The sequence below is a fragment of the Coregonus lavaretus genome (assembly GCF_964263955.1).
Source record: "Coregonus lavaretus genome assembly, contig: HAP1_SCAFFOLD_645, whole genome shotgun sequence".
Classification (NCBI taxonomy): Eukaryota; Metazoa; Chordata; class Actinopteri; order Salmoniformes; family Salmonidae; genus Coregonus; species Coregonus lavaretus.
The window spans coordinates 146,519-290,697 of NW_028157676.1; the positions used below are offsets into that span (position 1 = coordinate 146,519).

At 44.5% G+C, this 144,179-nt stretch overlaps 3 protein-coding genes across 4 annotated transcripts; 2 read left to right on the forward strand and 1 right to left on the reverse strand.

The window, feature by feature from the left end:
• Window positions 1-21,844: 21,844 nt before the first annotated feature.
• LOC311125093 (uncharacterized protein) lies at window positions 21,845-22,439 on the forward strand (the record flags this gene model as incomplete). The annotated part of the gene is made up of 3 exons (XM_084199168.1): window positions 21,845-22,142; window positions 22,246-22,334; window positions 22,428-22,439. Exons 1-3 carry the CDS (start codon window positions 21,860-21,862, stop codon window positions 22,437-22,439), a joined length of 384 nt encoding a protein of 127 aa, XP_084055294.1. The 5' UTR covers window positions 21,845-21,859.
• A 5,426-nt stretch (window positions 22,440-27,865) lies between these two features.
• LOC311125092 (cysteine-rich protein 1-like) lies at window positions 27,866-121,140 on the reverse strand. 2 transcript variants are annotated; one of them, XM_084199167.1, is made up of 4 exons: window positions 120,934-121,140; window positions 119,331-119,425; window positions 28,867-28,921; window positions 27,866-28,412 (listed from the first exon to the last, which is right to left on the reverse strand). In XM_084199167.1, the coding sequence occupies exons 1-4, from the start codon at window positions 120,974-120,976 to the stop codon at window positions 28,351-28,353; spliced, it is 255 nt and encodes an 84-aa protein (XP_084055293.1). In that variant the 5' UTR covers window positions 120,977-121,140; the 3' UTR covers window positions 27,866-28,350. The 2 variants fall into 2 exon arrangements, with proteins under 2 accessions (XP_084055293.1, XP_084055292.1); XM_084199166.1 differs by having other exon boundaries at window positions 27,866-28,415; window positions 120,934-121,130.
• Window positions 110,726-111,339, forward strand: LOC311125091 (uncharacterized protein; the record flags this gene model as incomplete). The annotated part of the gene is made up of 3 exons (XM_084199165.1): window positions 110,726-111,041; window positions 111,145-111,233; window positions 111,328-111,339. The coding sequence occupies exons 1-3, from the start codon at window positions 110,759-110,761 to the stop codon at window positions 111,337-111,339; spliced, it is 384 nt and encodes a 127-aa protein (XP_084055291.1). The 5' UTR covers window positions 110,726-110,758.
• Window positions 121,141-144,179: the final 23,039 nt, after the last annotated feature.

Consider the following 144,179-nt stretch of genomic DNA (forward strand, 5'->3'; position numbering starts at 1 on the left):
AGCGAGATGGCCACAGTTAGAGGACAAACTCGAACAGTGGGTTGTTGAACAGAGAGCAGCAAGTAGAAGCGTCTCTACAGTCACTATTCGAATGAAGGCAACAGCGCTAGCACGGGACATGACAATCGATGAATTTCGAGGCGGTCCTTCTTGGTGCTTTCGTTTTATGAAAAGACGTAATCTCTCCATCCGCACACGAACTACCGTCTCGCAGCAACTGCCAAAAGATTACCAAGAAAAGCTGGTCACTTTCCGCGCATACTGCAAAAATAAGATCACTGAAAAGAAGATCCGGCCAGAGCACATCACCAACATGGACGAGGTTCCACTCACCTTTGATATTCCCGTGAACCGCACTGTGGAGAAAACGGGGACCAGTACGGTGTCTGTACGTACCACAGGGAATGAGAAGTCATCCTTCACTGTAGTTCTCGCCTGCCAGGCTAATGGCCAGAAACTTCCACCCATGATTATTTTCAAGAGGAAGACCTTGCCAAAAGAGAACTTTCCAGCCGGCGTCGTCATCAAAGCTAGCCCGAAGGGATGGATGGATGAGGAAAAGATGAGTGAGTGGCTGAGAGAAATTTACGTCAAGAGACCGGGTGGCTTTTTCCACACAGCTCCGTCCCTATTGATCTACGACTCAATGCGCGCCCATATCACCGATGCTGTCAAAAAAAAAGTGAAGCAAACTAATTCGGAGCTTGCCGTCATTCCGGGTGGATTAACTAAAGAACTCCAGCCGCTAGATATTGGTGTCAACAGGGCGTTCAAAGCTAGACTGCGAGCTGCGTGGGAGCAGTGGATGACAGAAGGCGAACACACGTTCACCAAGACGGGGAGACAGCGCCGGGCGACTTACGCCACTATCTGCCAATGGATCGTGGATGCCTGGGCTGATATATCGGTCTCAACTGTGGTCAAAGCTTTCACGAAGGCAGGAATAATATCTGAACTGCCAGGCAACAGCAGCGACACTGACTCGGATAATGACGAGAGGGAGCCGGGCAGGTTGGATGCCGTAGTCGCCCAACTGTTCAATTCGGACACTGAAGAAGAAGAATTCGAGGGGTTCGTGGATGGGGAATGAACTGAAAAAGTGAGCTTTACGTGTTATATGTAACTGAACAATGTTGAGTTATGCACTAACGTTTGATTTAGTGGTATCAGACTGTTTCTTTTACTACGTGTTTACTGAATCAGGGAAAGGTTCCCCTCCACGTTTGGGAGAAGAGTGAGCAAGGCTGGGAGATATTGTTAATATGCACATTAACGTTTGAACAACATTACCATGGGAGTGAACGGAGTTGTCAGAACGCTTAATAAAGTTTGACTTTATCTGACTGTTTTGTTGACATTCCTTTTAGCACAGCTCCATCTAGTGGATGCATAACGCAACCCCAGTCAATTCGTTTGACTACAGTATCTTCTATTCTATGCGCCTTATAATCCGGTGCGCCCTATATATGAAAACAGTTCTAAAATAGGCCATTCATTGAAGGTGCGCCTTATAATCCGGTGCGCCTTATAGTGCGGAAAATACGGTACATTAGTTTTTAAGAAGGGGCTTTTGAGAAGGGGCCAAGCCACGTAGCCAATAGAATGATAGAATGAGAGGCTGCATATGGAAAAAGGCATTCATGACATTTTGGAGTGGATAATGTGTAACAGCTGGACGTTGAAAAAAGAGGGGTGGTGCAGAGTGCAGAACTAAAAAAAATGGGACTGTATGCATGGTTTTTTCCATATTTGTCTATATAAGAGACATCTTAGCCAGAGGGAGTCAGTCTTTGTCTCTTTGGAAAAAGGCTCGGCTTTGTTTTTAAATAAAGTCTAAATTCTTAAATTCACAGGCTCTGATGTCTTGAGAGATATTTTTGAGTTGATTATCTAGTAAAATGTTTCTACAACATAATATAACTTACTTTCAAATTACTTTTGTATGAATGTGACATTTTAAGTAGAACTAACATGACTAGTGAAACTGTTGAAGAGAGATAGTTTGATTGAGTCCTCTTTTTGTGAGAAAATGCTTCATCCTGACACCTGAGATGTCATGTTACAATTGTAGTGAGCCAGCCTAATGGCTAATGCATTCTATTGATGACAGAAAAAAATAACCTATCTGTGTTAATCACCAACATATGTTGTAATCAATTATCTCAATAAATATGTACCAAAAGAGTAGGTTGTGTAAAAAAACAAGTATGCCTACCTAATTTGTAGCTGATTCATTTCTAATAAGAATAATATGTTCTTAATTGAATGGACATCCATTTCAAATGGTTGAATTGATAGACCTCTTTAAATTGAGGTGCACTCAGGGGCACTCAAAGAGAAGACTGGCGTTTTTACCTCCTTGGTTTTTAAAATAGATGAAACTCTACAAGTTAGGTCCTGCATGGATATAGAGTCATTTTCTATCCAAAACACAGTGTTTTCAATGATATGATGGAAGTGATTAGTGTGGTTTGTGAGAACCAGGCCCAATATGGAGTAGAGCTACATGAGGGGTTGAATAAGGCTCAATAGTAAGGTACAGAAAGAGCCTGAAGTTTGCTTTTTAAAGTCTGTGTTGTGCTTTTTCTTCTCCAATGGCAACGCCTTGCATCACAATGATGATGCCATAAAGGATATTGTTCACGAAATGATAAGAACAGCCAAAATCGATTCATTTGAACTTGGTCGCTTTTCCAGTAGCCAACTTTTTACTTGTAATTCAGATAGGCCTATTGCGTAAACATATCTGGATCAGGATTCTCACTTGCTTAATTGTAAGTAGCTGGGAAGAAAACGTGTGCACATTGTAAAGAGATGCATTATTATTTGGTTAGCAACACCCACTTACTACAACGTTATGTATTTTCCAGAGTTATTGTTAGCTAAGAGGAAGACATGGAGGGTTCAACGCTGACACAGAGGAAGGGTGAGTGTCGGTTGGAGGAAAGGGCGATCCAGACAGACTACGTGATGGAGCTGGGTGCCAGGTTGGCTCTGGTTTTGCAGATCCAGAAGGATCAGGAGAAGAAGATGAAGAGAATTTGGTTCAAGACGAGGAAAATGCCAAGACTGATTGAGGAGGTAACAAGACCAACTTTGACAAAGTCGACTAGAGTTCTATTTAACAATATTAATTAAAGCAAATATAAGTTATTGTAAGGGCAAAATGTTCCATATGCCATGGAATGTAAGCTAACAATGTTTTGTCCTTATTTCTTTTTGTATTAGGCTACACCATGGCAATGCTTATAACTGTTCTTGTCTAAATGTGTTGTATCATGTCTGTCTGTTTCAGTGTATTTATGTCCTCAGTTCTTATTGTTGTCTTGTCATAAAAAATAAACAACCGTTCTATCATAGACGCTCATATCAGGATTATGTGGTTGTCTCACTAGCTACCTTAAGTTGAATGCACTAACTAACTATAAGTCGTTCTGGATAAAAGCGTCTGATAAATGGCTAAAATGTCAAATGTTATGCTGGCTGTGGGGCATGTATTTTTACACTTAGCTGGCCCATTGGCTAGGGGACCCAGGGTTGGGACAGACTGGTGCAGAGCATCTGAGAGGACACTAGATATATATACAGTGGGGGGAAAAAGTATTTAGTCAGCCACCAATTGTGCAAGTTCTCCCACTTAAAAAGATGAGAGAGGCTCTATTCTGGAATATTAACTGGCGTTTGTCGCCCCCTTGTGGAAAGGACCTCTTATTGATCTCCCTCTCTCTCTATATATATATAGATCTGTGCAGTTTGTACCTTGCAGCACACTGTACCAATATTCAAGCGTAAACGCCTACATTACCGTTCTCCTAGCAGCAGGATAATATGCTGGCAGCACCAGAGCAGATTATTTTCTTCTAAATAAGAGTCCCCATGCAAAGACAAGCTCAACTTTAAGAATATCTATTATTTTAGCACTGTAGTGCAGTACAACTGTTTTTTTCACAGCATTGCAACCACTTTGGAAAAAATTAATTGATAATTTGATGTATTTTAATATTGTATTATTTATAAGAGCATTTATTTTGAACGTTTACAAACTAAATACTGGTATGTTGAAAGCTATTGTGTAGGCAGGGATGTAGCTCAGTTGATAGAGCATGGCGTTTGCAACGCCAGGGTTGTGGGTTCGATTCCCACAGGGCGTATGAAAAAAATAATTTAAGTCGCTCTGGATAAGAGCGTCTGCTAAATGACGTAAATGTAAATGTAAAATGTAGGCCAGTGGTGTGGCGGTGCATGGAGAAGAGGGTATACTCTAATTTAGCAAAACATTTTCCAGGGATGTAGTGTGAAAATTTCTATATGAAACAGTGATATCCACTCTGAATGACATAAAGTGATACATCCTATATTGGTGTTTCACAGTCAGGCCAACCCAAGCTGTTCAGTAGGATAATAGTAGTCTCAGTATTCACAGGAAATTAACAAGTTTCAGATTTTCACCAAAGTCACACTTTTTCAAACAGAAAAACAACACAATTGTATGTTCTACGTCCATAAAAATGATTAACCCATATCAGGAGACCACTTTTGAGGTCTGGGGAAAATCTAAGAAATGTTTATTTCTGAGAGTAGTTACCGTTTAATTCAAGTGTGCAGGCAGCTAGCACTATTGTTTGATTAGCAGTGTTTCTGTAGCACATGAGATGGAGTTTGCAAAAGATATGGCCACTGGTTTGAAGCAAATAATCATGATATCATTCCGACAGGTAGGCATAGGCTACTTTGTAGCTAGTTAACATTAAATAAGAGAAGGTTTTGGGGAAAGCCTTTCCATCTACCAGAAGACGGTTAGAACTATCATTAGCATATTTTCCCTGTTCCTTAATTGTTTGAAACCTGGACGTTTTATTTCATACTGGATTATGAGGCATGTCTTACCTTGCTTCAAAGTAGCCTATTGCCAAAATCCCACCATTTGAAACGTAGAGGTAATTATTTTTATAAAGACTTCCTCATTATGCGTTCTCCTGTTCTATTGGTTTTTCTTCAAACGTTCTTTCATTGTCTATCAGCCAAAGGCATTATCCTAAATAATCATATTAGTAATACAGGATAGTCGTTGCATCTTTAAATCCATCCTCTTTCTAACTGATATTTCCATCTCTGTCCATGAAACCGCTTGCATGTGCCGTGCCCAGTTTAGAAAGGGGTTTTCCCGCAAATTGCATTTTGGAACATTCACGAGTAGGCCTACTGCCACGTGTACATCGCTTCGCCTAAAATGTGAACAAATAATAGTTGATCAACATTTTAAGCTAAACATTCTGATTTGTTCCATCAGTCTATTAATTGATATGGCGTATACCTCCCCAACACTACTTTGATATGTATCAGTGGCGATTAAGAAGTGAATATACGCAATGCCCACTGAAAAACAAGTGGGTATCTGGCGTACACCTGAGTATACCTTCCACCACACCACCGGTGTAGGCTACTTTCAAAGAAATATACTTTTAATAAAATACAAATATATGTTATTGGAATTACTCAATAGTCTGCTAAATGTAAATGGGTATCTTGTGCTGGGCAACAGGTTTAATAAAGAGTACTTGTGATTCCTTACTCCATCCACTCCATTCACTGCAATGCAATACACAGTGGTATATGGCATACTTTATGGCATGTAGATGAACTGACTGGAGGAAACAGCACCTACAGGTAGCAGAGGAACAGTGTTAGGATGAACTGACTGGAGGAAACAGCACCTACAGGTAGCAGAGGAACAGTGTTAGGATGAACTGACTGGAGGAAACAGCATCTACAGGAAGCAGAGGAACAGTATTAGGATGAACTGACTGGAGGAAACAGCACCTACAGGTAGCAGAGGAACAGTGTTAGGATGAACTGACTGGAGGAAACAGCACCTACAGGTAGCAGAGGAACAATGTTAGGATGAACTGACTGGAGGAAACAGCACCTACAGGTAGCAGAGGAAGGAACAGTGTTAGGATGAACTGACTGGAGGAAACAACACCTACAGGTAGCAGAGGAACAGTGTTAGGATGAACTGACAGGAGGAAACAGCACCTACAGGTAGCAGAGGAACAGTGTTAGGATGAACCGACTGGAGGAAACAGCACCTACAGGTAGCAGAGGAACAGTGTTAGAATGAACTGACTGGAGGAAACAGCACCTACAGGTAGCAGAGGAACAGTGTTAAGATGTACTGACTGGAGGAAACAGCACCTACAGGTAGCAGAGGAACAGTGTTAGGATGAACTGACTGGAGGAAACAGCACCTACAGGTAGCAGAGGAACAGTGTTAGGATGAACTGACTGGAGGAAACAGCATCTACAGGTAACAGAGGAACAGTGTTAGGATGAACTGACTGGAGGAAACAGCACCTACAGGTAGCAGAGGAACAGTGTTAGGATGAACTGACTGGAGGAAACAGCACCTACAGGTAGCAGAGGAACAGTGTTAGGATGAACTGACTGGAGGAAACAGCACCTACAGGTAGCAGAGGAACAGTGTTAGGATGAACTGACTGGAGGAAACAGCACCTACAGGTAGCAGAGGAACAGTGTTAGGATGAACTGACTGGAGGAAACAGCACCTACAGGAAGCAGAGGAACAGTGTTAGGATGAACTGACTGGAGGAAACAGCACCTACAGGTAGCAGAGGAACAGTGTTAGGATGAACTGACTGGAGGAAACAGCACCTACAGGTAGCAGAGGAACAGTGTTAGGATGAACTGACTGGAGGAAACAGCACCTACAGGTAGCAGAGTAACAGTGTTAGAAAGAACCAGAATCTTGTTTGGATATTATTAACTTTCTACAGTCTCATATTGTGGGTACCCTCTCAACAAGACCACATGAAACCTACGTGGACAACATCTGCCGAGACACTGGTCTCAGAACAGAGCGCTATGGCAACAACACAGAGCTATGGCAACAACACAGAGCTATGGCAACAACAGAGAGCTATGGCAACAACACAGAGCTATGGCAACAACACAAAGCTATGGCAACAACACAGAGCTATGGCAACAACACAGAGCTTTGGCAACAACAGAGAGCTATGGCAACAACACAGAGCTATGGCAACAACAGAGTGCTATGGCAACAACACAGAGCTATGGCAACAACAGAGAGCTATGGCAACAACACAGAGCTATGGCAACAACACAGAGCTATGGCAACAACAGAGAGCTATGGCAACAACACAGAGCTATGGCAACAACATAGTGCTATGGCAACAACACAGAGCTATGGCAACAACATAGAGCTATGGCAACAACACAGAGCTATGGCATCAACACAGAGCTATGGCAACAACAGAGAGCTATGGCAACAACACAGAGCTATGGAAACAACAGAGAGCTATGGCAACAACACAGAGCTATGGCAACAACACAGAGCTATGGCAACAACATAGAGCTATGGCAACAACACAGAGCTATGGCAACAACAGAGCGCTATGGCAACAACACAGAGCTATGGCAACAACACAGAGCTATGGCATCAAAACAGAGCTATGGCAACAACATGGAGCTATGGCAACAACACATAGCTATGGCAACAACAGAGAGCTATGGCAACAACAGAGAGCTATGGCAACAACACAGAGCTATGGCAACAACAGAGCACTATGGCAACAACACAGAACTATGGCAACAACACAGAGCTATGGCAACAACAGAGAGCTATGGCAACAACACAGAGCTATGTCAACAACACAGAGCTATGGCAACATCACAGAGCTATGGCAACAACACAGAGCTATGGCAACAACAGAGCGCTATGGGAACAACACAGAGCTATGGCAACAACAGAGAGCTATGGCAACAACACAGAGCTATGGTAACAACACAGAGCTATGGCAAAAACACAGAGCTATGGCAACAACACAGAGCTATGGTAACAACACAGAGCTATGGCAACAACACAGAGCTATGGCAACAACACAGAGCTATGGCAACAACACAGAGCTATGGCAACAACACAGAGCTATGGCATCAACACAGAGCTATGGCAACAACAGAGAGCTATGACAACAACATAGAGCTATGGCAACAACACAGAGCTATGGCAACAACAGAGAGCTATGACATGCCATTCTCCTTCATAGGCAAAGATAGCATGCAAAGAAACAGCACGTACACACTACACTCTTAGTAAAAAAGGTGCTATCTAGAACCTCAAATGGTTCTTCGGCTGTAGGAGAACCCTTCGAATAACCCTTTTTGGTTCCAAGTAGAACCCTTTTGGGTTCAAGATTGAACCGTTTCCACAGAGGGTTCTAATTGGAACCCAAAAGGGTTCTAACTGGAACCAAAAAGGGTTCTCGTTTGGGGACAGCCGAAGAACCCATTTGGAACCCTTTTTTCTAAGAGTGTAGGTTACTAAATGTAGACAACTATAAAACCACATCAATCGATGAGCTATCATGCAGCTATGAGGCCCAGTAAAACAAATATGCAGGCTACTTACATAAGAGTGTGGTGAGAGCAACACACAGCCTGTCCATTTTTTAAACATTTAAGTCATTTAGCAGACGCTCTTATCCAGAGCGACTTACAGTTATTGAGTGCATACATTATTTTTTTTATTTTTTTCATACTGGCCCCCTGTGGGAATCGAACCCACCACCCTGGCTCTCCCGAGTGGCGCAGTGGTCTAAGGCACTGTATTGCAGTGCTAGCTGTGCCTCTAGAGATCCTGGTTTGAATCCAGGCTCTGTTGTAGCCGGCCGCAACCGGGAGACCCTTGGGGCGGCGCACAATTGGCCCAGCATCGTCCGGGGTAGGGGAGTGAATGGCTGGCAGGGATGTAGCTCAGTTGGTAGAGCATGGTGTTTGCAACGCCAGGGTCGTGGGTTCGATTCCCATGGGGGGGCAGTATGAAAAATACAAAATAATGTATGCACTCACTAACAGTAAGTTGCTCTGGATAAGAGCGTCTGCTAAACGACGTAAATGTTGCAAATGAGCTACATCCCTGCCAGCCATTCCCTCCCCTACCCTGGACGAATTGGGCGCCACCCCGTGGGTCTCCCGGTCGTGGCTGGCTACGACAGAGCCTGGTTTCGAACCAGGATCTCTAGTGGCACAGCTAACACTGCGATTCAGAGCCTTAGACCACTGCGCCTCTCGGGAGGACCCCATCTTGTGGTCTGATGTTGACCGTCAGAGAGTTGCTGGATCTTTGAGTAACATGGTCTTTGCTGCGTATTTCCGTGTTCATGACTAGATGTACTTTACCATGAAAGGACATACGAGCAGCGATTGGTTCAATCTAGTGGAAAGTTTTCAGCTTGTGGTCCTTTTCTCAGAAACCCATGTTGTGACATGAAGAGGAGGGTCTAGCATCGAGGTAAACAGGTTTCATACCAACTTGACGTCACTGGAAAATATTCAGCTTCTTTGAGGTGGTCAATGTAAATAGCAACACCTGGTCAAGTCAACCTGTTGCAACATCATTAAACACAACATGAAGAACCAAACACTCATTCTGGTGTCACTTTTGACCCTTTAAGGAAAATACTCTTGAGACAGAGGCCTATCTTGAGACAGAGGCCTATCCTGAGACAGAGACCTAAGGTAGGCCTCTATAACTGTAGCCTGCCAGTATTAATGTTTGATTTATCAAATGAAGAACATACAGTAATCATAACGATCTGTATGAACTATTTCAAGCATCCCAAAATGTAGTATTTATCCACCAAACATCTCGCAGTTCACTTTGTCAAGTTGGTGACCATCGTTGGTCACCACCTTTCAAAGTGTGTTGCATTTTGGTTATAAAAATTGTCCGACTTGCGACTACCCGCCGACTGTGTGAACTTGACAAAAACCATGCGATCAAAGGTCGTGCAGTTTTTGATGAAGTCGCCTTCAAGTCGCTGCAGGTGCTTCTCACCAGCTGTACCATGCAACCATCACCTGCATTGTGGGAGGCACTTTTTGTCAACCAATCATTGGGTTGTTTTTGTTTGACCTACTCGAACGTGGTGAAAAACGTGACGGAAACAGGAACCACCTTGCCATGATTCTAAAGCTACAGGGGATGCAAATGAAAGTGATATTTGAGACCTCTCTCTAACCAATTAATATTACTAACGTTATGTTTTCAGTTTGTGAGTGTGTGATATGGGGGTATAGTCAAGTTCATTTCGACATTTATTCAGAACAACTTGTGTAAACAATAGCAGCTCTGTTGACACTGTCATGTTGATCTGACTGAGTCTTGCTGTTGGAAAACCACTACAGAGTCCAACTTTCGACTGTGGCAGATGCACCTCCTTCGACTTCACGCACCCACTTTCATCTACAGTTGGAAGCCAGACTTGAAGACAGCCAGAAACTACAACCAGAAACTACAATAACCATAATGCTCTTTAGAGGATGTGATGGTACATCCAAGCCAATTGTAGTTAAACAGACGAACCATTTGTAGTTCTTTATCTTGGTGGATGGGAAAACAAATAGGCCATAGACAGAGATATGATGCACTCAGTGAGGACATGTGTGAGCTCATCATCAGGAGAATAGCAGCACCATGGCAACAGCAAAAGAAAGTCAGTGTGGGTTTCCTGTGTACTTAGTGTGTATTCTCAGTATGTGTGGCTATGTGAGTGTGTGTGCATATGATTGCATATGAATGCCTAGTCCTTTTTGTGTGTTAAGCGGGCCTGAGGTCTGATGGGTTAATGGGGCCTATGCTTCAGGTCTGAGGGGAGGTCTGATGGGTTAATGGGGCCTATGCTTCAGGTCTGAGGGGAGGTCTGATGGGTTAATGGGGCCTATGCTTCAGGTCTGAGGGGTAGTTTTCAGGTCTGTAGAAACCATAATGTTTCCATCTACTTGACACGTGAAGTGTCAACTACTTCGCCAGCCACTGTGGCCTTGCACGTGTGTGTGTCTGTCTGTCTGTGTGTGTGTGTGTGTGTGTGTATGTATGAGCATGCGTGCCAGCCACTGTGGCCCTGCACATATGTGAGTGTGTGTGTGCAAAATACTATGTGACTCTATTATTATCTAATAATATGTAATATTTCTCCAGGTATGCATGGTATCAAGTGTAGTATTAAGAGGCTGTATGAGGGACCAGATACCAGATAGATACTTTATGATGTTACTTTGACTGAAACAACAAAGTCATTCAGCTGTATCAACACCTCTAAGACTCAAGTCATGAGGTGTGACTTCCTCATGTGGTGTGGGTCCATCTCAGTCTGGCTGTGTTCTATATCTGGAGTCTAACATTACCCATCAGACCTTGAGATGGACTAGTTCAAGTCAAGAGGTGTGAACTGTTAACATGAGAGTGCAGGGCAGTAGTTGTGCTTGTATCCTTTATGGTTGTGTGTACCTGTCATACTAACTGATATCTGCATCAGAGACCCAGCTACTCTGACCCTGTTACTGACAGACCCAGCTACTCTGACCCTGTTACTGACAGACCCAGCTACTCTGACCCTGTTACTGAAAGACCCAGCTACTCTGACCCTGTTACTGACAGACCCAGCTACTCTGACCCTGTTACTGACAGACCCAGCTACTCTGACCCTGTTACTGAAAGACCCAGCTACTCTGACCCTGTTACTGAAAGACCCAGCTACTCTGACCCTGTTACTGATAGACCCAGCTACTCTGACCGTGTTACTGACAGACCCAGCAACTCTGACCCTGTTACTGAAAGACCCAGGTACTCTGACCCTGTTACTGACAGACCCAGCTACTCTGACCCTGTTACTGACAGACCCAGCTACTCTGACCCTGTTACTGACAAACCCAGCTACTCTGACCCTGTTACTGAAAGACCCAGCTACTCTGACCCTGTTACTGACAGACCCAGCTACTCTGACCCTGTTACTGACAGACCCAGCTACTCTGACCGTGTTACTGACAGACCCAGCTACTCTGACCCTGTTACTGAAAGACCCAGGTACTCTGACCCTGTTACTGACAGACCCAGCTACTCTGACCCTGTTACTGACAGACCCAGCTACTCTGACCCTGTTACTGAAAGACCCAGCTACTCTGACCCTGTTACTGACAGACCCAGCTACTCTGACCCTGTTACTGAAAGACCCAGCTACTCTGACCCTGTTACTGAAAGACCCAGCTACTCTGACCCTGATACTGACAGACCCAGCTACTCTGACCCTGTTACTGTCAGACCCAGCTACTCTGACCGTGTTACTAACAGACCCAGCTACTCTGACCCTGTTACTGAAAGACCCAGGTACTCTGACCCTGTTACTGACAGACCCAGCTACTCTGACCCTGTTACTGACAGACCCAGCTACTCTGACCCTGTTACTGAAAGACCCAGCTACTCTGACCCTGTTACTGACAGACCCAGCTACTCTGACCCTGTTACTGAAAGACCCAGCTACTCTGACCCTGTTACTGAAAGACCCAGCTACTCTGACCCTGTTACTGACAGACCCAGCTACTCTGACCCTGTTACTGAAAGACCCAGCTACTCTGACCCTGTTACTGAAAGACCCAGCTACTCTGACCCTGTTACTGACAGACCCAGCTACTCTGACCCTGTTACTGAAAGACCCAGCTACTCTGACCCTGTTACTGAAAGACCCAGCTACTCTGACCCTGTTACTGAAAGACCCAGCTACTCTGACCCTGTTACTGAAAGACCCAGCTACTCTGACCCTGTTACTGAAAGACCCAGGTACTCTGACCCTGTTACTGACAGACCCAGCTACTCTGACCCTGTTACTGTCAGACCCAGCTACTCTGACCGTGTTACTAACAGACCCAGCTACTCTGACCCTGTTACTGAAAGACCCAGCTACTCTGACCCTGTTACTGACAGACCCAGCTACTCTGACCCTGTTACTGAAAGACCCAGCTACTCTGACCCTGTTACTGACAGACCCAGCTACTCCGACCCTGTTACTGACAGACCCAGCTACTCTGACCCTGTTACTGACAGACCCAGCTACTCTGACCGTGTTACTAACAGACCCAGCTACTCTGACCCTGTTACTGAAAGACCCAGCTACTCTGACCCTGTTACTGACAGACCCAGCTACTCTGACCCTGTTACTGACAGACCCAGCTACTCTGACCCTGTTACTGAAAGACCCAGCTACTCTGACCCTGTTACTGACAGACCCAGCTACTCTGACCCTGTTACTGACAGACCCAGCTACTCTGACCCTGTTACTGACAGACCCAGCTACTCTGACCCTGTTACTGAAAGACCCAGCTACTCTGACCCTGTTACTGAAAGACCCAGCTACTCTGACCCTGTTACTGAAAGACCCAGGTACTCTGACCCTGTTACTGAAAGACCCAGGTACTCTGACCCTGTTACTGACAGACCCAGCTACTCTGACCCTGTTACTGACAGACCCAGCTACTCTGACCCTGTTACTGACAGACCCAGCTACTCTGACCCTGTTACTGAAAGACCCAGCTACTCTGACCCTGTTACTGAAAGACCCAGCTACTCTGACCCTGTTACTGACAGACCCAGCTACTCTGACCCTGTTACTGAAAGACCCAGCTACTCTGACCCTGTTACTGAAAGATCCAGCTACTCTGACCCTGTTACTGAAAGTCCCAGCTACTCTGACGCTGTTACTGAAAGACCCAGCTACTCTGACCCTGTTACTGAAAGACCCAGCTACTCTGACCCTGTTACTGAAAGACCCAGCTACTCTGACCCTGTTACTGAAAGACCCAGCTACTCTGACTCTGTTACTGACAGACCCAGCTACTCTGACCCTGTTACTGAAAGACCCAGCAACCACACACATAGAACTATACAGGATATACAATCATATGGACACACTCCCATATACCCACACACATATATATATATATACATATATATATATATACATTGTAGTTTCTTACTGAAGTTCCTGGCTGCCTTCAAGTCATGGTTTTGGTGAGGCCTAGATGTTTGGTGGATAAATAATAGTTTTGGGATGCCTCAATTATCTCATACAGATCATGGTGAGGATTTAAATGTTATGATTACTGGATGTTTATCATTTGATAAGTCAAACATTAATACTGGCAGGTTGCAGTTATAGAGGCCAACCTTAGGTCTCTGTCTCAAGATAGGTCTCTGTCTCAAGAATGGTCTCTGTCTCAAGATAGGTCTCTGTCTCAAGATATGTCCCTGTCTCAAGATAGGTCTCTGTCTCAAGATAGGTCCCTGTCTCAAGATAGGTCTCTGTCTCAAGATAGGCCTCTGTCTCAAGATAGGCCTCTGTCTCAAGATAGGCCTCTGTCTCAAGATAGGTCTCTGTCTCAGGATAGGTCTCTGTCTCAGGATAGGTCTCTGTCTCAAGATAGGTCCCTGTCTCAAGATAGGCCCCTGTCTCAAGATAGGTCCCTGTCTCAAGATAGGTCCCTGTCTCAAGATAGGTCTCTGTCTCAAGATAGGCCTCTGTCTCAGGATAGGCCTCTGTCTCAAGATAGGTCTCTGTCTCAAGATAGGTCTCTGTCTCAAGATAGGTCTCCGTCTCAAGATAGGTCTCTGTCTCAAGATAGGCCTCTGTCTCAAGATAGGCCTCTGTCTCAGGATAGGTCTCTGTCTCAGGATAGGTCTCTGTCTAAAGATAGGTCTCTGTCTCAACAGTCTTTTCTTAGGGGGTCAAAATAGACACCAGAATGTTGGTGTGAAACCTGTTTGTACTAGTGCTGCTAGTTTGGTGTTGCTGTCTACAGTGACCAACTTAAAGCTGAATATTTTCCAGTGACGTCACGTTGGTGTGAAACCTGTTTACCTCGATGCTAGACCCTCCTCTTCATGTCACAACATGGGTTTCAGAGAAAAGGACCACAAGCTGAAAACCTTCCACTTGATCGAACCAATCGCTGCTCGTATGTCCTTTCATGGTAAAGTATGTCAAGTCATGAACACGGAAATACTCAGCAAAGACCTTGTTACTCAAAGACCCAGCTACTCTCTGACAGTCACCATCAGACCATCAGACCACCAGATGGACAGGCTGTGTGTTGCTCTGATTGCATTCTTATGTGAGTAACTTGTTTTACTGGGCCTTATATTTGGATGATAGCTGATTTCTTATGTGGTTTTATGGTAGACTAGATCTGTTATCTTATTATGTTATCTTATTATTGAGATATTGTGATGTTTGCTATATTTTTACATGCAGAGAACTTGATGATGAACCAAATGACAATGTGTAGTTCTTCCTAACACTGTTCCTCTGCTACCTGTAGGTGCTGTTTCCTCCAGTCAGTTCATCCTAACACTGTTCCTCTGCTACCTGTAGGTGCTGTTTCCTCCAGTCAGTTCATCCTAACACTGTTCCTCTGCTACCTGTAGGTGCTGTTTCCTCCAGTCAGTTCATCCTAACACTGTTCCTCTGCTACCTGTAGGTGCTGTTTCCTCCAGTCAGTTCATCCTAACACTGTTCCTCTGCTACCTGTAGGTGCTGTTTCCTCCAGTCAGTTCATCCTAACACTGTTCCTCTGCTACCTGTAGGTGCTGTTTCCTCCAGTCAGTTCATCCTAACACTGTTCCTCTGCTACCTGTAGGTGCTGTTTCCGCAAGTCAGTTCATCCTAACACTGTTCCTTCCTCAGCTACCTGTAGGTGCTGTTTCCTCCACTCAGTTCATCCTAACACTGTTCCTCTGCCTGCAAACATGTTAGTGGTGTTACAATGTTGCACAGCAGCAGCAGATCATTCGTTTGAGTGTCATTGTATCATTACACAGTGTCACTGTCAGTTATACTGTATTTCTACATGTGGTATTCAAATACGTTAGAAGACGGCAGCATTGAAACAATGTCCAATGCATAGTCAACTATCAACCTACCCAGCCTACTGTGTTTCAGTGCTAACTGTTTAAATATCCCACTTATTAGTTTCTGCTGTTAGAGGCCATCAGTGGAGACAGTGGGGAAAATAGTATTTGTAGCCAGCTTTTTCTGTCAAACCATGTGTGTGTGTATATAGGTAGGTACATATACAATTAGGATTTTACTTTAAGGTGGAATGTACTGTAACTGCCCATCTTTTTGTGAAGTTCATCTAAATATGTTGTTAATTGATCTCCTCCCCCTCTCCATTCTAGTACCATACGTTCTGTTGTTTATTGATCTGAGATTGATCTGAGAAAAAAACATCCAGTTGGGATCATTATGAAAAAGTTAATGTCACCACCATGGACTTTTAAGTTATGTAGCCGACCAATTGCTCATTTCTAGCCTACTGTGATACTTGTGAGTGTATCTGATGTCATTGACGATTTCTAACAGATACACCTTGATGTTGTTTTGTCCTGTTCTTACTTTACTTGAATAAACTCAAGTCTTGAATGTAGTTTGAAGTAATTTACTTCCATATAGGGTCGTCATTTACAGACACAGCTGTAAGCTGAACTGACCCCAACCCTGACCCCAACCCTGACCCCAACCCTGACCCCTACCTGACCCCTACCTGACCCCAACCCTGACTCCAACCCTGACCCAACCCTGACCCCAACCCTGACCCCTACCGAACTCCAACCCGGACTCCAACCCTGACCCTAACCCTGACCCCTGTCTAATTTGTAATTTTCCATCACACCTGTTGAGTTGTCTTGGGTAACAGACCTCTAGCTTCTACACCACATCCCCCCTTCTCCTGCTCTAACATGAGACCTCATCAGTACTCATTTTGGGTGCTGGTACTGTTTATATTTAGGTGCTGGAACATTAACCAATATTCTATAAGAGGTGAACTCAAGCAGTAGAAAGTTAGAGGTGATATTATAGGACACACTATGTGAAACATTGCTGCAAGACAGATCAGTTTGCTGTGTTTAGCTGGGCTCAACCACTGATCCAAGATAAGTTGCTAAGAAGTTTATCTCACATCAAAGACCTAATGAACTAATGACATAGAAGTCATATAGCCTAGCAGTATTTTCCACTCTTCAGTCCACTCTTCATGACAGCAGACTTGTATAGCTCAGTGGAGCCCCAGTTAGAGACAGATATAATACCTGCAGTGATATTGATGATCCTGTTGTGGAGCACAGGTAGGATGCTGTTATACTGATATACACTTGTGACAGTTACTGAGATATGATTTGATATTGTAAGATATATGATCATTTACAGGGCTAGTAAAAGAACATACAACTGGAAGCAGACAGTGAAAATATGTCTCAAAGCAGAACAATGATGTAATCACCTGTAAATGTACTTTACTGTAGCATAACTGTCCATCTGGGGACAGGCACTAATGTCAGTTAAGTTGTGATGCTGCCATGCATCTGACTGTTGTATATTCAGTGTGTCAACAATTGATTATATCTGTCTCTGTGTAAGAGGGGGTGGGGAGGGCAGAGGAGAGAGTGGTGGAGAGAGGATGGAGGGGGCAGAGGAGGGGAGGGAGATAGAGAGGGAGAGAGAAGGGAGAGGAGAGAGAGGGAGATTTCAAAAGAGATAGGGCTGACATATCTTTTCATCACTGAATTCTCGCCAGTGATGTCATCATAACCAGTAACCTTTTCTACTCTTCCACTCAGCTTGACCCTGACCTCTGAAACAACAGACAAAAAAATGTAATAAATTAGATATAAACTCATCTGGAAAGAGTGTTACACATTACCATCTATAGTGTATGTACACATGGGTGTTGTTGCATCATACCAACAATTAGCCTATCTTCCCCAGCACATCATGAAAGGTCATGTTGATGTTCATTTAACCTCTGCCTCTTTCTCTATCTCTCTCTCTCTCTCTCTCTCTCTCATCCTCTGACTCCTCTCTTTCTCCTTTGTTTCTCTCTCTCTCTCTCTCTCTCTCTCTCTCTCTCTCTCTCTCTAGATCTCCAGGCTCTAAGCATCAGTCCACCAGGTAGGTAGAGTATAAATATACAATGATTATAGCAGTTCAATATTAGTCAACTTTATTATCCCACATGGAGAAATTCATGTGTCCATACACACCATTCTAAAACCCAATAACAAGTTCTGTTTTATGGAACTGCTAATACTTGTCAACCACAAAGCATTACTGCTGTTAGAATAACAGAAGCCCTGTCATAATCTGTCCTCACCACTGTGTTTTCCTCTCTGCTGTTTACAGCTGAACAATCAGTCAGACTGGTGAATGGAACCAGTTCCTGTTCTGGGAATGTGGAAATCTTTTATGAAGGAGAGTGGTCAGGTCTAAGTCCTTGGTTTGGGAGTATGAAAGAGCCTAAGGTTGTGTGTAGAGAGCTGGGCTGTGGGAATGCTGTAGCTGAATCTAGAGGACCTCTGGTTGAAGATGGAAGAATTCAAATCCAACTATGCGAAGATGAGTCTACTATTAGAGAGTGTGGAGGACCTGATGTCTCTTATGGTGGATATTATCATCATGTGATCTGTTCAGGTAAGAGACTGGTAATATTGAGAGATTTGATTTGTACATTATACAAGATTTACATGTTTCATGTTTTATGTGTTTTTCATTTCATTTAAAGAGAGGGAGAGATGTTAGATATATTTAAACATTATATTTGTGTTTGTCATATTCATTTATGGGAGATGTGCATGGGCAGATCATTGTAGTTCAGATGTTACTGAAGTGAAGCTGCCTGATGGATGTCCAGCTGTTTATTTTCTATAAAGTGAAGTGAACTTATTCCTGTCTCCTGCCTGCATTATTCCCAACCCTGTCCTGAGTGACTAAGAACCAATTTCTACCTCTTACATTATCAAACGTAGCAACCTACAATCTTTTATCCAACATATTTGTGTTTAGTCCTTTGACAGTGTCTTCAACAAAACTGATTGAATGTTCAACCAACTGTTTTTCTCCAGAGTCTGTGCAGCTTGTGGATGGAGCTGGTCTCTGCTCTGGGAGACTGGAGGTGAAGTCCAGTCAGTCCTGGGCCTCAGTGTGTGAAGCTGACTTTGACCAGCAGGATGCAGAGGTAGTCTGTGGGGAGCTTGGCCGTGGGGCTCCTGCAGCTCTACAGGGGGGGCTCTATGGAGAAGGTGAGGGTCAGACCTGGGATAAAGAGTTCCAGTGTAAAGGCAATGAGTCCCTTCTCCTGGACTGTGACACCTCAGACAGAAAAAACAACACCTGCCTACCTGGTAATGCTGTTGGACTCACCTGCTCAGGTAAGAAACAGTTTGTCACTCAATCACCATTGTTTCTCACCTGGAGTGAAGAATATGAGAGGCAATATATAGTGGGCTCCAAAATTACTGGCACCCCTGTCTGGCAATGCACAAACAATACTTACAGAAATATAAACACTAGAATTATAGAGAGAAACTGAAAATACCAACATGTGAGAAATACTGTACTATATTAATGTTCCAATGGAACCCACCAAAATCATTTATTGATTAAATAAAAAATCAATGTCCTCCAAATCAAGGTTTCACAATTAATTGCACCCTTAAAGATTATTGTAAATAACATCTACCAAAATTAAACCAGTGTTAAGTGAATATTTTAATTTCAATGGTTGAACTCAACTATTTCAGTGTCTCTGTGCGTCTCCCAAAAGGTTGTAATGCTTTTGGATCAAGAAACGGACAGAGTCCCGGTCTGCATCGTCAGGCCTTTATTCATTGAGAATTCTGTTCATCACAATTTCAGAGTCCATCTTTTATACTCACACGTCATACAAAAATCCCACCCCTTTTAGGCAGGCTGTTTTCCTCTGCTCTCCTAACCATCAGGTCACACACACATGTTCTTATCATAGGCTGCATTCCTTAGTTATCGCCGTCCTCATACTCCTTAAAAAGCCTAACCGTTTCTCTCCTCCCTTAATTGGGAGGCCTCTTTATCTTGGTTTCCCAGTTGTCTGTAGCCAGTTCTCCTTGTCCTTTGTTGTCTGGTCTAACTCTTAATCACATTGCTAAATAGTAGCTCAATGTCATAGTCTTTACTGGTCCTACACTCACACATTCTAACACATTTCACACAGTTTCAGGGTGTAATAATTAGTCATTAATAATTATTCTATCAACCAGGAATTAAATTCCACTTATTTAAGTGTATCTAAGTCTTAAGGAACTATATTGAGCCATTACATCACTTCCTGTTTCACTAGGGTATAAAAATGAGGTAACACGCATACAATATCCCTTTGTCATCCAACACCATGAAGAAAACAAAATAACTGGCAGTTCAAAAGAGACAGATGGTCGTAGACCTTCATAAATCTGGTAATGGCTACAAGAAGATCCACAAACGATTGAATATACCACTGAGCACTGTCAGGGCAATTATTAAAAATAAAAAAAGATATGGAACAGTTGAAAACCTCACGGGTAGAAGACACAAATGCATTTTGCCCCCCAGGATAGGGAGGAGGATGGTGAGAGAAGCAACAAAATCCCCAAGAATCACTGTGAAAGAATTGAAAGTTTTGGTCAGATACAGCAGCGACATGTTTGGCGTCGAAACAGAGATGCATACAAGGAGAGGCACCTCATACCCACTGTGAAATATGGTGGTGGGTCAGTGATGATTTGGGGCTGTTTTAATTCCAGAGGTCCAGGGGCACTGGATGGCATAATGAATTCCACCAAGTATCAGGCAATTTCGGCTGACAAAGAAGGCTGGGATTTGGCCGTAGGTGGACATTCCAACAAGACAATGACCCAAAACATACCTCAAGATCCACACAGAAATGGTTCTGTGACAACAAAATCAATGTTCTGCCATGGCGATCTCAGTCCTCAATCCAATCCAATCAAAAATCTGTGGGTTGAGTTGAAGAGGGCAGTTGATAAGCGCAAACCCAAGAATGTGAAGGATCTTGATAGGATCTGCATAGAGGAATGGTCCAAAATCCCTCCAAATGTGTTCCTTAACCTTGTCAAAGATTACAGGAAAAGACCCCATGCTGTTATCCTTGCCAGAGGTGGTTGCACTAAGTACTAAATGAGGAGTGCCAATAATTATGAAACCTTGATTTTGGTGACATTTATTTTGTATTAAATAATTGTATGAGTTTGGTTGGTTCCATTGAAACATGAATAAAGTACAGTATTGTTTATATTTTTTAAAGTATTGTTTCTGCAGTCAGGGGTGCCAGTAATTTTGGAGCCCACTGTAGATGTGTTTTAGTGAGAAAATAGTAAGATTACTGTCTCTCTCTCTTCTTTTCTCAGAGCCTGATGATGTGAGGCTGGTGGGAGGAGGCAGTCGCTGTGCTGGTGGAGTGGAGCGGTACGACCAGGGAGAGTGGAGGACTGTGGGAGCTGATGACAGGAACAAGGAGGCTGTAGCTGCAGTAGTGTGTAGACAGCTGGGTTGTGGCTCCACTGTTTCAGTACTACCTGGAAACACCACTAGAGTGTTTGGAGTTTACTGTTCTGGGTCTGAGCTTTCACTGAGGGAGTGTTGGAGAGCAATTGATCTCTTTCCTGTAGTCACAGTGATCTGCTCAGGTAATATCAAGATATTATAATTATATTCAACTGATTTCCTTCATTCATACAACTTCCTCTGCACCTCTCACAATGACTGTTTAGCTTGTAAATCTGCTTTGCAAAACAAATCAATCAGTCAAGTAGGAATCAAATACAACTTCAATATCCCAGAATGCTTTTGTATTTGAACGTTATCTCACTGAACGTCTCTACTCACTACCACTGTCACATGTCATGTTATTGTCATATCTAAATGAGGAAAGTAGTTGAGGAGCTACGTTTTCTTTTTCTCTCCTCTTGTTCCAGATGTCCTGCTTCAGCCTGATATCAACATATGTTGTCTCAGTGACTGTAGGCCCACTACTCATATTGCCCTGTGAGGGAGGGTGGCTAGCACTGTTACATGCTGATGTTATTGTCATATCTATAGGAAACTAGTTGAAGAGGTTTTTCTTGTTCTCTTTTATTGTTACAGATCTCCTGGTCCAGCCTGATATCTTCCTGACTGACTCAATGGGAGGGGTCTCCAGGGGCCATGAGGGGCCAGAGGTGTTCAGGGGCTACAACTTCACCATCTCCTGCTCCACTCAGCCACAGTACCCAGGAGGCTCCTTCCTCCTCACGTTCACCGGCTCCAACAGAACCCAGACCCAGCCAGCTGTCAATCACTCTGCTGCCTTCCTCTTCCCTGCTGCAGATGACTCCCACCAAGGGAACTACAGCTGTGTTTATGACAATTATGTTTTCTCTCATAACTTCTCCTCTGAAAGTGAGCTCCTCAACCTCACCGTCACAGGTAACTGAACATGAACCAGACTTCTAACTTTGTCATTGACAGATTTCCCACAGATCTATATGAAGATGACCAGTCCCCTCATCAAAGGTGTTTCTGTTTTCAGCCTCTCCTCTGCCAGCCTTCATCATCAGACACGTTGTAGTGCTGCTGATCCTACTGACAGCCATCACCACCTTCTACCTGTACTACAAGGTAAAGACATTTACTCAGACGTTACAAGTCATTTAAATGTTTGTGTCTATGAGCAGGGTTCAGATTCTACATTGGTCTATATCTGTGTTTAAGGTGTGTGATTAACCAGATGTGTATCTTTGACTTGTGTTGCACTATCTTGGGTTTGTTCTTCAGTACTGTACTGATTATGAGAGAACGAGAACGAGAGAACGAGAGGGGGAGAGAATGAGAGGGGGAGAGAACGAGAGGGGGAGAGAACGAGAGGGGGAGAGAACGAGAGGGGGAGAGACACGGACAGAGAGGGAGAGAGAGAGACAGAGAGAGAGACAGAGAGAGAGAGATACCAGTGGCAAGGTGACTGTGAACATGGATGTGTATCAAACAGGCACAACGACAGTACAGGGACAAAGTATGAGCAATTCAACGGCTCATACACGAGACGTATGTGGCAGGGACTCCAGACAATCCCAGATTATAAAGGGAAAGCTAGCCACGTATGGGACACCGACGCCTCGCTCCCGGACAAGATAAAAACCTTCTTCTCCCGCATTGAGGAAAACACAGTGCCACCGACGCGTGTGGTGAAGGTAGGCAGCAACACCTCTGCCACCCTGATCCTCACGCAACAGCACCTCTTCAACCTCAGGAGGCTGAAGAAATTCGGTTTGGCCCCTAAGATCCTCATGAACTTCTACAGATGCACCACTGAGAGCATCTTGTCGAGCTGTATCACCGCCTGGTATGCAACTGCACAGAATGCATCCTCAGGGCTCTCCAGAGGGTGGCGCGATCAGCCCAACACATCACCAGGGGCACACTGCCTGCCCTCCAGCACATCCACAGCACCCGGTGTCACAGGAAAGCCAGGAAGATCATCAAGGACCTCAGCCACCCGAGCCACGGCCTGTTCACCCCATTACCATCTAGAAGGAGGAGACAGTACAGGTGCATTAAAACTGGGACAGAGAGACTGCGACAGCTTCTATCTCCAGGCCATCAGACTCTTAAACAGTCACCACTAGCCGGCCTCCGCCCAGTACCCTGCCCTGAACTTTAGTGACTGTTACTAGCTGGCTACCACCCGGTACTCAACCCTGCACCTTAGAGACTGCTTCCCTATGTACATAGTCATGGAACACTGGTCCCTTTAATAATGTTTACATCCTGTTTTACCCACTTTATATGTACAGTGCAGTCAGGAAGTATTCAGAGCCCTTGAATGTTGTACACATTTTGTCACGTTACAGCCTTATTCTAAAATTGATTAAACCTATTTTTTTCCTCATCAATCTACACACAATACCCCATAATGACAGTGAAAACAGGTTTTTAGAAATGTTTGCAAATGTATTGAAAAGAAAAAAAAGAAAAACCTTATTTACATAAGTATTCAGACCCTTTGCTATGAGACTCGAAATCTATATAAGGTCCCAAAGTTGACAGTGAATGTCAGCGCAACAACCAAGCCATGAGGTCGAAGGAATTGTCGTAGAGCTCCGAGACAGGATTGTGTTGAGGCAAGAGGCACAGATCTGGGGAAGGGTACCAAAACATTTCTGCAGCATTGAAGGTCCCCAAGAACACAGTGGCCTCCATCATTCTTAAATGCAAGAAGTTTGGAACCACCAAGACTCTTCCTAGAGCTGGTCACCTGGCCAAACTGAGCAATCGGGGGAGAAGGGCCTTGGTCAGGGAGGTGACTAAGAACCCGATGGTCACGCTGACAGAGCTCCAGAGTTCCTCTGTGGAGATGGGAGAATCTTCCAGAAGGACAACCAACTCTGCAGCACTCCACCAATCAGGCCTTTATGGTAGAGTGGCCAGACGGAAGCCACTCCTCAGTAAAAGGCACATGACAGCCCGTTTGGAGTTTGCCAAAAGACACCTAAAGACCTCAGACCATGAGAAACAAGATTCTCTGGTCTGATGAAACCAAGATTGAACTCTTTGGCCTGAATGCCAAGCGTCACGTCTGGAGGAAACCTGGCACCATCCCTACAGTGAAGCATGGTGGTGGCAGCATCATGCTGTGGGGATGTTTTTCAGTGGCAGGGACTGGGAGACTAGTCAGGATCGAGGGAAAGATGAACAGAGCAAAGTACAGAGAGATCCTTCATGAAAGTCTCTGAATGTCCTTGAGTGGCCCAGCCAGAGCCCGGACTTAAACCGGATCGAACATCTCTGGAGAGACCTGAAAATAGCTGTGCAGTGACGCTCCCCATCTAACCTGACAGAGCTTGAGAGGATCTGCAGAGATGAATGGGAGAAACTCCTCAAATACAGGTGTACCAAGCTTGTAGTGTCAGACTCAAGGCTGTAATCGCTGCCAAAGGTGCTTCAACAAAGTACTGAGTAAAGGGTCTAAATACTTATGTAAATGTGATATTTCCGTTTCTTATTTTAATACATTTGCTAAATGTCTAAAAATCAGTTTTTGCTTTGTTATTATGGGGTATTGTGTGTAGATTGATGAGGAAAAAAAGTAATTTAATCCATTTTAGAATAAGGCTGTAACGTAACAAGATGTGGAACAAGTCAAGGGGTCTTAGTACTTTCCGAAAGCGCTGTATATCCTGTATTCTAGTCATGGCTCATCCTATATAACTACTGCTGTACACACTTTTTCTATCCACATACTGGCTATACTGTCTTTACACACCATTATACGTATATATACACTGAGTATACCAAACATTAGGAACACATATTTACAGTATATATATTTATATTCCAGACTCTGACACTGATTTCTTTATTTATTGTGTATTTTTCTGGATTATGTGATTATTTATTTTGTTGCTAGGTATTACTGCACTGATGGAGCTAGAAATACAAGCATTTCGCTGCACCTGCGATAACACCTGCAAATCTGGGACAAATACATTTGATTTGATTTGAAATGTCTGACTCTTGGTGCTGTGTCTCCCTAGACCACCAGGAGGCAGAAGAGAGTGAACAGGGTGAGCAGCATGGATCTTTATGTTGATGCCAATGCCATGGAGATGGTCTCTCTGAGCTCCAGAGCTGAAGCTGGACCGGGAGAGGAGAGAGCAGCCCAGGGGACTGAGTAGGAGTAGAATGACGCTGACCCTAAATGTTGATCTTAGGTTAGTTTTGTGTTTTGAACTCGATTGTCACCAGTGGACTGGTGTTGAAAATGTGGTGACAAACCTTAAGTGGTTCTAATTTTAATAACACAAGTTAAGAATTAGTTTCTTTTTATAACCTTGGAAGAAATCTAAAAGGAGTGATTGTAATCACCATTATTAATTTTTGTTTGTTTTGTACCACCATGGTACCATGGGGTTTTGGTAACATGGGGTTTTGGGTAACATGGGGTTTTGGGTAACATGGGGTTTTGGGTAACATGGGGTTTTGGTAACATGGGGTTTTGGGTAACATGGAGATTTGGTAACATGTGGTTTGGGTAACATGGGGTTTTGGTAACATGGTGTTTTGGTAACATGGGGTTTTGGGTAACATGGGGTTTTGGTAACATGGGGTTTTGGGTAACATGGGGTTTTGGTAACATGGGGTTTTGGGTAACATGGGGTTTTGGTAACATGGGGTTTTGGGTAACATGGGGTTTTGGGTAACATGGGGTTTTGGTAACATGGGGTTTTGGGTAACATGGGGTTTTGGGTAACATGGGGTTTTGGTAACATGGGGTTTTGGTAACATGGGGGTTTTGGTAACATGGGGTTTTGGTAACATGGGGTTTTGGTAACATGGGGTTTTGGGTAACATGGGGTTTTGATTATTTTTAGAGAGTAGCTCAATTAGGTTTGTTTTGTGTTCCAGAATGTATTGCTGCTTTTAGCTTTTGTCTTTATGTCTTTATCTTATTTAGTGTTTCTCTTAGATTCTTTATCTTGAAGGGTTTCCATTATTAGTCCATGTATTATTATAATCATCTGTTCATTCTTTGTATTTTGAAACATCTGAATAAAGGGGTCATTTTAGTTTGTTGGGGATTGTTTTGTTGCTGTTGTTTACCTCTCATGATGTTATTGATTATAAATGTTATGATATTGACTGATGTAGATTATTGTTATGTTGTTAGTAGTATAGAGATAATGATGTTATTCATTATAAATATTATGGTATTGATTATTATGTAGATTATTGTTATGATGTTGTTAGTAGTATATAGAGATAATAATGTTATTCTCTCATGATCTGTGGGTTACAGAGAAAGTATAGTACCTAGTTCAGGTCTGATATACATTAAATTGTGAATATGCTGTGTGCAAATCAATCAATTAATCAAATTAAAGTAAATAAATATGGTAATATATATCAATGATCTCAAAGGTATTGTTGAGAAGTGTTTATTTCATATTTGTGATGTGAGTGCAGATTATGTTGATGTTATGTTATTTACCCTTTACAGATAAAGACCTGTTGCTCTCTAAACTGTCATGTAATCACTGAATGCTTTTAATAAACTCACAGGCTGTCAGTCTTGTGTGATTTCTCTCTTGGACAGACTACAACATACAGTATGAATTAACTGAGATCAGTCTTGTGTGATTTCTCTCTTGGAAAGACTACAACATACAGTATGAATTAACTGAGATCAGTCTTGTGTGATTTCTCTCTTGGACAGACTACAACATACAGTATGAATTAACTGAGATCAGTCTTGTGTGATTTCTCTCTTAGACAGACTACAACATACAGTATGAATTAACTGAGATCAGTCTTGTGTGATTTCTCTCTTGGAAAGACTACAACATACAGTATGAATTAACTGAGATCAGTCTTGTGTGATTTCTCTCTTGGAAAGACTACAACATACAGTATGAATTAACTGAGATTAGTCTTGTGTGATTTCCAACCAAGTTTTTCACACATATGATAATGATAGTAGATAGCTGGATGGAAGCAGTGTAGAAAAAGTAACCAACTGTCATACTTGAGTAAAAGAATAGATACCTTAATAGAAAATGACTCAAGTAAAAGTGAAAGTCCCCCAGTCACTCTCTACTCCTCTCTCTCTCTCTCTCTCTCTCTCTCTCTAATTTCAATTTCAATTTAAGGGCTTTATTGGCATGGGAAACGTATGTTAACATTGCCAAAGCAAGTGAAGTAGATAGTAAACAAAAGTGAAATAAACAATAAATATTAACAGTAAACATTACACTCAGAAGTTCCAAAAGAATAAAGGCATTTCAAATGTAATATTATGTCTATATACAGTGTTGTAACAATGTGCAAATAGTTAAAGTACAAATGGGAAAATAAATAAACATAATATGGGTTGTATTTACAATGGTGTTTGTTCTTCACTGGTTGCCCTTTTCTTGTGTCAACAGGTCACAAATCTTGCAGCTGTGATGGCACACTGTGGTTTTTCACTCTCTCTCTCTCTCTCTCTCGCTCTCTCTCTCTCTCACACACACAGACACACACACACACACACACACACACATACACATACACATAAACACACTCCTTCTCTGGCTTTGGTTGATGACAGAGAAAGGGAGAGGTGCATAGTTACACTCCAATTCTGTAAGTTTGGGTGTGTGTGTGTTCAGAACTCTGGTGGTATTCTAGACATGATCTTGCTAGGGAGTGTCCACTCCAGTACATGTGTAGTATAAGGATGTGTTGAGGCCTAAAGGGACCCTGTGTTTAACTCACACACTGCAACAAGACGGCTGTAGTAGCTTTTGTTTTATTGAAGAACAACCGTTGTCTCCATTGAGCACAAAGTTGTGGTCCAAGTAGTTGTTTTATGATTGACTGAAAGAGGGGGACTTTCAGAGTGAGACTGATGTCTGTTGATTGGATAGTAGTTAATTAAATGTCAGGTTGGTTGGATAGTAGTTAATTAAATGTCAGGTTGGTTGTCTATTGGTTATTTCTTGGTTGGTCGAACATTGGTTGGTTGGTTGAATGTTGGGCCTAGTTGTTTAGTCATTGGCTTGTTGGCTGAATGTCAGGTTGGTTGAACATAGATCCTTGTTGATAGGTTGTTAGTTTTCATTAGGTTGTATTTTGGTTGTTTTTTTGGTTAGACTGGTTCCTAGGAGGAGGAAGAGGAAGAGGAGGCTGAGCTGTGACAGTATGACATCATTCTCCCCTTACCTGCTGAGAGAGAGAGAGAGAGAGAGAGAGAGAGAGAGAGAGAGAGACCTGTTGCCACAAGAAAAGGGCAACCAGTGAAGAACAAACACCATTGTAAATACAACCCATATTTATGTTTATTTATTTTCCCATTTGTACTTTAACTATTTGCACATTGTTACAACACTGTATATATACATAATATGACATTTGAAATGTCTTTATTCTTTTGAAACTTCTAAGTGTAATGTTTACATTTATTGTTTATTTCACTTTTGTTTACTATCTACTTCACTTGCTTTGGCAATGTTAACGCACGTTTCCCATGCCAATAAAGCCCTTAAATTGAATTGAGAGAGAGAGAGAGAGAGAGAGAGAGAGAGAGAGAGAGAGAGACATGAGAGACTTACTGTATACACCATATTTATGGGAATAGGCTGCCATTTGGTACAGTACATCACCAGGGAGTAGCTACCTCTGGGACCGAACGTCTTCATGTAACAGTTAGTGCAGTAGGGCTTCTCATCATGCTGAAACACAATGCACAGAAAACATCTTAGTTCATGAGATAGATAGATACATTTACATTTTAGTCATTTAGCAGATGCTCTTATCCAGAGCGACTTACAGTTAGTGATTGCATACATTATTTTATTTTTCATACTGGCCACCCGTGGAAATCGAACCCACAACCCTGGCGTTGCAAATGCCATGCTCTACCAACTGAGCTACATCCCTGCCGGCCATTCCCTCCCCTACCCTGGACGACGCTGGGCCAATTGTGCGCCACCCTATGGGTCTCCCGGTCGCGGCCGGCTATGACAGAGCCTGGATTCGAACCAGAATCTCTAGTGGCACAGCTAGCACTGTGATGCAGTGCCTTAGACCACTGCGCCACTCGGGAGGCCGCTGTCAAACATTCAGCCCACTAACACTCTCCAACTAACCAGTGTTTGGAAACGTTCTAGTATTAGGTTCTCTCAGTGTGTGTGGTGCAGTTCTAGTATTAACTGAGGGTGTCCTCTACTCAACATCAAGATATAGGCCTAGTGATGTGATTTAGCTGGTTCTAATTGTGTGGTTAGGTGTTCATGGAATGCATGTACCAGGCCTGTGTAATGGAACAACAGTGGCTCCTCTATGTCTCACAGTGTGTGTGTGTGTGGCTGTGCATGTGTGTATTTAAAGGCCAAAGGAAATTAAACAAGGTAGAATCAAATTCTTCTGATCAAGTCTTTAGAAGATGAAGTCCTTTACGATCCCAGAAAGGGCTAGTTAAGTCTTAAACGCCGGTAGAGCTACTCTTTAAACCGTTTCATTGGAGGCAACAAGACGGTAGTAATTTCTAGAGGATAGGCTACCGTAAGCACTGCTTAGCGGGTGGTCACCATAACACATAATTACACAGCAGGCTAGCTACATCAGAGGCTAGTGAACATGATTACTGTTTTAAGAGAGGGTGATCTAATGTAGTCACTGCTGGACCAAACAGAAGGGGGAGGGAGAGGGTGTAAATGAGTGCCAGCTTTAGGGAGAAGGGAGATTATCAAAATTGGCCTATTGGCCGTGTGTGTCTATTTATGCCGGTGTTTTGTGGTTTGATTGGTCCATAAACTGAGGGTGTTAGTAAAACTGATATCATTTTCTATATTGTACTGTCGTATATCCAGGTGTTGAATTCTAGAGAATTTACACAGTACAATCACATATTAATGCTGATCTTTCCAGATTCCTGACAGTTATATTGGTGATACAAAGAGCCACGGTAACAGTCTGCTCGGCACATGATCGTCACACCGCATGTCTCCCTCTCCTTCTCTCACATTGCATCTCTTACTGTTAGATCTTTAAAGTGATAGGCTAACACTCACCAAAAAAGCACACCTACAGTGCCTTCAGAAAGTATTCATACCCCTTGACTTATTCCACCTTTTGTTGTGTTACAGCCTGAATTCAAAATTGATTCAAATAGATTTTTTTCACAATACTGCATATTGACAAAGTGAAAACATGTTTTTTGAAATTTTCGCAAATGTATTGAAAATGAAATACAGAAATACATAATTTATATACATATTCACACCCCTGAGGGTCAACACTTTGTAGAAGCACCGTTGTTGGTAATTACAGATTTGAGTCGTCTTGGGTATGTTTGAATTAGTTTTGCACATCTGGATTTGTTTTTTTTTCAATGGGATTCAAGTCTGGGCTTCGGCTTGGCAACTCAGACTTTCACATTCTTGTTTTGAAGCCATTCCAGCGTTGCTTTGGCTGTATGATTGGGGTCATTGTCCTGTTGGAACGTACATCTAAGGTTGTTTGCACTCTGAAGCATGATTTGCCTGTATTTGGCTCCATTCATTGTTCCCTCTACCCTTACCAGTCTCCCAGTCCCTGCCTCTGAAAAGTATCCCCATACCATGACGCCATGCTTCATGGTAGGGATGGTGTTAGACAGGTGATGAGCTGTGCCTGGTTTTCTCCAGACATAGCACTTTGCATTCAGGACAAAGAGTTCAATGTTTGTCTCATCAGACCACAGAATATTTTGCCTTATGTTCTCAGTCTTTCACATGCCTTTTTGCAAACTCCAGGTGTGCCATCACGTGCCTTTTTCTCAGGAGTGGCTTCCGTCTGGCCACACTCCCATTAAGCCCAGATTGGAACCGACAACAACGGAGAGGTTGTGTTTTCTCTAGCAGGAGGTAAGCTTGAGGTAAGCTTGGCTTCTTATATGGTGTTGAGTAAAGCTTAAACCATGCATTTGATCGTAGGTAGGTAGTTGTAGTTATGTATTGTAGGTAGTTTATTTAGGTAGTTATTGTAGGTTTCCGTAGGTAATTATTGTAGGTAAGTATTGTTTACGGCGGAGCCCGGAGAAAGCACGAGGCTAGCTAGCTAGCGGGTAGCTACCGGTAACGTTTAACAACGGTGGAGAGTTGTTTCCAATGTTAGTGTGCTAGCTAGCCAACGTTTAATTTTTGCTGCGTTATGAAAGGAACTAGACACGGACACGAATGATCTGTTTAGTGTGTTAACACACTATTGGTAGTTTGTTGTAACCAAGTATTGGTGCTAAACTGGGTGTTATTGGATGCTAGCATGCTAGTTAGCTATGGCGTCATAGTTAGGCATCGTGGGCTGTTGTGGGTAGTTACTGTAGGTTAGCATTGTCTTCGGTGTAGCACGAAGCTAGCTAGCTAGCCGTTCTTCAAACAAAGTCAACACAGTGGCCATTGCTAGCTAGCCAACATGACCAGCTAACTGTACTGTAGTAGCTAAATACAATATACTTATGCTAGCTAGCCAACGTTTAATTATTGCTGCGTTATGAAAGGAACTAGACACGGACACGAATGATCTGTTTAGTGTGTTAACACACTATTGGTAGTCTGTTGTAACCAAGTATTGGTGCTAAACTGTGTGTTATTGGATGCTAGCATGCTAGTTAGCTATGGTGTCATAGTTAGGCATCGTGGGCTGTTGTGGGTAGTTACTGTAGGTTAGCATTGTCTTCGGTGTAGCACGAAGCTAGCTAGCTAGCCGTTTTTCGAACAGAGTCAACACAGTAGCCATTGTGTGCTGTACTGTGGCAGCTAAATACAATATATTTGTGCTAAGCTAGCCAACGTTTAATTATTGCTGCGTTATGAAAGGAACTAGACACGGACACGAATTATCTGCTTAGTGTGTTAACACACTATTGGTGGTTTGTTGTGACCAAGTGTTGGTGCTAAACTGTGTGTTATTGGATGCTAGCATGCTAGTTAGCTATGGTGTCATAGTTAGCTAGCTGAATAAAGTGGGTTGAGTCTACTCCTTTAAACATTGAACCGCTGTGGTTCACAACAATTCTGATTTCTAAAGGTGGAAGTTGGGAGAGTTTTTTAATCGGGTGGTTCAGTGAAACAATTATAGTTTCTGAGGTGGAAGTTTTGGTGAGGGAGGCCCTGCTCTCTCCTCTTCCAGATGTTTAGTTCATTTCATTCCGATCTCCTCTGCATTATTGTAGCCATTTGCTACAGCCTGTCAACTATGCCTCTGCCTATCCCTGTTCTCTCCTCTCTGCACAGGCTACACAAACGCCTCACACCGCGTGGCTGCTGCCTCTCTAACCTGGTGGTCCCTGCACGCACCCCACAACTGGAGTTCCAGGTCTCAGGCAGCCTCTGGAACTGCCGTTCTGCTGCCAACAAAGCTGACTTCATCCCAGCCTATGCTAACCTCCAGTCCCTCGACTTCCTGGCGCTGACGGAAACATGGTTTACCACTGAAAACACTGCTACTCCTACTGCTCTCTCCTCGTCTGACCATGTGTTCTCGCATACCCCGAGAGCATCTGGTCAGAGGGGTGGTGGCACAGGAATCCTCATCTCTCCCAAGTGGTCATTCTCAATTTTTCCCCTAACCCATCTGTCTATCTCATCATTTGAATTCCACGCTGTCACAGTCACTAGCCCATTTAAGCTTAATATCCTTGTCATCTATCGCCCTCCAGGTTCCCTTGGAGAGTTCATCAATGAGCTTGACGCCTTGATAAGTTCCTTTCCTGAGGATGGCTCACCCTTCACAGTCTTGGGGGATTTCAACCTCCCCACGTCTACATTTGACTCATTTCTCTCTGCCTCCTTCTTTCCACTCCTCTCCTCTTTTGACCTCACCCTCTCACCACCCCCCCCCCCCCCCCCCCACTCACAAGGCAGGCAATACGCTTGACTTCATCTTTACTAGATGTTGCTCTTCTACTAATCTCACTGCAACTCCCCTCCATGTCTCCGACCACTACTTTGTATGCTTTTCTCTCTCGCTCCCCTCCAACACTACTCACTCTGCCCCTACACAGATGGTAACGCGCCGCCGCAACCTTCGCTCTCTCTCTCCCACTACTCTCTCCTCTTCCATCCTATCATCTCTTCCCTCTGCTCAATCCTTCTCCCTCCAATCTCCTGATTCTGCCTCCTCAACCCTCCTCTCCTCCCTTTCTGCATCCTTTGACTCCTTGTGTCCCCTATCCTCCCGGCCGGCTCGGTCCTCCCCTCCAGCTCTGTGGCTTGATGACTCATTGCGAGCTCACAGAACAGAGCTCCGGGCAGCTGAGCGGAAATGGAAGAAAACTAAACTCCCTGCCGACCTGGCATCTTTTCACTCCCTCCTCTCTACATTTTCTTCATCTGTTTCTGCTGCTAAGGCCACTTTCTACCACTCTAAATTCCAAGCATCTGCCTCTAACCCTAGGAAGCTCTTTGCCACATTCTCCTCACTGCTGAATCCCCCCCCCCCCCCCCCCCCCCTCCCTCTCTGTGGATGACTTTGTCAACCACTTTGAAAAGAAGGTTGACGACATCCGATCCTCGTTTGTTAAGTCTAATGACACTGCTGGTCCTGCTCACACTGCCCTACCCTATGCTTTGACTTCTTTCTCCCCTCTCTCTCCAGATAAAATCTTGCGACTAGTGACTGCAGGCCGCCCAACAACCTGCCCGCTTGACCCCATCCCCTCCTCTCTTCTCCAGACCATCTCCGGTGACCTTCTCCCCTACCTCACCTCGCTGATCAACTCATCCTTGACCGCTGGCCATGTCCCTTCCGTCTTCAAGAGAGCGAGAGTTGCACCCCTTCTCAAAAAACCAACACTCGATCCCACTGATGTCAACAACTACAGACCAGTATCCCTTCGTTCTTTTCTTTCCAAAACTATTGAGCGTGCCGTCTTTAGCCAACTCTCTTGCTATCTCTCTCAGAATGACCTTCTTGATCCAAACCAGTCAGGTTTCAGGACTGGTCATTCAACTGAGACTGCTCTTCTCTGTGTCACGGAGGCTCTCCGCACTGCTAAAGCTAACTCTCTCTCCTCTGCTCTTGTCCTTCTAGACCTGTCTGCTGCCTTTGATATAGTGAACCATCAGATCCTCCTCTCCACCCTCTCCGAGCTGGGCATCTCTGGCGCGGCTCACTCCTGGATTGCGTCCTACCTGACCGGTCGCTCCTACCAAGTGGCGTGGCGAGAAGCTGTCTCCGCACCACGTGCTCTCACCACTGGTGTCCCCCAGGGCTCAGTTCTAGGCCCTCTCCTTTTCTCCCTATACACCAAGTCACTTGGCTCTGTCATATCCTCACATGGCCTCTCCTATCATTGCTACGCTGACGATACACAACTAATCTTCTCCTTTCCCCCTTCTGATAACCAGGTGGCGAATCGCATCTCTGCATGTCTGGCCGACATATCAGTATGGATGACGGATCACCACCTCAAGCTGAACCCTGGCAAGACGGAGCTGCTCTTCCTCCCGGGGAAGGACTGCCCGTTCCATGATCTAGCCATCACGGTTGACAACTCCGTTGTGTCCTCCTCCCAGAGTGCGAAGAGCCTTGGCGTGACCCTGGACAACACCCTGTCGTTCTCCGCCAACATCAAGGCGGTGACCCGATCCTACAGGTTCATGCTCTACAACATTCGGAGAGTACGACCCTGCCTTACACAGGAAGCGGCACAGGTCCTAATCCAGGCACTTGTCATCTCCCGTCTGGATTACTGCAACTCGCTGTTGGCTGGGCTCCCTGCCTGTGCCATTAAACCCCTACAACTCATCCAGAATGCCGCAGCCCGTCTGGTGTTCAACCTTCCTAAGTTCTCTCACGTCACCCCCCTCCTCCGCACACTCCACTGGCTTCCAGTTGAAGCTCGCATCCGTTACAAGACCATGGTGATTGCCTATGGAGCAGTGAGGGGAACGGCACCTCCGTACCTTCAGGCTCTGATCAGTCCCTACACCCAGGCGAGGGCATTGCGTTCATCCACCTCTGGCCTGCTGGCTCCCCTTCCTCTGCGGAAGCATAGTTCCCGCTCAGCCCAGTCAAAGCTGTTCGCTGCTCTGGCACCCCAATGGTGGAACAAGCTCCCTCACGACGCCAGGACAGCGGAGTCACTCACCACCTTCCGGAGACATTTGAAACCCCACCTCTTTAAGGAACACCTGGGATAGGATAAAGTAATCCTTCTACCCCCCCCCCCCCCCCCAAAAAAAAAAAAAGTATAATTGTAAAGTGGTTATCCCACTGGCTATAGGGTGAATGCACCAATTTGTAGTCGCTCTGGATAAGAGCGTCTACTAAATGACGTAAATGTGCCCTTGAGCAAGGCACTTAACCCTAATTGCTCCTGTAAGTCGCTCTGGAAAAGAGCGTCTGCTAAATGACTAAAATGTAAATGTAAATGTAAATAGTCTGGGTGGCCATTTGATTAATTGTTCAGCAGTCTTATGGCTTGGGGGTAGAAGCTGTTAAGGAGCCTTTTGGACCTAGACTTGGCACTCTGGTACCGCTTGCTGTGCGGTAGCAGAGAGAACAGTCTATGACTTGGGTGACTGGAGTCTTTGACAATTTTTTGAGCCTCCCTTCTGACACCGCCTAGTATATAGGTCCTGGATGGCAGGAAGCTTGGCCCCAGTGATGTACTGGGCCGTACGCACTACCCTCTGTAGCGCCTTACGGTCGGATGCCGAGCAGTTGCCATACCAGGCGGTGATGCAACCGGTCAGGATGCTCTCGATGGTGCAGCTGTATAACTTTTTGAGGATCTTGGGACCAATGTCAAGTCTTTTCAGTCTCCTGAGGTGGAAAAGGCGTTGTCGTGCCCTCTTCACGACTGTCTTGGTGTGTTTGGACCATAATAGTTTGTTGGTGATGTGGACACCAAGGAACTTGAAACTCTCGACCCGCTCCACTACAGCCCCGTCGATGTGAATGGGGCATGTTCCCAGTCCCTGTCCCTGAAAATCCTCCCCACATTATGATGCTGCCACCACCATGCTTCACCGTAGGGATGGTGCCAGGTTTCCTCCAAACGTAATCAAATCCCAGGTAAGAGGGGGAGTGGCAGCAGCAGCATGTTCTCCCCATGTGAGCTGAGTCCAGTGGACCAGTCCTGTATCCCCCCTCCCAGACAGCGACAGTGGTCTGAACCATGGCTAGCTATCCACAATATGGCTTGACTAAACAAGGTCTACCAAGAGGGAAGGAGGAAGAGGAAGGTAGGGGAAGAGAAAGAGGGAGGAGAGGAAGGAGGAAAGGGAGAAAAGGGTTCTCTCCATCACTTCTGTAAGAAGGAAAGGAGGGAGAAGGCCGAGCAAGAGGAAGAGGAAGAGGTGGAAGATGACAAGGAGAGTTTATCTGTCCATCACTACCATAAGGAGATCTCTTCTGGGGGCTCTTGTTCTCTCCTCTTTCCCACAGAGGAGCACCTTTCGCAGGCAGCCCAGAGCAGACTCTCCCCTGAGAGAAGGCTAGCCCCTGGAGGTTTCACCTTGGATTTATACAGAGAACCCCCAAGTACTCAAACTGCTTTACATTGTAGAGGGGGATCTAATCTCATTGGAGGCGACCCAATGACCCAGAAATGCTCAGTGGACAGACTTCCTCCCTGCTCCCCGTCTCGCTGGCAGGGGGTTCGTAGGAACACCCTCCCCTCCTTGACTCCAGCTCCACCCCTTCTTCACCTGCCCCCCTTATCATGTTATGAGTCTCACCTACAGGTCTCGCCCCCTGGCCTACCTGTTGCAGGTGTAAGGATGGTGTGTCAGACACAGCTGCCCTCCCCCTCCTCCCCCTCCTCCCCTCTTTCTCCCACTCCCCCCATCTCTCGCGCTCTCTCCTCCTCCCCCTCTCTTCCCTTTAAAGCAATACTTAGACCAGGATTTCCGCCTCCTCTACCCCTCTCCACCTCCTCTTCCATTCCTACTCTCTTTCTCTCCACCTCCTCCTCATCCTCTTTGTTCCCCCTCTCCCGCCCTCCAGTGAGAGAGGCAGGAGGTCACCTCGCCGTCACTCTATCCAGCTGGAGCCGCTGAGAGGGCGAGGAGGAGAGGAGGAGGAATAGAGGAAGAACAGAGGAGACAAGAGGGAGAGGTGGAGAGGAGGAGAGGGAGTGAGACACTATGTTAGCTGTTGTGGTTTGATATGTGTAGTTACTTGTAATAACCACTAGAGCATGCTGGACACTTATTTTGTGCTTGCTGACCTCAATGTGTGCATCAACAGTCTAAAGCAGTCATCTCCAATCCAAAGAATTAGTTGGAATAATTTGTTTATTAGACATTTCCTATTTATACTGTATGGATAAAAAAAAAAATCCTTTATTCACTTGTGTTTTAGCTTTTTCCCTACACCCACACTGAAAGTTTTCACTGACACTGAACTTTAGTCTGTCTTGCTTTATGATAGTCACATGCCTCTACCTTTACAAGAAGTCTGTCAGTATTCTTCATGAGGGCTTTAAAGCTAATGTTAATTTGACTGCGTACTTCAAGAACATACATGTATTTTCCAAGACAGACCTGTTACTGGCTGTGTCTAAATATCCATTATAGCGTAATACATACTTAAACTGCATAATAATTTCGCCTTTGATCTAGTATAATTCACTCTTATTTTCTGACTCACTTGTTTGGCAACAGCTGATAGTCAGATAAATTGACGCGCTTTACCGAAATGAACGAATGATGGGAGTCAATGCAATCGCGCATTGGATGACGAATTCTGAGTACTATTGCCGCGTTCACATGCTAGTCGGAACTTGGAAACCCGGAAATGTCAGACATGCTTACTGGTTGTAGTTATACACGTGCCGCATTCAACGAACAGCAAGTCAGACATTTCAGAGTTTCCTAGGTCCGACTAGCATGTGAACGCGGCATAGTTTCTAAATTTCACATAATACAAAACTAAATGTTTTTACATACTATTTATTACTCTAATATGGGAATTTGGACACTGCCTCTTTGTCTCTCACACACTGAGCACGAGCACAGTCATTATGGCCACAGCTTCCTCTGACCTGGCAGACCACCTGTGCTGTTCCATCTGCACAGACATCTACACTGAGCCTGTGTCTCTAAGCTATCAGCACACCTTCTGCAAGAGATGCCTCCAAGACAGCCTGAATGCTGGACACCAACTCTGTCAAGTGGGCAGGGCTCTGGTCAGAGACAGAATCTTCCAGATCAACAGACTGATCAGGAACGTGGCCTACCAGCTGAAACTGGAGGAAGATGCTAAAAGACAGAGAGCTACAACCGAGAGAGTTAACAGTAGAGAGATGAATGTCGTGAACATGGAGAGGCTCTGAAGCTTTTCTGTGAGACGGACAGTAAGCTGATCTCTATGATCTGCAGAGATGGGTGAGACAACAGAGGACACACATTCAAACCTATAAGAGAAGCACATGAGGATCTGAAAAAAGAGGTAACCTCAGATTTATGCTACTTCAAGAAGGACATTAGTGTGCTGGAATACTCAAGAGATGAGCAGCAAAGAGAAATGTCTCAAGCAAAAGAGACGTCAGATCATCTCAAAGTCCAGATCAGGTTGCTTGGTTGACAAGGAGATAGTACTTGCCAGGCTGGAGGAACAGCTAAAGGAGAAGAGAGTTAAAACGGTCTCTCTTCAGTCTGAGCTGGACCTCACTGAGCCCAGAGACTTCCTGCTCTAGTGGATGGAGAGGGGCTGCACTGAGATGAGGGAGAGGAGGAAGGAGGAGGAGTGGGTGGAGAGGAATATGATAGAGAGGAATATGATAGAGGGATTGGGATAGAGGGGAATATGATAGAGGGAATATATTAAGAGGAACGTGACAGAGAGGATTTGTTTCATTAGATCACTTTAAGATTTAAAACCTCTTAGTCTGACAGTCCCCGATATTGGGCGCTAGAATTTCTGTAAAAAATATGTAAATGTTTACATGACTTATTTGATTGATTCCCACCGTTTTATATTTCAGAAGACATCCATCCAGACCTTCCTAGAACCACGTAAACGTCCTCTGTCGAATAAACTTCTAATTGCCTCCCTCTGTTGGTCGGCTGCATCATTACATCCATTTATATCACTTCACTGCAACGCTACATCAAAGGGGCATCCCAGGAAAAACATTTATCCAGCTTGACTGCTTCACGGCACAGACATGGCAAAGCAATCACTGAATTTGTCTCGAGCAGGCAGAGCTAAATACATAACTTTCATAGCTCTACGATAAAGAATGCGACCTACACACTTCCTTAAACCTAAAATAAGTCAAGAAGTAATTTTGTGTGGAAGTCAAACATTTGTTCAGAACGGCAAAATCGAGACCTTTACATAGCCCTTCTCCCCTTGTCTATAGGAGAGATGCCCACTGGTTAAATGGCCCAAATGTTAATTTAGACATTCACACATTTTACAGATTTTGACTATCACTAATGTCATGATATGTTTGGCAAAGTAGTAAAGAAGGTTGTACTATACTTTTCTTGTGTACTAGATCAAATGGTTTGAAAAGTGTTTTTTTTCTCAGACACAAATGAACAATTCCAGATTAAAGCTAAAGGTCATAGCTTCCTGGGGGGAGGGACACCACTACATTAATAAAATATTGCCCTCTTGCTAGATTGATGACTAAAGCCCTAGTGAAACAGTGCAAAATGGTTGTCAGCTCAACTGGTTAAATACAAGACCTGTTCATTGTGAAATATATGTGTTCAAGTCTAATAATTTGCTCTATATATTTTCTGCGCTGTATGTAATTTTATCTATTTAAGCTGTTTGGATTGTTCATTGATAAAACACTGGGCACCATTGAAAAAGAGACACTGGTCTCAATTGGGATTGATAGAGGGAATATGATAGAGGAATATGATGGAGGGGAATATTATAGAGAATGAATGGAGAAATGTGTTACGCTCTTGAGCAACAAAGGTTGTCTGTTTGGTTATATCAACTGGAAAGACATGGATAAGAAAATGTTCAAACATATTTTTAAACAATGGGCGCTGTTTGCAGGTCTACAAATACTGTTCTATAGTCAGCTGATATTGATTTCCTTATTTAATAATTTATTAAACTAAAATGCTAAACATCAATGACACCTACTCTTCAATTACATTTTTTGGGCCTATATAATTACACATCCAGCTAATTTTATCCCTCTATGAGCATGCGTACCGTAAAGATACCGTAAGGATCACTCGACTGCAACAGCTCTGGTTGATTTAATCGATCAATGGCTCAGGTCACTTGACCAAGATACACTTGTGGATGTGCTGCTTCTTGATTTTAGTGCTGCATTTGACCTTGTTGATCATATGGCTAATAGCTGAGGCCATTGAAGAGAGATGTTTTTTTGAACCCTCATTTCTTTTTTGGAACTTAGTTACTGAGGTGACATAGACTATGGAAGACTTGTTTTACTGTAGTAAGGTAGCCCATGTATTTTATTGATGATGATGCTGATGAAAAATATTGACATTAGTGGTAGGCTGAGATCGAACAAACAACCTAAGTAAGCCTGGCTGCTAGTTATGATATCTAAAACATATTGACTTTTAATTAGGCAAAACACATGTCGTTTGAATGGTCAACCATTTTACATGAGTTACAGCATTTTATTTTAATAAAAAATTATTTTATATGGATTCATTGTATATATTAGGTATGACTGTGCTGCAAAGGTACAAAAAAAATAAAAAATAAATAAACTAAATTCTGCCAGCATTTGATTACACATGAAAACTGCTGTGGGTAACCATGGCAATGGGGACTCCATTGTGACATCACAAGATTCCGATTCTGGAAGGTTACCTGTTGCACAGACAAACTGAACAGTGCAAAGAGACTGATTCAACTAACCACTGACAGATTATTAATGTCCTATTTCATTAGTGAGAGAACACACTGCTTACTTCAGAGGTAGGTTGTAATATAACTTATTGTGAATGTGTTTCAGTAGTATAACTTATTTTCTAATTACTTGTGTATGAATGTGACATTTTAAGTAGACCTAACATGACTAGTGAAACTGTTGAAGAGAGATAGTTTGCTTGAGTCCTCTTTTTGTGAGAAAATGCTTCATCCTGACACCTGAGATGTCATGTTACAATTGTAGTGAGCCAGCCTAATGGCTAATGCATTCTATTGATGACAGAAAAAAATAAAACCTCTCTCTGTGTTAATCACCAACATATGTTGTAATCAATTATCTCAATAAATATGTACCAAAAGAGTAGGTTGTGTAAAAAAAAAACAGTACGCCTACCTAATTTGTAGCTGATTCATTTCTAATAAGAATAATATGTTCTTAATTGAATGGACATCCATTTCAAATGGTTGAATTGATAGACCTCTTTAAATTGAGGTGCACTCAGGGGCACTCAAAGAGAAGACTGGCGTTTTTACCTCCTTGGTTTTTAAAATAGATGAAACTGTACAAGTTAGGTCCTGCATGGATATAGAGTCATTTTCTACCCAAAACACAGTGTTTTCTGTCACGATCGTCTTGACGAGAAGGAGTAGACCAAGGCGCAGCGTGTGAAACGAACATGACTTTAATTAGTAAAGCACAAGTACAAAACAAAACACGATCGTGAAGTCCACAGTAACACTGACTGAACACGGAACAAAAACCCACAAACACAAAGTGAAACACCGACAGTTAAATATGGCTCCCAATCAGAGACAACCAGCCGACAGCTGACACTCGTTGTCTCTGAATGGGAGTCACACAGGCAAACATAGAAACAGACAACCTAGAACACCCAACAACGAAACAGAACACATAGAATGAACACACCCTGGCTCAACATAATGAGTCCCAGAGCCAGGGTGTGACAGTTTTCAATGATATGACGGAAGTGATTAGTGTGGTTTGTGAGAACCAGGCCCAATATGGAGTAGAGCTACATGAGGGGTTGAATAAGGCTCAATAGTAAGGTACAGAAAGAGCCTGAAGTTTGCTTTTTAAAGACTGTGTTGTGCTTTTTCATCTGCCATGGCAACGCCTTACATCACAATGATGATGTCATGAAGGATATTGTTCACGAAATGATAAGAACAGCCAAAATCGATTCATTTGAACTTGGTCGCTTTTCCAGTAGCCATCTTTTTACTAGTAATTCAGATAGGCCTATTGCGTAAACATATCTGGATCAGGATTCTCACTTGCTTAATTGTAAGTAGCTGGGAAGAAAACGTGTGCACATTGTAAAGAGATGCATTATTATTTGGTTAGCAACACCCACTTACTACAACGTTATGTATTTTCCAGAGTTATTGTTAGCTAAGAGGAAGACATTGAAGGTTCAACGCTGACACAGAGGAGGGGTGAGTGTCGGTTGGAGGAAAGGGCGATCCAGACAGACTACGTGATGGAGCTGGGAGCCAGGTTGGCTCTGGTTTTGCAGATCCAGAAGGATCAGGAGAAGAAGATGAAGAGGATTTGGTTAAAGACGAGGAAAATGCCAAGACTGATTGAGGAGGTAACAAGACCAACTTTGACAACGTCGACTAGAGTTCTATTGAACAATACTAATTAAAGCATATATAAGTTATTGTAAGGGCAAAATGTTCCATATGCCATGGAATGTAAGCTAACAATGTTTTGTCCTTATTTATTTTTGTATTAGGCTACACCATGGCAATGCCTATAACTGTTCTTGTCTAAATGTGTTGTATCGTGTCTGTCTGTTTCAGTGTATTTATGTCCTCAGTTCTTATGGTTGTCTTGTCATAAAAAATAAACAACCGTTCTATCATAGACGTTCATATCAGGATTATGTGGTTGTCTCACCTAGCTACCTTAAGTTGAATGCACTAACTAATTATAAGTCGTTCTGGATAAAAGCGTCTGATAAATGGCTAAAATGTCAAATGTTATGCTGGGTGTGGGGCATGTATTTTTACACTTAGCTGGCCCATTGGCTAGGGGACCCAGGGTTGGGACAGACTGGTGCAGAGCATCTGAGAGGACACTAGATATATATACAGTGGGGAAAAAAAGTATTTAGTCAGTCACCAATTGTGCAAGTTTTCCCACTTAAAAAGATGAGAGAGGCCTGTAATTTTCATCATAGGTACACGTCAACTATGACAGACAAAACGAGAGAGAAAAAATCCAGACAATCACATTGTAGGATTTTTAATGAATTTATTTGCAAATTATGGTGTAAAATAAGTATTTGGTCAATAAGAAAAGTTTCTCAATACTTTGTTATATACCCTTTGTTGGCAATGACACAGGTCAAACGTTTTCTGTAAGTCTTCACAAGGTTTTCACACACTGTTGCTGTTATTTTGGCCCATTCCTCCATGCAGATCTCCTCTAGAGCAGTGATGTTTTGGGCCTTTCAACTCCCTCCAAAGATTTTCTATGGGGTTTAGATCTGGAGACTGGCTAGGCCACTCCAGGACCTTGAAATGCTTCTTACGAAGCCACTCCTTCGTTGCCCGGGCGGTGTGTTTGGGATCATTGTCATGCTGAAAGACCCAGCCAAGTTTCATCTTCAATGCACTTGCTGATGGAAGGAGGTTTTCACTAAAAATCTCACGATACATGGCCCCATTCATTCTTTCCTTTACACGGATCAGTCGTCCTGGTCCCTTTGCTTAAAAACAGCCCCAAAGCATGATGTTTCCACCCCCATGCTTCACAGTAGGTATGGTGTTCTTTGGATGCAACTCAGCATTATTTGTCCTCCAAACACGAAGAGTTGAGTTTTTACCAAAAAGTTATATTTTGGTTTCATCTGACCATATGACATTCTCCCAATCCTCTTCTGGATCATCCAAATGCACTCTAGCAAACTTCAGAATGGCCTGGACATGTACTGGCTTAAGCAGGGGGACACGTCTGGCACTGCATGATTTGAGTCCCTGGCGGCGTAGTGTGTTACTGATGGTAGGCTTTGTTACTTTGGTCCCAGCTCTCTGCAGGTCATTCACTAGGTCCCCCCGTGTGGTTCTGGGATTTTTGCTCACCGTTCTTGTGATCTTTTTGACCCCACGGGGTGAGATCTTGCGTGGAGCCCCAGATATAGGGAGATTATCAGTGGTCTTGTATGTCTTCCATTTCCTAATAATTGCTCCCACAGTTGATTTCTTCAAACCAAGCTGCTTACCTATTGCAGATTCAGTCTTCCCAGCCTGGTGCAGGTCTACAATTTTGTTTCTGGTGTCCTTTGACAGCTCTTTGGTCTTGGCCATAGTGGAGTTTGGAGTATGACTATTTGAGGTTGTGGACAGGTGTCTTTTATACTGATAACAAGTTCAAACAGGTGCCATTAATACAGGTAACGAGTGGAGGACAGAGGAGCCTCTTAAATAATAAGTTACAGGTCTGTGAGAGCCAGAAATCTTGCTTGTTTGTAGGTGACCAAATAGTTATTTTTCACCATAATTTGCAAATAAATTCATTAAAAATCCTACAATGTGATTTTCTGGATATTTTTTTCTCAATTTGTCTGTCATAGTTGGCGTGTACCTATGATGAAAATTACAGGCCTCGCTCATCTTTTTAAGTGGGAGAACATGCACAATTGGTGGCTGACTAAATACTTTTTTTCCCCCACTGTATATGTGATGTATAAGAAAATAGTGCTGACTCATACAGTATGTATGTATGTAATGAATGTGATCAATTTCATCATGTCTGTTTCTTTTCTCACGCAGAATGTGAGAGATGTGAGCAACTGTCCTCTCACTGAGTTTATGGCTCCCTGTATTGACTCCCTCCCACCACTGGCTTTCACCAATCAGAGGCATATACCAACCATGTTGCATCCCCCCTCTCCATTGGCCATACGCGCTCAGGATGCACAGCGGTTCATTGTATTTTCAGACTTTGTCCCTGAAACCTGCCAGTCTGCTGAATGCCCAGTTGCCACAGAGGCCACTGCAGATGTATCTACAGGTAAACGAGAGGACCTATGGACAGATACAAATATTTCCTCAATGCTGCATCGATACCTGCCACACTTCTTTGACGAAGATTCTATTCAGCCACATCATGCAGTAGAGGGCACCACTGAGGTCTCAGTTGCTCCAGTGGCAATATCTAATGTCGAGGAAGAGGACAGATTCCATCCTTACTCCCTCCCACCACTGGCTCAGCGGTTCATTGGCAATTCATTCAATTTCCTCGAAACCTCCCAGCCTGCTGTTTCAGCCACAGAGTGCCCAGTTGCCACAGAGGCCACTGCTACCACAGCCACTGTCAAGGGAGAGAATCGATGGGCAGCTAGAAGTCTTCCTTCAGTGCTGCCTCCAAGTCTGCCACTTATCTTTAACATTGACTACAAACTGCCAGGGGAGGCAGTAGAGGGCACCACCAAGTGTCCAGTTTCCAGTGAAACAAACAATGATGTGTCAACTCACCTCAAAGAGGACATGGCAGCTGATCAAAGCCCTCCTGACCCTGCAGCACTGCCTCCAAGCTCGCCATGTATCCGAGACTCTGACCACAAACTGACCAAGGAGACAAAAGAGGATGCCACAGTGTCCTCCGTTGCCACAGCAATCACTGCAGGCACATCCATTGTCCAGGGAGAGGACATGTTGGCTGATAAAAGCCCGGCTCCAATGCTGCCTTCAAAGTTGCCACACATTCTAGACAATGACCACAAGCAGCAAGAGGAGGCAGTAGAGAGCACCACCAAGACTCAAGTGTCCAGGGAAGCGGCCGTTTCCGTGTCCACTGTCCACAATCTGCCAGGGGAGGCAGTAGAGGACACCAACAAGTGTCCAGTTGCTAAAAGTCCTCCTGCACCTGCAACACTGCCTCTAATCCTGACCTGCACCCACAACAATGACCACAAACAGCTATGGAAGACAGTTGAGTGCACTACAAAGTGCTCAGTCGACACAGAGGCAACTGTTGCCATTTACACTTGGGATGATAAAAGTCCTCCAGGTCTGCAATGCATTCACAACAACAATGACCACAAGCAGCCAGAGGAGACAGTTGAGGACACCACAGAGTGCTCAGTTAACACAGAGGCAAGTGCAGTTGCATCCACTGTCAAGAGAGAGGAACTGATGAGTGATAAAAGCCCTGTCCTAGCACTTCCTCCAAGCCTGGCATGCATCCATGACAAGGACCACAAGCAGCCAGAGCAGAAAGGGAAGGGCACTAGTGAAGAGGTGGATCTCTGCCCTCATGCTCACCAGCTGGTCCCAGATGCTAACTTAACTCTGGCAACCTGCAATGATGAGCCGCCAACCCCTCTGCTCTGCATGGCCACTAAGACGCCTGTTAGAGTGAGAGCCTCCATATTTAGGTCAGAGGATGAGGAACCCAGGCCCTGGACCCTGGAAGAGGCAAAGGTAGGTGTCCTATTTTACACTACTACTCTACAGGGTTGGGGGTCTGTTCCATTTCAATTAAAAGCATTGAAGAGAATTTGAATTTTAAAGTACTTCCTGAATTGACTGGAATTGAAATGGAATTGACCCCAACCCTGCTACTCTATGCTCATAGTATAAAACATCACCCCTTACTAGGCTTTTAGTGTGATCCCAGGAAGAACATCTATGGCTATTATAAAATCGGTTTGGGATACAAATAAACAAGTTACCTCAATTACTGTCCTCCAAATTGTGTGCCCCATGAGGCCATCAATGTATGTTGATCACTCAAATGTGTATTGAATGTGCCACATTGGAACAATATTACATCTAGAGTCAATGTCTTCCTGTTAGGATTATTGGACAGGCATTGACATTGAGAGTGAAGAGAGGAGCGTCAAGGAGGAGGTGAGCCCGAGGGAGGGTTTGAAGCGTGAGGCGGACCGTGCCCATTCCAAGAGCTCCAATGGGACGGTTTCATCAGAGAGAGCAGAGACCATCCTGGGAAGAGTGGGCTTTCTGGCCATGAACCTCAAGCAGAAAGTCACGTTTTTAAAGACAGAGGAAAAAGAGAAAAATAATAAACTGAATAAGAAGTTGAAAGATGACGAGAAAGAGAGAAAGGAGATGAAGGCGAGAGAGAAAGATCAAAAGAAAGCCATGAAGGCTGAGAAAAAGAGGGACAAGTTAGAACAGAAAAAGAGAGAGAAGGAAAGAAAAGAGAAGGAAAATTCAGAGAAAAAGAGGTTAGAGGGGCTGATTAAGATACACAATGCCATGATGAAAGACAGGATTAAGAAAGAGAAGAAGTGGTCTGAGGAGCTGAAAAAGAGAGAGAAAGCTCAAGCTGAGCTCCTGGAGATGGAGCGAAAGATTCACAAAAAGAGGAGAAGAAGAGAGAAAAGAGGAGGAAAGAGGAGAGGAAGAGACTGGAGAAGAGGAAAAAGAGGGAGCCAGCTGGAGGTGGAACTGAGAGGGTGATAGAAGAGCAGGGAAGGGATGAAAGCTTGAAGATGGATGAGTAGACTGGGTAAGAAAGAGTGAGAAGGGAGATACTGTATTTTTGCATGCAATGAAAAACAAAGAATAAAAAAATTAATGTTTACTCTGTTTGTTTTTTGTCAAGGCATACCCTACAAAACATTATAAACACAAAATGTTTACTTTTCGCAAATTTGGGGAGTGTTGCACAGTTTAAATGTTGAATCCTAAATCGACACTAAGCACTCCTACATGTTGAAAGGATTGGATAGGTGTACATATACATTAGGTGTAATATGGCAAACAAAGCCTATCAGAGGGAAAGGTAGAGCCATTACCAGTGTTTATACCTATGGGATAGGTAGAGAAAATTCTAAAACAAATCTCACAAGCTCTCATCCATAGTCAAATGAACTACTGTTGTCTGGAGTAATGCAGGTGTTGGTGACCTAAAGAGACTGCAAATAGCACAAAATAAGGCAGCAAGAAAGGTTCTGCAATGTGGTTATGAGATGTTCTCCATAGAATTACATAATGCACTCGAATGGCCGACTGTCAAGGAAATGATAAAAAAAAACACACAAAAAAACATTTTTCATAAAATGTACTGAAAGACCAACCGCTATATGTGATTAACTGGATATGGTCAAAGACGACTCGTAAAGGCAATAGGAATCTGGATCTGTTTCTGTGTCCTTTTCTTTTTACCTTGCTTTTGTTATTTTGTAATTTTTTTAATGTTTTGTTTTTACATTTCGTAAAATGTAATAATTACAAAAACATTTCATTTAAATTTCAATTTAGTAACATATTGTATCATTCAAATAAATATTATTATTTGTCTAATCATATTTTTTGCCTTTGAAGCTTAATATTTTGTAATATAATGTATGACTGACATGAGGGTAATCAAAGGGAGAGAGATAAGGGTAACAATGAAGACTTCTTCCATCACAGTTTCTAAGTGATGAGTGAAAGTGTACAGTGTCCTCCTGAATTATTGGCACCAGAAGGAAATGTGAACAAAAAAGGTTGTGAAAACATGTCATTGTAATCTATCAGCTTGATCTTACACTCAAAATATCATATTTATTTATTTTATTTAACCTTTATTTAACCAGGTAAGCCAGTTGAGAACAAGTTCTCATTTACAACTGCGACCTGGCCAAGATAAAGCAAAGTAGTGCGATAAAAACAACAACACAGAGTTACTTATGGGGTAAAAAAAAAACATTGTCAAAAAAAATACAACAGAAAATATAAATACAGTGTGTGCAAATGTAGCAAGTTATGGAGGTAAGGCAATAAATGGGCTATAGTGCAAAAATAATTACAATTAGTATTAACACTGGAATGCTAGATGTTCAAGAGATGATGTGCAAATAGAGATACTGGGGTGCAAAAGAGCAAAAATAAATAACAATATAGGGATGAGGTAGTTGGGTAGGCTAATTTTAGATGGGCTGTGTACAGGTGCAGTGATCGGTAAGGTGCTCTGACAACTGATGCTTAAAGTTAGTGAGGGAGATAAGAGTCTCCAGCTTCAGAGATTTTTGCAATTCGTTCCAGTCATTGGCAGCAGAGAACTGGAAGGAATGGCGGCCAAAGGAGGTGTTGGCTTTGGGGATGACCAGTGAGATATACCTGATGGAGCGCAGACTACGGGTGGGTGCTGCTATGGTGACCAATGAGCTAAGATAAGGCGGGAATTTGCCTAGCAGTGATTTATAGATGGCCTGGAGCCAGTGGGTTTGACGACGAACATGTAGTGAGGACCAGCCAACAATAGCGTACAGGTCACAGTGGTGGGTAGTGTATGGGGCTTTGGAGACAAAACCGATGGCACTGTGATAGACTACATCCAATTTGCTGAGTAGAGTGTTTGAGGCTATTTTGTAAATGACATCGCCGAAGTCAAGGATCGGTAGGATAGTCAGTTTTACGAGGGCATGTTTGGCAGCATGAGTGAAGGAGGCTTTGTTGCGGAATAGGAAGCCGATTCTAGATTTAACTTTGGATTGGAGATTCTTAATGTGAGTCTGGAAGGAGAGTTTACAGTCTAACCAGACACCTAGGTATTTGTAGTTGTCCACATACTCTAGGTCAGACCCGTCGAGAGTAGTGATTCTAGTCGGGTGGGCGGGTGCCAGCAGCGTTCGATTGAAGAGCATGCATTTAGTTTTACTAGTGTTTAAGAGCAGTTGGAGGCTACTGAAGGAGTGTTGTATGGCATTGAAGCTCGTTTGGAGGTTTGTTAACACAGTGTCCAATGAAGGGCCAGATGTATACAAAATGGTGTCATCTGCGTAGAGGTGGATCTGAGAGTCACCAGCAGCAAGAGCGACATCATTGATATACACGGAGAAAAGAGTCGGCCCAAGAATTGAACCCTGTGGCACCCCCATAGAGACTGCCATAGGTCCAGACAACAGGCCCTCCGATTTGAAACATTGAACTCTATCTGAGAAGTAGTTGGTGAACCAGGCGAGGCAGTCATTTGAGAAACCAAGGCTATTTAGTCTGCCAATAAGAATGCGGTGGTTGACAGAGTCGAAAGCCTTGGCCAGGTCGATGAAGACGGCTGCACAGTACTGTCTATTATCAATCGCGGTTATAATATCGTTTAGGACCTTGAGCGTGGCTGAAGTGCACCCATGACCAGCTCGGAAACCAGATTGCATAGCGGAGAAGGTACGGAGGGATTCGAAATGGTCGGTGATCTGTTTGTTAACTTGGCTTTCAAATACTTTCGAAAGGCAGGGCAGGATGGATATAGGTCTGTAACAGTTTGGATCTAGAGTGTCACCCCCTTTGAAGAGGGGGATGACCGCGGCAGCTTTCCAATCTCTGGGGATCTCAGACGTTATGAAAGAGAGGTTGAACAGGCTAGTAATAGGGGTTGCGAAAATTTCGGCGGCTAGTTTTAGAAAGAAAGGGTCCAGATTGTCTAGCCCAGCTGATTTGTAGGGGTCCAGATTTTGCAGCTCTTTCAGAACATCAGCTGTCTGAATTTGTGTGAAGGAGAAGTGGGGGGGGGGGGGCATGGGCAAGTTGCAGCGGAGGGTGCAGAGTTGGTGGCCGGGGTAGTGGTAGCCAGGTGGAAAGCATGGCCAGCCGTAGCAAAATGCTTGTTGAAATTCTCGATTATTGTAGATTTATCGGTGGTGATAGTGTTTCCTAGCCTCAGTGCAGTTGGCAGCTGGGAGGAAGTGCTCTTATTCTCCATGGACTTTACAGTGTCCCAAAACTTTTTGGAGTTAGTGCTACAGGATGCAAATTTCTGTTTGAAAAAGTTAGCCTTTGCTTTCCTGACTGCTTGTGTATATTGGTTCCTAACTTCCCTGAAAAGTTGCATATCGCGGGGGCTATTTGATGCTAATGCAGTTCGCCACAGGTTGTTTTTATGCTGGTCAAGGGCAGTCAAGTCTGAGGAGAACCAGGGGCTATATCTGTTCTTAGTTCTGTATTTTTTGAATGGGGCATGTGTATTTAGGATTGAGAGGACATTACTTTTAAAGAACAACCAGGCATCCTTTACTGACGGAATGAGATCTATATCCATCCAGGATACCTGGGCCAGGTCAATTAGGAAGGCCTGCTCGCTAAAGTGTTTTAGGGAGCGTTTGACAGTGATGAGGGGTGGTCGTTTGACCGCGGACCCGTTACGGACGCAGGCTATAAGGCAGTGATCGCTGAGATCCTGGTTGAAGACAGCGGAGTTGTATTTAGAGGGTAAGTTAGTCAGGATGATATCTATGAGGGTACCCATGTTTACGAATTTAGGGTTGTACCTGGTAGGTTCATTGATAATTTGTGTGAGATTGAGGGCATCTAGTTTGGATTGTAGGATGGCCGGGGTGTTAAGCATATCCCAATGTAGGTCACCAAGCAGTACGGACTCTGAGGATAAATGGGGGGCAATCAATTCACATATGGTGTCCAGGGCACAGCTGGGGGCTGAGGGGGGTCTGTAGCAAGCGGCAACAGTGAGAGACTTATTTCTGGAAAGGTGGATTTTTTGAAGTAGAAGCTCAAACTGTTTGGGCACAGACCTGGATAGTATGATAGAGATCTGCAGGTTATCTCTACAGTAGATTGTAACTCCACCCCCTTTGGCAGTTCTATCTAGATGGAAAATTTTATAGTTGGGGATGGAAATTTCAGAATTTTTGGTGGCCTTCCTAAGCCAGGATTCAGACACTGCTAGAACATCAGGGTTGGCGGAGTGTGCTAACGCAGTGAATAACTCAAACTTAGGAAGGAGGCTTCGGATATTAACGTGCAAGAATCCAAGGCTTTTACGATTACAGAAGTCAACAAATGATAACGCCTGGGGAGTAGGAGTGATACTGAGGGCTGCAGGGCCTGGGTTAGCCTCTACATCACCAGAGGAACAGAGGAGGACTAGAATAAGGATACGGCTAAAGGCTTTAAGAACTGGTCTTCTATTGCGTTGGGTACATAGAATAAAGGGGGCAGATTTCCAGGCGTTGTAGAAAAGATTCAGGGCATTATGTACAGACAAGGATATGGAAGGATATGAGTAAAGTGGAGGTAAACCTAAGCGTTGGGTAACAATGAAAGAGATAGCATCACTGGAGGCACCAATTGAGTCGGTCTCCGCGTGTATGGGGGGTGGGACAAAGGAGCTATATAAGGCAGGTTTAGCTGGCTGGGGGATCTACAGTGAAATAGTACAATTAGAAATAACCGAAACAACAATAAGCTAACCATATTGACAAGGGAGAGAGGCGTAAAGCAATCACAGGTGTAATTTGAGAGAGCTAAGACAACAGCTGGTAATGACGACACAGTTTGGGCTGAGGCTAAACATAAACAGGATGTGGTACCGTAAAAAGGAACAGTCCAGCAGGCATCAGCTGTATAGCTGAGTTATCATAAGGGCGCAAGAGGCCATCGCTAGCGTGTTGGGGCTAGCAGATGGAATCTTCGTGGTCGACGTCGTAACGGGAATCCTGTTGTAACCACATCAGACGATTTCGTCAGCAGACCAGTCGTGTAGGATCGGCGGGGCTCCGTGTCAACACTAGGTGGTCCCGTCCGGTTGACAGAGAGGTAGATAACCGGGAGATGGGCCTAGCTCAGGATGATTAGCCAAACCACAACGTCCATTTTGTTGCAACTAGGTGGTAGTGATGAATCCAGAGTTAAAGGTCCAGTGATTCTGGCAGAAAAACTGATATGTTCTGGGTCGATAACGCGCTGTGCAGACAGTGCAGACTGGCCGAATAATAGTCCAGGCTAGAGCTGGCTGGTAGGGGGTGCAGGCCACGGACAATGGTGAAAAACCGATAACGGTAGCTGATAGCAAGTAGTTAGTTAGCTGGCTACTTCCTTCCAGTAGACCGAGAGGTAGATAGCCGGGATATGGGCCTGGCTCTAGGCTGGCTCGAGGCTAATTGGTGCTTGCATCGGGGGCAGTGGTGATTAGCCAAACAGCAACATCCATTCGGTTGCGGCTAGCTAGTTGCGATCCGGTGATTAATGTCCAGTGATTAAATTATTCCGGCAGAAAAATCCAATGTTCTGGTTGAAATACCGCTAACTGTGGCTAATAGCAAGTAGCTAGTTAGCTGGCTATCTAGTTTCAACTGGAGATTCTAGATAAAGTAAGGTAAGTCAATAATAGAATCCGTTCCACATTGAGTGAGGCGGGTTGCAGGAAAGTATATTTAGTAGAAGGATGAAAAGTCTGATAGGGAAATATGTACGAAAAATACAAAAAAAATATAACAGGGTATTTTCAGGCTATTTACAGACACACAACAAAAACAGGACTGCACTAATACGCCATCTTGGATTCCCTTTAATTGAGTAAAAATTGTTCAAATAGAAAAATAATCGTCATCAAGAAATCATTATGTTATTCAAAAACATGCGTCCACACTTTGTCTTATTCTAAAATTGATTAAATTGTTTTTTTTCTTCATCAATCTACACACAATACCCCATAATGACAAAGTGAGAACAGGTTTTTAGACTTTTTTATAAATGTATTAAAAATAACAAATGGAAATATTACATTTACATAAGTATTCAGACCCTTTACTTAGTACTTTGTTGAAGCACCTTTGGCAGCGATTACAGCCTCGAGTCTTCTTGGGTATGACGCTACAAGCTTGGCACACCTGTATTTGAGGAGTTTCTCCCATTCTTCTCTGCAGATCCTCTCAAGCTCTGTCAGGTTGGATAGTGCATGTCGCTGCATAGCTATTTTCAGGTCTCTCCAGAGATGTTAGATCGGGTTCAAGTCCGGTTTCTGGCTGGGCCACTCAAGGACATTCAGAGACTTGTCCCGAAGCCACTCCTGCGTTGTCTTGGCTGTGTGCTTAGGGTCGTTGTCCTGTTGGAAGGTGAACCTTAGCCCCAGTCTGAGGTCCTGAACGCTCTGGAGCAGGTTTTCATCAATGATTTCTCTGTAAATTGCTCTGTTCATCTTTCCATTGATCCTGACTAGTCTCCAAATCAAATCAAATCAAATTGTATTTGTCATGTGCCGAATACAACAGGTGTAGGCCTTACCGTGAAATGCTTACTTACAAGCCCTTAACCAACAATGCAGTTCAAGAAATAGAGTTAAGAAAATATTTACTAAATACACTAAAGTAAAAAAAAAAAAAAAAAGTAACACAATAAAAAAATAACGAGGCTATATACAAGGGGTACCGGTACCGAGTCAATGTGTGGGGGTACAGGTTAGTTGAGGTAATTTGTACATTTAGGTAGGGGTAAAGTAACTATGCATAGATAATAAACAGCGAGTAGCAGCAGTGTAAAAACAAAGGGGGGAGGTGTCAATGTAAATAGTCTGACACCGCCTAGTATATAGGTCCTGGATGGCAGGAAGCTTGGCCCCAGTGATGTACTGGGCTGTACGCACTACCCTCTGTAGCGCCTTACGGTCGGATGCCGAGCAGTTGCCATACCAGGCGGTGATGCAACCGGTCAGGATGCTCTCGATGGTGCAGCTGTAGAACTGGGACCAATGTCAAATCCTTTCAGTCTCCTGAGGTGGAAAGGGCGTTGTCGTGCCCTCTTCACGACTCTCTTGGTGTGTTTGGACCATGATAGTTTGTTGGTGATGTGGACAACAAGGAACTTGAAACTCTCGACCCGCTCCACTACAGCCCCGTCGATGTGAATGGGGTGTGTTCCCAGTCCCTGTCCCTGAAAATCCTCCCCACAGCATGATGCTGCCACCACCATGCTTCACCGTAGGGATGGTGCCAGGTTTCCTCCAAACGTGATCTCATCCCAGGTAAGAGGGGGAGTGGCAGCAGCAGCAGGTTCTCCCCATGTGAGCTGAGTCCAGTGGACCAGTCCTGTATCCCCCCTCAAAGACAGCGACAGTGGTCTGAACCATGGCTAGCTATCCACAATCTGGCTTGACTAAACAAGGTCTACCAAGAGGGAAGGAGGGAGAGGAAGGTAGAGGAAGAGAAAGAGGGAGGAGAGGAAGGAGAAAAGGGTTCTCTCCATCACGACTGTAAGAAGGAAAGGAGGGAGATGGCCGAGCAAGAGGAAGAGGAAGAGGTGGAAGATGACAAGGAGAGTTGATCTGTCCATCACTACCATAAGGAGATCTCTTCTGGGGGCTCTTGTTCTCTCCTCTTTCCCACAGAGGAGCACCTTTCGCAGGCAGCCCAGGGCAGACTCTCCCCTGAGAGAAGGCTAGCCCATGGAGGTTTCACCTTGGATTTATACAGAGAACCCCCCAGTACTCAAACTGCTTTACATTGTAGAGGGGGATCTAATCTCATTGGAGGCGACCCAATGACCCAGAAATGCTGTGTGGACAGACTTCCTCCCTGCTCCCCGTCTCGCTGGCAGGTGGCTCGTAGGAACACCCTCCCCTCCTTGACTCCAGCTCCACCCCTTCTTCACCTGCCCCCCTTATCATGTTATGAGTCTCACCTACAGGTCCCGCCCCCTGGCCTACCTGTTGCAGGTGTAAGGATGGTGTGTCGGACACAGCTGCCCTCCCCCTCCTCCCCCACCTCCCCTCTTTCTCCCACTCCCCCCATCTCTCGCGCTCTCTCCTCCTCCCCCTCTCTTCCCTTTAAAGCAATACTTAGACCAGGCTTTCTGCCTCCTCTACCCCTCTCCACCTCCTCTTCCATTCCTACTCTCTTTCTCTCCACCTCCTCCTCATCCTCTTTGTTCCCCCTCTCCTGCCCTCCAGTGAGAGAGGCAGGAGGTCACCTCGCCGTCACTCTATCCAGCTGGAGCCGCTGAGAGGGCGAGGAGGAGAGGAGGAGGAATAGAGGAAGAACAGAGGAGTCAAGAGGGAGAGGAGGAGAGGAGGAGAGGGAGTGAGACACTATGTTAGCTGTTATGGTGTGATATGTGTAGTTACTTGTAATAACCACTAGAGCATGCTGGACACTTATTTGGTGCTTGCTGACCTCAATGTGTGCATCAACAGTCTAAAGCAGTCATCTCCAATCCAAATAATTAGTTGGAATCATTTGTTTATTAGACATTTCCTATTTATACTGTATGGATAATAAAACCCATCCTATATTCACTTGTGTTTTAGCTTTTTCCCCACACCCACACTGAAAGTTGTTACTGTTACTTTAGTCTGTCTTGCTTTATGATAGTCACATGCCTCTACCTTTACAAGAAGTCTGTCAGTATTCTTCATGAGGGCTTTTAAGCTAATGTTAATTTGACTGTGTACTTCAAGAACATACATGTATTTTCCAAGACAGACCTGTTACTGGCTGTGTCTAAATATCCATTCTAGCCTAATACATACTTAAACTGCATACTAATTTCGCCTTTGATCTAGTAGAATTCACTCTTCTTTTCCGACTCACTTGCTAGTCGGAACTTGGAAACCCGGAAATGTCAGGCTTGCTTACTGGTTGTAGTTATACACGTGCCGCATTCAACGAACAGCAAGTCGGACATTTCAGAGTTTCCTAGGTCCGACTAGCATGTGAACGCGGCATAGTTTCTAAATTTCACATACTATAAAACTAAATGTTTTTACATACTATTTATTACTCTAATATGGGTATTTGGACACTGCTTTTTTGTCTCTCACACACTGAGCACGAGCACAGTCATTATGGCCACAGCTTCCTCTGACCTGTCAGACCACCTGTGCTGTTCCATCTGCACACACATCTACACTGAGCCTGTGTCTCTAAGCTATCCGCACACCTTCTGCAAGAGATGCCTCCAAGACAGCCTGAATGCTGGACACCAACTCTGTCAAGAGGGCAGGGCTCTGGTCAGAGACAGAATCTTCCAGATCAACAGAATGATCAGGAACGTGGCCTACCAGCTGAAACTGGAGGAAGATGCTAAAAGACAGAGAGCTACAGCCGAGAGAGGAAACAGTAGAGAGATGAATATCGTGAACATGGAGAGGCTCTGAAGCTGTTCTGTGAGACGGACAGTAATCTGATCTCTGTGATCTGCAGAGATGGGTGAGACGACAGAGGACACACATTCAAACCTATAAGAGAAGCACATGAGGATCTGAAAAAAGAGGTAGCCTCAGATTTATGCTACTTCAAGAAGGACATTAGTGTGCTGGAATACTCAAGAGATGAGCAGCAAAGAGAAATGTCTCAAGCAAAAGAGACGTCAGATCATCTCAAAGTCCAGATCAGGTTGCTTGGTTGACAAGGAGATAGTACTTGCCAGGCTGGAGGAACAGCTAAAGGTGAAGAGAGTTAAAACGGCCTCTCTTCAGTTTGAGCTGGACCTCACTGAGCCCAGAGACTTCCTGCTCTAGTGGATGGAGAGGGGCTGCACTGAGATGAGGGAGAGGAGGAAGGAGGAGGAGTGGGTGGAGAGGAATATGATAGAGGGATTAGGATAGAGGGGAATATGATAGAGGGAATATATTGAAAGGAATGTGACAGAGAGGATTTGTTTCATTAGATCTCTTTAAGACTTAAAACCTCTTAGGCTGACAGTCCCCGAAATCGGGCACTAGAATTTCTTTAAAAAAACATGTAAATGTTTACATTACTTATTTGATTGATTTCCCACCGTTTTATATTTCAGAAGACATCCATCCAGACCTTCCTAGAACCACGTAAACGTCCTCTGTCGAATAAACTTGTATTTGCCTCCCTCTGGTGGTCGGCTGCATCAGTACATTCATTTATATCACTTAACTGCAACGTTAAGTCAAAGGGGCGTTCCAGGAAAAACATTTATCCAGCTTGACTGTTTCACGGCACAGACATGGCAAAGCAATCACTGAATTTGTCTCAAGCAGGCAGAGCTAAATACATAATTTTCATAGATCTACTATAAAGAATGCGACCTACACACTTCCTTTAACAGTGGTCCTCTGTAGCTCAGCTGTTAGAGCACGGCGCTTGTAACGCTAAGGTAGTGGGTTCGATCCCCGGGACCACCCATACACAAAAAATGTATGCACGCATGACTGTAAATCGCTTTGGATAAAAGCGTCTGCTAAATGGCATATTATTATTATTATTATTAAACCTAAAATAAGTCAAGAAGTAATTTTGTGTGGAAGTCAAACATTTGTTCAGAACGACAAAATCGAGACCTTTACATAGCCCTTCTCCCATTGTCTATAGGAGGGATGCACACTGGTTAAATGCGGCAAATGTTAATTTAGACATTCACACATTTTACAGATTTTGACTACCACTAATGTCATGAAATGTTTGGCAAAGTAGTAAAGAAGGTTGTATTATACTTTTCTTGTGTACTAGATCATATGGTTTGAAAAGTGTTTTTTTTCTCAGACATAAATGAACACTTCCAGGTGAAAGCTAAAGTTCATAGCTTCCTGGGGGGAGGGACACCACTACATTAATAAAATATTGCCCTCTTGCTAGATTGATGACTAAAGCCCTAGTGAAACAGTGCAAAATGGTTGTCAGCTCAACTGGTTAAATACAAGACCTGTTCATTGTGAAATGTATGTGTTCAAGTCTAATAATTTTGCTCTACATATTTTCTGCTCTGTATGTAATTTTATCTGTTTAAGCTGTTTGGATTGTTAATTGATATAACACAGGGCACCATTGAAAAAGAGACACTGGTCTCAATTGGGATTCCCTGTATAAATAAAGAGGAATATGATAGAGGGAATATGATAGCGAGTATTATGATGGAGTGGAATATGATGGAGAGGAATATGATAGAGGGAATATGATAGAGGGAATATGATAGAGGGAATATGATGGAGGGAATATGATAGAGGAATATAATGGAGGGGAGTATGATAGAGAATGAATGGAGGAATGTGTGACGCTCTTGAGCAACAAAGGTTGTCTGTTTGGTTACATCAACTGGAAAGACATGGATAAGAAAATGTTCAAACATAATTTTAAACAATACTGTTCTATAGTCAGCTGATATTGATTTCCTTATTTAATAATTTATTAAACTGAAATGCTAAACATCAATGACACCTACTCTTCAATTACCTTTTTTTGGTCCTTTATAATTACACATCTAGCTAATTGTATCCCTCTATGAGCATGCGTACCGTAAAGATACGGTAAGGATCATTCGACTGCAACAGCTCTGGTTGATTTAATCGATCAATGGCTCAGGTCACTTGACCAAGATAAACTTGTGGATGAGCTGCTTCTTGATTTTAGTGCTGCATTTGACCTTGTTGATCATATGGCTAATAGCTGAGGACATTGAAGAGAGATGTTTTCTTGAACCCTCATTTCTTTTTTGGAACTTTGTTACTGAGGTGACCTAGACTATGGAAGACTTGTTTTACTGTAGTAAGGTAGCCTATGTATTTCATTGATGATGATGATGATGATGATGATGATGATGATGATGATGATGATGATGATGATGATGAAAAATATTGACATTAGTGGTAGGCTGAGATCGAACAAACAACCTAAGTAAGCCTGGCTGCTAGTTATGATATCTAAAACATATACTTTTAATTAGGCAAAACACATGTCGTTTGAATGGTCAACCATTTTATATGAGTTACAGGATTTTATTTTAATAAAAAATTAGGAAATATGGATTCATTGTATATATTAGGTATGACTGTGCTGCATAGATACAAAAAATCTAAAATAAATAAACGAAATTGTGCCAGCATTTGATTACACATGAAAGCTGCTGTGGGTAACCATGACAATGGGGACTCCATTGTGACATCACAAGATTCCGATTCTGGAAGGTTACCTGTTGCACAGACAAACTGAACAGTGCAAAGAGACTGATTCAACTAACCACTGACAGATTATTAATGTCCTATTTCATTAGTGAGAGAACACACTGCTTACTTCAGAGGTAGGTTGTAATATAACTTATTGTGAATGTGTTTCAGTAGTATAACTTATTTTCAAATTACTTGTGTATGAATGTGACATTTTTAGTAGACCTAACATGACTAGTGAAACTGTTGATGAGAGATAGTTTGCTTGAGTCCTCTTTTTGTGAGAAAATGCTTCATCCTGACACCTGAGATGTCATGTTACAATTGTAGTGAGCCAGCCTAATGGCTAATGCATTCTATTGATGACAGAAAAAAAAACCTCTCTCTGTGTTAATCACCAACATATGTTGTAATCAATTATCTCAATAAATATGTACCAAAAGAGTAGGTTGTGTAAAAAAACAAGTACGCCTACCTAATTTGTAGCTGATTCATTTCTAATAAGAATAATATGTTCTTAATTGAATGGACATCCATTTCAAATGGTTGAATTGATAGACCTCTTTAAATTGAGGTGCACTCAGGGGCACTCAAAGAGAAGACTGGCGTTTTTACCTCCTTGGTTTTTAAAATAGATGAAACTGTACAAGTTAGGTCCTGCATGGATATAGAGTCATTTTCTACCCAAAACACAGTGTTTTCAAAGATATGATGGAAGTGATTAGTGTGGTTTGTGAGAACTAGGCCTAATATAGAGTAGAGTTACATGAGGGGTTGATTTAGGCTCAATAGTAAGGTACAGAAAGAGCCTGAAGTTTGCTTTTTAAAGTCTGTGTTGTGCTTTTTCATCTCCAATGGCAACGCCTTGCATCACAATGATGATGTCATAAAGGATATGGTTCACGTAATGATAAGAACAGCCAAAATCGATTCATTTGAACTTGGTCGTTTTTCCAGTAGCCAACTTTTTACTAGTAATTCAGATAGGCCTATTGCGTAAACATATCTGGATCAGGATTCTCACTTGCTTAATTGTAAGTAGCTGTGAAGAAAACGTGTGCACATTGTAAAGAGATGCATTATTATTTGGTTAGCAACACCCACTTACTACAACGTTATGTATTTTCCAGAGTTATTGTTAGCTAAGAGGAAGACATGGAGGGTTCAACGCTGACACAGAGGAGGGGTGGAGCAGGGATGGAGCTGGGAGCCAGGTTGGCTCTGGTTTTGCGGATCCGGAAGGATCAGGAGAAGAAGATGAAGAGGATTTGGTTCAAGACGAGGAAAATGCCAAGACTGATTGAGGAGGTAACAAGACCAACTTTGACAAAGTCTACTAGAGTTCTATTGAACAATATTAATTAAAGCATATACAAGTTATTGTAAGGGCAAAATGTTCCATATCACATGGAATGTAAGCTAACAATGTTTTGTCCTTATTTCTTTTTGTATTAGGCTACACCATGGCAATGCTTATAACTGTTCTTGTCTAAATGTGTTGTATCATGTCTGTCTGTTTCAGTGTATTTATGTCCTCAGTTCTTCTGGTTGTCTTGTCATAAAAAATAAACAACCGTTCTATCATAGAAGTTCATATAAGGATTATGTGGTTGTCTCACCGAGCTACCTTAAGTTGAATGCACTAACTAACTATAAGTCGTTCTGGATAAAAGCGTTTGATAAATGGCTAAAATGTCAAATCTTATGCTGGGAGTGGGGCATGTATTTTTACACTTAGCTGGCCCATTGGCTAGGGGACCCAGGGTTGGGACAGACTGGTGCAGAGTATCTGAGAGGACACTAGATATATATATATATATATATATATATATATATATATATATATATATATATATATATATATATATATATATATATATATATATATGTGATGTATAAGTAAATAATGCTGACTCATACAGTATGTATGTATGTACTGAATGTGATCACTTTCATCATGTCTGTTTCTTTTCTCACGCAGAATGTGAGAGATGTGAGCAACTGTCCTCTCACTGAGTTTATGGCTCCCTGTATTGACTCCCTCCCACCACTGGCTTTCACCAATCAGAGGCCTATACCATTTAAATTTTACATTTACGTCATTTAGCAGACGCTCTTATCCAGTGCGACTTACAAATAGGTGTATTCACCTTATAGCCAGTGGGTTAACCACTTTACCATTGTTTTTTATTTTTTATTTTATTTTTTATTTTTGGGGGGGGGGGTTGGAGTAAAGGGGGGGAGGTAGAAGGATTACTTTATCCTATCCCAGGTATTCCTTAAAGAGGTGGGGTTTCAAATGTCTCCGGAAGGTGGTGAGTGACTCCGCTGTCCTGGCGTCGTGAGGGAGCTTGTTCCACCATTGGGGTGCCAGAGCAGCGAACAGTTTTGACTGGGCTGAGCGGGAACTATGCTTCCGCAGAGGAAGGGGAGCCAGCAGGCCAGAGGTGGATGAACGCAATGCCCTCGTTTGGGTGTAGGGACTGATCAGAGTTTGAAGGTACGGAGGTGCCGTTCCCCTCACAGCTCCATAGGCAAGCACCATGGTCTTGTAACAGATGCAAGCTTCAACTGGAAGCCAGTGGAGTGTGCGGAGGAACGGGGTGACGTGAGAGAACTTGGGAAGGTTGAACACCAGACGGGCTGCGGCATTCTGGATGAGTTGTAGGGGTTTAATGGCACAGGCAGGGAGCCCAGCCAACAGCGAGTTGCAGTAATCCAGACGGGAGATGACAAGTGCCTGGATTAGGACCTGTGCCGCTTCCTGTGTAAGGCAGGGTCGTACTCTCCGAATGTTGTAGAGCATGAACCTGCAGGATCGGGTCACCGCCTTGATGTTAGCGGAGAACGACAGGGTATTGTCCAGGGTCACGCCAAGGCTCTTCACACTCTGGGAGGAGGACACAACGGAGTTGTCAACCGTGATGGCGATATCATGGAACGGGCAGTCCTTCCCCGGGAGGAAGAGCAGCTCCGTCTTGCCAAGGTTCAGCTTGAGGTGGTGATCCGTCATCCATACTGATATGTCTGCCAGACATGCAAAGATGCGATTCGCCTCCTGGTTATCAGAAGGGGGAAAGGAGAAGATTAGTTGTGTGTCGTCAGCGTAGCAATGATAGGAGAGGCCATGTGAGGATATGACAGAGCCAAGTGACTTGGTGTATAGCGAGAATAGGAGAGGGCCTAGAACTGAGCCCTGGGGGACACCAGTGGTGAGAGCACGTGGTGCGGAGACAGCTTCTCGCCACGCCACTTGGTAGTAGCGACCGGTCAGGTAGGACACAATCCAAGAGTGAGCCGCGCCGGAGATGCCCAGCTCGGAGAGGGTGGAGAGGAGGATCTGATGGTTCACAGTATCAAAGGCAGCAGACAGGTCTAGAAGGACAAGAGCAGAGGAGAGAGAGTTAGCTTTAGCAGTGCGGAGAGCCTCTGTGACACAGAGAAGAGCAGTCTCAGTTGAATGACCAGTCTTGAAACCTGACTGGTTTGGATCAAGAAGGTCATTCTGAGAGAGATAGCAAGAGAGTTGGCTAAAGACGGCACGCTCAATAGTTTTGGAAAAGAAAGAAGGGATACTGGTCTGTAGTTGTTGACATTGGAGGGATCGAGTGTTGGTTTTTTGAGAAGGGGTGCAACTCTCGCTCTCTTGAAGACGGAAGGGACATAGCCAGCGGTCAAGGATGAGTTGATCAGCGAGGTGAGGTAAGGGAGAAGGTCACCGGAGATGGTCTGGAGAAGAGAGGAGGGGATAGGGTCAAGCGGGCAGGTAGTTGGGCGGCCTGCCGTCACAAGTCGCAAGATTTTATCTGGAGAGAGAGGGGAGAAAGAAGTCAAAGCATAGGGTAGGGCAGTGTGAGCAGGACCAGCAGTGTCATTTGACTTAACAAACGAGGATCGGATGTCGTCAACCTTCTTTTCAAAATGGTTGACGCAGTCATCCACAGAGAGGGAGGAGGGGGGGGGGGATTCAGCAGGGAGGAGAATGTGGCAAAGAGCTTCCTAGGGTTAGAGGCGGATGCTTGGAATTTAGAGTGGTAGAAAGTGGCCTTAGCAGCAGAAACAGATGAAGAAAATGTAGAGAGGAGGGAGTGAAAAGATGCCAGGTCTGCAGGGAGTCTAGTTTTTTTCAATTTCCGCTCAGCTGCCCGGAGCTCTGTTCTGTGAGCTCGCAATGAGTCATCAAGCCACGGAGCTGGAGGGGAGGACCGAGCCGGCCAGGAGGATAGGGGACATAGAGAGTCAAAGGATGCAGAAAGGGAGGAGAGGATGGTTGAGGAGGCAGAATCAGGAGATTGGAGGGAGAAGGTTTGAGCAGAGGGAAGAGATGATAGGATGGAAGAGGAGAGAGTAGCGGGAGAGAGAGAGCGAAGGTTGCGACGGCGAATTACCATCTGTGTAGGGGCAGAGTGAGTAGTGTTGGAGGAGAGGGAGAGAGAAAAGGATACAAAGTAGTGGTCGGAGACTTGGAGGGGAGTTGCAGTGAGATTAGTAGAAGAACAGCATCTAGTAAAGATGAGGTCAAGCGTATTGCCTGCCTTGTGAGTAGGGGGGGACGGTGAGAGGGTGAGGTCAAAAGAGGAGAGGAGTGGAAAGAAGGAGGCAGAGAGAAATTAGTCAAATGTAGACGTAGGGAGGTTGAAATCCCCCAGAACTGTGAGGGGTAAGCCATCCTCAGGAAAGGAACTTATCAAGGTGTCAAGCTCATTGATGAACTCTCCAAGGGAACCTGGAGGGCGATAGATGACAAGGATATTAAGCTTAAATGGGCTAGTGACTGTGACAGCATGGAATTCAAATGAGGAGATAGACAGATGGGTCTGGGGAAAAATTGAGAATGTCCACTTAGGAGAGATGAGGATTCCTGTGCCACCACACCGCTGACCAGATGCTCTCGGGGTATGCGAGAACACATGGTCAGACGAGGAGAGAGCAGCAGGAGTAGCAGTGTTTTCAGTGGTAATCCATGTTTCCGTCAGCGCCAAGAAGTCGAGGGACTGGAGGGTAGCATAGGCTGGGATGAAGTCTGCCTTGTTGGCAGCAGAACGGCAGTTCCAGAGGCTGCCTGAGACCTGGAACTCCACGTGGGTCGTGCGTGCAGGGACCACCAGGTTAGAGAGGCAGCAGCCACGCGGTGTGAGGCATTTGTGTAGCCTGTGCGGAGAGGATCCAACCATGGATCCAACCATGTTACATCCCCCCTCTCCATTGGCCATACGCACTCAGGATGCGCAGCGGTTAATTGTATTTTCATACTTTGTCCCTGAAACCTGCCAGTCTGATGAATGCCCAGTTGCCACAGAGGCCACTGCAGATGTATCTACAGGTAAACGAGAGGACCTATGGACAGATACACATCTTTCCTCAATGCTGCATCGATACCTGCCACACTTCTTTGATGAAGACTCCATGCAGCCACATCAGACAGTAGAGGGCACCACTGAGGTCTCAGTTGCTCCAGTGGCAATATCTAATTTCGAGGATGAGGACAGATTCTATCCTTACTCCCTCCCACCCCTGGCTCAGCGGTTCATTGGCAATTCATTCAATTTCCTTGAAACCTCCCAGCCTGCTGTTTCAGCCACAGAGTGCCCAGTTGCCACAGAGGCCACTGCTACCACAGCCACTGTCAAGGGAGAGAATCGATGGGCGGCTAGAAGTCTTCTTTCAGTGCTGCCTCCATGCCTGCCAACAGTCTTTGACAATGACTTCCTGCCACCAGAGCAGACAGTAGAGGATACCTATGAGGTCTCAGTTGCTACAGAGACCCCTGCAGGCACAGTTACTGTTGATTTTCGAGTGTACAGATCAGCAGCTAAATGCCATGTCCCAATGCTGCCTCCAAGTCTGCCACTTGTCTTTGACATTGACTACAAACTGCCAGGGGAGGCAGTAGAGGGAACCACCAAGTGTCCAGTTACCAGTGAAACAAACAATGATGTGTCCACTCACCTCAAAGAGGACATGGCAGCTGATCAAAGCCCTCCTGACCCTGCAGCACTGCCTCCAAGCTCGCCATGTATCCGAGACTCTGACCACAAACTGACCAAGGAGACGAAAGAGGATGCCACCGAGTCCTCCGTTGCCACAGCGATCACTGCAGGCACATCCATTGTCCAGGGAGAGGACCTGTTGGGTGATAAAAGCCCGGCTCCAATGCTGCCTTCAAAGTTGCCACACATTCTAGACAATGACCACAAGCAGCCAGAGGAGACAGTTGAGGACACCACAGTGTGCTCAGTTAACACAGAGGCAAGTGCAGTTGCATCCACTGTCAAGAGAGAGGAACTGATGAGTGATAAAAGCCCTGTCCTAGCACTTCCTCCAAGCCTGGCATGCATCCATGACAAGGACCAAAAGCAGCCAGAGCAGAAAGGGAAGGGCACTAGTGAAGAGGTGGATCGCTGCCCTCATGCTCACCAGCTGGTCCCAGATGATAACTTAACTCTGGCAACCTGCAATGATGAGCCGCCAACCCCTCTGCTCTGCATGGCCACTAAGACGCCTGTTAGAGTGAGAGCATCCATATGCAGGTCAGAGGATGAGGAACCCAGGCCCTGGACCCTGGAAGAGGCAAAGGTAGGTGTCCTATTTTACACTACTACTCTACAGGGTTGGGGGTCTTTTCCATTTCAATTCAAAGCATTGAAGAGAATTTGAATTTTTAAAGTACTTCCTGAATTGACTGGAATTTAAATGGAATTGACCCCAACCCTGCTACTATATGCTCATAGTATAAAACATCACCCCTTTCTAGGGTTAACATTTGTATTACGTTTGGTGTGGACCCAGGAAGAACATCTATGGCTATTATAAAATTGATTTGGGATACAAATAAACAAGTTACCTCAATTACGGTCCTCCAAATTGTGTGCTCCATGAGGCCATCAATGTATGTTGATCCCTCATATGTGTATTGAATGTTCCACATTGGAACAATATCACATCTAGAGTCAATGTCTTCCTGTTAGGATTATTGGACAGGCATTGACATTGAGAGTGAAGAGATGAGCGTCAAGGAGGAGGTGAGCCCGAGGGAGGGTTTGAAGCGTGAGGCGGACCGTGCCCATTCCAAGAGCTCCAATGGGACGGTTTCATCAGAGAGAGCAGCAGGGACGGCTTGTTCAATAGGGCGATATGGGCGACGCACTGCCAAACGGGAAAAGGAAGGGATTTTTTTTCTAATCAATTATATCACGGCAACAGCAGTTATCAGTGTTCACGTCTGATCTGCCAGCCACTAAATGTCAAATCAGGCTAAAGTCGTGCTTCAAATGGCCCCGCCCGTTTTTTGGGCGATTTCAGTCAGGTTGAAAATCGCCCAGAAGTCTCTCATAGCCTGTCATGTAAAATCTATTTTTTTCACATTTCAAAGCTTTCAATACATTCTCTATGGGTGTCTGTGGGCTTGCACTTACGCGCTTTCGTCATACGTGACGTAACGTTGAACGTAACTAAGACAATGGCGGCTAGCAGCGTCTCTATTGCGACCTGCAGTGTGGCGTTATTTTATGTTTTTAATTTGTAGACTTAGTTTACAAACATTCTGCAAACATTCTGCTTTGGACTGATCTTCGGTTTTGGACTGATCTTGTTGATCGTGTACATACCCGCTACGAACGGACTAAATAATGAAAACGCTGCTGGCAGCTGAATCCCAATACAGCTGGGAGACTTGGCTGGATGACAGAGTCCCGGACAGAGAAGTGGAGCCGGCCACCTTCACCCTGGTCAGAGCGGACCGCGATCCTGGTAAGAGAGCGACTCTGTACCCCGACATTGAACTGCTTTCTGTGTCATTGAACCTTACTATTGTTGATAAAACACGTTTACTGGAGAATGGAGACCAAGTAGAGACTTTTGGACAAGGTGGATAATTGTATAATATAAGGCAGTTTATTCAGAGGTAAAGATATCTGGAATCGCGTGCACGGACCCGTTCGTCAAACTCGTAGGGAGTTTATCAGAAGAGCCCCTAAACATTGTGTGCTGACATTTTATACAATAAAATGAAGTAGGTTGAATCTAGTAGTTCTGATCTTCTGATTGGTCCTGATGAGTTGGGCGAGGTCACCTCCAGGCTAGTGTCACTGTTGCATTGGCTCTGAGTCGGGTTCTCTGTCTTCAGATGTTCAGCCTAAGAGAAGAGGATTTGTGTGTGTGTGTGTGTGTTTGTTATCAGTGTGTGTGTGTGTGTGTGTGTGTGTGTGTGTGTGTGTGTGTGTGTGTGTGTTTGTTATCAATCAATCAATCAATCAATTTTATTTTATATAGCCCTTCTTACATCAGCTAATATCTCGAAGTGCTGTACAGAAACCCAGCCTAAAACCCCAAACAGCTAGTAATGCAGGTGTAGAAGCACGGTGGCTAGGAAAAACTCCCTAGAAAGGCAAAACCTAGGAAGAAACCTAGAGAGGAACCAGGCTATGAGGGGTGGCCAGTCCTCTTCTGGCTGTGCCGGGTGGAGATTATAACAGAACCATGCCAAGATGTTCAAAAATGTTCATAAGTGACAAGCATGGTCAAATAATAATCAGGAATAAATCTCAGTTGGCTTTTCATAGCCGATCATTAGAGTTTAAAACAGCAGGTCTGGGACAGGTAGGGGTTCCATAACCGCAGGCAGAACAGTTTAAACTGGAATAGCAGCAAGGCCAGGCGGACTGGGGATAGCAAGGAGTCACCACGGCCGGTAGTCCCGACGTATGGTCCTAGGGCTCAGGTCTCTCAGTTGGCTTTTCATAGCCGATCATTTAGAGTTGAAAACAGCAGGTCTGGGACAGGTAGGGGTTTCGTAGCCGCAGGCAGAACAGTTGAAACTGGAATAGCAGCAAGGCCAGGCGGACTGGGGGCAGCAGGGTGTCATCATGCCCGGTAGTCCTGACGTATGGTCCTAGGGCTCAGGTTCTCAGAGAGAAAGAGAGAACGAGAGAATTAGAGAGAGCATACTTAAATTCACACAGGACACTGGATAAGACAGGAGAAGTACTCCAGGTATAACCAACTAACCCCAGCCCCCCGACACATAAACTACTGCAGCATAAATACTGGAGGCTGAGACAGGAGCGGTCCGGAGACACTGTGGCCCCATCCGAAGAAACCCCCGGACAGGGCCAAACAGGAAGGATATAACCCCACCCACTCCGCCAAAGCACAGCCCCCGCACCACTAGAGGGATATCCCCAACCACCAACTTACAATCCTGAGACAAGGCCGAGTATAGCCCACAGAGGTCTCCACCACAGCACAAACCAAGGGGGGGGGGGGTCGCCAACCCAGACAGGAAGATCACGTCAGTAACTCAACCCACTCAATTGACGTACCCCTCCCAGGGACGGCATGAAAGAGCACCAGCAGGCCAGTGACTCAGCCCCTGCAACAGGGTTAGAGGCAGAGAACCCCAGTGGAGAGGGGAACCGGCCTGGCAGAGACAGCAAGGGCTGTTCGTTGCTCCAGCCTTTCCGTTCACCTTATCAGTGATGATGTGTGTGTGTGTGTGTGTGTGTTTATCAGTGATGATGTGTGTGTGTGTGTGTGTGTGTGTGTGTGGGTGTGTGTGTGTGTGTCCTCAGGGCAAGAACTCGTGAGTTGGAAGAACTGAGAGACCTATGGCGTGGGTGTTATCCTTAGCCACCTGCTGACAAGGCTGACAAGATAGGACTCTTGTTCATTGTATTGAATACAAAGGCCCAACACAAAATGGGTCATGCACAAGATTTTAGTCAGACCAAGCTATAACATTATATATTTACTACGACAGTACATTCAACCAAAAGCTAATATAACAAAGGCATCAGAGATTACTTATAATCTGTCACAGAAACTGGAATCCATCTCCCCAGATCAGTCAATAAATGCTTCTGGTATTGACTTATATGCTGCCCCTGTCTTCATGTTGTTGCTGGACATATCTTTTTTAAAATGTGTGTAGGTCACCTAAATCATCAGAAAAATTGCCCCTCCTGAGAATTTTTTCAGGAGCCGCCACTGGAGAGCAGAGACCATCCTGGGAAGAGTGGGCTTTCTGGCCATGAACCTCAAGCAGAAAGTCACGTTTTTAAAGACAGAGGAAAAAGAGAAAAATAATAAACTGAATAAGAAGTTGAAAGATGACAAGAAAGAGAGAAAGGAGATGAAGGCGAGAGAGAAAGAGCAAAAGAAAGCCATGAAGGCTGAGAAAAAGACGGACAAGTTAGAACAGAAAAAGAGAGAGAAGGAAAGAAAAGAGAAGGAAAAGGCAGAGAAAAAGAGGTTAGAGGGGCTGATTAAGATACACAATGCCATGATGAAAGACAGGATTAAGAAAGAGAAGAAGTGGTCTGAGGAGCTGAAAAAGAGAGAGAAAGCTCAAGCTGAGCTCCTGGAGATGGAGCGAAAGATTCAAAAAAAAGGAGGAGAAGAAGAGAGAAAAGAGGAGGAAAGAAGAGAGGAAGAGACTGGAGAAGAGGAAAAAGAGGGAGCCAGCTGGAGGTGGAACTGAGAGGGTGATAGAAGAGCAGGGAAGGGATGAAAGCTTGAAGATGGATGAGTAGACTGGGTAAGAGAGAGAGAGAAAAGAGAGATACTGTATTTTTGCATGCAATGAAAAACAAAGAATAAAAAAATACATGTTTACTCTGTTTGTTTTTTGTCAAGGCATACCGTACAAAACATTATAAACACAAAATGTTTACTTTTCGCAAATTTGGGGAGTGTTGCACAGTTTAAATGTTGAATCCTATATCGACACTAAGCACTCCTACATGTTGAAAGGATTGAATAGGTATACATATAAATTAGGTGTAATATGGCAAACAAAGCCTATCAGAGGGAAAGGTAGAGCCATTACCAGTGTTTATACCTATGGGATAGGTAGAGAAAATTCTAAAACAAATCTCACAAGCAATCATCCATAGTCAAATGAACTACTGTTGTCTGGAGTAATGCAGGTGTTGGTGACCTAAAGAGACTGCAAATAGCACAAAATAAGGCAGCAATAAAGGTTCTGCAATATAGTTATGAGATGTTCTCCATAGAATTACATAATGCACTCGAATGGCCGACTGTCAAGGAAATGATAAAAAAAACACACAAAAAAACATTTTTCATAAAATGTACTGAAAGACCAACCGCCAAATGTGATTAACTGGATATGATCAAAGACGACTCGTAAAGGTAATAGGAATCTGGATCTGTGTCCTTTTCTTTTTACCTTGCTTTTGTTATTATTGTTATTATTATTATTATTTATTTTTTTTCATTTCGTAAAATGTAATAATTACAAAAACATTTCATTTTAATTTCAATTTAGTAACATACTGTATCATTCAAATAAATATTATTATTTGTCTAATCATATTTTTTGCTTTTGAAGCTTAATATTTTGTAATATAATGTATGACTGACATGAGGGTAATCAAAGGGAGAGAGATAAGGGTAACAATGAAGACTTCTTCCATTACAGATTCTAAGTTATGAGTGGAAGTGTACAGTGCCTTCCTGAATTATTGGCACCAGAAGGAAATATGAACAAAAAAGGCTTTGAAAGCATGTCATTGTGGTCTATCAGCTTGATCTTACACTCAAAAGATCATATGAATTTACCCTTTAATTGAGTAAAAATTGTTCAAATAGAAAAATTATCGTCATCAAGAAATCATTGTCTTATTCAAAAAAATGCGTGTCACAATTATTGGCTGCCCTATAAACTATTTTGAACAAAATCTAATTGAGTGCATTTGCAAAGTATTCAGACCCCTTGACTTTTTCCACACTTTGTCTTATTCTTAAATTGATTAAATTGTTTTTTTCCTCATCAATCTACACACAATACCCCATAATGACAAAGTGAGAACAGGTTTTTAGACTTTTTTATAAATGTATTAAAAATAACAAATGGAAATATCACATTTACATAAGTATTCAGACCCTTTACTCAGTACTTTGTTGAAGCACCTTTGGTTGCGATTACAGCCTCGAGTCTTCTTGGGTATGACGCTACAAGCTTGGCACACCTGTAATTGAGGAGTTTCTCCCATTCTTCTCTGCAGATCCTCTCAAGCTCTGTCAGGTTGGATAGGGCGTGTCGCTGCACAGCTATTTTCAGGTCTCTCCAGAGATGTTAGATCGGGTTCAAGTCCGGTTTCTGGCTGGGCCACTCAAGGACATTCAGAGACTTGTCCCGAAGCCACTCCTGCGTTGTCTTGGCTGTGTGTTTAGGGTCGTTGTCCTGTTGGAAGGTGAACCTTAGCCCCAGTCTGAGGTCCTGAGCGCTCTGGAGCAGGTTTTCATCAAGGATTTCTCTGTACATTGCTCTGTTCATCTTTCCCTTGATCCTGACTAGTCTCCAAATCAAATCAAATCAAATTGTATTTGTTATGTGCCGAATACAACAGGTGTAGACCTTACCGTGAAATGCTTACTTACAAGCCCTTAACCAACAATGCAGTTCAAGAAATAGAGTTAAGAAAATATTTACTAAATACACTAAAGTAAAAAATAAAATAAAAAGTAACACAATAAAATAATAACGAGGCTATATACAAGGGGTACCGGGACCGAGTCAATGTGTGGGGGTACAGGTTAGTTGAGGTAATTTGTACATGTAGGTAGGGGTAAAGTAACTATGCATAGATAATACACAGCGAGTAGCAGCAGTGTAAAAACAAAGGGGGGAGGTGTCAATGTAAATAGTCCGGGTGGCCATTTGATTAATTGTTCAGCAATCGTATGGCTTGGGGATAGAAGCTGTTAAGGAGCCTTTTGGACCTAGACTTGGCACTCTGGTACCGCTTGCTGTGCGGTAACAGAGAGAACAGTCTATGACTAAGGTGACTGGAGTCTTTGACAATTTTTTGGGCCTCCCTCTGACACCGCCTAGTATATAGGTCCTGGATGGCAGGAAGCTTGGCTCAAGTGATGCACTGGGCCGTACGCACTATCCTCTGTAGCGCCTTACGGTCGGATGCCTAGCAGTTGCCATACCAGGCGGTGATGCAACTGGTCAGGATGCTCTCGATGGTGCAGCTGTAGAACTTTTTGAGGATCTTGGGACCAATGCCAAATCTTTTCAGTCTCCTGAGGTGGAAAAGGCGTTGTCGTGCCCTCTTCACAACTGTCTTGGTGTGTTTGGACCATGATAGTTTGTTGGTGATGTGGACACCAAGGAACTTGAAACTCTCGACCTGCTCCACTACAGCCCCGTCGATGTGAATGGGGCGTGTTCCCAGTCCCTGTCCTTGAAAATCCTCCCCACAGCATGATGCTGCCACCACCATGCTTCACCGTCGGGATGGTGCCAGGTTTCCTCCAAACGTGATCTCATCCCAGGTAAGAGGGGGAGTGGCAGCAGCAGCAGGTTCTCCCCATGTGAGCTGAGTCCAGTGGACCAGTCCTGTATCCCCCCTCCCAGACAGCGACAGTGGTCTGAACCATGGCTAGCTATCCACAATCTGGCTCGACTAAACAAGGTTTACCAAGAGGGAAGGAGGGAGAGGAAGGTAGAGGAAGAGAAAGAGGGAGGAGAGGAAGGAGGAAAGGGAGAAAAGGGTTCTCTCCATCACGACTGTAAGAAGGAAAGGAGGGAGAAGGCCGAGCAAGAGGAAGAGGAAGAGGTGGAAGATGACAAGGAGAGTTGATCTATCCATCACTACCATAAGGAGATCTCTTCTGGGGGCTCTTGTTCTCTCCTCTTTCCCACAGAGGAGCACCTTTCGCAGGCAGCCCAGAGCAGACTCTCCCCTGAGAGAAGGCTAGCCCCTGGAGGTTTCACCTCGGATTTATACAGAGAACCCCCCAGTACTCAAACTGCTTTACATTGTAGAGGGGGATGTAATCTCATTGGAGGCGACCCAATGACCCAGAAATGCTCCGTGGACAGACTTCCTCCCTGCTCCCTGTCTCGCTGGCAGGGGGCTCGTAGGAACACCCTCCCCTCCTTGACTCCAGCTCCACCCCTTCTTCACCTGCCCCACTTATCATGTTATGAGTCTCACCTACAGGTCCCGCCCCCTGGCCTACCTGTTGCAGGTGTATTTATGGTGTGTCGGACACAGCTGCCCTCCCCCTTCTCCCCCTCTTCCCCCTCCTCCCCCTCCTCCCCCTCCTTCCCTCTTTCTCCCACTCCCCCCATATCTCACGCTCTCTCCTCCTCCCCCTCTCTTCCCTTTAAAGCAATACTTAGACCAGGCTTTCTGCCTCCTCTACCCCTCTCCACATCCTCTTCCATTCTTACTCTCTTTCTCTCCACCTCCTCCTCATCCTCCTTTGTTCCCCCTCTCCCGCCCTCCAGTGAGAGAGGCAGGAGGTCACCTCGCCGTCACTCTATCCAGCTGGAGCCGCTGAGAGGGCGAGGAGGAGAGGAGAGGTATAGAGGAAGACCAGAGGAGACAAGAGGGAGAGGAGGAGAGGAGGAGAGGGAGTGAGACACTATGTTAGCTGTTGTGGTGTGATATGTGTAGATACTTGTAATAACCACTAGAGCAAGCTGGACACTTATTTGGTGCTTGCTGACCTCAATGTGTGCATCAACAGTCTAAAGCAGTCATCTCCAATCCAAAGAATTAGTTGGAATCATTTGTTTATTAGACATTTCCTATTTATACTGTATGGATAATAAAACCCATCCTTTATTCACTTGTGTTTTAGCTTTTTTTCCCCACACCCACACTGAAAGTTGTTACTGTTACTTTAGTCTGTCTTGCTTTATGATAGTCACATGCCTCTACCTTTACAAGAAGTCTTTCAGTATTCTTCATGAGGGCTTTAAAGCTAATGTTAATTTGACTGTGTACTTCAAGAACATACATGTATTTTCCAAGACAGACCTGTTACGGGCTGTGTCTAAATATCCATTCTAGCGTAATACATACTTAAACTGCATACAAATTTCGCCTTTGATCTAGTAGAATTCACTCTTCTTTTCTGACTCACTTGTTTGGCAACAGCTGATAGTCAGATAAATTGACGCGCTGTACCGAAATGAACGAATGACGGGAGTCAATGCAATCGCGCATTAGATGACGCATTCTTAGTACTATTGCAGCGTTCACGTGCTAGTCGGAACTTGGAAACCCGGACATTTCAGACTTGCTTACTGGTTGTAGTTATACACGTGCCGCATTCAACGAATCAACAAGTCGGACATTTCAGAGTTTCCTAGTTCCGACAAGCATGTGAACGCGGCATAATTTCTAAATTTCACATACTAAAAATACTAAATGTTTTTATATACTATTTAGTACTCTAATATGGGTATTCGGACACTGCCTCTTTGTCTCTCACACACTGAGCACGAGCACAGTCATTATGGCCACAGTTTCCTCTGACCTGGCAGACCACCTGTGCTGTTCCATCTGCACAGACATCTACACTGAGCCTGTGTCTCTAAGCTATCAGCACACCTTCTGCAAGAGATGCCTCCAAGACAGCCTGAATGCTGGACACCAACTCTGTGTAGTGGGCAGGGCTCTGGTCAGAGACAGAAACTTCCTGATCAACAGACTGATCAGGAACGTGGCCTACCAGCTGAAACTGGAGGAAGATGCTAAAAGACAGAGAGCTACAGCCGAGAGAGGAAACAGTAGAGAGATGAATGTCGTGAACATGGAGAGGCTCTGAAGCTGTTCTGTGAGATGGACAGTAAGCTGATCTCTGTGATCTGCAGAGATGGGTGAGACGACAGAGGACACACATTCAAACCTATAAGAGAAGCACATGAGGATCTGAAAAAAGAGGTAGCCTCAGATTTATGCTACTTCAAGAAGGACATTAGTGTGCTGGAATACTCAAGAGATGAGCAGCAAAGAGAAATGTCTCAAGCAAAAGAGACGTCAGATCATCTCAAAGTCCAGATCAGGTTGCTTGGTTGACAAGGAGATAGTACTTGCCATGCTGGAGGAACAGCTAAAGGAGAAGAGAGTTAAAACGGCCTCTCTTCAGTCTTAGCTGGACCTCACTGAGCCCAGAGACTTCCTGCTCTAGTGGATGGAGAGGGGCTGCACTGAGATGAGGGAGAGGAGGAAGGAGGAGGAGTGGGTGGAGAGGAATATGATAGAGAGGAATATGATAGAGGGATTAGGATAGAGGGGAATATGATAGAGGGAATATATTGAGAGGAATGTGACAGAGAGGATTTGTTTCATTAGATCACTTTAAGACTTAAAACCTCTTAGTCTGACAGTCCCCGAAATCGGGCGCTAGAATTTCTTTAAAAAATATGTAAATGTTTACATCACTTATTTGATTGATTTCCCACCGTTTTATATTTCAGAAGATATCCATCCAGACCTTCCTAGAACCACGCAAAGGTCCTCTGTCGAATTAACTTGTATTTGCCTCCCTCTGGTGGTCGGCTGCATCATTACATCCAATTATATAACTTAACTGCAACGTTAAGTCAAAGGGGCGTTCCAGGAAAAACATTTATCCAGCTTGACTGCTTCACGGCACAGACATGGCAAAGCAATCACTGAATTTGTCTTGAGCAGGCAGAGCTAAATACATTACTTTCATAGCTCTACGATAAAGAATGCGACCTACACACTTCCTTAAACCTAAATTAAGTCAAGAAGTAATTTTGTGTGGAAGTCAAACATTTGTTCAGAACGACAAAATCGAGACCTTTACATAGCCCTTCTCCCATTGTCTATAGGAGGGATGCACACTGGTTAAATGGCCCAAATGTTAATTTAGACATTCACAAATTTTACAGATTTTGACTATCACTAATGTCATGAAATGTTTGGCAAAGTAGTAAAGAAGGTTGTATTATATTTTTCTTCTCTACTAGATCATATGCTTTGAAAAGTGTTTTTTTTTCTCAGACATAAATGAACAATTCCAGGTGAAAGCTAAAGGTCATATCTTCCTTGGGGGAGGGACACCACTACATTAATAAAATATTGCCCTCTTGCTAGATTGATGACTAAAGCCCTAGTGAAACAGTGCAAAATGGTTGTCAGCTCAACTGGTTAAATACAAAACCTGTTCATTGTCAAATGTATGTGTTCAAGTCTAATAATTTTGCTCTATATATTTTCTGCTCTGTATGTAATTTTATCTATTTAAGCTGTTTGGATTGTTCATTGATATAACACAGGGCACCATTGAAAAAGAGACACTGGTCTCAATTGGGATTCCCTGTATAAATAAAGAGGAATATGAAAGAGGGAATATGATAGCGAGTATTATGATGGAGTGGAATATGATGGAGAGGAATATAATAGAGGGAATATAGTAGAGGGAATATGATAGAGGGAACATGATAGAGGAATATGATGGAGGGGAATATTATAGAGAATGAATGGTGGATTGTGTGACGCTCTTGAGCAACAAAGGTTGTCTGTTTGGTTATATCAACTGGAAAGACATGGATAAGAAAATGTTCAAACATATTTTTAAACAATGGGCGCTGTTGGCAGGTGTACAAATACTGTTCTATAGTCAGCTGATATTGATTTCCTTATTTAATAATTTATTAAACTAAAATGCTAAACATCAATGACACCTACTCTTCAATTACATTTTTTGGGCCTATATAATTACACATCCAGCTAATTTTATCCCTCTATGAGCATGCATACCGTAAAGATACCGTAAGGATCACTCGACTGCAACATCTCTGGTTGATTTAATCGATCAATGGCTCAGGTCACTTGACCAAGATAAACTTGTGGATGTGCTGCTTCTTGATTTTAGTGCTGCATTTTACCTTGTTGATCATATGGCTAATAGCTGAGGCCATTGAAGAGAGATGTTTTCTTGAACCCTCATTTCTTTTTTGGAACTTTGTTACTGAGGTGACATAGACTATGGAAGACTTGTTTTACTGTAGTAAGGTAGCCTATGTATTTTATTGATGATGATGATGATGATGATGATGATGATGATGATGATGATGATGATGATGATGATGATGATGATGAATAATATTGACATTAGTGGTAGGCTGAGATCGAACAAACAACCTAAGTAAGCCTGGCTGCTAGTTATGATACCTAAAACATATTGACTTTTAATTAGGCAAAACACATGTCGTTTGAATGGTCAACCATTTGATATGAGTTACAGCATTTTATTTTAATAAAAAATTAGGTTATATGGATTAATTGTATATATTAGGTATGACTGTGCTGCATAGGTACAAAAAATCTAAAATAAATAAACTAAATTTTGCCAGCATTTGATTACACATGAAAGCTGCGGTGGGTAACCATGGCAATGGGGACTCCATTGTGACATCACAAGATTCCGATTCTGGAAGGTTACCTGTTGAACAGACAAACTGAACAGTGCAAAGAGACTGATTCAACTAACCACTGACAGATTATTAATGTCCTATTTCATTAGTGAGAGAACACACTGCTTACATCAGAGGTAGGTTGTAATATAACTTATTGTGAATGTGTTTCAGTAGTATAACTTATTTTCAAATTACTTTTGTATGAATGTGACATTTTAAGTAGACCTAACATGACTAGTGAAACTGTTGAAGAGAGATAGTTTGCTTGAGTCCTCTTTTTGTGAGAAAATGCTTCATCCTGACACCTGAGATGTCATGTTACAATTGTAGTGAGCCAGCCTAATGGCTAATGCATTCTATTGATGACAGAAAAAAAACCTCTCTGTGTTAATCACCAACATATGTTGTAATCAATTATCTCAATAAATATGTACCAAAAGAGTAGGTTGTGTAAAAAAACAAGTACGCCTACCTAATGTGTAGCTGATTCATTTCTAATAAGAATAATATGTTCTTAATTGAATGGACATCCATTTCAAATGGTTGAATTGATAGACCTCTTTAAATTGAGGTGCACTCAGGGGCACTCAAAGAGAAGACTGGCGTTTTTACATCCTTGGTTTTTAAAATAGATGAAACTGTACAAGTTAGGTACTGCATGGATATAGAGTCATTTTCTACCCAAAACAACACAGTGTTTTCAATGATATGACGGAAGTGATTAGTGTGGTTTGTGAGAACCAGGCCCAATATGGAGTAGAGCTACATGAGGGGTTGAATAAGGCTCAATAGTAAGGTACAGAAAGAGCCTGAAGTTTGCTTTTTAAAGTCTGTGTTGTGCTTTTTCATCTGCCATGGCAACGCCTTGCATCACAATGATGATGTCATAAAGGATATTGTTCACGAAATGATAAGAACAGCCAAAATCGATTCATTTGAACTTGGTCGCTTTTCCAGTAGCCAAATTTTACTAGTAATTCAGATAGGCCTATTGCGTAAACATATCTGGAGCAGGATTCTCACTTGCTTAATTGTAAGTAGCTGGGAAGAAAACGTGTGCACATTGTAAAGAGATGCATTATTATTTGGTTAGCAACACCCATTTACCACAACGTTATGTATTTTCCAGAGTTATTGTTAGCTAAGAGGAAGACATGGAGGGTTCAACGCTGACACAGAGGAGGGGTGAGTGTCGGTTGGAGGAAAGGGCGATCCAGACAGACTACGTGATGGAGCTGGGAGCCAGGTTGGCTCTGGTTTTCCAGATCCAGAAGGATCAGGAGAAGAAGATGAAGAGGATTTGTTTCAAGACGAGGAAAATGCCAAGACTGATTGAGGAGGTAACAAGACCAACTTTGACAAAGTGGACTAGAGTTCTATTTAACAATATTAATTAAAGCAAATATAAGTTATTGTAAGGGCAAAATGTTCCATATGCCATGGAATGTAAGCTAACAATGTTTTGTCCTTATTTCTTTTTGTATTAGGCTACACCATGGCAATGCTTATAACTCTTCTTGTCTAAATGTGCTGTATCATGTCTGTCTGTTTCAGTGTATTTATGTCCTCAGTTCTTATGGTTGTCTTGTCATAAAAAATAAACAACCGTTCTATCATAGACGCTCATATCAGGATTATGTGGTTGTCTCACCTAGCTACCTTAAGTTGAATGCACTAACTAACTATAAGTCGTTCTGGATAAAAGCGTCTGATAAATGGCTAAAATGTCAAATGTTATGCTGGGTGTGGGGCATGTATTTTTACACTTAGCTGGCCCATTGGCTAGGGGACCCAGGGTTGGGACAGACTGGTGCAGAGCATCTGAGAGGACACTAGATATATATACAGTGGGGGAAAAAAGTATTTAGTCAGCCACCAATTGTGCAAGTTCTCCCACTTAAAAAGATGAGGGAGGCTCTATTCTGGAATATCAACTGGCGTTTGTCGCCCCCTTGTGGAAAGGACCTCTTATTGATCTCCCTCTCTCTATATATAGATCTGTGCAGTTTGTACCTTGCAGCACACTGTACCAATATTCAAGCATAAACGCCTACATTACCGTTCTCCTAGCAGCAGGATAATATGCTGGCAGCACCAGAGCAGATTATTGTCTTCTAAATAAGAGTCCCCATGCAAAGACAAGCTCAACTTTAAGAATATCTATTATTTTAGCACTGTAGTGCAGTACAACTGTTTTTTTCACAGCATTGCAACCACTTTGGAAAAAATTAATTGATAATTTGATGTATTTTAATATTGTATTATTTATAACAGCATTTATTTTGAACGTTTACAAACTAAATACTGGTATGTTGAAAGCTATTGTGTAGGCCAGTGGTGTGGCGGTGCATGGAGAAGAGGGTATACTCTAATTTAGCAAAACATTTTCCAGATGTCCCGCCCAGCGAAGGAAAGGCACCCTGTGTGAAAAATTATATATGAAACAGTGATATCCACTCTGAATGACCTAAAGTGATACATCCTATATTGATGTTTCACAGTCAGGCCAACCCAAGCTGTTCAGTAGGATAATAGTAGTCTTAGTATTCACAGGAAATTAACAGGTTTCAGATTTTCACCAAAGTCACACTTTTTCAAACAGAAAAACAACACAATTGTATGTTCTACGTCCATAAAAAATGATTAACCCATATCAGGAGACCACTTTTGAGGTCTGGGGAAAATCTAAGAAATGTTTATCTCTGAGAGTAGTTACCGTTTAATTCAAGTGTGCAGGCAGCTAGCACTATTGTTTGATTAGCAGTGTTTCTGTAGCACATGAGATGGAGTTTGCAAAATAAATGGCCACTGGTTTGAGGCAAATAATCATGATATCATTCCGACAGGTAGGCATGGGCTACTTTGTAGCTAGTTAACATTAAATAAGAGAAGGTTTTTGGGAAAGCCTTTCCATCTACCAGAAGACGGTTAGAACTATCATTAGCATATTTTCCATGTTCCTTAATTGTTTGAAACCTGGACGTTTTATTTCATACTGGATTATGAGGCATGTCTTACCTTGCTTCAAAGTAGCCTATTGCCAAAATCCCACCATTTGAAACGTAGAGGTAATTATTTTTATAAAGACTTCCTCATTATGCGTTCTCCTGTTCTATTGGTTTTTCTTCAAACGTTCTTTCATTGTCTATCAGCCAAAGGCATTATCCTAAATAATCCTATTAGTAATACAGGATAGTCGTTGCATCTTTAAATCCATCCTCTTTCTAACTGATATTTCCATCTCTGTCCATGAAACCGCTTGCATGTGCCGTGCCCAGTTTAGAAAGGTGTTTTCCCGCAAATTGCATTTTGGAACATTCACGAGTAGGCCTACTGCCACGTGTACATGGCTTCGCCTAAAATGTGAACAAATAATAGCTGATCAACATTTTAAGCTAAACATTCTGATTTGTTCCATCAGTCTATTAATTGATATGGCGATTATCTCCCCAACACTACTTTGATATGTATCAGTGGCGATTAAGTAGTGAGGATACGCAATGCCCACTGAAAAACAAGTGGGTATCTGGCGTACACCTGAGTATACCTTCCACCACACCACCGGTTTAGGCTACTTTTAAAGAAATATACTTTTAATAAAATACAAATATATGTTATTGGAATTACTCAATAGTCTGCAAAATGTAAATGGGTATCTTATGCTGGGCAACAGGTTTAATAAAGAGTACTGGTGACTCCTTATTCCATCCACTCCATTCACTGCAATGCAATACACAGCGGTATATGGCATACTTTATGGCATGTAGATGAACTGACTGGAGGAAACAGCACCTACAGGTAGCAGAGGAACAGTGTTAGGATGAACTGACTGGAGGAAACAGCACCTACAGGTAGCAGAGAAACAGTGTTAGGATGAACTGACTGGAGGAAACAGCACCTACAGGTAGCAGAGGAACAGTGTTAGGATGAACTGACTGGAGGAAACAGCACCTACAGGTAGCAGAGGAACAGTGTTAGGATGAACTGACTGGAGGAAACAGCACCTACAGGTAGCAGAGGAACAGTGTTAGGATGAACTGACTGGAGGAAACAGCACCTACAGGTAGCAGAGGAACAGTGTTAGGATGAACTGACTGGAGGAAACAGCACCTACAGGTAGCAGAGGAACAGTGTTAGGATGAACTGACTGGAGGAAACAGCACCTACAGGTTGCAGAGGAACAGTGTTAGAAAGAACCAGAATCTTGTTTGGATATTATTAACTTTCTACAGTCTCATATTGTGGGTACCCTCTCAGGAAGACCACATGAAACCTACGTGGACAACATCTGCCAAGACACTGGTCTCAGAACAGAGCGCTATGGCAACAACACAGAGCTATGGCAACAACACAGAGCTATGGCAACAACACAGAGCTATGGCAACAACAGAGCGCTATGGCAACAACAGAGAGCTATGGCAACAACACAGAGCTATGGCAACAACACAGAGCTATGGCAACAACAGAGAGCTATGGCAACAACAGAGTGATATGGCAACAACAAAGAACTATGGCAACAACACAGAGCTATGGCAACAACACAGAGCTATGGCAACAACACAGAGCTATGGCAACAACACAGAGCTATGGCAACAACACAGAGCTATGGCATCAACACAGAGCTATGGCAACAACACAGAGCTATGGCAACAACAGAGCGCTATGGCAACAACAGAGAGCTATGACATGCCATTCTCCTTCATAGGCAAAGATAGCATGCAAAGAAACAGCACGTACACACTACACTCTTAGTAAAAAAGGTGCTATCTAGAACCTCAAAGTGTTCTTCGGCTGTAGGAGAACCTTTTGAATAACCCTTTTTGGTTCCAAGTAGAACCCTTTTGGATTCAAGATTGAACTGTTTCCACAGAGGGTTCTAATTGGAACCCAAAAGGGTTCTAACTGGAACCAAAAAGGGTTCTCGTTTGGGGACAGCCGAAGAACCCTTTTGGAACCCTTTTTTCTAAGAGTGTAGGTTAATAAATGTAGACAACTATAAAACCACATCAAACGATGAGCTATCATGCAGCTATGAGGCCCAGTAAAACAAATGTGCAGGCTACTTACATAAGAGTGTGGTGAGAGCAACACACAGCCTGTCAATTTTTTCAACATTTAAGTCATTTAGCAGATGCTCTTATCCAGAGCGACTTACAGTCATTGAGTGCATACATTTTTATTTTTATTTTTTTCATACTGGCCCCCTGTGGGAATCGAACCCACCACCCTGGCTCTCCCGAGTGGCACAGTGGTCTAAGGCACTGTATTGCAGTGCTAGCTGTGCCACTAGAGATCCTGGTTTGAATCCAGGCTCTGTTGTAGCCGGCCACAACCGGGAGACCCTTGGGGCGGCGCACAATTGGCCCAGCATCGTCCGGGGTAGGGGAGTGAATGGCTGGCAGGGATATAGCTCAGTTGGTAGAGCATGGTGTTTGCAACGCCAGGGTCGTGGGTTCGACTCCCATGGGGGGCCAGTATGAAAAATACAAAATAATGTATGCACTCACTAACTGTAAGTTGCTCTGGATAAGAGCGTCTGCTAAACGACGTAAATGTGCTACATCCCTGCCAGCCATTCCCTCCCCTACCCTGGGCCAATTGGGCGCCACCCCGTGGGTCTCCCGGTCGTGTCCGGCTACGACAGAGCCTGGATTCGAACCAGGATCTCTAGTGGCACAGCTAGCACTGCGATGCAGAGCCTTACACCACTGCGCCTCTCGGGAGGACCCCATCTTGTGGTCTGATGTTGACCGTCAGAGAGTTGCTGGGTCTTTGAGTAACATGTTCTTTGCTGTGTATTTCCGTGTTCATGACTAGATGTACTTTACCATGAAAGGACATACGTGCAGCGATTGGTTCGATAGAGTGGAAAGTTTTCAGCTTGTGGTCCTTTTCTCAGAAACCCATGTTGTGACATGAAGAGGAGGGTCTAGCATCGAGGTAATTAGGTTTCACACCAACATGACGTCACTGGAAAATATTCAGCTTCTTTGAGGTGGTCAATGTAAATAGCAACACCTGGTCAAGTCAACCTGTTGCAACATCATTAAACACAACATGAAGAACCAAACACTCATTCTGGTGTCACTTTTGACCCTTTAAGGAAAATACTCTTGAGACAGAGGCCTATCTTGAGACAGAGACCTATATTGAGACAGATACCTAAGGTAGGCCTCTCATGCTAGTTAGCTATGGTGTCATAGTTAGGCATCGTGGGCTGTTGTGGGTAGTTACTGTAGGTTGGCATTGTCTTCGGTGTAGCACGAAGCTAGCTATCTAGCCGTTTTTCGAACAGAGTCAACACAGTAGCCATTGTGTGCTGTACTGTGGCAGCTAAATACAATATATTTGTGCTAAGCTAGCCAACGTTTAATTATTGCTGCGTTATGAAAGGAACTAGACACGGACACGAATTATCTGCTTAGTGTGTTAACACACTATTGGTGGTTTGTTGTGACCAAGTGTTGGTGCTAAACTGTGTGTTATTGGATGCTAGCATGCTAGTTAGCTATGGTGTCATAGTTAGCTAGCTGAATAAAGTGGGTTGAGTCTACTCCTTTAAACATTGAACTGCTGTGGTTCACAACAATTCTGATTTCTAAAGGTGGAAGTTGGGAGAGTTTTTGTTCGGGTGGTTCAGTGAAACAATTATAGTTTCTGAGGTGGAAGTTTTGGTGAGGGAGGCCCTGCTCTCTCCAATTCCAGATGTTTAGTTCATTTCATTCCGATCTCCTCTGCATTATTGTAGCCATTTGCTACAGCCTGTCAACTATGCCTCTGCCTATCCCTGTTCTCTCCTCTCTGCACAGGCTACACAAACGCCTCACACCGCGTGGCTGCTGCCTCTCTAACCTGGTGGTCCCTGCACGCACCCCACACCTGGAGTTCCAGGTCTCAGGCAGCCTCTGGAACTGCCGTTCTGCTGCCAACAAAGCTGACTTCATCCCAGCCTATGCTAACCTCCAGTCCCTCGACTTCCTGGCGCTGACGGAAACATGGATTACCACTGAAAACACTGCTACTCCTACTGCTCTCTCCTCGTCTGACCATGTGTTCTCGCATACCCCGAGAGCATCTGGTCAGAGGGGTGGTGGCACAGGAATCCTCATCTCTCCCAAGTGGACATTCTCAATTTTTCCCCTAACCCACCTGTCTATCTCCTCATTTGAATTCCATGCTGTCACAGTCACTAGCCCATTTAAGCTTAATATCCTTGTCATCTATCGCCCTCCAGGTTCCCTTGGAGAGTTCATCAATGAGCTTGACGCCTTGATAAGTTCCTTTCCTGAGGATGGCTCACCCCTCACAGTTTTGGGGGCTTTCAACCTACATTTGACTCATTTCTCCACATTTGACTCATTTCTCTCTGCCTCCTTCTTTCCACTCCTCTCCTCTTTTGACCTCACCCTCTCACCGTCCCCCCTACTCACAAGGCAGGCAATACGCTTGACCTCATCTTTACTAGATGCTGCTCTTCTACTAATCTCACTGCAACTCCCCTCCATGTCTCCGACCACTACTTTGTTTCCTTTTCTCTCTCGCTCTCCTCCAACACTACTCACTCTGCCCCTACACAGATAGTAATGCGCCGCCGCAACCTTCGCTCTCTCTCTCCCACTACTCTCTCCTCTTCCATCCTATCATCTCTTCCCTCTGCTCAATCCTTCTCCCTCCAATCTCCTGATTCTGCCTCCTCAACCCTCCTCTCCTCCCTTTCTGCATCCTTTGACTCTCTGTGTCCCCTATCCTCCCGGCCGGCTCGGTCCTCCCCTCCAGCTCCGTGGCTTGATGACTCATTGCGAGCTCACAGAACAGAGCTCCGGGCAGCGGAGCGGAGCGGAAATGGAAGAAAACTAAACTCCCTGCCGACCTGGCATCTTTTCACTCCCTCCTCTCTACATTTTCTTCATCTGTTTCTGCTGCTAAGGCCACTTTCTACCACTCTAAATTCCAAGCATCTGCCTCTAACCCTAGGAAGCTCTTTGCCACATTTTTGCCACTTTGCCACCCCCCCCCTCCTCTCTCTCTGTGGATGACTTCGTCAACCACTTTGAAAAGAAGGTTGACGACATCCGATCCTCGTTTGTTACGTCTAATGACACTGCTGGTCCTACTCACACTGCCCTACCCTATGCTTTGACTTCTTTCTCCCCTCTCTCTCCAGATAAAATCCTGCGACTTGTGACTGCAGGCCGCCCAACAACCTGCCCGCTTGACCCCATCCCCTCCTCTCTTCTCCAGACCATCTCCGGTGACCTTCTCCCCTACCTCACCTCGCTGATCAACTCATCCTTGACCGCTGGCCATGTCCCTTCCGTCTTCAAGAGAGCGAGAGTTGCTCCCCTTCTCAAAAAACCAACACTCGATCCCACTGATGTCAACAACTACAGACCAGTATCCCTTCTTTCTTTTCTTTCCAAAACTATTGAGCGTGCCGTCTTTAGCCAACTCTCTTGCTATCTCTCTCAGAATGACCTTCTTGATCCAAACCAGTCAGGTTTCAGGACTGGTCATTCAACTGAGACTGCTCTTCTCTGTGTCACGGAGGCTCTCCGCACTGCTAAAGCTAACTCTCTCTCCTCTGCTCTTGTCCTTCTAGACCTGTCTGCTGCCTTTGATACTGTGAACCATTAGATCCTCCTCTCCATTCTCTCCGAGCTGGGCATCTCCGGCGCGGCTCACTCCTGGATTGCGTCCTACCTGACCGGTCGCTCCTACCAAGTGGCGTGGCGAGAAGCTGTCTCCGCACCACGTGCTCTCACCACTGGTGTCCCCCAGGGCTCAGTTCTAGGCCCTCTCCTTTTCTCCCTATACACCAAGTCACTTGGCTCTGTCATATCCTCACATGGCCTCTCCTATCATTGCTACGCTGACGATACACAACTAATCTTCTCCTTTCCCCCTTCTGATAACCAGGTGGCGAATCGCATCTCTGCATGTCTGGCAGACATATCAGTATGGATGACGGATCACCACCTCAAGCTGAACCCTGGCAAGACGGAGCTGCTCTTCCTCCCGGGGAAGGACTGTCCGTTCCATGATCTCGCCATCACGGTTGACAACTCCGTTGTGTCCTCCTCCCAGAGTGCGAAGAGCCTTGGCGTGACCCTGGACAACACCCTGTCGTTCTCCGCTAACATCAAGGCGGTGACCCGCTCCTGCAGGTTCATGCTCTACAACATTCGGAGAGTACGACCCTGCCTTACACAGGAAGCGGCACAGGTCCTAATCCAGGCACTTGTCATCTCCCGTCTGGATTACTGCAACTCGCTGTTGGCTGGCCTCCCTGCCTGTGCCATTAAACCCCTACAACTCATCCAGAACGCCGCAGCCCGTCTGGTGTTCAACCTTCCCAAGTTCTCTCACGTCACCCCCCTCCTCCGCACACTCCACTGGCTTCCAGTTGAAGCTCGCATCCGTTACAAGACCATGGTGCTTGCCTATGGAGCAGTGAGGGGAACGGCACCTCTGTACCTTCGGGCTCTGATCAGTCCCTACACCCAAACGAGGGCATTGCGTTCATCCACCTCTCGCCTGCTGGCTCACCTTCCTCTGCGGAAGCATAGTTCCCGCTCAGCCCAGTCAAAACTGTTCGCTGCTCTGGCACCCCAATGGTGGAACAAGCTCCCTCACGACGCCAGGACAGCGGAGTCACTCACCACCTTCCGGAGACATTTGAAACCCCACCTCTTTAAGGAATACCTGGGATAGGATAAAGTAATCCTTATACCCCCCTCTCTTTAGAGGATGTGATGGTACATCCAAGCCAATTGTAGTTAAACAGACGAACCATTTGTAGTTCTTTATCTTGGTGGATGGGAAAACAAATAGGCCATAGACAGAGATATGATGCACTCAGTGAGAACATGTGTGAGCTCATCATCAGGAGAATAGCAGCACCATGGCAACAGCAAAATAAAGTCAGTGTGGGTTTCCTGTGTACTGAGTGTGTATTCTCAGTATGTGTGGCTATGTGAGTGTGTGTGCATATGATTGCATATGAATGCCTAGTCCTTTTTGTGTGTTAAGCGGGCCTGAGGTCTGATGGGTTAATGGGGCCTATGCTTCAGGTCTGAGGGGAGGTCTGATGGGTTAATGGGGCCTATGCTTCAGGTCTGAGGGGAGGTCTGATGGGTTAATGGGGCCTATGCTTCAGGTCTGAGGGGAGGTCTGATGGGTTAAGGGGGCCTATGCTTCAGGTCTGAGGGGTAGTTTTCAGGTCTGTAGAAACCATAATGTTTCCATCTACTTGACACGTGAAGTGTCAACTACTTCGCCAGCCACTGTGGCCTTGCACGTGTGTGTGTCTGTGTGTGTGTGTGTGTGTGTGTGTGTCTGTGTGTGTGTGTATGAGCATGCGTGCCAGCCACTGTGGCCCTGCACATATGTGAGTGTGTGTGTGCAAAATACTATGTGACTCTATTATTATCTAATAATATGTAATATTTCTCCAGGTATGCATGGTATCAAGTGTAGTATTAAGAGGCTGTATGAGGGACCAGATACCAGATATATACTTTATGATGTTACTTTGACTGAAACAACAAAGTCATTCAGCTGTATCAACACCTCTAAGACTCAAGTCATGAGGTGTGACTTCCTCGTGTGGTGTGGGTCCATCTCAGTCTGGCTGTGTTCTATATCTGCAGTCTAATATTACCCATCAGACCTTGAGATGGACTAGTTCAAGTCAAGACGTGTGAACTGTTAACTTGAGAGTGCAGGGCAGTAGTTGTGCTTGTATCCTTTATGGTTGTGTGTACCTGTCATACTAACTGATATCTGCATCAGAGACCCAGCTACTCTGACCCTGTTACTGAAAGACCCAGCTACTCTGACCCTGTTACTGACAGACCCAGCTACTCTGACCCTGTTACTGAAAGACCCAGCTACTCTGACCCTGTTACTGACAGACCCAGCTACTCTGACCCTGTTACTGAAAGACCCAGCTACTCTGACCCTGTTACTGAAAGAACCAGCTACTCTGACCCTGTTACTGAAAGACCCAGCTACTCTGACCCTGTTACTGAAAGACCCAGCTACTCTGACCCTGTTACTGAAAGACCCAGCTACTCTGACCCTGTTACTGACAGACCCAGCTACTCTGACCCTGTTACTGAAAGACCCAGCTACTCTGACCCTGTTACTGACAGACCCAGCTACTCTGACCCTGTTACTGACAGACCCAGCTACTCTGACCCTGTTACTGAAAGACCCAGCTACTCTGACCCTGTTACTGAAATACCCAGCTACTCTGACCCTGTTACTGAAAGACCCAGTTACTCTGACCCTGTTACTGAAAGACCCAGCTACTCTGACCCTGTTACTGACAGACCCAGCTACTCTGACCCTGTTACTGAAAGACCCAGCTACTCTGACCCTGTTACTGACAGACCCAGCTACTCTGACCCTGTTACTGACAGACCCAGCTACTCTGACCCTGTTACTGAAAGACCCAGCTACTCTGACCCTGTTACTGAAAGACCCAGCTACTCTGACCCTGTTACTGAAAGACCCAGTTACTCTGACCCTGTTACTGAAAGACCCAGCTACTCTGACCCTGTTACTGACAGACCCAGCTACTCTGACCCTGTTACTGAAAGACCCCGCTACTCTGACGCTGTTACTGAAAGACCCAGCTACTCTGACCCTGTTACTGAAAGACCCAGTTACTCTGACCCTGTTACTGAAAGACCCAGCTATTCTGACCCTGTTACTGAAAGACCCAGCTACTCTGACCCTGTTACTGAAAGACCCAGCTACTCTGACCCTGTTACTGAAAGACCCAGCACCCACACACATAGAGCTATACAGGATATATAATCATATGGACACACTCCCATATACCCACACACACATATATATATATATATGCACAAATGTAAACTAATGTAAACATATACATACATTGACCACTACTAATGTTGATAAGTCTGATATTATGATGTTGGCATTACAGTACTCATATAAGAGCTAGTCACTGATTAGCTGAAAATACACACTCAGTACACAGGAAACTCACACTGACTTCCTGTTGCTGTTGCCATGGTGCTGCTATTCTCCTGATGATGAGCTCACATGTTTCACACTGAGTGCATCATATCTCTGTCTATGTCCTATTTGTTTTTCCCACTAATCCTGAATAAAAAGAGATTGGTAGATACAGAAATACACCCACAAAGATAAAGAACTACAATTGGTTTAGCTCTTTAACTACAATTGGCTTGGACATACCATGACAGTCTCTAGAGCATCATGGTTATTGTAGTTTCTTACTGAAGTTCCTGGCTGCCTTCAAGTCATGGTGTTGGTGAGGCCTAGATGTTTGGTGGATAAATAATACTTTTGGGATGTCTCAATCAGCTCATACAGGTTATGGTGAGGATTTAAATGTTATGATTACTGGATGTTCATCATTTGATAAATCAAACATTAATACTGGCAGGTTGCAGTTATATAGGCCAACCTTAGGTCTCTGTCTCAAGAATCTTCTCTTTCAAGGGTCAAAAGTGACATCGAAATTAGTGTTTGGTTCTTCATGTTGTATTTGATGTTGCAGCAGGTTGACTTGACCAGGTGCTGCTAGTTAGGTGTTGCTATCTACATTACAGTGACAACCTCAAAGCTGAATATTTTCCAGTGACGTCACGTTGGTGTGAAACATGTTTACCTCGATGCTAGACAATCCCCTTCATGTCACACAACATGGGTTTCAGAGAAAAGGAACGCAAGCTGAAAACTTTCCACTCGATCGAACCAATCGCTGCTCCTATGTCCTTACATGGTAAAGTACATCTAGTCATAAACACGGAAATACGCAGCAAAGACCTTGTTACTCAAAGACCCAGCTACTCTCTGACAGTCACCATCAGACCATCAGACCACCAGATGGACAGGCTGTGTGTTGCTCTAATTGCATTCTTATGTGAGTAACTTGTTTTACTGGGCCTTATAACTGGATGATAGCTGATTTCTTGATGTGGTTTTATGGTAGACTAGATCTGCTATCTTATTATCTTATCTTATTATTGAGATATTGTGATGTTTGCTATATTTGTACATGCAGAGAACTTTACGATGAACCAAATGACAATGTGTAGTTCATCCTAACACTGTTCCTCTGCTACCTGTAGGTGCTGTTTCCTCCAGTCAGTTCATCCTAACACTGTTCCTCTGCTACCTGTAGGTGCTGTTTCCTCCAGTCAGTTCATCCTAACACTGTTCCTCTGCTACTTGTAGGTGCTGTTTCCTCCAGTCAGTTCATCCTAACACTGTTCCTCTGCCTGCAAACATGTTAGTGGTGTTACAATGTTGCACAGCAGCAGCAGATCATTCGTTTGAGTGTCATTGTATCATTACACAGTGTCACTGTCAGTTATACTGTGTTTCTACATGTGGTATTCAAATACGTTAGAAGACGGCAGCATTGAAACAATGTCCAATGCATAGTCAACTATCAACCTACCCAGCCTACTATGTTTCAGTGCTAACTGTTTAAATATCCCACTTATTAGTTTCTGCTGTTAGAGGCCATCAGTGGAGACAGTGGGGAAAATAGTATTTGTAGCCAGCTTTTTCTGTCAAACCATGGGAAGTGTGTGTGTATATACAGTGGGGGAAAAAAGTATTTAGTCAGCCACCAATTGTGCAAGTTCTCCCACTTAAAAATATGAGAGAGGCCTGTAATTTTCATCATAGGTACACGTCAAATATGACAGACAAAATGAGAAAAAAAATTCCTGAAAATCACATTGTAGGATTTTTCATGAATTTATTTGCAAATTATGGTGGAAAATAAGTATTTGGTCAATAACAAAAGTTTCTCAATACTTTGTTATATACCCTTTGTTGGCAATGACACAGGTCAAACGTTTTCTGTAAGTCTTCACAAGGTTTTCACACACTGTTGCTGGTATTTTGGCCCATTCCTCCATGCAGATCTCCTCTAGATTAGTGATGTTTTGGGGCTGTCGCTGGGCAACACAGACTTTCAACTCCCTCCAAAGATTTTCTATGGGGTTGAGATCTGGAGACTGGCTAGGCCACTCCAGGACCTTGAAATGCTTCTTACGAAGCTACTCCTTCGTTGCCCGGGCGGTGTGTTTGGGATCATTGTCATGCTGAAAGACCCAGCCACGTTTCATCTTCAATGCCCTTGCTGAGTGGCGCAGTGGTCTAAGGCACTGCATCGCAGTGCTAACTGTGCCACTAGAGATCCTGGTTCGAATCCAGGCTCTGTCGCAGCCGGCCGCGACCGGGAGACCCATGGGCGGCGCACAATTGGCCCAGCGTCGTCCAGGGTAGGGGAGGGAATGGCCGGCAGGGATGTAGCTCAGTTGATAGAGCATGGCGTTTGCAATGCCAGGGATGTGGGTTTGATTCCCACGGGGGGCAAGTATAAAAAAAAAAAATATTCACTAACTGTAAGTCGCTCTGGATAAGAGCGTCTGCTAAATGACTAAAATGTAAATGTAAAATGTCTGATGGAAGGAGGTTTTCACTCAAAATCTCACGATACATGGCCCCATTCATTCTTTCCTTTACACGGATCAGTCGTCCTGGTCCCTTTGCAGAAAAACAGCCCCAAAGCATGATGTTTCCACCCCCATGCTTCACAGTAGGTATGGTGTTCTTTGGATGCAACTCAGCATTCTTTGTCCTCCAAACACGACGAGTTGAGTTTTTACCAAAAAGTTCTATTTTGGTTTCATCTGACCATATGACAATCTCCCAATCCTCTTCTGGATCATCCAAATGCACTCTAGCAAACTTCAGACGGGCCTGGACATGTACTGGCTTAAGCAGGGGGACACGTCTTGCACTGCAGGATTTGAGTCCCTGGCGGCGTAGTGTGTTACTGATGGTAGGCTTTGTTACTTTGGTCCCAGCTCTCTGCAGGTAATTCACTAGGTCCCCCCGTGTGGTTCTAGGATATTTGCTCACCGTTCTTGTGATCATTTTGACCCCACGGGGTGAGATCTTGCGTGGAGCCCCAGATCGAGGGAGAATATCAGTGGTCTTGTATGTCTTCCATTTCCTAATAATTGCTCCCACCGTTGATTTCTTCAAACCAAGCTGCTTACCTATTGCAGATTCAGTCTTCCCAGCCTGGTGCAGGTCTACAATTTTGTTTCTGGTGTCCTTTGACAGCTCTTTGGTCTTGGCCATAGAGGAGTTTGGAGTGTGACTGTTTGAGGTTGTGTACAGGTGTCTTTTATACTGATAACAAGTTCAAACAGGTGCCATTAATACAGGTAACGAGTGGAGGACAGAGGAGCCTCTTAAAGAAGAAGTTACAGGTCTGTGAGAGCCAGAAATCTTGCTTGTTTGTAGGTGACCAAATACTTATTTTCCACCATAATTTGCAAATAAATTCATTACAAATCCTACAATGTGATTTTCTGGATTTTTTTCCCTCATTTTTACTGTCATAGTTGACGTGTACCTATGATGAAAATTACAGGCCTCTCTCATCTTTTTAAGTGGGAGAACTTGCACAATTGGTGGCTGACTAAATACTTTTTTTCCCCACTGTAGGTAGGTACATATACAATTAGGATTTTACTTTAAGGTGGAATGTACTGTAACTGCCCATCTTGTTGTGAAGTGCATCTAAATATGTTGTTAATTGATCTCCTCCCCCTCTCCATTCTAGCACCATACGTTCTGTTGTTTATTGATCTCCTCCCCTCTCCATTCTAGTACCATACGTTCTGTTGTTTATTGATCTGAGATTAATCTGAGATATAAACATCCAGTTGGGATCATTATGAAAAAGTTAATGTCACCACCATGGACTTTTAAGTTATGTAGCCGACCAATTGCTCATTTCTAGCCTACTGTGATACTTGTGAGTTTATCTGATGTCATTGACGATTTTTAACAGATACACCTTGATGTTGTTTTGTCCTGTTCTTGCTTTACTTGAATAAACTCAAGTCTTGAATGTAGTTTGAAGTAATTTACTTCCATATAGGGTCGTCGTTTACAGACACAGCTGTAAGCTGAACTGACTCCAACCCTGACCCCAACCCTGACCCCAACCCTGACCTCTACCTGACCCCTACCGAACTCCAACCCTGACTCCAACCCTGACCCCAACCCTGACCCCTGTCTAATTTGAAATTTTCCATCACACCTGTTGAGTTGACTTGGGTAACAGACCTCTAGCTTCTACACCACATCCCCCCTTCTCCTGCTCTAACATGAGACCTCATCAGTACTCATTTTGGGTGCTGGTACTGTTTATATTTAGGTGCTGGAACATTAACCAATATTCTATAAGAGATGAACTCAAGCAGTAGAAGGTTAGAGGTGATATTATAGGACACAATATGTGAAACATTGCTGCTCTGTCAGCAGTTTGCTGTGGGTTTTTCTAATGGCAGTGTTTCCTGTATGTGGGTTTAACCACTGATCTATTTAAAAGTTTGTCACATCAGACAAGTAAGGAAGTAATGAGATAGAAGTCATATAGCCTAGCAGTATTGTCCACTCTTCAGTCCACTCTTTATGACAGTAGACTTGTATAGCTCAGTGGATCCCCAGTTAGAGACATATATGATACCTGCAGTGATATTGATGATCCTGTTCTGGAGCACAGGTAGGATGCTGTTATACTGATATACACTTGTGACAGTTACTGAGATATGTTTTGATATTGTAAGATATGTGATCATTTGCAGGGCTAGTAAAATAACATACAACTGGAAGCAGACAATAAAAATCTGTCTTAAAGCAGGACAATGATGTGATCACTTGTAAATGTATTTTACTGTAGCATAAATGTCCATCTGGGGACAGGCACTAATGTAAATGAAGATGTGATGGTCAACGTTCCCTCTAAACTGTGCTCGCAGCCCGAGACTGCCGTACAGACATATCAGTCCACAGAGAGAAGCATGATATTGAACTTCACTCAATTGTCTAGAGCAGTTTTCACCAACCGGTTGATCGCAATCCACTGGTCCATCTCCATGACATTCCTAGTGGATCGGCAAACATTTCTGTAAAAACCCACAATAAAGCCTTGTGGTCCTATTTTTTTTTATTTGTCTCGGGTTGTTGGCGGTCGGTACACCTGATTCAGCTGCCCTGCGCGCCGGGTAGGTTGCCATTTTGAACTATTTAATGAGTCTGAATGTACAAACTGCCTCCCTGGCAGAGTTAATCAACTCTCCCAGTGTCTACCAGTGTCTGTTGGATAGCAGACTAAACCAGGTTTTCCTCTAGGATTTTGCCTGTTCTCTATTCCATTTATTTTTATTAAAAAAACTCCCTAGGCTGATGACAAGCATACCCATAACATGATGCATCTACCAACCTTAAACAAATGGCAAAAAAAATTATTTTGGCAGAAAATATACATGCATATGTGTGTGTGTGTGTGTGTGGTTTGTGTGTGTGTTGTATGGTGTGTGTGTGTGGTTTGTGTGTGTGTGTGTGTGTGTGGTGTATGGTGTGTGTGATGTGTGATGTGTATGGTGTGTGTGTGTTGTGTATGGTGTGTGGTGTGTGGTGTGTGGTGTGTGTTGTGTGTGATGTGTGTGTGTATGGTGTGTGTGTGGTGTATGGTGTGTGTGGTTTATGTGTGTGTGTGTGTGTGTGTGTGATGTGTGATGTGTGTGTGTGTGTGGTTTGTGTGTGTGTGTGTGGTGTATTGTGTGTGTGTGGTGTATGGTGTGTGTGTGTGTGTGTGTGTGTGTGTGTGTGTGTGTGTGTGTGTGTGTGTGTGTGTGTGTGTGTGTGTGTGTGTGTGTGTGTGTGTGTGTGTGTGTGTGTGTGTGTGTGTGTCATTCGTCAGCTCCTATGTTGTGGAACAATGAATCCTCCGTACAGCTTCAGACAGGATCAGAGAAACATCAACTGTCTTTATCTTCCAGTCATAGACATGCTGAACAACATTGCCTTCTACTGCCCTGTACATCTCATTATCAGTCCTGTTTCTGCAGGGTCTCTTACCATAATCAGTTTTTAATATTTTATATTTAACCTTTATTTAACAAGGCAAGTCAGTTAATTAAGAACAAATTCTTATTTTACAATCGGATGGCTCAGATTACCGTGTTTGTAACAGGCTTAAAAGAAACATAGAGCAAAATTGATAGTTTGAGATTTCAAAACGTTTAAAACCATGACTAGAGAGACTGTCAATGAATACAGCAAAGAGCTGCTGTAATTATGACTGAGGTCATGTTTAGGTTCTTACTCAGCACTGTCAACTATTTGTATTCAACACTTTTATAACCATAAAATGCACATTCTACCTATTTCCAGTCAGCGCTACAACAAGCACTGCAGCTGTAATGAATGAGTAGGAAAGTGTATCTATATTTTTCTGTAGGGAAGATATTGATCCATCATATATGTCATTCCTGGGAGTGTGCAAACGTAATTGTTTTATTACCATAGCATTTTTGTATGTTCTATATAGTTATGTACTTGAAAACCAATTTGGCACATTTGGGAAAACTCCTGGCAGACTTGATGGAGGACCCCATCTTGTGGTCTGATGTTGACCTTCAGAGAGTTGCTGGGTCTTTGAATAACAAGGTCTTTGCTGCGTATATCCGTGTTCATGACTAGATGTACTTTACCATGAAAGGACATACGTGCAGCGATTGGTTCGATAGAGTGGAAAGTTTTCAGCTTGTGGTCCTTTTCTCGGAAACCCATGTTGTGTGACATGAAGAGGAGGGTCTAGCATCGAGGTAAACAGGTTTCACACCAACATGACGTCACTGGAAAATATTCAGCTTCTTTGAGGTGGTCAATGTAAATAGCAACACCTGGTCAAGTCAACCTGTTACAACATCATTAAACACAACATGAAGAACCAAACACTCATTCTGGTGTCACTTTTGACCCTTTAAGGAAAATACTCTTGAGACAGAGGCCTATCTTGAGACAGAGGCCTATCCTGAGACAGAGACCTAAGGTTGGCCTCTATAACTGTAGCCTGCCAGTATTAATGTTTGATTTATCAAATGATGAACATACAGTAATCATGACGATCTGTATGAACTATTTCAAGCATCCCAAAATGTAGTATTTATCCACCAAACATCTCGCAGTTCACTTTGTCAAGTTGGTGACCATCGTTGGTCACCACCTTTCAAAGTGTGTTGCATTTTGGTTATAAAAATTGTCCGACTTGCGACTACCCGCCGACTGTGTGAACTTGACAAAAACCATGCGATCAAAGGTCATGCAGTTTTTGATGAAGTCGCCTTCAAGTCGCTGCAGTTGCTTCTCACCAGCTGTACCATGCAACCATCACCTGCATTGTGGGAGGCACTTTTTGTCAACCAATCATTGGGGTGTTTTTGTTTGACCTACTCGAACGTGGTGAAAAACGTGACGGAAACAGGACCACCTTGCCATGATTCTAAAGCTACAGGGGATGCAAATGAAAGTGATATTTGAGACCTCTCTCTAACCAATTAATATTACTAACGATATGTTTTCAGTTTGTGAGTGTGTGATATGGGGGTATAGTCAAGTTCATTTCGACATTTATACAGAACAACTTGTGTAAACAATACCAGCTCTGTTGACACTGTCATGTTGATCTGACTGAGTCTTGCTGTTGGAAAACCACTACAGAGTCCAACTTTCGACTGTGGCAGATGCACCTCCTTCGACTTCACGCACCCACTTTCATCTACAGTTGGAAGCCAGACTTGAAGACAGCCAGAAACTACAACCAGAAACTACAATAACCATAATGCTCTTTAGAGGATGTGATGGTACATCCAAGCCAATTGTAGTTAAACAGACGAACCATTTGTAGTTCTTTATCTTGGTGGATGGGAAAACAAATAGGCCATAGACAGAGATATGATGCACTCAGTGAGGACATGTGTGAGCTCATCATCAGGAGAATAGCAGCACCATGGCAACAGCAAAAGAAAGTCAGTGTGGGTTTCCTGTGTACTGAGTGTGTATTCTCAGTATGTGTGGCTATGTGAGTGTGTGTGCATATGATTGCATATGAATGCCTAGTCCTTTTTGTGTGTTAAGCGGGCCTGAGGTCTGATGGGTTAATGGGGCCTATGCTTCAGGTCTGTGGGGAGGTCTGATGGGTTAATGGGGCCTATGCTTCAGGTCTGAGGGGAGGTCTGATGGGTTAATGGGGCCTATGCTTCAGGTCTGAGGGGAGGTCTGATGGGTTAAGGGGGCCTATGCTTCAGGTCTAAGGGGAGGTCTGATGGGTTAATGGGGCCTATGCTTCAGGTCTGAGGGGAGGTCTGATGGGTTAATGGGGCCTATGCTTCAGGTCTGAGGGGAGGTCTGAAGGGTTAATGGGGCCTATGCTTCAGGTCTGAGGGGAGGTCTGATGGGTTAATGGGGCCTATGCTTCAGGTCTGAGGGGTAGTTTTCAGGTCTGTAGAAACCATAATGTTTCCATCTACTTGACACGTGAAGTGTCAACTACTTCGCCAGCCACTGTGGCCTTGCACGTGTGTGTGTCTGTCTGTCTGTGTGTGTGTGTGTGTGTGTGTATGTATGAGCATGCGTGCCAGCCACTGTGGCCCTGCACATATGTGAGTGTGTGTGTGCAAAATACTATGTGACTCTATTATTATCTAATAATATGTAATATTTCTCCAGGTATGCATGGTATCAAGTGTAGTATTAAGAGGCTGTATGAGGGACCAGATACCAGATAGATACTTTATGATGTTACTTTGACTGAAACAACAAAGTCATTCAGCTGTATCAACACCTCTAAGACTCAAGTCATGAGGTGTGACTTCCTCATGTGGTGTGGGTCCATCTCAGTCTGGATGTGTTCCACATCTGGAGTCTAACATTACCCATCAGACCTTGAGATGGACTAGTTCAAGTCAAGAGGTGTGAACTGTTAACATGAGAGTGCAGGGCAGTAGTTGTGCTTGTATCCTTTATGGTTGTGTGTACCTGTCATACTAACTGATATCTGCATCAGAGACCCAGCTACTCTGACCCTGTTACTGAAAGACCCAGCTACTCTGACCCTGTTACTGACAGACCCAGCTACTCTGACCCTGTTACTGAAAGACCCAGCTACTCTGACCCTGTTACTGAAAGACCCAGCTACTCTGACCCTGTTACTGAAAGACCCAGCTACTCTGACCCTGTTACTGAAAGACCCAGCTACTCTGACCCTGTTACTGAAAGACCCAGCTACTCTGACCCTGTTACTGAAAGACCCAGCAACCACACACATAGAACTATACAGGATATACAATCATATGGACACACTCCCATATACCCACACACATATATATATATATATATATATATATATATATATATATATATATATATATATATATATATATATATATATATATATATATATATATACATAATGTAAACTAATGTAAACATATATATATATATATACATACATTGTAATTTCTTACTGAAGTTCCTGGCTGCCTTCAAGTCATGGTGTTGGAGAAGTGTCATTGTGGTGAAGACACACTCAGTACACAGGAAACCCACACTGACATCCTGTTGCAGTTGCCATGGTGATGTCTGTCTCTGTTTGTCTGTTTGTCTGTCTACCAATTGGCCTGAGGAAGAGAGTACATCCAAGTTATAAGTAGTTGTTCACCCATGGTGCTGCTATTCTCCTGATGATGTCACACATGTTCTCACTGAGTGCATCATATCTCTGTCTATGTCCTATTTGTTTTCCCACTAATCCTGAATAAAAAGAGATCGTTAGATACAGAACTACATCCACAAAGATAAAGAACTACAAATGGCATAGCTCTTAAACTATAATTGACTTGAATGTACCATCACATCCTCTCCAGAGCATCATGGTTATTGTAGTTTCTGATTGTAATTTCTTGCTGCATTCAATTCAGGGTGTCCAACATTGGTGAGGCCTAGATGTTTGGTGGATAAATAATAGTTTTGGGATGCCTCAATTAGCTCATACAGATCATGGTGAGGATTTAAATGTTTTGATTACTGGATGTTCATCATTTGATAAATCAAACATTAATACTGGCAGGTTGCAGTTATAGAGGCCAACCTTAGGTCTCTGTCTCAAGATAGGTCTCTGTCTCAATATAGGTCTGTCTCAGGATAGGTCTCTGTCTCAAGATAGGTCTCTGTCTCAAGATAGGCCTCTGTCTCAGGATAGGTCTCTGTCTCAAGATAGGTCTCTGTCTCAAGATAGGTCTCTGTCTCAATATAGGTCTCTGTCTCAGGATAGGTCTCTGTCTCAAGATAGGCCTCTGTCTCAAGATAGGTCTCTGTCTCAAGATAGGTCTCTGTCTCAGGATAGGTCTCTGTCTCAACAGTCTTTTCTTAGGGGGTCAAAATAGACACCAGAGTGTTGGTGTGAAACCTGTTTGTACTAGTGCTGCTAGTTTGGTGTTGCTGTCTACAGTGACCAACTTAAAGCTGAATATTTTCCAGTGACGTCACGTTGGTGTGAAACCTGTTTACCTCGATGCTAGACCCTCCTCTTCATGTCACAACATGGGTTTCAGAGAAAAGGACCACAAGCTGAAAACTTTCCACTCGATCGAACCAATCGCTGCTCGTATGCCCTTTCATGGTAAAGTACATCTAGTCATGAACACGGAAATATGCAGCAATACGTTACTCAATGATCCAGCTACTCTCTGACAGTCACCATCAGACCATCAGACCACGAGATGGACAGGCTGGGTGTTGCTCTGATTGCATTCTTATGTGAGTAACTTGTTTTACTGGGCCTTATAGCTGGATGATAGCTGATTTCTTATGTGGTTTTATAGTTGACTAGATCTGTTATCTTATTATGTTATCTTATTATTGAGATATTGTGATGTTTGCTATATTTTTACATGCAGAGAACTTGATGATGAACCAAATGGCAATGTGCAGTTCTTCCTAACACTGTTCCTCTGCTACCTGTAGGTGCTGTTTCCTCCAGTCAGTTCATCCTAACACTGTTCCTTCCTCTTCTACCTGTAGGTGCTGTTTCCTCCAGTCAGTTCATCCTAACACTGTTCCTCTGCTACCTGTAGGTGCTGTTTCCTCCAGTCAGTTCATCCTAACACTGTTCCTCTGCTACCTGTAGGTGCTGTTTCCTCCAGTCAGTTCATCCTAACACTGTTCCTCTGCTACCTGTAGGTGCTGTTTCCTCCAGTCAGTTCACCCTAACACTGTTCCTCTGCTACCTGTAGGTGCTGTTTCCTCCAGTCAGTTCATCCTAACACTGTTCCTCTGCTACCTGTAGGTGCTGTTTCCTCCAGTCAGTTCATCCTAACACTGTTCCTCTTCTACCTGTAGGTGCTGTTTCCTCCAGTCAGTTCATCCTAACACTGTTCCTCTGCTACTTGTAGGTGCTGTTTCCTCCAGTCAGTTCATCTTAACACTGTTCCTCTGCCTGCAAACATGTTAGTGGTGTTACAATGTTGCACAGCAGCAGCAGATCATTCGTTTGAGTGTCATTGTATCATTACACAGTGTCACTGTCAGTTATACTGTATTTCTACATGTGGTATTCAAATACGTTAGAAGACGGCAGCATTGAAACAATGTCCAATGCATAGTCAACTAGCAACCTACCCAGCCTACTGTGTTTCAGTGCTAACTGTTTAAATATCCCACTTATTAGTTTCTGCTGTTAGAGGCCATCAGTGGAGAGAGTGGGGAAAATAGTATTTGTATCCAGCTTTTTCTGTCAAACCATGTGTGTGTGTCTATAGGTAGGTACATATACAATTAGGATTTTACTTTAAGGTGGAGTGTACAGTAACTGCCCATCTTGTTGTGAAGTGCATCTAAATATGTTGTTAATTGATCTCCTCCCCCTCTCCATTTTAGCACCATGCGTTCTGTTGTTAATTGATCTGAGATTGATCTGAGAAAAAAACATCCAGTTGGGATCATTATGAAAAAGTTAATGTCACCACCATGGACTTTTAAGTTATGTAGCCGACCAATTGCTCATTTCTAGCCTACTGTGATACTTGTGAGTTTATCTGATGTCATTGACGATTTCTAACAGATACACCTTGATGTTGTTTTGTCCTGTTCTTACTTTACTTGAATAAACTCAAGTCTTGAATGTAGTTTGAAGTAATTTACTTCCATATAGGGTCGTCGTTTACAGACACAGCTGTAAGCTGAACTGACTCCAACCCTGACCCCTACCTGACCCCTACCTGACCCCTACCGAACTACAACCCTGACTCCAACCCTGACCACAACCCTGACCCCTGTCTAATTTGTAATTTTCCATCACACCTGTTGAGTTGACTTGGGTAACAGACCTCTAGCTTCTACACCACATCCCCCCTTCTCCTGCTCTAACATGAGACCTCATCAGTACTCATTTTGGGTGCTGGTACTGTTTATATTTAGGTGCTGGAACATTAACCAATATTCTATAAGAGGTGAACTCAAGCAGTAGAAAGTTAGAGGTGATATTATAGGACACACTATGTGAAACATTGCTGCTCTGTCAGCAGTGTCCTGTAGGGTTTTTCTAATGGCAGTGTTTCCTGTATGTGGGTTTAACCACTGATCTATTTAAAAGTTTGTCACATCAGACAAGTAAGGAACTAATGAGATAGAAGTCATATAGCCTAGCAGTATTTTCCACTATTCAGTCCACTCTTCATGACAGTAGACTTGTATAGCTCAGTGGAGCCCCAGTTAGAGACAGATATGATACCTGCAGTGATTGATGATCCTGTTCTGGAGCACAGGTAGGATGCTGTTATACTGATATACACTTGTGACAGTTACTGAGATATGATTTGATATTGTAAGATATATAATCATTTGCAGGGCTAGTAAAAGAACATACAACTGGAAGCAGACAGTAAAAATCTGTCTTAAAGCAGGACAATGATGTGATCACTTGTAAATGTATTTTACTGTAGCATAAATGTCCATCTGGGGACAGGCACTAATGTAAATGAAGATGTGATGGTCAACGTTCCCTCTAAACTGTGCGCGCAGCCCGAGACTGCCGTACAGACATATCAGCCCACAGAGAGAAGCATGATATTGAACTTCACTCAATTGTCTAGAGCAGTTTTCACCAACCGGTTGATCGCGATGCACTGGTCCATCTCCATGACATTCCTAGTGGATCGGCAAACATTTCTGTAAAAACCCACAATAAAGCCTTGTGGTCCTATTTTTTTTTATTTGTCTCGGGCTGTTGGCGGTCGGTGCACCTGATTCAGCTGCCCTGCGTGCCGGGTAGGTTGCCATTTTTAACTATTTAATGTGTCTGAATGTACAAACTGCCTCCCTGGCAGAGTTAATCAACTCTCCCAGTGTCTACCAGTGTCTGTTGGATAGCAGACTAAACCAGGTTTTCCTCTAGGATTTTGCCTGTTCTCTATTCCATTTATTTTTATCAAAAAAACTCCCTAGGCTGATGACAAGCATACCCATAACATGATGCATCTACCAACCTTAAACAAATGGCAAAAAAAAAATATTTTGGCAGAAAATATACATGCATATGTGTGTGTGTGTGTGTGTGTGTGGTTTGTGTGTGTGTTGTATTGTGTGTGGTGTATGGTGTGTGTGATGTGTGATGTGTATGGTGTGGTGTATGGTGTGTGTGTGTTGTGTATGGTGTGTGGTGTGTGATGTGTGTGTATGGTGTGTGTATGGTGTATGTGTGGTTTGTGTGTGTGTGTGGTGTATGGTGTGTGTGGTTTATGTGTGTGTGTGTGTGTGTGTGTATGGTTTGTGTGTGTGTGTGTGTGTGGTGTATGGTGTGTGTGGTGTATGGTGTGTGTGTGTGTGTGTGTGTGTGTGTGTGTGTGTGTGTGTGTGTGTGTGTGTGTGTCATTCGTCAGCTCCTATGTTGTGGAACAGTGAATCCTCCGTATAGCTTCAGACAGGATCAGAGAAACAGCGGACTGCTCTGGCTCCGGAGTGGAGCCGCTGACCGGATCTGGACTGGACCCCGGTGGAGCGGACTGCTCTGGCTCCGGAGTGGAGCAGCTGACCGGTGCCGGACCAGGCACCGGTGGAACAGGCACGGGCCGTGCCGGACTGGACACACGCACCACTGGCTTGGTGCGGGGAGCAGGAACGGACCGGACCGGGCTGGCGACGCGCACCACTGACTTGGTGCGGGGAGTAGGAACTGGCCGTACCGGACTGACGACGCGCACCACTGGTCTGGTGCGGGGAGAAGGAACAGGCCGGGCCGGGCTGGCGACGTGCACCACTGACTTGGTGCTAGGGGCAGGAACGGGCCGGGCTGGCGACGCGCACCACTGGCTTGGTGCGAGGGGCAGGAACAGGCCGGGCCGGGCTGGCGACGCGCACCACTGGCTTGGTGCGAGGGGCAGGAACAGGCCGGGCCGGGCTGGCGACGCGCACCACTGGCTTGGTGCGAGGGGCAGGAACAGGCCGGGCCGGGCTGGGAACACGCACCACTGGCTTAGTGCGGGGAGCAGGTACAGGCCGGGCCGGGCTGGCGACGCGCACCACTGCCTTGGTGCGAGGGGCAGGAACAGGCCGGGCCGGGCTGGCGACGCGCACCACTGGCTTGGTGCGAGGGGCAGGAAAGGGCCAGGCCGTACTGGGAACACGCACCACTGGCTTAGTGCGGGGAGCAGGAACGGACCGGACTGGCGACACGCACCACTTGATTGGTGCGAGGAGCGGGACTGGGTTCCTTCATTAACCCCCGCTCCTTCTGCTGCCTAACCAGCTCCTCTCGCCGTGCCTCTACACTTTCCTTCTGCTCCCTCTGAACCAATGGCCCCCCTAATCTGGTGGCCTCCTCTACTAACCAGCGGATCCGCCCTGTCGCGGCCTCATGCTGCCTCGTCGTCCACACCGTGTGCTCCCCCCCAAAAAAAATGTTGGGGATTGCCTCTCCACCCTGATCAGGGTATTGGAAATGGTCTTACTGTGGTCTAAGCCCCAAGGTGAAGTTTCCACTAGGTCCAGATCAGGATCTGCTTCCCCTCCCCCAATCCTAACATCAACCATTAGTGGGGAAAATCCCAAACGGACCCAAGATCAGTGTCTAGGTGCAACGTCCCCCTACTCCATCACACCCCTCTTGTTGGTGGAGAGAAAATGGTGCAGTTTTAAAGCTAATTTTCTTGGCATTTCTATACATTTTGCCATGTCTAACGTGTATTCATGACCCCCCCCACACCCTGCCGACCCCAGTTTGGGAACCACTAGCCTATAAAGCAGCTTTGTCCCAATTATCTCTCTTTTCTCCTAAAGTGTGCACTTGTTCACTTCCCTTCACTGAAATGTAGATGCTAGAGGTCTGTGACCTGAGTCAAGCTCAACAGGCCTGATGCTATATGTCAGGAAGAGAGAGGGAGGACAGAGAGGAGGGGGTGGGGAGGGCAGAGGAGGGCAGAGGAGAGAGTGGTGGAGAGAGGATGGAGGGGGCAGAGGAGGGGAGGGAGAGAGAGGGAGAGAGAAGGGAGAGGAGAGAGAGGGAGATGTCAAAAGAGATAGGGATGACAGACAAACATGCGGTCAACTGAATATCTTTTCATATGTCATCATAACCAGTAACCTTTTCCACTCTTCCACTCAGCTTGTCCCTGACCTCTGAAAAAACAAACAAAAGCAAATGTAAATTATATATAAACTCATCTGCAAAGAGAGGTTCACCTTTCCAAGGAAGGGGAATGTGTGTACACGTTGGTGTTGTTGCACCATACCAATGATAATCCTATCTTCCCCATCACATCATGAAATGTCATGTTGATTTTCATTTAACATCTCTCTCTTCCTCTGTCTCTCTGTTTCTCCTCAGATATCCAGGCTCAAAGCATCAGTCCACCAGGTAGGTAGAGTATAAATCTACAGTTATTATAGCGGTTCAATATCAGTCAACTTTATTATCCCACATGGAGAAATTCATGTGTCCATACACACCATTCTAAAACCCAATAACAAGTACTGTTTTATGGAACTGCTAATACTTGTCAACCACAAAGCATTACTGCTGTTAGAATAACAGAAGCCCTGTCATAATCTGTCCTCACCACTGTGTTTTCCTCTCTGCTGTTTACAGCTGAATACTCAGTCAGACTGGTGAATGGGACCACTTCCTGCTCTGGGACACTGGAAGTCTTCTCCAGAGGAGAGTGGTCAGTTCTATGTCCTATGTGGTGGAGTATGAGAGAGACTAAGGTTGTGTGTAGAGAGCTGGGCTGTGGGAATGCTGTAGCTGAATCTAGAGGACCTCTGGTTGAAGATGGAAGAGGAGGAGCCACACTATTGAGTACATGCAGTGGAGATGAGTCTACTATTAGAGAGTGTATCATCCATGGAGGAGGACCTGGTTTCTGTTATGGTAGATATTATCATCATGTGATCTGTTCAGGTAAGACACTGGTAATATTGAGAGATTTGATTTGTACATTATACAAGATTAGCATATATCATGTTTTATGTGTTTTTCATTTCATTTATAGAGAGTGAGAGATGTTAGATGTATTTAAACATTATATTTGTGTTTGTCATATTGGTTTATGGGAGATGTGCATGGGCAGATCATTGTAGTTCAGATGTTACTGAAGTGAAGCTGCCTGATGGATGTCCAGCTGTTTATTTTCTATAAAGTGAAGTGAACTTATTCCTGTCTCCTGCCTGCATTATTCCCAACCCTGTCCTGAGTGACTAAGAACCCATTTCTACCTCTTACAGTATCAAACATAGCAACCTACAATCTTTTATCCAACATATTTGTGTTTAGTCCTTGACAGTGTCATCAACAAAACTGATTGAATGTTCAACCAACTCTTTTTCTCCAGAGTCTGTGCAGCTTGTGGATGGAGATGGTCTCTGCTCTGGGAGACTGGAGGTGAAGTCCAATCAGTCCTGGGCCTCAGTGTGTGAAGCTGACTTTGACCAGCAGGATGCAGAGGTAGTCTGTGGGGAGCTTGGCTGTGGGGCTCCTGCAGCTCTACAGGGGGGGCTCTATGGAGAAGGTGAGGGTCAGACCTGGGATAAAGAGTTCCAGTGTAAAGGCAATGAGTCCCTTCTCCTGGACTGTGACACCTCAGACAGAAAAAACAACACCTGCCTACCTGGTAATGCTGTTGGACTCACCTGCTCAGGTAAGAAACAGTTTGTCACTCAATCAACATTGTTTCTCACCTGGAGTGAAGAATATGAGAGGCAATATATTGTGGGCTCCAAAATTACTGGCACCCCTGTCTGGCAATGCACAAACAATACTTACAAAAATATAAACAATATAATTAGAGAGAAACTGAAAATACCAACATGTGAGAAATACTGTACTATATTAATGTTCCAATGGAACCCACCAAAATAATTTATTGATTAAATTAAAAATCAATGTCCTCCAAATCAAGGTTTCACAATTAATTGCACCCTTAAAGATTATTGTAAATAACATCTACCAAAATTAAACCAGTGTTAAGTGAATATTTTAATCTCAATGGTTGAACTCAACTATTTCAGTGTCTCTGTGCGTCTCCCAAAAGGTTGTAATGCTTTTGGATCAATAAACAGACAGAGTCCCGGTCTGCATAGTCAGGCCTTTATTCATTGAGAATTCTGTTCATCACAATTTCAGAGTCCATCTTTTATACTCACACGTCATACAAAAACCCCACCCCTTTTAGGCGGGCTGTTTTCCTCTGCTCTCCTAACCATCAGGTCACACACACATGTTCTTATCATAGGCTGCATTCCTTAGTTATCGCCGTCCTCATACTCCTTAAAAAGCCTAACCGTTTCTCTCCTCCCTTAATTGGGAGGCCTCTTTATCTTGGTTTCCCAGTTGTCTGTAGCCAGTTCTCCTTGTCCTTTGTTATCTTGGTTTCCCAGTTGTCTGTAGCCAGTTCTCCTTGTCCTTTGTTATCTTGGTTTCCCAGTTGTCTGTAGCCAGTTCTCCTTGTCCTTTGTTATCTTGGTTTCCCAGTTGTCTGTAGCCAGTTCTCCTTGTCCTTTGTTATCTTGGTTTCCCAGTTGTCTGTAGCCAGTTCTCCTTGTCCTTTGTTGTCTGGCCTAACTCTTAATCACATTGCTAAATAGTAGCTCAATGTCATAGTCTTTACTGGTCCTACACTCACACATTCTAACACATTTCACACAGTTTCAGGGTGTAATAATTAGTCATTAATAATTATTCTATCAACCAGGAATTAAATTCCACTTATTTAAGTGTATCTAAGTCTTAAGGAACTATATTGAGCCATTACATCACTTCCTGTTTCACTAGGATATAAAAATGAGGTAACAGAAATACAATATCCCTTTGTCATCCAACACCATGAAGAAAACAAAATAACTGGCAGTTCAAAAGAGACAGATGGTCGTAGACCTTCATAAATCTGGTAATGGCTACAAGAAGATCCACAAACGATTGAATATACCACTGAGCACTGTCAGGGCAATTATTAAAAAATAAAAAAGATATGGAACAGTTGAAAACCTCACGGTAGAGGACGCAAATGCATTTTGCCCCCCAGGATAGGGAGGAGGATGGTGAGAGAAGCAACAAAATCCTCAAGAATAACTGTGAACGAATTGCAGGCCTTGGTGGCGTCTTGGGGTCACCAGGTTTCAAAAAGCACCATCAGACGCCACCTCCACAACCACAGGCTCTTTGGAAGGTTTGCCAGAAGAAAGCCCTTTCTGACCCCAAGACACAGACGCAAGCGCTTGGAGTTTGCCAAACGTCATTTACATTATGACTGGAAGAAGGTGCTCTGGTCAGATGAGACCAAAATTGAACGTTTTGGTCAGATACAGCATCGACATGTTTGACGTCGAAACAGAGAGATACAAGGAGAGGCACCTCATACCCACTGTGAAATATGGTGGTGGGTCAGTGATGTTTTGGGGCTGTTTTAATTCCAGAGGTCCAGGGGCACTGGATGGCATAATGAATTCCACCAAGTATCAGGCAATTTCGGCTGACAAAGAAGGCTGGGATTTGGCCGTAGGTGGAGTTTCCAACAAGACAATGACCCAAAACATACCTCAAGATCCACACAGAAATGGTTCTGTGACAAAAAATATATATCTTCTGCCATGGCCATCTCAGTCAGACCTCAATCCAATCGAAAATCTGTGGGCTGATTTGAAGATGGCAGTTGATAAGCGCAAACCCAAGAATGTGAAGGATCTTGAAAGGATCTGCATAGAGGAATGGTCCAAAATCCCTCCAAATGTGTTCCTTAACCTTGTCAAACATTACAGGAAAAGACTCCATGCTGTTATCCTTGCCTGAGGTGGTTGCACTAAGTACTAAATGAGGAGTGCCAATAATTATGAAACCTTGATTTAGGTGACTTTTATTTTGTATTAAATAATTGTATGATTTTGGTTGGTTCCATTGAAACATTAATAAAGTACAGTATTGTTTATATTTTTTAATGTATTGTTGGTGCAGTCAGGGGTGCCAGTAATTTTGGAGCCCACTGTAGATGTGTTTTAGTGTGAAAATAGTAAGATTACTGTCTCTCTCTCTTCTCTCTGTGGTCCTCTGTAGCTCAGCTGGTAGAGCACGGCGCTTGTAACGCCAAGGTAGTGGGTTCGATCCCCGGGACCACCCATACACAAAAATGTATGCACGCATGACTGTAAGTCGCTTTGGATAAAAGCGTCTGCTAAATGGCATATTATTATTATTATTCTTTTCTCAGAGCCTGATGATGTGAGGCTGGTGGGAGGAGGCAGTCGCTGTGCTGGTGGAGTGGAGCGGTACGACCAGGGAGAGTGGAGGACTGTGAGAGCTGTAGACAGGAACAAGGAGGCTGTAGCTGCAGTAGTGTGTAGACAGCTGGGTTGTGGCTCCACTGTTTCAGTTCTACCTGGAAACACCACTAGAGGGTTTAGTGTTCACTGTTCTGGGTCTGAGCCTTCACTGAGGGAGTGTGGGACATCGTCTACAGCTTATTATCTCCTTCTTGGAATCACAGTGATCTGCTCAGGTAATAACAAGCTACACTTTATGGCCAAAAATGCAGTAGTCTAAGGCGCTGTGCCACTAGAGATCCTGGTACGAATCCAGGCTCTGTCGTAGCCGGCTCCAACCGGGAGACCCATGGGGCGGCGCACAATTGGCCCAGCGTCGTCCAGGGTAGGGGAGGGAATGGCCGGCAGGGATGAAAAAATAATGTATGCACTCACTAACTGTAAGTCACTCTGGATAAGAGCGTCTGCTAAATGACTAAAATATAAATGTAGTGGATTCAGCTATTTCAGCCATACCTGTTGCTGACAGGTGTATAGGATCGATCACACAAAGCCATACAATCCACAGACCACCATTGGTAGTAGCTTGTGTGGCCTTACTGAAGAGCTCAGTGACTTTCGACGTGGCGTCTAGGAGCAACATTGGCTCAGCCACGAAGTGGTAGGCCACATAAGTGATCTGCTCAGGAAATATCAATATATGATCATTATATTCCACTGATTCCCTTCATTCATTCAACTTCCTCTGCCCCTCTAATGATGACTGTTTGCTTGTAAGTCTGCAAAATAAATCACTCAGTCAAGTAGGAATCAAATACAACTTAAATATCGCAGAATGCTTTTGTATTTGAGTGTTATCTCAGTGAACGTCTCTACTCACCACCACTGTCACATGTCATGTTATTGTCATATCTAAATGAGGAAAGTAGTTGAGGAGCTACGTTTTCTTTTTCTCTCCTCTTGTTCCAGATGTCCTGCTTCAGCCTGATATCAACATATGTTGTCTCAGTGACTGTAGGCCCACTACTCATGTTGCCCTGTGAGGGAGGGTGGCTAGCACTGTTACATGCTGATGTTATTGTCATATCTATAGGAAACTAGTTGAAGAGGTTTTTCTTGTTCTCTTTTATTGTTACAGATCTCCTGGTCCAGCCTGATATCTTCCTGACTGACTCAATGGGAGGGGTCTCCAGGGGCCACCAGGGGCCCGAAGTTTTTAGGGGCTACAACTTCACCATCACCTGCTCCACTCAGCCACAGTACCCAGGAGGCTCCTTCCTCCTCACGTTCACCGGCTCCAACAGAACCCAGACCCAGCCAGCTGTCAATCACTCTGCTGCCTTCCTCTTCCCTGCTGCAGATGACTCCCACCAAGGGAACTACAGCTGTGTTTATGACAATTATGTTTTCTCTCATAACTTCTCCTCTGAGAGCGAGCTCCTCTCCCTCACCGTCACAGGTAACTGAACATGAACCAGACTTCTAACTTTGTCATTGACAGATTTCCCACAGATCTATGTGATGATGACCAGTCCCCTCATCAAAGGTGTTTCTGTTTGCAGCCTCTCCTCTGCCAGCCTTCATCATCAGACACGTTGTAGTGCTGCTGATCCTACTGACAGCCATCACCACCTTCTACCTGTACTACAAGGTAAAGACATTTACTCAGACGTTACAAGTCATTTAAAATGTTTGTGTCTTTGAGCAGGGTTCAGATTCTACATTGGTCTATATCTGTGTTTAAGGTGTGTGATTAACCAGATGTGTATCTTTGACTTGTGTTGCACTATCTTGGGTTTGTTCTTCTGTACAGAGAACGAGAGGCGCGCACACACAGAGAACGAGAGGCGCGCACACACAGAGAACGAGGGACGCGCGCGCACACACACACACACACACACAGAGAACGAGAACGAGAGTCGCGCGCGCACAGAGAACGAGAGACGCGCGCGCACACAGAGAACGAGAGAAGCGCGCGCACAGAGAACGAGAGACGCGCGCACACACAGAGAGAACGAGAGACGCACGCGCAGAGAGAACGACAGACGCGCGCACAGAGAACAAGAGACGCGCGCGCTCACACACAGAGAACAAGAGACGAGCGCGCACAGAGAACGAGAGGCGCACGCGCGCACACACAGATAACGAGAGACGCGCGCGCACAGAGAACGAGAGACGCCCACACACAGAGAGAACGAGAGACGCGCGCGCACAGAGAACGAGAGACGCACACACACAGAGAACGAGAGACGCGCGCGGGCGCGCGCACACACACACACACACACACACACACAGAGAACGAGAGACAGACACACACACACACACACACACACACACACACACACACACACACACACACACACACACACACACACACACACACACACACACACACAGAGAGAGAACGAGAGACCGGGATTTTAATAATAGCTGAAAAGTTCAGAATTAAATATAAAAAGAGTGACAGCAACCACCATGATTCCTTTTAGTTTGTTTTTTTGCAACCATGGTAACATGGGGTTTTGGTAACATGGGGTTTTGGGTAACATGGGGTTTTGGGTAAGATGGGGTTTTGGTAACATGGGGTTTTGGGTAACATAGGGTTTTTGGTAAAATGAGGGTTTTGGTAACATGGGGTTTTAATTACTTTTAGAGAGTAGCTCAATTACGTCTGTTTTGTGTTCCAGAATGTATTGCTGCTTTTAGCTTTTGTCTTCATGTCTTTATCTTATTTAGTGTTTCTCTTAGATTCTTTATCTTGAAGTGTTTCCATTTTTAGTCCATGACTGACTCACTCACTCACTCTTGGTGCTGTGTCTCCCTAGACCACCAGGAGGCAGAAGAGAGTGAACAGGGTGAGCAGCATGGATCTTTATGTTGATGCCAATGCCATGGAGATGGTCTCTCTGAGCTCCAGAGCTGAAGCTGGACCGGGAGAGGAGAGAGCAGCCCAGGGGACTGAGTAGGAGTAGAATGATGCTGACCCTAAATGTTGATCTTAGGTTAGTTTTGTGTTTTGAACTCGATGGTCAGCAGTAGACTGGTGTTGAAAATGTGGTGACAAACCTTAAGTGGTTCTAATTTTAATAACACAAGTTAAGTTTAGTTTATCTTTCTAGAACATTGGAAGAAATCTAAAAGGAGTGATTGTAACCACCATTATTAATTTTTGTTTGTTTTGTACCACCATGGTAACATGGGGTTTTGGGTAACATGGGGTTTTGGTAACATGGGGTTTTGGGTAACATGGGGTTTTGGGTAACATGGGGTTTTGGTATCATGGGGTTTTGGTAACATGGGGTATTGGTAACATGGGGTTTTGGGTAACATGGGGTTTGGGTAACATGGGGTTTTGGGTAACATGGGGTTTTAATTATTTTTAGAGAGTAGCTCAATTAGGTCTGTTTTGTGTTCCAGAATGTATTGCTGCTTTTAGCTTTTGTCTTTATGTCTTTATCTTATTTAGTGTTTCTCTTAGATTCTTTATCTTGAAGGGTTTCCATTATTAGTCCATGTATTATTATAATCATCTGTTCATTCTTTGTATTTTGAAACATCTGAATAAAGGGGTCATTTTAGTTTGTTGGGGTTTGTTTTGTTGCTGTTGTTTACCTCTCATGATGTTATTGATTATAAATGTTATGATATTGATTAGGATGTAGATTATTGTTATGATGTTAGTAGTATAGAGATAATGATGTTATTGATTATAAATGTTATGATATTGATTAGGATGTAGATTATTGTTATGATGTTAGTAGTATAGAGATAATGATGTTATTCATTATAAATATTATGGTATTGATTAGGATGTAGATTATTGTTATGATGTTTGTACTATATAGAGATAATGATGTTATTCTCTTATGATCTGTGGGTTACAGAGAAAGTATAGTACTTAGTTCAGGTCTGATATACATTAAATTGTGAATATGCTGTGTGCAAATCAATCAATTAATCAAATTAAAGTAAAGAAATATGGTAATATATATCAATGATCTCAAAGGTATTGTTGAGAAGTGTTTATTTCATATTTGTGATGTGAGTGCAGATTATGTTGATGTTATGTTATTTACCCTTTACAGATAAAGACCTGTTGCTCTCTAAACTGCCATGTAATCACTGAATGCTTTTAATAAACTCACAGGCTGTCAGTCTTGTGTGATTTCTCTCTTGGACAGACTACAACATACAGTATGAATTAACTGAGATCAGTCTTGTGTGATTTCTCTCTTAGACAGACTACAACATACAGTATGAATTAAATGAGATCAGTCTTGTGTGATTTCTCTCTTGGAAAGACTACAACATACAGTATGAATTAACTGAGATCAGTCTTGTGTGATTTCCAACCAAGTTTTTCACACATATGAAAATGATAGTATAGCTGGATGGAAGCAGTGTAGAAAAAGTAACCAACTGTCATACTTGAGTAAAAGAAAAGATACCTTCATAGAAAATGACTCAAGTAAAAGTGAAAGTCACCCAGTAAAACATTTGGTTTTAAATATACTTCATGATCAAGAAAAAAAGTATTCCACTACTAACAGAGGAATAGGGGGAAGTGTTCCACTACTAACAGAGGAACAGGGGGAAGTGTTCCACTACTAACAGAGGAACAGGGGGAAGTGTGTTTCACTACTAACAGAGGAACAGGGGGAAGTGTGTTCCACTACTAACAGAGGAACAGGGGGAAGTGTGTTCCACTACTAACAGAGGAACAGGGGGAAGTGTGTTTCACTACTAATAGAGGAACAGGGGGAAGTGTGTTCCACTACTAACAGAGGAACAGAGGGAAGTGTGTTCCACTACTAACAGAGGAACAGGGGGAAGTGTGTTTCACTACTAATAGAGGAACAGGGGGAAGTGTGTTCCACTACTAACAGAGGAACAGAGGGAAGTGTGTTCCACTACTAACAGAGGAACAGGGGGAAGTGTGTTCCACTACTAACAGAGGAACAGAGGGAAGTGTGTTCCACTACTAACAGAGGAACAGGGGGAAGTGTGTTTCACTACTAACAGAGGAACAGGGGGAAGTGTGTTCCACTACTAACAGAGGAACAGGGGGAAGTGTGTTTCACTACTAACAGAGGAACAGGGGGAAGTGTTCCACTACTAACAGAGGAATAGGGGGAAGTGTTCCACTACTAACAGAGGAACAGGGGGAAGTGTTCCACTACTAACAGAGGAACAGGGGGAAGTGTGTTTCACTACTAACAGAGGAACAGGGGGAAGTGTGTTCCACTACTAACAGAGGAACAGGGGGAAGTGTGTTCCACTACTAACAGAGGAACAGGGGGAAGTGTGTTTCACTACTAATAGAGGAACAGGGGGAAGTGTGTTCCACTACTAACAGAGGAACAGAGGGAAGTGTGTTCCACTACTAACAGAGGAACAGGGGGAAGTGTGTTTCACTACTAATAGAGGAACAGGGGGAAGTGTGTTCCACTACTAACAGAGGAACAGAGGGAAGTGTGTTCCACTACTAACAGAGGAACAGGGGGAAGTGTGTTCCACTACTAACAGAGGAACAGAGGGAAGTGTGTTCCACTACTAACAGAGGAACAGGGGGAAGTGTGTTTCACTACTAACAGAGGAACAGGGGGAAGTGTGTTCCACTACTAACAGAGGAACAGGGGGAAGTGTGTTTCACTACTAACAGAGGAACAGGGGGAAGTGTTCCACTACTAACAGAGGAACAGGGGGAAGTGTGTTCCACTACTAACAGAGGAACAGGGGGAAGTGTTCCACTACTAACAGAGGAACAGGGGGAAGTGTGTTTCACTACTAACAGAGGAACAGGGGGAAGTGTGTTTCACTACTAACAGAGGAACAGGGGGAAGTATTCCACTACTAACAGAGGAACAGGGGGAAGTGTGTGTGTGTTTGTGTGCGTGTGTACCAGCTCTGTCTCACGCAAATGCCCATTCCAGCAGACTGTGCTCTCTCTCTCTCTCTCTCTCTCTCTCTCTCTCTCTCTCTCTCTCTCTCTCTCTCTCCTCTGCCCTCCCAACCCACTCCTCTCTCTCCTCCCTCTCTCTGTGCTCCTCTCTCTCTCAACTCCTCACTCTCTCTCTCTCTCTCTCTCTCTCATTTCAATTTCAATTTAAGGGCTTTATTGGCATGGAAAACATATGTTAACATTGCCAAAGCAAGTGAAGTAGATAGTAAACAAAAGTGAAATAAACAATAAATATTAACAGTAAACATTACACTCAGAAGTTCCAAAAGAATAAAGGCATTTCAAATGTCATATTATGTATATATACAGTGTTGTAACAATGTGCAAATAGTTAAAGTACAAATGGGAAAATAAATAAACATAATATGGGTTGTATTTACAATGGTATTTGTTCTTCACTGGTTGACCTTTTCTTGTGGCAACAGGTCACAAATCTTGCAGCTGTGATGGCACACTGTGGTTTTTCATTCTCTCTCTCTCTCTCTCTCTCTCTCTCTCTCTCGCTCTCTCTCTCACACACACACACACACACACACACACACACACACACACACACACACACACACACACACACACACACACACACACACACACACACACACACATACACACACTCCTTCTCTGGCTTTGGTTGATGACAGAGAAAGGGAGAGGTGCATAGCTACACTCCAATTCTATAAGTGTGTGTGTGTGTGTTCAGAACTCTGGTGGTATTCTAGACATGATCTTGCTAGGGAGTGTCCACTCCAGTACATGTGTAGTATAAGGATGTGTTGAGGCCTAAAGGGACCCTGTGTTTAACTCACACACTGCAACAAGACGGCTGTAGGAGCTTTTGGTTTATTGAAGAACAACCGTTGTCTCCATTGAGCACAAAGTTGTGGTCCAGGTAGTTGTTTTATGATTGACTGAAAGAGGGGGACTTTCAGAGTGAGACTGATGTCTGTTGATTGGATAGTAGTTCATTAAATGTCAGGTTGGTTGTCTATTGGTTATTTCTTGGTTGGTCGAACATTGGTTGGTTGTTTGAATGTTGGGCCTGGATGTTTAGTCATTGGCTTGTTGGCTGAATGTCAGGTTGGTTGAACATAGACCATTGTTGATAGGCTGTTAGTTTTCATTAGGTTGTATTTTAGTTCATGAGATACATACATATACACAGATAGATACACAGATAGATAGATAGATAGATAGATAGATAGATAGATAGATAGATAGATAGATAGATAGATAGATAGATAGATAGATAGATAGATAGATAGATAGATAGATAGATAGATAGATAGATAGATAGATAGATAGATAGATAGATAGATAGATAGATAGATAGATAGATAGATAGATAGATAGATAGATAGATAGATAGATAGATAGATAGATAGATAGATAGATAGATAGATAGATAGATAGATAGATAGATAGATAGATAGATAGATAGATAGATAGATAGATAGATAGATAGATAGATAGATAGATACAGTGGGGAGAAGAAGTATTTGATACACTTCCGATTTTGCAGGTTTTCCTACTTACAAAGCATGTAGAGGTCTGTAATTTTTTATCATAGGTACACTTCAACTGTGAGAGACGGAATCTAAAACAACAATCCAGAAAATCACATTGTATGATTTTTAAGTAATTAATTAGCATTTTATTGCATGACATAAGTATTTGATACATCAGAAAACCTGAACTTAATATTTGGTACAGAAACCTTTGTTTGCAATTACAGAGATCATACGTTTCCTGTAGGTCTTGACCAGGTTTGCACACACTGCAGCAGGGATTTTGGCCCACTCCTCCATACAGACCTTCTCCAGATGCTTCAGGTTTCGGGGCTGTTGCTGGGCAATACAGACTTTCAGCTCCCTCCAAAGATTTTCTATTGGGTTCAGGTCTGCAGACTGGCTAGGCCACTCCAGGACCTTGAGATGCTTCTTACGGAGCCACTCCTTAGTTGCCCTGGCTGTGTGTTTCGGGTCGTTGTCATGCTGGAAGACCCAGCCACGACCCATCTTCAATGCTCTTACTGAGGGAAGGAGGTTGTTGGCCAAGATCTCGCGATACATGGCCCCATCCATCCTCCCCTCAATACGGTGCAGTCGTCCTGTCCCCTTTGCAGAAAAGCATCCCCAAAGAATTATGTTTCCACCTCCATGCTTCACGGTTGGGATGGTGTTCTTGGGGTTGTACTCATCCTTCTTCTTCCTCCAAACACGGCGAGTGGAGTTTAGACCAAAAAGCTCTATTTTTGTCTCATCAGACCACATGACCTTCTCCCATTCCTCCTCTGGATCATCCAGATGGTCATTGGCAAACTTCAGACGGGCCTGGACATGCGCTGGCTTGAGCAGGGGGACCTTGCGTGCGCTGCCGGATTTTAATCCATGACGGCGTAGTGTGTTACTAATGGTTTTCTTTGAGACTGTGGTCCCAGCTCTCTTCAGGTCATTGACCAGGTCCTGCCGTGTAGTTCTGGGCTGATCCCTCACCTTCCTCATGATCATTGATGCCCCACGAGGTGAGATCTTGCATGGAGCCCCAGACCGAGGGTGATTGACCGTCACCTTGAACTTCTTCATTTTTCTAATAATTGCGCCAACAGTTGTTGCCTTCTCACCAAGCTGCTTGCCTATTGTCCTGTAGCCCATCCCAGCCTTGTGCAGGTCTACAATTTTATCCCTGATGTCCTTACACAGCTCTCTGGTCTTGGCCATTGTGGAGAGGTTGGAGTCTGTTTGATTGAGTGCGTGGACAGGTGTATTTTATACAGGTAATGAGTTCAAACAGGTGCAGTTAATACAGGTAATGAGTGGAGAACAGGAGGGCTTCTTAAAGAAAAACTAACAGGTCTGTGAGAGCCGGAATTCTTACTGGTTGGTAGGTGATCAAATACTTATGTCATGCAATAAAATGCAAATCAATTACTTAAAAATCATACAATGTGATTTTCTGGATTTTTGTTTTAGATTCCGTCTCTCACAGTTGAAGTGTACCTATTATAAAAATTACAGACCTCTACATGCTTTGTAAGTAGGAAAACCTGCAAAATCTGCAGTGTATCAAATACTTGTTCTCCCCACTGTAGATAGATAGATAGATAGATAGATAGATAGATAGATAGATAGATAGATAGATAGATAGATAGATAGATAGATAGATAGATAGATAGATAGATAGATAGATAGATAGATAGATAGATAGATAGATAGATAGATAGATAGATAGATAGATAGATAGATAGATAGATAGATAGATAGATAGATAGATAGATAGATAGATAGATAGATAGATAGATAGATAGATAGATAGATAGATAGATAGATAGATAGATAGATAGAGATTCCCCCCTCCATCTCTCTCCCCTCCCCCTTCTCTCCCTGACTTACTATCTCTCCCCCTTCCCTTCCTCCTCTCCCTCCTACATCTCCCCCTCCACGTTATACCTCCCTCCCTCTCTCCCTCCCTCCATGTTGATACTATCTCCCTCCCTCCCTCCCTCCCTCCCTCCCTCCCTCCTCCCTCCCTCCCTCCCTCCCTCCCTCCCTCCCTCCCTCCCTCCCTCCCTCCCTCCCTCCCTCCCTCCCTCCCTCCCTCAACCCGTCCCTCCCTCCCTCCCTCCCTCCCTCCCTCCCTCCCTCCCTCCCTCCCTCCCTCCCTCCCTCTCCCTGTCTTTGTACCTCAGCATGTTGTCCTGGGGTCAGCTGTCTATGACACTGTTGATACTACCTTTCCCCCTCTCCTCCCCTCCCTCACCCCTCTCTCTCTCTCTCTCTCTCTCCATACCTCTGCATGTTGTCCTGGGGTCAACTGTCTCTGACACTGTTGACACTTCAGACACAGAGGGTGGTAGTCACGCCCCAACGACCTCTTCTTCTCACCTGGACCAATGGGGTTCAAGGATACCAAGGGTTAGAGGTTAAATGTCTGTCATGGACCAATGGGGTTCAAGGATACCAAGGGTTAGAGGTCAAATGTCTGTCATGAACCAATGGGGTTAGAGGATAGCAGGGGTTAGAGGTCAAATGGTGTCTGCCATTCAGAGAGAGATCTGCACTGTGACTGGAGAGTTACCTGTTAGGTTCCTGTTAGAGTTGCTAAGCTACCGGTAATATACCAAAGTTACAGGAATGTTCTATGGTAACTTTGGAAATGTATACTTGAGTAACTTTTTTTTAAAGTATTCCTATATAGTGTGTCTGTGTCCATATGGTCCATGCGTTTTCAAAAGAAAATAGCCTAATTAATGAAAAAAGCATCTAATCAACAATGGCATTATTTTAAATTAATTCTGTAACTCTGACAACTATTTACTTTTTTCCCAACTGCCACCAGTTTGGCGCCAACACATTTACAACAAAGACATATTGACAGTCAAATAAATATATATAAAGTATATTTCATGCTGAAACCCTCACATTAAACACCAATGCTATTTACTAAGTTCATGGTTTATATTTGCAACCCTAGTTCCTGTACCGGACACATGCAAATAATACAAGTCCCTAAAGGAAAGGAAGCCAAGTTAGTATTTGAACAAAGCCGGAATGTGAGACAACAGTCTGCTGCCTCATATCAACTGAGGACTTAAGACACAGGAAAGGAAAGGAGGCCAGGTGAATGGAAGCTAGGTTAGACTATTGGAACCCAGCCTCTGAAGGAAATGAAGCCAGGTTAGACTATTGGAACCCAGCCTCTGAAGGAAATGAAGCCAGGTTAGACTATTGGAACCCAGCCTCTGCAGGAAAGGAAGCCAGGTTAAACTATTGGAACCCAGCCTCTGCAGGAAAGGAAGCCAGGTTATACTATTGGAACCCAGCCTCTGTAGGAAAGGAAGCCAGGTTAGACTATTGGAACCCAGCCTCTGCAGGAAAGGAAGCCAGGTTAGACTATTGGACCCAGCCTCTGAAGGAAAGGAAGCCAAGTTAGACTATTGGAACCCAGCCAGTCAAGGAAAAGAGACCAGTTTAGGGTGTTGGAACTTATCCCGGGATGAAAAGAAGGCCGGTTAGAAAGGAAAGGACACCAGGTTAGAGTGTTGGAGCATAGCCGGTGTGTTAGAGAACAGTCTGCTCCCTCAGAGAAGCCACTTCCTGTTGTCTGTGTGTGAGTCATGACAGACTGTTCAGAGCATGGAGACACACACACACACACACACACACGCACACAGACACACAGACACACAGACACACGGACACACGCACACAATAGGAAAGGTATAACGATTGAAGCTAGAAAAGATTTGTGAGCGATGCCTCTCAGAAATCTGTAACTATTCCATAATTCTATGGCATCTCTGACCCACTGTATGACACTGCAAACACACACACACACACACACACACACACACACACACACACACACACACACTCCCACACATTGCACTCACCAAAGTAGACGGGTTTCCCACAGATGGGACAGTAGCCCACCATGATAGATGGTATTCCTGACACTGTTATTTAGCAGACAGCAAGTGTGGACGTAGAGAGTGTGAGTGTGAGATGGAGAAAGTGTGTGTGTAGAGAGAGAGAAAGTGTCTGTAGAGAGAGAGAATGTGTGTGTGAGAGAGTGTGTAGAGAAAACGTGTGTGTGTGTCAGAGAGATGTACAGGAAATAGGTTCAACTCTCTGAATGTGACGTGTTCTGATGACAGAACCAGGATGTGGCGAGTACCTTGTCACAGCGAGACAAAGAAAAATCATTTCAAAAGAAAATGCTATATCAACACATTGGTGTCAATGGTAATACAAAATATACATAGAAATAGGACAACGTTATGTTATGAAACGATATGATACATAGAACTATAAAGATATGATATATAGAACTAGAGAGATATGATACATAGAACTAGAAAGATATGATACATAGAACTAGAAAGATATGATACATAGAACTAGAAAGATATGATACATAGAACTAGAAAGATATGATACATAGAACTAGAAAGATATGATACATAGAACTAGAAAGATATGATACATAGAACTAGAAAGATATGATACATAGAATTAGAACAATATGATATATAGAACTAGAAAGATATTAACAAAAAAGGCTGTGAAAACATGTCATTGTGGTCTATTGGCTTGATCTTACTCAAAAGATCATATGAAACTACCCTTTAATTGAATAAAAATTGTTGAAATAGAAAAATAATCGTCATCAAGATATCATTATGTTATTCAAAAACACGCGTGTCACAATTATTGGCTGCCCTATAAATTATTTTGAACAAAACCTAATTGAGTGCATTTGTAAAGTATTCAGACCCCTTGACTTTTTCCACACGTTGTCTTATTCTAAAATTGATTAAATTGTTTTTTTCCTCATCAATCTACACACAATACCCCATAATGACAAAGTGAGAACAGGTTTTTAGACTTTTTTTTATAAATGTATTAAAAATAACAAATGGAAATATTACATTTACATAAGTATTCAGACCCTTTACTCAGTACTTTGTTGAAGCACCTTTGGCAGCGATTACAGCCTCGAGTCTTCTTGGGTATGACGCTACAAGCTTGGCACACCTGTATTTGAGGAGTTTCTCCCATTCTTCTCTGCAGATCCTCTCAAGCTCTGTCAGGTTGGATAGGGCGTGTCGCTGCACAGCTATTTTCAGGTCTCTCCAGAGATGTTAGATCGGGTTCAAGTCTGGTGTCTGGCTGGGCCACTCAAAGACATTCAGAGACTTGTACCGAAGCCACTCCTGCGTTGTCTTGGCTGTGTGCTTAGGGTCGTTGTCCTGTTGGAAGGTGAACCTTAGCCCCAGTCTGAGGTCCTGAGCGCTCTGGAGCAGGTTTTCATCAAGGATTTCTCTGTAAATTGCTCTGTTCATCTTTCCATTGATCCTGACTAGTCTCCAAATCAAATAAAATCAAATTGTATTTGTCATGTGCCGAATACAACAGGTGTAGACCTTACCGTGAAAGGCTTACTTACAAGCCCTTAACCAACAATGCAGTTCAAGAAATAGAGTTAAGAAAATATTTACTAAATACACTAAAGTAAAAAATAAAATAAAAAGTAACACAATAAAATAATAACTAGGCTATATACAAGGGGTACTTGTACCGAGTCAATGTGTGGGGGTACAGGTTAGTTGAGGTAATTTGTACATGTAGGTAGGGGTAAAGTAACTATGCATTGATAATAAACAGCGAGTAGCAGCAGTGTAAAAACAAAGGGGGGAGGTGTCAATGTAAATAGTCTGGGTGGCCATTTGATTAGCGTCTGCTAAATGACTCAAATGTAAAATGTTTGTTCCCCCTCTCCCGCCCTCCAGTGAGAGAGGCAGGAGGTCACCTCGCCATCACTCTATCCAGCTGGAGCCGCTGAGAGGGCGAGGAGGAGAGGAGAGGTATAGAGGAACACCAGAGGAGACAAGAGGGAGAGGAGGAGAGGAGGAGAGGGAGTGAGACACTGTTAGCTGTTGTGGTGTGATATGTGTAGTTACTTGTAATAACCACTAGAGCATGCTGGACACTTATTTGGTGCTTGCTGACCTAAATGTGTGCATCAACAGTCTAAAGCAGTCATCTCCAATCCAAATAATTAGTTGGAATCATTTGTTTATTAGAGATTTCCTATTTATACTGTATGGATAATAAAACCCATCCTTTATTCACTTGTGTTTTAGCTTTTTCCCTACACCCACACTGAAAGTTGTTACTGTTACTTTAGTCTGTCTTGCTTTATGATAGTCACATGCCTCTACCTTTACAAGAAGTCTGTCAGAATTCTTCATGAGGGCTTCAAAGCTAATGTTAATTTGACTGTGTACTTCAAGAACATACATGTATTTTCCAAGACAGACCTGTTACTGGCTGTGTCTAAATATCCATTCTAGCGTAATACATACTTAAACTGCATACTAATTTCGCCTTTGATCTAGTAGAATTCACTCTTCTTTTCTGACTCACTTGTTTGGCAACAGCTGATAGTCAGATAAATTGACGCGCTGTACCGAAATGAACGAATGACGGGAGTCAATGCAATCGCGCATTAGATGACGCATTCTTAGTACTATTGCTAGTATTATGTATTATGATGTATTGATTATTATGATGAGTATTATGATGGAGTGGAATATGATGGAGAGGAATATAATAGAGGGAATATGATAGAGAATGAATGGAGGAATGTGTGACGCTCTTGAGCAACAAAGGTTGTCTGTTTGGTTATATCAACTGGAAAGACATGGATAAGAAAATGTTCAAACATAATTTTAAACAATACTGTTCTATAGTCAGCTGATATTGATTTCCTTATTTAATAATTTATTAAACTTAAATGCTCAACATCAATGACACATACTCTTCAATTACATTTTTTGGGCATATATAATTACACATCCAGCTAATTTTATCCCTCTATGAGCATGCGTAGCGTAAAGATACCGTAAGGATCACTCGACTGCAACAGCTCTGGTTGATTTAAATCGATCAATGGCTCAGGTCACTCGACCAAGATAAACTTGTGGATGAGCTGCTTCTTGATTTTAGTGCTGCATTTTACCTTGTTGATCATATGGCTAATAGCTGAGGCCATTGAAGAGAGATGTTTTCTTGAACCCTCATTTCTTTTTTGGAACTTTGTTACTGAGGTGACATAGACTATGGAAGACTTGTTTTACTGTAGTAAGGTAGCCTATGTTTTTCATTGATGATGATGATGATGATGATGATGATGATGAAAAATATTGACATTAGTGGTAGGCTGAGATCGAACAAACAACCTAAGTAAGCCTGGCTGCTAGTTATGATATCTAAAACATATTGACTTTTAATTAGGCAAAACACAAGTCGTTTGAATGGTCAACCATTTGATATGAGTTACAGCATTTTATTTTAATAAAAAATTAGGTTATATGGATTCATTGTATATATTAGGCATGACTGTGCTACATAGGTACAAAAAATACTAACTAAATTCTGCCAGCATTTGATTACACATGAAAGCTGTGGTGGGTAACCATGGCAATGGGGACTCCATTGTGACATCACAAGATTCCGATTCTGGAAGGTTACCTGTTGCACAGACAAACTGAACAGTGCAAAGAGACTGATTCAACTAACCACTGACATATTATTAATGTCCTATTTCATTAGTGAGAGAACACTGCTTACTTCAGAGGTAGGTTGTAATATAACTTATTGTGAATGTGTTTCAGTAGTATAACTTATTTTCAAATTACTTGTGTATGAATGTGACATTTTAAGTAGACCTAACATGACTAGTGAAACTGTTGAAGAGAGATAGTTTGCTTGAGTCCTCTTTTTGTGAAAAAATGCTTCATCCTGACACCTGAGATGTCATGTTACAATTGAAGTGAGCCAGCCTAATGGCTAATGCATTCTATTGATGACAAAAAGAAAAACCTCTCTGTGTTAATCACCAACATATGTTGTAATCAATTATCTCAATAAATATGTACCAAAAGAGTAGGTTGTGTAAAAAAACAAGTACGCCTTACTAATTTGTAGCTGATTCATTTCTAATGAGAATAATATGTTCTTAATTGAATGGACATCCATTTCAAATGGTTGAATTGATAGACCTCTTTAAATTGAGGTGCACTCAGGGGCACTCAAAGAGAAGACTGGCGTTTTTACCTCCTTGGTTTTTAAAATAGATGAAACTGTGCAAGTTAGGTCCTGCATGGATATAGAGTCATTTTCTACCCAAAACACAGTGTTTCCAATGATATGATGGAAGTGATTAGTGTGGTTTGTGAGAACCAGGCCCAATATGGAGTAGAGCTACATGAGGGGTTGAATAAGGCTCAATAGTAAGGTACAGAAAGAGCCTGAAGTTTGCTTTTTAAAGTCTGTGTTGTGCTTTTTCATCTGCCATGGCAACGCCTTGCATCACAATGATGATGTCATAAAGGATATTGTTCACGAAATGATAAGAACAGCCAAAATCGATTCATTTGAACTTGGTCCCTTTTCCAGTAGCGAACTTTTTACTAGTAATTCAGATAGGCCTATTGCGTAAACATATCTGGAGCAGGATTCTCACTTGCTTAATTGTAAGTAGCTGGGAAGAAAACATGTGCACATTGTAAAGAGATGCATTATAATTTGGTTAGCAACACCCACTTACTACAACGTTATGTATTTTCCAGAGTTATTGTTAGCTAAGAGGAAGACATGGAGGGTTCAACGCTGACACAGAGGAGGGGTGAGTGTCGGTTGGAGGAAAGGGCGATCCAGACAGACTACGTGATGGAGCTGGGAGCCAGGTTGGCTCTGGTTTTGCAGATCCAGAAGGATCAGGAGAAGAAGATGAAGAGGATTTGGTTCAAGACGAGGAAAATGCCAAGACTGATTGAGGAGGTAACAAGACCAACTTTGACAAAGTCGACTAGAGTTCTATTTAACAATATTAATTAAAGCAAATATAAGTTATTGTAAGGGCAAAATGTTCCATATGCCATGGAATGTAAGCTAACAATGTTTTGTCCTTATTTCTTTTTGTATTAGGCTACACCATGGCAATGCTTATAACTGTTCTTGTCTAAAAGTGTTTTATCATGTCTGTCTGTTTCAGTGTATTTATGTCCTCAGTTCTTATGGTTGTCTTGTCATAAAAAATAAACAACCGTTCTATCATAGACGCTCATATCAGGATTATGTGGTTGTCTCACCTAGCTACCTTAAGTTGAATGCACTAACTAACTATAAGTCATTCTGGATAAAAGCGTCTGATAAATGGATAAAATGTCAAACGTTATGCTGGGTGTGGGGCATGTATTTTTACACTTAGCTGGCCCATTGGCTAGGGGACCCAGGGTTGGGACAGACTGGTGCAGAGCATCTGAGAGGACACTAGATATATATATATATATATATATATATATATATATATATATATATATATATATATATATATATATATATATATATATATATATGTTATGTATAAGTAAATAGTGCTGACTCATACAGTATGTATGTATGTACTGAATGTGATCATTTTAATCATGTCTGTTTCTTTTCTCACGCAAAATGTGAGAGATGTGAGCAACTGTCCTCTCACTGAGTTTATGGCTCCCTGTATTGACTCCCTCCCACCACTGGCTTTCACCAATCAGAGGCCTATACCAATCATGTTGCATCCCCCCTCTCCATTGGCCATACGCGCTCAGGATGCACAGCGGTTCATTGTATTTTCATACTTTGTCCCTGAAACCTGCCAGTCTGCTGAATGCCCAGTTGCCACAGAGGCCACTGCAGATGTATCTACAGGTAAACGAGAGGACCTATGGACAGATATACATCTTTCCTCAATGCTGCATCGATACCTGCCACACTTCTTTGATGAAGACTCCATGCAGCCACATCGGACAGTAGAGGGCACAACTGAGGTCTCAGTTGCTCCAGTGGCAATATCTATTGTCAAGAAAGAGGACAGATTCTATCCTTACTCCCTCCCACCACTGGCTCAGCGGTTCATTGGCAATTCATTCAATTTCCTCGAAACCTCCCAGGCTGCTGTTTCAGCCACAGAGTGCCCAGTTGCCACAGAGGCCACTGCTACCACAGCCACTGTCAAGGGAGAGAATCAATGGGCAGCTAGAAGTCTTCCTTCAGTGCTGCCTCCATGCCTGCCAACAGTCTTTGACGATGACTTCATGCCACCAGAGCAGACAGTAGAGGATACCTATGAGGTCTCAGTTGCTACAGAGACCACTGCAGGCACAGCTACTGTTGATTTTGGAGTGTACAGATCAGCAGCTAAATGCCCTGTCCCAATGCTGCCTCCAAGTCTGCCACTTGTCTTTGAATTTGACTACAAACTGCCAGGGGAGGCAGTAGAGGGCATCACCAAGTGTCCAGTTATCAGTGAAACAAACAATGATGTGTCCACTCACCTCAAAGAGGACATGGCAGCTGATCAAAGCCCTCCTGACCCTGCAGCACTGCCTCCAAGCTCGCCATGTATCCGAGACTCTGACCACAAACTGACCGAGGAGACAAAAGAGGATGCCACCGAGTCCTCCGTTACCACAGCGATCACTGCAGGCACATCCATTGTCCAGGGAGAGGACCTGTTGGGTGATAAAAGCCCGGCTCCAATGCTGCCTTCAAAGCTGCCACACATTCTAGACAATGACCACAAATAGCCAGAGGAGGCAGTAGAGGACACCACCAAGAGTCAAGTGTCCAGGGAAGCGGCCGTTTCCGTATCCACTGTCCACAATCTGCCAGGGGAGGCAGTAGAGGACACCAACAAGTGTCCAGTTGACAGGGAAGCAGCCGTTTCCGTGTCCACTGTACACACAAAGGAGTTTTTGGCTGATAAAAGTCCTCCTGCACCTGCAACACTGCCTCTAATCCTGACCTGCACCCACAACAATGACCACAAACAGCTATGGAAGACAGTTGAGTGCACTACAAAGTGCTCAGTCGACACAGAGGCAACTGTTGCCATTTACAACTGGGATGATAAAAGTCCTCCAGGTCTGCAATGCATTCACAACAACAATGACCACAAGCAGCCAGAGGAGACAGTTGAGGACACCACAGAGTGCTCAGTTAACACAGAGGCAAGTGCAGTTGCATCCACTGTCAAGAGAGAGGAACTGATGAGTGATAAAAGCCCTGTCCTAGCACTTCCTCCAAGCCTGGCATGCATCCATGACAAGGACCACAAGCAGCCAGAGCAGAAAGGGAAGGGCACTAGTGAAGAGGTGGATCGCTGCCCTCATGCTCACCAGCTGGTCCCAGATGCTAACTTAACTCTGGCAACCCCTCTGTTCTGCTTGGCCACTAAGACGCCTGTTAGAGTGAGAGCCTCCATATGCAGGTCAGAGGATGAGGAACCCAGGCCCTGGACGCTGGAAGAGGCAAAGGTAGGTGTCCTATTTTACACTACTACTCTACAGGGTTGGGGGTCTGTTCCATTTCAATTCAAAGCATTGAATTATGTACTTCCTGAATTGACTGGAATTGAAATGGAATTGACCCCAACCCTGCTACTCTATGCTCATAGTATAAAAAATCACCCCTTACTATGGTTAACATTTGTATTACGTTTGGTGTGGACCCAGGAAGAACATCTATGGCTATTATAAAATCGGTTTGGGATACAAATAAACAAGTTACCTCAATTACTGTCCTCCAAATTGTGTGCCCCATGAGGCCATCAATGTATGTTGATCACTCAAATGTGTATTGAATGTGCCACATTGGAACAATATTATATCTAGAGTCAATGTCTTCATGTTAGGATTATTGGACAGGCATTGACATTGAGAGTGAAGAGAGGAGCGTCAAGGAGGAGGTGAGCCCGAGGGAGGGTTTGAAGCGTGAGGCGGACCGTGCCCATTCCAAGAGCTCCAATGGGACGGTTTCATCAGAGAGAGCAGAGACCATCCTGGGAAGAGTGGGCTTTCTGGCCATGAACCTCAAGCAGAAAGTCACGTTTTTAAAGATGGAGGAAAATGAGAAAAATAAGAAACTGAATAAGATGTTGAACGGTGACGAGAAAGAGAGAAAGGAGATGAAGGCGAGAGAGAAAGAGCGAAAGAAAGCCATGAAGGCTGAGAAAAAGAGGGACAAGTTAGAACAGAAAAAGAGAGAGAAGGAAAGAAAAGAGAAGGAAAAGGCAGAGAAAAAGAGGTTAGAGGGGCTGATTAAGATACACAATGCCATGATGAAAGACAGGATTAAGAAAGAGAAGAAGTGGTCTGAGGAGCTGAAAAAGAGAGAGAAAGCTGAGCTCCTGTAGATGGAGCGAAAGATTCATAAAAAGGAGGAGAAGAAGAGAGAAAAGAGGAGGAAAGAAGAGAGGAAGAGACTGGAGAAGAGGAAAAAGAGGGAGCCAGCTGGAGGTGGAACTGAGAGGGTGATAGAAGAGCAGGGAAGGGATGAAAGCTTGAAGATGGATGAGTAGACTGGGTAAGACATAGTGAGAAGGGAGATACTGTATTTTTGCATGCAATGAAAAACAAAGAATAAAAAAATAAATGTTTACTCTGTTTGTTTTTTGTCAAGGCATACCGTACAAAACATTATGAACACAAAATGTTTACCTTTCGCAAATTTGGGGAGTGTTGCACAGTTTAAATGTTGAATCCTAAATCGACACTAAGCACTCCTACATGTTGAAAGGATTGGATAGGTGTACATATAAATTAGATGTAATATGGCAAACAAAGCCTATCAGAGGGAAAGGTAGAGCCATTACCAGTGTTTATACCTATGGGATAGGTAGAGAAAATTCTAAAACAAATCTCACAAGCTCTCATCCATAGTCAAATGAACTACTGTTGTCTGGAGTAATGCAGGTGTTGGTGACCTAAAGAGACCGCAAATAGCACAAAATAAGGCAGCAAGAAAGGTTCTGCAATGTGGTTATGAGATGTTCTCCATAGAATTACATGATGCACTCGAATGGCCAACTGTCAAGGAAATGATTAAAAAAACACACAAAAAAACATTTTTCATAAAATGTACTGAAAGACCAACCGCTATATGTGATTAACTGGATATGGTCAAAGACGACTCGTAAAGGCAATAGGAATCTGGATCTGTTTCTGTGTCCTTTTCTTTTTACCTTGCTTTTGTTATTTTTTTATTTTTTTAATGTTTTGTTTTTACATTTCGTAAAATGTAATAATTACAAAAACATTTCATTTAAATTTAAATTTACATTTACATTTACATTTACGTAATTTAGCAGACGCTCTTATCCAGAGCGACTTACAAATTTGTGCATTCACCTTATAGCCAGTGGCATAACCACTTTATAATTTGTTATTATTATTTTATTTTTTTAATTCGTAGTATTTTTTTGTATTAGTTTTATTTTTTGTGGGGGGGGGGGGTAGAATGATTACTTTATCCTATCCCAGGTATTCCTTAAAGAGGTGGGGTTTCAAATGTCTCCGGAAGGTGGTGAGTGACTCCGCTGTCCTGGCGTCGTGAGGGAGCTTGTTCCACCATTTGGGTGCCAGAGCAGCGAACAGTTTTGACTGGGCTGAGCGGGAACTATGCTTCCGCAGAGGAAGGGGAGCCAGCAGGCCAGAGGTGGATGAACGCAATGCCCTCGTTTGGGTGTGGGGACTGATCAGAGCCTGAAGGTACGGAGGTGCCGTTCCCCTCACAGCTCCATAGGCAAGCACCATGGTCTTGTAACAGATGCGAGCTTCAACTGGAAGCCAGTGGAGTGTGCGGAGGAGCGGGGTGACGTGAGAGAACTTGGGAAGGTTGAACACCAGATGGGCTGCGGCATTCTGGATGAGTTGTAGGGGTTTAATGGCACAGGCAGGGAGCCCAGCAAACAGCGAGTTGCAGTAATCCAGACGGGAGATGACAAGTGCCTGGATTAGGACCTGTGCCGCTTCCTGTGTAAGGCAGGGTCGTACTCTCCGAATGTTGTAGAGCATGAACCTACAGGATCGGGTCACCGCCTTGATGTTAGCGGAGAACGACAGGGTGTTGTCCAGGGTCACGCCAAGGCTCTTCGCACTCTGGGAGGAGGACACAACGGAGTTGTCAACCGTGATGGCGAGATCATGGAACGGGCAGTCCTTCCCCGGGAGGAAGAGCAGCTCCGTCTTGCCAAGGTTCAGCTTGAGGTGGTGATCCGTCATCCATACTGATATGTCTGCCAGACATGCAGAGATGCGATTCGCCACCTGGTTATCAGAAGGGGGAAAAGGAGAAGATTAGTTGTGTATCGTCAGCGTAGCAATGATAGGAGAGGCCATGTGAGGATATGACAGAGCCAAGTGACTTGGTGTATAGCGAGAATAGGAGAGGGCCTAGAACTGAGCCCTGGGCGACACCAGTGGTGAGAGCACGTGGTGCGGAGACAGCTTCTCACCACGCCACTTGGTAGGAGCGACCGGTCAGGTAGGACGCAATCCAAAAGTGAGCCGCGCCGGAGATGCCCAGCTCGGAGAGGGTGGAGAGGAGGATCTGATGGTTCACAGTATCAAAGGCAGCATACAGGTCTAGAAGGACAAGAGCAGAGGAGAGAGCAATAATTAAACGTTGGCTAGCTAGCACAAAGTCAGTCATGCTAGCTACACAAGTGGACTACACATCTCGAATGTTCAGAAAGGGAAGCTTTACGTTGCAAAATTCTCATTGACTAAAATTATATTGTATTTAGCTACTACAGTACTGCTAGCTGGTAGTGTTGGCTAGCTAGCAATGGCTGTGGTGTTGACTTTGTTTGAAAAATGGCGTCGCTGCGAATGAATGTAGCTGGCTAAAATGATATTGTATTTAGTTGCTACAGTACTGCTAGCTGGTAGTGTTGGCTAGCTAGCAATGGCTGCTGTGTTGACTTTGTTTGAAAAACGGCGTCGCTGTGAACGAATGTAGCTGGCTAAAATTATATTGTATTTAGTTGCTACAGTACTGCTAGCTGGTAGCTTTGACTAGCTAGTAATGGCTGCGGTGTTGACTTTGTTTGAAAAACGGCGTCGCTGCGAATGAATGTAGCTGGCTAAAAGGATATTGTATTTAGTTGCTACAGTACTGCTAGCTGGAAGTGTTGGCTAGCTAGCAATGGCTGCGGTAACAGTAACATAATGTATCATTCAAATAAATATTATTTGTCTAATCATATTTTTTGCCTTTGAAGCTTAATATTTTGTAATATAATGTATGACTGACATGAGGGTAATCAAAGGGAGAGAGATAAGGGTAACAATGAAGACTTCTTCCATTACAGTTTCTAAGTGATGAGTAGAAGTGTACAGTGCCCTCCTGAATTATTGGCACCTGTCACGATCATTGGAGGAAGTGGACCAATGCGCAGCGTGATTTGCGAACATACTTATTTATTTCCACACGAAACAAAACAACAAAACGATACGTGACGTCCTTGGTAACAGACACTAACCATACACGGAACAAGATCCCACAAAACACTGTGGAAAACAGGCTGCCTAAGTATGGTTCCAAATCAGAGACAACAAGCAACAGCTGATACTCGTTGCCTCTGATTGAGAACCACCCCGGCCAACACAGAAACACATGAGCTAGATAATCAACCTAGAACACAAAACACATAGAAACAACACAGCCTGGCTCAACATAACAGAGTCCCAAAGCCAGGGCGTGACAGTACCCCCCCCCCCCCAAAGGCGCGGACTGCGACCGCGCCAAACATAAACCGAACAGGGGAGGGCCGGGTGGGCATTCCTCCTCGGAGGTGGTTCCGGCTCCGGGCTTGACCACCACCCTACGTAGCGCCCCTGGTCCAGTCTGGCCCCGCTGGCTGGAGCTGGACTGGACATCGGTGGAGCGGATTGCTTAGGCTCCGATGTGGAGCAGCTGACCGGTACCTGACCAGGCACCGGTGACCCAGGCATGGGCTGTGCCGGACTGACGACGCGCACCACAGGCTTGGTGCGGGGAGCAGGAACGGGCCGGACCAGACTGACGACGCACACCACAGGCTTGGTGCGGGGAGCAGGAACGGGCCGGACCGGGCTGACGACGCACACCACAGGCTTGGTGCGGGGAGCAGGGACGGGCCGAACCGGGCTGACGAAGTGCACTACAGGCTTGGTGCGGGGAGCAGGAACAGGCCGGGCCGGGCTCGCGACACGCACCATTGGCTTGGTGCGGGGAGCAGGAAAAGGCCGGTCCGGGCTGGCGACGCGCACCATTGGCTTGGTGCGAGGGGCAGGAACAGGACGGACCGGGCTGGGAACACACACCACTGGCCTTACCCGGGGTTCAGGAACGGGCCGGACCGGACTGGCAACACACCTCAGTACCTCTCGCCGTGCCTCTACATTTTCCTTCCCTCTACTCGCCAATGGCTCCCGTAACCCGGTGGCCTTCTCTCCTCGTCCACTAACTCGCCCCTTATCTGCCTCCAGCAGCCCCGTCGTCCACGGTGTGAGCCCCCCCCCCCCCCCCCCCTAATTTTTTTGGGGGTTTGTCTCTCCCCCGTGGATATGGCCTCCATGGCTTTCGCCAGACTCTCCAGCCTCTGCTCCCAAGTCCAACCTCTCTCCTCCTCACGCGGCTTGACCCAGTCGAGGTGGATATCCGCTAGAGTTACCTCTGGCGTTGGCTCCTGGACACGCTGCTTGACCCAGTAGAAGTGGACATCCGCTAGAGTTACCTCTGGCGTTGGCTCCTGGACACGCTGCTTGGCCCAGTCGAAGTGGATAGCCGCTAGAGTTACCTCTGGCGTTGGCTCCTGGACACGCTGCTTGGTCCAGTTTTGGTGGGATCTTCTGTCACGATCGTTGGAGGAAGTGGACCAATGCGCAGCGTGATGAGTGAACATACTTTTAATTTAGATTCACCACACGAAGAAAACAACTAAACGTCCGTGACAGAAGATCCCACCAAAACTGGACCAAGCAGCTCCTGGACCAAGCAGCGTGTCCAGGAGCCAATGGTGTGCGTCGCCAGCCCGGCCCGGCCTGTTCCTGCTCCCCGCACCAAGCCAATGGTGCGCGTCGTCAGCCCGGCCCGGCCTGTTCCTGCTCCCCGCACCAAGCCAATGGTGCGCGTCGCCAGCCCGGCCCGGCCTGTTCCTGCTCCCCGCACCAAGCCAATGGTGCTCGTCGCCAGCCCGGCCCGGCCTGTTCCTGCTCCCTGCACCAAGCCTATAGTGCGCTTCGTCAGCCCGGTTCGGCCCGTCCCTGCCTCCCGCACCAAGCCTGTGGTGCGCGTCGTCAGCCCGGTCCGGCCCGTTCCTGCTCCCCGCACCAAGCCTGTGGTGCGCGTCGTCTGTCCGGTCCGGCCCGTTCCTGCTTCCCGCACCAAGCCTGTGGTGCGCGTCGTCAGTCCGGCACAGCCCGTGCCTGGGTCACCTGTGCCTGGTCGGTCAGCTGCTCCACGTCGGAGCCTAAGCAATCCGCTCCACCGATGTCCAGTCCAGCTCCAGCCAGCGGGGCCAGACCGGACCAGGGGCGCTATTGGGGGATTGTTGGAGGGTGGTGGTCAAGCCCGGAGCCGGAACCGCCTCCGAGGAGGAATGCCCACCCGGCCCTCCCCTGTTCGGTTTATGTTTGGCGCAGTCGCAGTCCGCGCCTTTGGGGGGGGGGGCGGGGTACTGTCACGCCCTGGCTCTGGGACTCTGTTATGTTGAGCCAAGGTGTGTAGTTTCTATGTGTTTGGGTTATAGGTTCGTTATCTAGCTCATGTGTTTCTGTGTTGGCCGGGGTGGTTCTCAATCAGAGGCAACGAGTGTCAGCTGTTGCTTGTTGTCTCTGATTGGGGACCATACTTAGGCAGCCTGTTTTCCACAGTGTTTTGTGGGATCTTGTTCCGTGTATGGTTTGTGTCTGTTACCTAGGACTTCACGTCTCGTTTTGTTGTTTTGTTTCGTGTGGTGAATCAAATTAAAGTATGTTCACTCATCACGCTGCGCATTGGTCCACTTCCTCCAACGATCGTGACAGCACCAGACGGAAATGTGAACAAAAAAGGCATTGAAAACATGTCATTGTGGTCTATCAGCTTGATCTTACTCAAAAGATCATATGAAACTACCCTTTAATTGAGTAAAAATTTTTGAAATAGAAAAATAATCGTCATCAAGATATCATTATGTTATTCAAAAACATGCGTGTCACAATTATTGGCTGCCCTATAAATTATTTTGAACAAAATCTAATTGAGTGCATTTGTAAAGTATTCAGACCCCTTGACTTTTTCCACACTTTGTCTTATTCTAAAATTGATTAAATTGTTTTTTTCCCTCATCAATCTACACGCAATACCCCATAATGACAAAATGAGAACAGGTTTTTAGACTTTTTTATAAATGTATTAAAAATAACAAATGGAAATATCACATTTACATAAGTATTCAGACCCTTTACTCAGTACTTTGTTGAAGCACCTTTGGCAGCGATTACAGCCTCGAGTCTTCTTGGGTATGACGCTACAAGCTTGGCACACCTGTATTTGAGGAGTTTCTCCCATTCTTCTCTGCAGATCCTCTCAAGCTCTGTCAGGTTGGATAGGGTGTGTCGCTGCACAGCTACTTTCAGGTCTCTCCAGAGATATTAGATCGGGTTCAAGTCCGGTTTCTGTCTGGGCCACTCAAGGACATTCAGAGACTTGTCCCGAAGCCACTCCTGCGTTGTCTTGGCTGTGTGCTTATGGTCGTTGTCCTGTTGGAAGGTGAACCTTAGCCCCAGTCTGAGGTCCTGAGCGCTCTGGAGCAGGTTTTCATCAATGATTTCTCTGTAAATTGCTCTGTTCATCTTTCCATTGATCCTGACTAGTCTCCAAATCAAATCAAATCAAATTGTATTTGTCATGTGCCGAATACAACAGGTGTAGACCTTACCGTGAAATGCTTACTTACAAGCCCTTAACCAACAATGCAGTTCAAGAAATAGAGTTAAGAAAATATTTACTAAATACACTAAAGTAAAAAAATATATATATATATTAACACAATAAAATAATAACGAGGCTATATACAAGGGGTACCGGTACCGAGTCAATGTGTGGGAGTACAGGTTAGTTGAGGTAATTTGTACATTTAGGTAGGGGTAAAGTAACTATGCATAGATAATAAACAGTGAGTAGCAGCAGTGTAAAAACAAAGGGGCGAGGTGTCAATGTAAATAGTCTGGGTGGCCTTTTGATTAATTGTTCAGCAGTCTTATGGCTTGGGGGTAGAAGCTGTTAAGGAGCCTTTTGGACCTAGACTTGGCACTCTGGTACCGCTTGCTGTGCGGTAGCAGAGAGAACAGTCTATGACTTGGGTGACTGGAGTCTTTGACAATTTTTTGGGCCTCCCTTCTGACACCGCCTAGTATATAGGTCCTGGATGGCAGGAAGCTTGGCCCCAGTGATGTACTAGGCCGTACGCACTACCCTCTGTAGCGCCTTACGGTCGGATAACGAGCAGTTGCCATACCAGGCGGTGATGCAACCGGTCAGGATGCTCTCGATGGTGCAGCTGAGGATCTTGGGACCAATGTCAAATCTTTTCAGTCTCCTGAGGTTGAAAAGGCGTTGTCGTGCCCTCTTCACGACTGTCTTGGTGTGTTTTGGACCATGATAGTTTGTTGGTGATGTGGACACCAAGGAACTTGAAACTCTCGACCCGCTCCACTACAGCCCCGTCGAAGTGAATGGGGCGTGTTCCCAGTCCCTGTCCCTGAAAATCCTCCCCACAGCATGATGCTGCCACCACCATGCTTCACCGTAGGGATGGTGCCAGGTTTCCTCCAAACGTGATCTCATCCCAGGTAAGAGGGGGAGTGGCAGCAGCAGCAGGTTCTCCCCATGTGAGCTGAGTCCAGTGGACCAGTCCTGTATCCCCCCTCCCAGACAGCGACAGTGGTCTGAACCATGGCTAGCTATCCAAAATCTGGCTTGACTAAACAAGGTCTACCAAGAGGGAAGGAGGGAGAGGAAGGTAGAGGAAGAGAAAGAGGGAGGAGAGGAAGGAGGAAAGAGAGAAAAGGGTTCTCTCCATCACGATGTAAGAAGGAAAGGAGGGAGAAGACCGAGCAAGAGGAAGAGGAAGAGGTGGAAGATGACAAGGAGAGTTGATCTGTCCATCACTACCATAAGGAGATCTCTTCTGGGGGCTCTTGTTCTCTCCTCTTTCCCACAGAGGAGCACCTTTCGCAGGCAGCCCAGAGCAGACTCTCCAACGACGGTGGATTGTGCGAAAGACCTCCAGGTAGGCGCTGCGCTTCCACGTAGTCACGTGTATCCTCTGTCTCAGGAGGAGACGGCCGCTATGGAGACCTACATCACAGAATCTTTGAGACAGGGGTAAATACTGCCGTCTACTTCCCCTGCGTCCTCAAGTTTCTTTTTTGTGAAGAAGAAGGATGGGGGTTACGCCCGTGTATTGATTACCATGGTCTAAATCAGATCACCATCAAATACAGCTATCCTCTCCCTCTGATTGCTAGTATGACGGAGTCATTACACGGGGCGTGATTCTTCACAAAATTGGATCTCAGGAGTGCGTACAACCTGGTGCGCATTAGGGAGGGAGATGAGTGGAAGACAGCATTCAGTACCACCTCGGGTCACTATGAGTACCTCGTCATGCCATACGGGTTAATGAATGCTCCTTCAGTCTTCCAATCATTTGTGGACGAGATTTTCCGGGACTTGCATGGACAGGGTGTTGTGGTATATATTGATGACATTCTAATATACTCCGCTACACGAGCCGAGCATGTGTCCCTGGTGCGTCGAGTGCTTGGTAGACTGTTGGAGCATGACCTGTATGCGAAGGCGGAGAAATGTCTGTTCTTTCAGGAGTCCATCTCCTTCCTGGGACATCGGTTGTCCGCATCAGGGGTAGAGATGGAGATTGACCGAGTTTCTGCCGTGCGTAATTGGCAGACTCCCACCACGGTAAAGGAGGTGCAGCGCTTCTTGGGTTTTGCCAATTACTACCGGAGGTTTATCCGGGGCTTTGGACAGGTAGCAGCTCCCATTACCTCTCTGCTAAAGGGGGGTCCGGTGCGCCTGCAGTGGTCAGCTGAGGCGGACAGGGCGTTTAAACGTCTGAAGGACTTGTTTACCTCGGCTCCGGTGCTGGCGCATCCGGATCCCTCTTTGGCATTTCAGGTGGAGGTGGATGCTTCCGAGGCTGGGATCGGCGCTGTGCTGTCTCAGCGCTCGGGTACGCCACCTAAACTCTGCCCCTGTGCTTTCTATTCTAAGAAGCTCAGTCCGGCGGAGCACAATTATGATGTGGGGTATAGGGAGCTGCTGGCTGTGGTTCAAGCCCTGAAGGTGTGGAGACATTGGCTTGAGGGGGCTAAACACCCTTTTCTCATTCTGACTGACCATCGTAACCTGGAGTACATCCAGGCAGCGAGGAGGCTGAATCCTCGCCAGGCAAGGTGGTCAATGTTTCTTTCCCGCTTTGTATTTAAGCTCACCTATAGACCAGGGTCCCAGAACGCTAAGGCAGACGCCCTGTCCCGACTATATGACACAGAGGAGAGGTCCATTGAGCCCACTCCCATACTCCCGGAGTCTTGCTTAGTGGCACCGGTGGTGTGGGAGGTGGATGCGGAAATCGAGCGGGCGTTACGTTCCGACCCTACTCCTCCACAGTGTCCGGAGGGTCGGAGGTACGTGCCGCTCGAGGTTCGCGACCGTTTGATATACTGGGCTCACATGTCACCCTCCTCTGGTCATCCGGGTATTGGTCGGACAGTGCACTGCCTTAGTGAGAAGTACTGGTGGCCAACCTTAGCTAAGGATGTGAGGGTTTATGTTTCCTCCTGCTCGGTGTGCGCCCAGTGTAAGGCACCTAGACACCTGCCTAGGGGGAAGTTACAACCCCTACCCGTTCCACAACGGCCGTGGTCTCACCTGTCGGTGGATTTTGTCACGGACCTTCATCCCTCCCAGGGAAACACTACGATCTTGGTCATTGTGGATCGGTTTTCTAAAGCCTGCCGTCTCATTCCCCTGCCAGGTCTCCCTACTGCCCTACAAACTGCTGAGGCCCTGTTTACACACGTCTTCCGGCACTATGGGGTGCCTGAGGATATAGTGTCTGATCGGGGTCCCCAGTTCACCTCTAGAGTCTGGAGGGCATTTATGGAACGTCTGGGGGTCTCGATTAGCCTTACATCAGGTTTTCACCCCGAGAGTAATGGGCAGGTGGAGAGAGTAAACCAGGATGTGGGTAGGTTTCTGAGGTCATATTGCCAGGATCGGCAAGAGGAGTGGTCGGGATATATTCCCTGGGCAGAGATAGCCCAAAACTCCCTCCGCCATTCGTCCACTAACCTTACGCCTTTCCAGTGTGTGTTAGGTTATCAGCCGGTTCTGGCTCCTTGGCATCAGAGCCAGACCGAAGCCCCTGCGGTGGACTAGTGGTTTCGGCGCTCGGAAGAAACTTGGAACGCTGCGCATGTCCATCTGCAGCGGGCCATCAGGCGGCAAAAGGCGAGCGCCGATCTTCACCGCAGTTAGGCTCCGGTGTATGCACCGGGAGACCGGGTCTGGCTCTCGACCCGAAACCTGCCCCTTCGCCTGCCCTGCTGGAAGCTGGGTCGTCGGTTTGTGGGGCCCTTTAAAGTCCTGAGGAAATTGAACGAGGTATGTTATAGGTTACAACTGCCCATTAATTACCGCATTAACCCCTCGTTCCATGTGTCTCTCCTCAGGCCGGTGGTGGCTGGTCCACTACAGGAGAGTGAGGTACGAGAGGCTCCTCCGCCCCCGTTGGACATCGAGGGGGCTCCGGCGTACTCAGTCCGTTCCATCTTGGATTTGAGGCGTCGGACGGGGGGCCTGCAGTATCTCGTGGAGTGGGAGGGGTACGGTCCGGAGGAACGGTGCTGGGTCCCCAGGAGGGACATTCTAGATCCCTCCATGTTGAGGGACTTCCACCGGAGTCATCCGACTCGCCCTGCTCCACGTCCCCCTGGCCGTCCCCGATGCCGGGGTCGGCGCATGGCTGGAGCCGCGCGTCAAGGGGGGGGTACTGTCACGGAATCAGCCGAGGCTGCTCCTCCTCCTTGCTCGGGCAGGCTTCGGCGTTCGTCGACCCCGGAGTACTAGCTGCCACCGATCTATGTTTCGGTGTTTGACTTGTTTTGTCCTGATTGTGTACACCTGTTCCCCATTATGTGGTATTGTTTTCCCTATTTAACCCTCTGTCGTTCATTGTGTGTTGTGTGTTATTGTTTTCGTCATCGGCAGGGTTCGTGTGCGGGTTGTTTATTCCTCCATATGTGGAGATTGTTTTTTCTACTCTGGTTACTTTCGAGTAAAGTATGTTTCCAGTAAGCTCTGTGTCCTGCGTTTGACTTCGCCTACCGCATTTCACCGTCGCATTCTGACAACATGTAGGTAGGGGTAAAGTAACTATGAATAGATAATAAACAGCGAGTAGCAGCAGTGTAAAAACAAAGGGGGGAGGTGTCAATGTAAATAGTCTGGGTGGCCATTTGATTAATTGTTCAGCAGTCTTATGGCTTGGGGGTAGAAGCTGTTAAGGAGCCTTTTGGACCTACTCTTGGCCCTCTGGTACCACTTGCTGTGCGGTAGCAGAGAGAACAGTCTATGACTTGGGTGACTGGAGTCTTTGACAATTTTTTGACACCGCCTAGTATATAGGTCCTGGATGGTCGGAAGCTTGGCCCCAGTGATGTACTGGGCCGTACACACTACCCTCTGTAGCGCCTTACGGTCGGATGCCGAGCAGTTGCCATACCAGGCAGGATGCTCTCGATGGTGCAGCTGTATAACTTTTTGAGGATCTTGGGACCAATGCCAAATCTTTTCAGTCTCCTGAGGTGGAAAAGGCGTTGTCATGCCCTCTTCACGACTGTCTTGGTGTGTTTGGACCATGATAGTTTGTTGGTGATGTGGACACCAAGGAACTTCAAACTCTCAACCCGCTCCACTACAGCCCCGTCGATGTGAATGGGCCGTGTTCCCAGTCCCTGTCCCTGAAAATCCTCCCCAAAGCATGATGCTGCCACCACCATGCTTCACCGTAGGGATGGTGCCAGGCTTCCTCCAAACGTGATCTCATCCCAGGTAAGAGGGGGAGTGGCAGCAGCAGGTTCTCCCCATGTGAGCTGAGTCCAGTGGACCAGTCCTGTATCCCCCCTCCCAGACAGCGACAGTGGTCTGAACCATGGCTAGCTATCCACAATCTGGCTCGACTAAACAAGGTTTACCAAGAGGGAAGGAGGGAGAGGTAGGTAGAGGAAGAGAAAGAGGGAGGAGAGGAAGGAGGAAAGGGAGAAAAGGGTTCTCTCCATCACGACTGTAAGAAGGAAAGGAGGGAGAAGGCCGAGGAAGAGGTGGAAGATGACAAGGAGAGTTGATCTGTCCATCACTACCATAAGGAGATCTCTTCTGGGGGCTCTTGTTCTCTCCTCTTTCCCACAGAGGAGCACCTTTCACAGGCAGCCCAGAGCAGACTATCCCCTGAGAGAAGGCTAGCCCCTGGAGGTTTCACCTTGGATTTATACAGAGAACCCCCCAGTACTCAAATTGCTTTACATTGTAGAGGGGGATCTAATCTCATTGGAGGCGACCCAATGACCCAGAAATGCTCCGTGGACAGACTTCCTCCCTGCTCCCCGTCTCGCTGGCAGGGGGCTCGTAGGAACACCCTCCCCTCCTTGACTCCAGCTCCACCCCTTCTTCACCTGCCCCCCTTATCATGTTATTAGTCTCACCTACAGGTCCCGCCCCCTGGCCTACCTGTTGCAGGTGTAAGTATGGTGTGTCGGACACAGCTGCCCTCCCCCTCCTCCCCCTCCTCCCCCGCCTCCCCTCTTTCTCCCACTCCCCCCCATCTCTCGCGCTCTCTCCTCCTCCCCCTCTCTTCCCTTTAAAGCAATACTTAGACCAGGCTTTCTGCCTCTTCTACCCCTCTCCACCTCCTCTTCCATTCCTACTCTCTTTCTTTCCACCTCCTCCTCCTCCTCCTTTGTTCCCCCTCTCCCGCCCTCCAGTGAGAGAGGCAGGAGGTCACCTCGCCGTCACTCTATCCAGCTGGAGCCGCTGAGTGGGCGAGGAGGAGAGGAGGAGGAATAGAGGAAGAACAGAGGAGACAAGGGAGAGAGGAGGAGAGGAGGAGAGGGAGTGAGACACTATGTTAGCTGTTGTGGTGTGATATGTGTAGTTACTTGTAATAACCACTAGAGCAAGCTGGACACTTATTTGGTGATTGCTGACCTCAATGTGTGCATCAACAGTATAAAGCAGTCATCTCCAATCCAAAGAATTAGTTGGAATAATTAGTTTATTAGACATTTCCTATTTATACTGTATGGATAATAAAACCCATCCTTTATTCACTTGTGTTTTAGCTTTTTCCCTACACCCACACTGAAAGTTGTCACTGACACTGAACTTTAGTCTGTCTTGCTTTATGATAGTCACATGCCTCTACCTTTACAAGAAGTCTGTCATTATTCTTCATGAGGGCTTTAAAGCTAATGTTAACTTGACTGCGTACTTCAAGAACATACATGTATTTTCCAAGACAGACCTGTTACTGGCTGTGTCTGAATATCCATTCTAGCGTAATACTTACTTAAACTGCATACTAATTTCGCCTTTGATCTAGTATAATTCACTCTTATTTTCTGACTCACTTGTTTGGCAACAGCTGATAGGCAGATAAATTGACGCGCTGTACCGAAATGAACGAATGACGGGAGTCAATGCAATCGCGCATTAGATGATGCATTCTTAGTACTATTGCAGCGTTCACGTGCTAGTCGGAACTTGGAAACCCGGACATTTCAGACTTGCTTACTGGTTGTAGTTATACACGTGCCGCATTCAACGAATCAACAAGTCGGACATTTCAGAGTTTCCTAGGTCCGACTAGCATGTGAACGCGGCATAATTTCTAAATTTCACATACTAAAAAACTAAATGTTTTTATATACTATTTTGTACTCTAATATGGGTATTCGGACACTGCCTCTTTGTCTCTAACACACTGAGCATGAGCACAGTCATTATGGCCACAGCTTCCTCTGACCTGGCAGACCACCTGTGCTGTTCCATCTGCACATACATCTACACTGAGCCTGTGTCTCTAAGCTATCAGCACACCTTCTGCAAGAGATGCCTCCAAGACAGCCTGAATGCTGGACACCAACTCTGTCAAGTGGGCAGGGCTCTGGTCAGAGACAGAATCTTCCAGATCAACAGACTGATCAGGAACGTGGCCTACCAGCTGAAACTGGAGGAAGATGCTAAAAGACAGAGAGCTACAGCCGAGAGAGGAAACAGTAGAGAGATGAATGTCGTGAACATGGAGAGGCTCTGAAGCTGTTCTGTGAGACGGACAGTAAGCTGATCTCTGTGATCTGCAGAGATGGGTGAGACGACAGAGGACACACATTCAAACCTATAAGAGAAGCACATGAGGATCTGAAAAAAGAGGTAGCCTCAGATTTATGCTACTTCAAGAAGGACATTAGTGTGCTGGAATACTCAAGAGATGAGCAGCAAAGAGAAATGTCTCAAGCAAAAGAGACGTCAGATCATCTCAAAGTCCAGATCAGGTTGCTTGGTTGACAAGGAGATAGTACTTGCCAGGCTGGAGGAACAGCTAAAGGAGAAGAGAGTTAAAACGGCCTCTCTTCAGTCTGAGCTGGACCTCACTGAGTCCAGAGACTTCCTGCTCTAGTGGATGGAGAGGGGCTGCACTGAGATGAGGGAGAGGAGGAAGGAGGAGGAGTGGGTGGAGAGGAATATGATAGAGAGGAATATGATAGAGGGATTAGGATAGAGGGGAATATGAAAGAGGGAATATATTGAGAGGAATGTAACAGAGAGGATTTGTTTCATTAGATCACTTTAAGACTTAAAACCTCTTAGGCTGACAGTCCCCGAAATTGGGCGCTAGAATTTCTTTAAAGAATATGTAAATGTTTACATGACTTATTTGATTGATTTCCCACCGTTTTATATTTCAGAAGACATCCATCCAGACCTTCCTAGAACCACGTAAACGTCCTCTGTCGAATAAACTTGTATTTGCCTCCCTCTGGTGGTCGGCTGCATCATTACATCCATTTATATCACTTAACTGCAACGTTAAGTCAAAAGGGCGTTCCAGGAAAAACATTTATCCAGCTTGACTGCTTCACGGCACAGACATGGCAAAGCAATCACTGAATTTGTCTCGAGCAGGCAGAGCTAAATA

Bases quoted from the DNA above. Each gene is read 5' to 3' on its own strand.
- LOC311125092 (XM_084199166.1), bottom strand. From the start codon at position 120,976: ATGGTGGGCTACTGTCCCATCTGTGGGAAACCCGTCTACTTTG. The intron at 119,426-120,933 runs GTGAGTGCAATG...CCATTGGTCCAG, and splicing joins TGGGAAACCCGTCTACTTTG to GTGAGAAGAAGAGGTCGTTG. The intron at 28,416-28,866 runs GTAGCTACTCCC...TCTCTCTCTCAG, and splicing joins GAAGACGTTCGGTCCCAGAG to CAGGTAAGGGGAGAATGATG.